Raw genomic sequence first — 139022 nt, 5'->3', positions numbered from 1 at the left:
TCTCCGGCTTCTGTTGCTCGTTGGTCTCCTCCTCACCGTATTCTGGGGACCGGGAGAGTCCTCCCTCTCAGCATCCGATGCAGAAGAGTCTCCTGATCCCACTGAGGAAAAAGCTGATGAGGCTGATTTGGAGTGAGCTCTAGCGCCCTGAGGACCCGCTGGGTCTCACTAGAACTGGGCGCCGATCGTTTAGGGGTGAGGGCCTAAACAAGGGGGTTTGTCTACTAATTTATCCCAAACTACAAAGGAGCTTTGAGAACCTCGGAATTCCGGGGCTTTGCAAGCCTAGGGTACCCTCAGATGGGACATGACAGGCCTATTTTACTTGACCAAGACACTACAGAGAATTAGACTGACAAACACAAAACAAATAATACTGCACCTGTCTCGACAGGAAGTTGCTGGTTCCAGGTGAGGCAGGGGTGGGCTAGAGTGTGGGGACACACCTATACAAGGCTGTACATTTTGAAGATTCTGCCCACACTGGTCCACATGGTCAGTGTGATCTATGATCTATTGCCATGATCCTCAAATTCCCAGGTTTTATAAGAGAGGAGGGAAGTGGAGGCTATGGATATGGTAAGACAGAAAATTCCTCATTTAGCTATCCTTTTTGAAAGGAAAGTAACATCCAGGAACAGCATAGGTGGCAGGCTGGGAACGAGCAAGCCCTGCTTTCTCCCTTGCCCCAGGAGTGACGACCTTGAAAGCTGGATGTTAGAGTGTCCTATCTGTATTGTGCAGTAAATACAGAAATGTTGTGAAAGAATCCCTAAGATCTAAAGTCTTGGTGTTTTTATTGAAATGTTTCATACAGGTCTGTGACATGTTTGTGAAATGTTTCATACAGGTTTTTGAAATGTTTCATACAGGTTTGTGACATACCATGGAAGACTACCTCAAACTGATCTTCCAAAAATCTTTGTGTTTTATTCTGAGTATTACAAGTTAAGTTATCTCTAAAGACTGTTACTGCAAGTTATTGTAAGACTAAGTTCTGCATGTTATTGAGTTATTTTCTAAAGCAGTTTTCACAGCAGTAAAAAACATTTTAAAAGCATTTTGAGAATGTTGTCAAATTTTTTGATTTCTGCTGAGTGACATGAACTATTGCTGTATTCTGATTTGTGACTTGGGGCATTTTCTATAATGTAAATGTGATGATGATTTAGAAATGACCTGGTGCAAAAAAATAATTGTTTGGTCATGGTGGGGGAGGGCAGCCGCCCATTGGGGGGGCATCCAATGGCCGCCCATGGGGGGGCATCCAACTCAGGTTTTTCCCGGGGGCTTTTGTTTGCCTAGGTACGCCTCTGATCCCCCCTCTGCTCCATGGGGCAGAGGGGGTTTCCCTGCCCGGCACCACTGCCTCCCAGCGCTGGAAGGAAAGGTGAGTGGAGGGGCCGAACCGGAGGCGGTCCGGCTCGGTTGATCTTCGGGGCCGTGGAAAATGGGTCCGAATGGCTCTTTGGGTGGTAAAGGTTGCCGACCCCTGGCCTATCAGCTTCATTGGATGCCAGCAAGTTCCAGTACTTTGAGGGAGGGAGAAAAGGGGAGAGGGAGACGACGGCTCATGCATTATGTGTTGTTGTTAGCTCATCTTTATACTGCCTTTCCATTTTGAGGCCCATTATGCATGCAGCGCTTTCTGTGGCGCTCTTAGCCCCGCAGTTCCTTCGCAGATGGGTTTCCTCACGTTTCCCTGATTAAACACAAGGCGGTACCCCAAAGTCTGCCACGCAGCCACACTTGTGGCTGCCTGCCCTCACTCAAAAGGCAAGGTAATATTGATACTGTTTATAGAGCTAAATCGGTATTGTTGAGGCTGATAATTGTTGCTTTTGTATTTTCAGGGGAAAGCCAGCGGTGGTTCCCTGAGTGGGGGGAACCATCCCCCCCCCCGATTCCACTGAGGGATCCACAGCCAGCTTTCCCCTGAAAATGCAAAAGCAACAAAAAGCAGCCTCAACGATACTGATATCAATATTACCTTTAAAGAGCTTTAAAGAAGCAAAACTGGCGATAGGGTGTTGTGGGTTTTCCGGGCTGTATGGCCGGGTTCCAGTAGCATTTTCTCCTGACGTTTCGCCTGCATAGGTGCTGGCATCTTCAGAGGATCTGATGGTAGTAAAGCGAGTGAATATACCTGTGAAATGTCCAGGGTGGGAGAAAGAACCATTTGCATTGGTTAAAACTGGCAATCTTCAACTTGCCTTTTGACTACAGCATCCCAGGAGGAGGGAAACCTCACAGTTTCTCCACTCTCGCAAACTGCAGGGTGCCCAGGATCCAAGGCGATGCAACTCTAATGGTGTCAGTACGAGAATCTCTGCCCCGCAGGAACCATATATTTGCTGCAGGGCAGAACGGAAGTGTATAATCAGCCTGAAAATGCTCAGGGTAGCTTAAAGCTGATCGAAATATGTATTACACAAGAAGAAGAGTTTGGATTTATACCCCCCCCCTTTCTCCTGTAAGGAGACTCAAAGGGGATTACACTCTCCTTTCCTTCCCCTCCCAACAAACACCCTGTGAGGTGGGTGGGGCTGAGAGAGCTCTGAAGAACTGTGACTAGCCCAAGGTCACCCAGCTGGCATATGTTGGAGTGCACAGGCTAATCTGGTTCACCAGATAAGCCTCCACAGCTCAAGTGGCAGAGCAGGGAATCAAACCCGGTTCTCCAGATTAGAGTGCACCTACTCTTAACCACTACGGCACTGCTGTCACCAGGTATTTGGTGCTGCTTAGGTACTGAAACTGGAGGTTTCTTTCCCTTTCCACATTTTTTCACATGCTTTTCCACATTCCTGCCCAAACCTGTTTTCCGATGATCTTCTTCGTACAATCATAGCAAAGGCAGGGTACAGCAAAGCCATGAGTACGGGAAGGTTTGAATCTTACCAAATCCTGCGCACTCAGCGCCATTTATTCTGCCCTATCTGTTTAATGGAAGGGATATTTCAAAAACTGGTGAACTCGGATGTAGTGCAATCTATGTAACCAATGCAAGATTAATCAGGGGCGTGCCAGGAGGGGGGATACCCATGTCCCTGGGCACACGCCTTTTGGTCACGTGAGGGGGCGCCGGCCTCCCCTCATGTGACAAAACAGCATGTGTGTGTGGGGGGGGAGGTCTCCTTTTCCTGTATGTTAATATTTTATAGCTGAAATCAAGGATACCGGCATGCTTGCGGTTTCAAAGTGGAGTTGGTTGGTCTGCAATAGAAGAACTGGATTCAAGTTCAGGAGTACCTTAGATTTTTGGGGTGAAAGCTTCTAGTGGTCGTATCATTAACCATATTAGGCTATTATTTTATGGTTAACCGTGATTTGGACAGTATTGGTTTTTTATCAGATGAATATGAGTTCTATTAGCTAAAGCTGTTTTGATCATCGAGAAACGTTTACTTCTCAATAAAATTAAATATTTCTTTTTACATCTTGGCTCTGAGTGCTTCGTGTTAGCCAAATCAGAACCCACACAGTGGCAAGTAGTTCCTCTTGCTAGTCTACATGATGACCAAAGGGCCCTTTATCTCTCAAAAGCTCATGCTTCAGTAGTCATATTGGTCCCTCAGCACTATTAAGCCTGAATCTAGATGGTATGCTTGTAATACAGGGTTTCATACATAAAGGTTTGTTTATGTATGTATGTATGGATGGTTGGATGGTTGGATGGTTGGATGGTTGGATGGTTGGATGGATGGATGGATGGATTTATTTATTAATTATATTTATAAACCGCCCTCCCCCGGAGGGCTCAGGGCGGTGAACAAACAAATGAATAGAGCACAATAAAATCAATAATAATCAATAAATAGTAGCTCTATATGTATTAAAACCAACCCCATTAAAAGTTTACACTCACACACACTATTGCAGGCACCGTTCTACTGGTTATGCTTGAAATTAATTTACCCTGTAATAACTTGTCATACATGGAGTTAAAAGCAAAGGACAGTACTTGCTCCTTTGGATGATGTTCTATGCTAGAAAAACACATTTTCGGTATGATATTCTCAACTCAAAAAATTCCCAATGAACATGAAAATGAACCTTACTCCCTGCAGTATGTGAATAATAGAATCAGAGTTGGCAGAGCCCAGAAGGGCCATCCAGTCCAACCCCCTGCCATGCAGGAACACACAATCAAAGCATTCCCATGTTCATCCAGCCTCTCTTTAAAAACCTCCAAAGGAGACTCCACCACTCCGAGGCAGTGAATTCCACTGTGGCACAGCCCTGACAGAAAGTTCTTCCTAATGTTCAGGTGGAATCTCTTTTCCTGCACTTTGAATCCATTACTCCGTGTCCTAGTCTCTGAGGCAGCAGAAAACAAGTTTGCTCCATCTTCAACATGGCATCCCTTCAAATATTTAAACATAGCTGTCATGTCCCCCCCCCCCCTTAACATCCCCAGCTCCCTAAGTATCTCTCTTTGTAGGGCATGGATTCCAGACCTTTTACCAGTTTGGTTGTCCTCCTCTGGACAAGTTCCAGCTTGTCAATATCCTTCTTAAATTGCAGTGCCCAGAACTGAACACAGTACTCTAAGCTAGGTCTGACCAATGCAGAGTAGAGTGGTACAATTATTTCCCACAATACTCTTATTGATGCATCCCAGAATTGCATTGGCTTTCTTAGCTGCCGTATCACACTGCTGACTCATGTTCAGTCTACTAACAGCAGTCTGGCTAGTGTTCATGAGCGGTCAATAGAGTTAAGATGTGTCTCTCTTCCCCGCTTCCACATACAGAGTAAATTGCAAGAACTGTGCTAAAATTAAAAGGAAAGGGAACCCAACTGCATACTAACAGAGGGTTCAAAAGGCATCCATATAATCCCGCTCCTCTAAAAATAAGGACAAAATATGGAGGTTTACTAAGGGGGGGTGTAAAATGGGACAGTGTCTGGTAAATATGGACCACCAGAACACACAGTAACTTTGTCAAAATACAGGGGTGGATGTTGTCATACTCTTCACTGTGCTCAGACATAACATAATGCCAGCCCTTTCCCAGCTTAAGAAGAGACACTTCCCCATCGGTGTTTAACAAACAGCAACACTTTGAATGCTGATTCCTTGCCCTGAGAAAGAGCTGCGCAACTTACCATGTGCTAGAGTTGGAAGAAGTAGAGTGTAGAGATAACTTGGAAAGCTAGGATATAGAACTCACTATAAGACAGAGGGTGTTATGGTTTTCCAGCCTTCAGAATCATAATGCCCATCAGCCTCTGCAGTCCATGGAATTGTAGTTCCTGAACATCTGGAGGGCCATAGTTTGAAGACCCCTGTTTGTCAGTGGCTGCCCTTGGCTGGACACTGCTCTCTTTTTGGACTGGGGCAATTATGGGCCACAAAACAAGCAGCCAGATTGCAGAGTGTCAGGAGATGCTCTTTCCTTCCATCAAAGGAATGTCTTTAAGTGGGGCATTCACACCTACTCCTGAGAAGGGGCATCACTTGCTCCCCTCTCCTTTGCTAATGGACCTTTCCCTTCCATCCATTTTCTTTGATACTTGCATCTAAAGATAGCTAGGAACGACCCTGGCACGGACTCTGAAGGGGGTGGCAGCAGGTGGCTGGTCTATTGCTGCTCTGGCCTTGGGATGGTCACCTCCCCCCAAAAAAGCAAAAGCATTTTATTGTCATTGTGCACGCACAACGAAATTTATAGCAGCATTCCTCGATGCACACAATTTCAGACTCATACCCCATCCCCACTTTCCCCTTCCTCCACCCATCCCTACACAGTCCCAAACACATCAACACGAAGCCTCAGAGTTTAGCATAGCAACGGCACTTGAACACTCTTTCTCACATTCCAGGGGTAAGGGGGGGGATTTATAATTGCTGCATGGGGATAAGGGCAGTTGTCATTGCAACTGTGGTCAGAACTGGCTTTTGCAAAGCCAGGTACAAGCTGTTGTTATCAATAAAGACTTCTGATCAAGAATCCAGAGTCCTGTATTGACACAGGGGAAAGGCTGGGGAGGAATAGATTAAGGGGAAAATAGGCATTTAAAAACCTTCAAGCAACACCTCCCTCCAAATGCCATCTCACCATACACTGCCATTAACTCTCAGACACATGGTTAGAAAACTTGTTTGTCATGGGCACCTGAAAAACTGTGTGTGTCCTTGTGTGCTCTATATAGTTTGCCTCTGATCCAGACAAATGCAGTGCATGTTGTGGTGTTACTAGACGAGGCTGTTACTAGATGATATCTCTGGGGGAAAACATGCCCTGAGGTTGGAGAATGTTTGTATATTTAAGAAAAGAAAACGTCTGCACTTTCTAGTTAAAGCTCACAAGCATTCGAGACTAATTTGGGCAGCATGCTAGCAGCTCCCAGCATGGTAGTATCGTACACATGGTAGTATCGTACACAGAGCCCTTTGGGGATGGGGCAGTATAAAAGTTTTAATAAATAAAGCCTCATTGCACATTTAAAGAAATAAGGATTAACCAGTTCTTCATATGCAGCAACAATTCAGAATATTTATTGCAGAAGTGTTGAGAGTTATGCAGAGACATTTACTTATCATGAAGAGTGTCTAGCACATTAATTTAAATTAACAAGTCAAATGACAGCTTTAAATTGTACATCTTGGCTTTTTTGTTTGTTTTGCTATTGCAGAAACAGTCACATGTTGCAAAAAATAAATACTACATACAAAAATAAATACTATCAAAAGGAAGCCTATAGGGTCGTGATTGCATAATAAGTTGATTCTATCAAACAAACAAATAAAAGTACATCCAGAATCCACTCTGAAGCTGAAAACCTCCCACTCATTAGTTGTTTCTCTCTCAACAAACCCTTTGACAAGCGTGTAAAAATATGTTATTGCTCAAAAGGTACACATTTAGCCTTGGTATATCTCAGGGGTCTGCAATCTGTGGCTCTCCAGATGTTCGTGGACTACAATTCCCATCAGCGGCTGCCAGCATGGCCAATTGGCCATGCTGGCAGGGGCTGATGGGAATTGTAGTCCATGAACATCTGGAGAGCCACAGATTGCAGACCCCTGGTATATCTGGTGCAAGAGACAGATATCACCAATGCATGAGCAAAGTGCTTTGTTAAGAAATGATGAGTTGCTTAAAGTCCTTCATTGTGGAAAGGGGCTGGGTGCGTGCCAATTCTGTTGCACAATTCCCCCCCCCCCCAATCGCTGTTAAATTACCACTATTTCTCAAAGCCTACAATGAGGGAGAATACCATTTTGGACTTTTCTACGTCTCTTTAGAGAAAGGCACTGTCATCCATATTACAGCAACATGAAGTATAGTTAAGGGGGGAGGGGGGAGAGTCCTTAAACCTAGTAAGCAAAGCACTTGCTTCAAAGCAATCTCAGCACAGACCTTTTCCTGGCCTTTCAAAGAAGACTGTACTTTCCCCCTTTGTTACAAATGCTTTTAGCTGCTAGAAGACAGAAAGATAATTAATAAACATTTTTCTTCACTGAGGCAACTTTGATTTTTTTTTCTTGCCTCTGACACTCACACCCAATACATGCAAAAACTCAAAGAACAGTACAGCACATAATGAACAAACAAACTAAGCAAAACTCATATCCCTACAGCCTCTCAGACAGCATATCTAATATTCACCTTGCCGTTAATCCAAATCCTTCACTCAAGAAAGTCAGATCTTCCAAGAGTCCTTCTGCTATCCAATCTAACTGTAAAGTTTTAGGAAATTTCCACATCTAGGGGGAAAAAAGGAACAGACAAGTCAACACTGTTTAGTTTTCATGCCAAAGGCACAGGTAGTGAGGAGAAATTCAAAGATTTTTAACATATCCCAACTTACTTCAATTTGTTCAATATTTATTCCTCCGCCCCGAAGAATCCGGAGAACCATAATTCCACTAAAGGGTCTGACGGCGAGAATCTCTGCCAGAGAGTTCTCAGAATTAGGTGAGAACTACAATTCCCAGGATTCCTTTTGGGTAGTCATTTGAGTAGTCATTCCTTTTGCGTAGATTTTTATCATACCCCAACTTACTTCAATTTGTTCAATATTTATTCCTCTGCCCCAAAGAATCCTGAGAACCATAATTCCACTAAAGGGTCTGACGGCGAGAATCTCTGCCAGAGCGTTCTCAGAATTAGGTGAGAACTACAATTCCCAGGATTCCTTTTGAGTAGTCATGACATTTATACTGGTACATAAGTATTGCCCTGACCAGGATGGCCCAGGCTAGCCTTAACTTGTCAGATCTCAGAAGCTAAGCAGGGTTGGCCCTGATTAGGGCTTGCATGGGAAACCACAAAGGAAATTCAGGGTTGCTGGACAAAGACAGGCAACAGCAAACCACCTCTGCCCGTCTTTTGCCCTGATGTGGATGGTCCAGGCGAACCTGATCTTGAAAGCTAAGCAGGGTCGGTCCTTGTTAGTATTTGCATGGGAGACCACCAAGGAAATCCACCATGGTTACCCAGAAGCAGGCAATGGGAAACCGCTTCCAAACATCTTCAACCTAAAGGGTTACCACTACCCAGCTGCCCCTTCATGGCACTCTCCACTATCCTAAATAAACTCAAAAATACACATGTTGCACTCTGGCTGTGTCTAATCTTATATATTGATCTTACATATAATTAAACAACTTAACACTTCTATTTGTATTTACATTTCCTTATTTCTCTGACAAAGTTCTTAAAGATACAGCATACGTCTTCCAACTCTTACAACTAAACATAAATAATCACTTAGTCCATTCAATTCTCTTGTTCAGAAAAAACAAAGCTTCAGTTCCATATAGTCCATATTCCAATTCTGTAGGTTCTACATAAAAGACAAACGGAAGGCAGAGATGGAGCGTGGGCAACTCTTAACAGAGAGCCAATATACCCATTAGAAGCCTCAATGAATCCGTTGGAAGTTGATTGAACATATTGGCATACTGAGGAAGACGCATCTAAAAAACGTTCTAACCTAATGCCATTAGTGAGACGCTTTTATGGTGAAGACGCCACCTACAAGAATTGGAATAAGTGCATCATGGCGAACTGAAGCTGCATTCACGTTCCAAAACCATGGGGCGTAGAACATCTTCGGGGATTCCATAACTTCGGAACACCCCTGGAAACCCAACTTCACCAAACCCGGGTGCGGCCCATCAGGATATATTGCCGAAAAGCATCCCTGTTCGAAATTTTGGCACAATAAGCAAAACAGCGCCCCCTGCAGGCAAAACACTGAAAAAACACTAAAATTTTCAACAAACACACACAACGAACCTGCAATTTTTACCCCCCACCCCCAATAAGGGGGGGCCTTGTCCCTAGGCAGATACGCCACTGCCAACCCCCCTTCCCCACACTCAGTCCTCGGCCAAACTCCCCCCATTGTGCATCTCCCCGGCACAAAAAAATCAACAAACCTTTCCCTCCTTCCATCCAAAGGAAGTTCGAGCTTCTCTATGAAAAGTCTCAAGCAAGGAAATGACTATACCCTTTTCCACCTAAAGAACAAGTGTGGTTGCCACACTGCAGAGGAAGTTACACTTAAGTACTGCAGATTACCTTTCAGGATTTAAGAATGTTATTTAAGCGCTGCTTTTCCTGCACTATGAAACACAGAACTCTAAAAAAAGAGCATTTATATTGCCTCGGACTCACTCAGTGGCATGAAGAAAAGCCAATCCAGCTAGCATTAGCAATGTCTCGTCAGCATTCACATAACAATAGCCACCCTTTGCTCACATGTGGGCATGTGCTACATAGAGTTTTGCCACCCTCTACAAGCTGGCTGGAGATCTCCTGGGATTACCACTGATCTCCAGGTGACAGAGATCAGCTCACCTGGAGAAATGGCCACTTTGGAAAGCCAACTGTATGGCATATTCTGCCCCACTGAAATTCCTCTTGTCTCCAAACCTCAGCCACTCCCCCAAAACCTCCACATATTTCCCAACCTAGAGCTGACAACCTAAGCAATGTACATCTCCCCCTCCCGGAACAGCAATGTCAGTGAGAACGGCACACTATTATGAATGTAAACAAACAAAACGCAAGGACTTGTAGCTGTACAAAATAGCTCAGATGAAACATCTTCATCTTCACAATCCACTTGGGATTGTACTGTTTTCCAACGCAAGATCAGCTCAAAGTGTTTGGTCGCCCCAAGAAAGATACCATCATCCCCTGGCAGTGGCCTGCTGGGGGAAGGGGGAAGGAAGATCTCTAGAGGGGCAGCGTGAGCACACGAGGGGATGCTCACCAATTCACTTGTGGCTGACGGCAGGAAGCGAACTGAGCAGTGCAGATTTGGGGGGGGGGGGTACGGCTGGAGAATGTTTCTACGGCGTGGCTCATAGAACTTAACCTCATACGACAAGACACATTTCATTCAGCACAAAAATTGTTCTGAGGTTATAATAGGCATCCCCCCTCCCTTCCACCCTCCAACACCTGGTACCTTTTTCAGATCTCTGCTGGGCAGCGACCATGTGGAATTTGTCTCCGCAACTCAAACAATGAGAGCAGGGCTTCCCGCCATGCTTTGGAATATTCCAGCACTGAAAACACCGGATTCTGTATTTTTTATACCTGGAGGTGGGGAAAAACAGGTTGACAGTCATGTGGTAAATTATCACCCATTATTATCCTTGCCGCGTTCCTTCATCTATACCAGGGGTGGCCAACCTATGGCACTCCAGATGTTCATGGACTATAATTCCCATCAGCCCCTGCCAGCATGGCCAGTTGGTCTATACCAGTATGGCTTAAACCTTGCTAATCTGTGATGTTAGCTATGTGGGACTACAATCCCTATCAGCCCCTGCCAGCATGGCCAGTTGGTCTATACCAGTGGTGGCGAACCTTTGGCACTCCAGATGTTATGGACTACAATCCCCATCAGCCCCTGCCAGCATGGCCAGTTGGTCTATACCAGTGGTGGCGAACCTTTGGCACTCCAGATGTTATGGACTACAATCCCCATCAGCCCCTGCCAGCATGGCCAGTTGGTCTATACCAGTGGTGGCAAACCTTTGGCACTCCAGATGTCATGGACTACAATCCCCATCAGCCCCTGCCAGCATGGCCAGTTGGTTATAATAGGAGCGGAGCCTATATCTGTTGCGGACATACTTCAGTTCTCCTGCCAGTACCAACTGGCCATGCTGGCAGGCTGATGCATGACAGTTCATAACATCTGGAGTGCCAAAGGTTCGCCACCACTGGTCTATACTCTAATCACCCATGTCATGTAATTATCCTCCCTTTAGGGGAAAAAATGGCAAGTAGGAAATCTTGGGTGCCAGCAGAGAAAAAAGAAGGAACATCAGAACTTTAAGGGCTCCATTTACACATTCAAAGTGTGAAATTAGTTGTGTCTTTGTTGGGGAACGCAACTTTTGGATAGGAATTTGTCTTCCCAGGCAGACAAAGGCTCTTTCCTGTTTGTGAGATTTAGCTGGCTGCTGTTTTCACTTTCTCCGTTCCCCCAACACACAGTCGCTATAGGGTCTGTTCTGAAAATCACATTACTTATGAGGCTACATGCAAGTATCACAAGAAGAGGAAGAATGTTGACTTTTTACCCCACTTTCCTTTCCTGTAAGGAGTCTCAAAGATTACAAGCTCCTTTTCCCTTCCTCTCCCCACAAAAGACACCTTGTAAGGTAGGTGGGTTCTGAGAGAGTTTGGAGAGAACTGTGACTAGCTCAAGGTCACCCAGCAAACTTCCTGTGCAGGAACAGGGAAACAAATCTGGTTCGCCAGATATGAGTCATGTGGAGGAGAGGAGAATCAAACTTGGTTCTCCAGAGTCCACCACTCAACCATTACGCCATATTGGCTCCAAGAAATCAACAGTGAGTCCATGGGGCAGTGCAAGGACATGAAAACAGTACATGGGGGAAAGACACAGATTAGCAATGGCCACTTCTCTCCACATGCTATGAGTGCGAACAGGAAAGCCCTACCTGGTTTGGGACCCAGGAAACTCTATGTCCCTGCCCAGGAATGAGGATTACAGACAGAGACCCTCCTAACTGCCCCATCAATCAAAGTAGCTCATTTGGTGAGCACTTGAGTTAAGGGCTTTTCAGTGGCAGAATTAGGGAACAACCTCCCCAGGGAGGTATCTGTGTCTTTCTCACCTTTAGGAGGCAGTGGAAGATTATTTTATTTAGGATGGCATTTGAATATGTTATTTAAAGTATTGTGTAGTGGTCAAGCGTGGTGGACACTAGTGTGGAGAACTGGGTGTGACTCCCCACTCCTCCACATGAAGCCTGCTGGGTGACCTTGGGCCAGTCACAGTTCTCTCCGAACTCTCTCAGCCCCACCTGGCTCACCAGGTGTCTGCTGTGGGGAGAGGAAGGGAAGGAGCTGGTAAATCACTTTGAGACTCTTTAAGGTTGAAAAAAAGCAGGGTATAAATCCAAACTCATATTATTGTTTGTTTGTTTTTACATTGTAAGCTGCTGTGAATTCTATATGATATGAAGGCAGTTAATACTTGTTTTAAATAAAAGCGGGTGTGCATTTAGAAGGCACAAAACTCCCATCAAATGTTATGATGTAAAATCCTTGTGTTGTTTCCACAGAAAACAGACATGGTGACAGGGTCAGAGCCTACATAGCACCGTATATTAATTTTTGCTCCCAAAGATGCGCTATGTCTTATTTTCAGGGGATGTCTTATTTTTCTGTGTTCTGCTCGCCAGACATGCTTCCAAACAAAAACTTTGCTATGTCTTACTTTCGGGGGATGCCTTATATTTCACACTTCAGCAAAATCTCTACCATGTCTTATTTTTCGGGGATGTCTTATATTAGGGAAAACAGGGTATCTACATAACTGAGATGCATTCCCAGAACCGTGTAACTGCTGAAAATAATGAACTGCTGCTGCTATTAAGATATATGCAACCAGCCTGGTATAAGTATCCACTGCCATCTGCGCATTCTTTCCTTGATCTTTACTTTATGGCTTCACATGCTTGTAGACAACTAGGCTTCCCCTGGCCCTCCTATCTCATGGGAACAATGTTACGTTTATTGTCTCGAGAGGAAGGAAACCAGGTGGTTTTCTCTTGCTATCTGCTGGCGACCTTGGGGCGCCTTAGCTCCAAAGGCTGTTTTTTCACAAATTCTCGGGAAAATGGGAGGGGGGCTCACTTGGGGGATAAAGGGGACTGGGAATGCCAGCTTCGTCAGAACTGGCTTTAACAGTGTGGTGCTTCAATGCCTGCTCAATAAACACTACTGACCAATACTTCAGAGTCCCGTTGTGGTGGGCTTTCCGGGCTGTGTGGCCGTGGTCTGGCCGATCTTGTTCCTAACGTTTCGCCTGCATCTGTGGCTGGCATCTTCAGAGGTGTATCACAGAGGGAAGTCTGTTTCACACTGTGTCCAGAACAGGATCTAGGAACAAGATCTACCAGACCACGGCCACACAGCCCGGAAAACCCACAACAACTAGGTGAATGCAGCCGTTAAAGCCTTTGACAATACGTCAGATTCCATTTATTGGCTTAAGGGTCCAAGCCCTAACACATGGACTTGGTAAAATGTAAATGTGCCTTTTGGATTGTTTCTGACAATTTAGTAGGTCTACGACAGGCGTCTGCAACCTGCGGCTCTCCAGATGTGCATGGACTACAAATCCCATCAGCCCCTGCCAGCATGGCCAATTGGCCATGCTGGCAGGGGCTGATGGGATTTGTAGTCCATGCACATCTGGAGAGCCGCAGGTTGCAGACCCCTGGTCTACAACATCCCCTGGTTAAACAAGTGGTGATAACTTCAGGATTACCTATGAACAAACCTCTCCCAAATATTGTTTGGTGATAAGAGTAGTACCTGATGCCACAGGCATTGCAGAGTGGAGTCCCATCTTCAGCGTCTCTCCACTGGGGTGTCTTCTTGGTCTTACAAGAAGCACAGCACTTGCTTCCTTAAAGACAAAAAAGGTTGGTGTTTTTAAAATATATATATATATGTCTGAGCCCCTTAGACTCACTGGCTTGGACCCTCAGCAATTCAAGCGAGGCAACTACACTCTGACTCACCAAAAGAAAAAAACAAACTTGTAACTTCATTCGCCACCTGCTGAACCGTCTTCGTTTTAAAACGCTTCGCTTGGGTCTAAATGTCTACCTAACAGAACTAGGTAGGCACTAGGACCCAAGAGGAGTAGGTAGGCATAGGACTCCAGAGGAGACAACCAGCACAAGAACTGAGCTTTGGACCAGGAAGCAGCATATGTCCTCTTAGAGGGCAGAGTCCCTTGAACGTGGAAGTGTTATGTTACGTGGGGGAGTCCAAACTTTTTTTAAAAAAACCCCAAAGAAACAGGAATTTCGAGATGAGCATGAGGTGGATGAAGTTACAGTTCTACTTTGTTCTTTTGGTGGAAAAGGATATAGTGGAAAACAACTCCCTCGTGTCTCTGCAGCCTCCCTCTGGCTCACAACAAGGGGGCAAACTGGGTCTGCGGCAAGAGGGGAGGGGGTTTGCAGAAATCGCTCTCCCCCTTTTCCACAAAAAGAAAAGCCACTCTATCACAGAAGCTGCTATTCCACCAATGGAAAAACATTTTTTTATTTATTTATTTTTTAAACTTTTATACCGCCCCATCCTCTGGGACTCAGACCTTTAGATCTGTCTAAATAGTGAAGACTGCAGCCTTCATGAATCTTCCCTCTTCCCAAGTCATTTTCCTTGCTGGAAAATGCTTGGAAGGATTACCTTTGGTTTTGCAATTTTTTTTTCTTTACGAAAGATTTGGAAGAAGCCTTACCACTGTCAAAGTTTGGAAACCAGGCTCACTGTGGAATAATAATAATAATAAGCCTTTATGGGCATAAATTTTAACAATATTACAGTACAATGACAGTATAAACAATATATGAACTGAGGAATAAAGTAAAATTAAACTTTTGTAATTTCAAGCAGGAAATGTGCAAATGTCTCACGAAATGTCAAATCGGTACTATTTAACAAGTAAGGTATCCTGTAATAGTCTGGCAACTGAAAGCGATTTGCCAAAATTGAGTCCTTATATTTGGACCTGATCTTTTCATGCCTCGGGCATTCAAAAAGAGTGCATAATAAAGCGTTCCCACACTACCATTGTTACAAGGGCAAAATCTTTGGCTCATTCCGCACAAGCAAAATAATGCACTTTCAAGCTGCTTTCACAACTGTTTTTGCCATTCCGCACAGCTTCAAAGAGCCCTGAAAGCAGCTTGAAAGTGCATTATTCTGCGTGTGCGGAATGAGCCTATGGTTTGATCAACATTCCTGTATCTTCCAGTCAGAAGAGCTGAAGGTAATACATTAAACCTTGCAATTGCCAGAACTCTTCTTTGTTTAAGATATGACAAGAGATACATTGCCATACTTCCTTGCTGAACTGGGATCAACATGCTAGTCGCAGAACATGTCCTTTTAGCCGTTAGCATTAAATTTTGAAACTCTTAAGTCCAACAATTTTTGTTTAACCATTTTAAACGTTTCATAGGAGGTCACTGTTGAATAACAGTCATAGACCATAATAACATAGTTTTTCTTCTCTCAAAACTGCTGCTTCTCGGGAAGTGCTGCAAATGTTTTTTCTTCCCTCTAGTGGTCGATCTAGCAGAAGATCCCATTTAATTTATTTCCTTGCTGGTTTATGCAGCAGTCTTTCACTCTTCTTAAAAAAACAGGTGTTTTATTTTATTTATTTTTTATTTATTTAATTAGGCTTTTATACCGCCCCATCCCCGAAGGGCTCTGGGCGGTGTACAGCATATAAAATGACAATATGAAACAGTTAAACATTTAAAAGCACCGATAAAATTAAAAATTTAGTTTACACAATCTCAATGGATAGAGATATAATTAATATGTGATTGGCGCCCAGTATTCCAGATTTAAAATTCCCTCTCCCCTGGAAAGGGAGGCATGGCGAGTCTCGTTAGGTGGTATGTGGCCTAGATGTCAGGGCCACAGGAAGGAGGAGGGGGCACCATTAGCGGCCGGTTTCTCCAAAGGCCCGGCGGAACAGCTCCGTCTTACAGGCCCTGCGGAACTCCCCAAGGTCCCGCAGGGCCCAGACAGCTGGCGGTAGAGAGTTCCACCAGGCCGGGGCCAGGGCTGTAAAGGCCCTGGTCCGTGTGGAGGCCAGCCGCATCGCTGAAGGGCCAGGGACCACTAGTAAATTGGCCTTCCCCAACCGGAGAGGCCATGCAGGGACATATGGGGTGATGCGGTCTCGAAGATACGATGTTCTGCAGAATCAGCCGCTACAGGGAGCAAAACATGTGCAGAACTTTTTAAAATTAAAACCCCCAAAGCAACAGGAATTTTGAGATGAGTAAAAAGAGAAAGCGGAAAAGCCCATTCAGGGGATAGCCATGTTGGTCTACTATAGAACAGCTAAGTTTGAGTCTAGGAGCATCTTTAAGACTAACAAGGTTTTCAGGACATGAGCATTCAAGAGTCCAAGCTCCCTTCACTAAGAAGAAGAATTTGGATTTATACCCCCCCTTTCTTTCCCATAAGGAGTGTCAAAAGGGCTTACAAACTCCTTCCCCTCTCTACAACAGGCACTTTGTGAGGCGGGGGGGCTGAGAGAGTTCTGAGAGAACTGTGACTGGCCCAAGGTCACCCAGCAGGCTTCATGTGGAGGTGCGGGGAAACAAATCCAGTTCACTAGATAAGGCTCCACTGCTCATGTGGAGGAGTGGAAAAACAAACCAGGTTCTCTAGATTAGAGTCCACCTTTCTTAACCACCATACCACGCTGGATCTCTAGAGATCAGTCACTTGGGATCTTTATTCTGACTTGTACAAAGGGAACTTTGACTCTCAAACGTTCGTACCTAGAAATCCAATTGGTTTTTAATATGCTCCCAAAGTTTAATCTAGCCGTGGAACAACATGTTCAGCATTGCTGCCTTTGACTATAAAGCTCAAAACAGTTGACATTTCAGAGATCAGTGTTCATATAAAGAATACTAAACATGTATATTGTTCTATCGTGTTTCATCACTCCTGTGAGAGGTAAGAATTTCCAAGAGAGGCACCTGCCTGAAGCTGGTTTCCTTTAAAGGACAGAACACTGAAATTGTATGATATTTCTGTTACCGAATGAGATCAGAGCCCTGCGGGACTTGAGTGGTTTCCACAGGGCCTGTAAGACAGAGCTATTCCGCCGGGCTTTTCTTGGAGGCCAGTCAGGCTGATATCTATGGCCCTTTCCCCACTTACCTTAAGCCCCGCGCTACTTTCCGCAAGTAGCGCGGGGTCCCACTGCACTCCCCACGTCAAGGGCGGCAACAGTGCAGCCACCCCGACGCTGCCACTCTTGCGCCCACTCAGCACGTGGCATCCCTGGCGCTGGCGAAAACGGCGCCTTTGGATGACCCCGCGCAGAGGTTTTCAGAGGTGCGATGAGGGACGCCCCAGACGCAGCACATTCAGGGATGCTGCCAGCGCTCAGAGCATGTGCTGGCAACGGCGGCAGCAGGAGAAGTGGGGAAAGGCCCTATTTTCCCTGGCCTCCCGAGGGTTATTTGGGGTTTAAGTTGCCATCTTGTCTGTTTTAAGCTATTATTATATTGAATTAGTGTTTTTATAGCATTTTAGGATTTTATTGTTTTAATTGAGGTTGTTTTATTGTTGTATTGACGCCCTGAGCCCTTTGGGGATGGACGGGGTAAAAATTAAACAAATAAATATTTGCTATATTTACATGTGTAACAATAAAGAGACAATTTGTGTCAGGGCAGAGCAAAAGAATCCTGTACCACCAAGGCACTTTAACCAACTTCCCTCTTTCTCTGCCCAAACCAAGCTTTTCTTCAACAAATTCACCTGCACCTAAGCCTCTCTTTTCAGCTGGGAAGCATCACCTCCCAGGTTGCTTCAACAAAACCAACAGAAAAGCAGCCAGTCGTTTTAACAACTATTCCAACAACTCAGGAAGAAAAACCCAGATGACTATTAGGGCAGCAGCCAGAATTAGGACATTTCTTATTATGGGGCAAGTACTTTGGAATGGAACAGTGTGCTGGAATGGATGAGGATCGCACCATCTCTCCTTGCTTTCCAGCAAGCATGCCAGAATAATTTACGTCAGAAAGCTCTCATCTGACAAAATTTTGCACACATATGTACAAAGTTCGTCACCAAGTACCCAAACAGAAATGTCAAATGGACACATGATATTTTATAAACTTAAATACCTTCCTTTTCATTTTTTTCCTTATGCTCAGCTTGTATTGTGCACAACCTACATTTAGAATAGAGTTTTTTTAATGGTTTTTCAATGGTTTTTATGGTTTTGTGTTTTTAATTGTAAATATTTTATCTGTATGTCTGGTCAAAGACTGCATTAATAAATTAAAATAAGACTGTTAGCAAAGAATTGTTGGAAGGTCTGGAAACAATTATATATATATATAATTATATATAATTATGTATATATAATATATGTATATTTATGTATATATGTATAATTATGTATATATATATAATTATATATAATTATGTGTGTGTATATATACACACACACACACACACACACACACACACACACACTCTACTGAGTTGTTTAAAACTGTTATTTCAACTTCCTGTTGCAACAGCCTGGCATTGCAACAGGACAAATGGCAGGATATAAATGTTGAACTAAATAAGATCCGTCCACATTGCAGATGACGGATTGAAATGGAAGAGCAATAGATGACTTCAAGGCACTTGCCTCCTTCCCACAGACATGATTCTCCATGGAGTTCTCGTTGCTGCAGAGACAATGAAGATGTTTGCAGAGAGTCCACAGGAAAGTTGTTCCTGCAATTTGCTGCAGTTTAAGCTAGAGCAGGGGTCGGGAACCTTTCCCCCTCAAAGAGCCATTTGGCTCACCCCCTCCGCTCCCCCGCCCACTTGCTCGCTCGCGCCCCCCTCCGCCCGCTCACACACACACACCCGCCTGCAGGGTGGCACGGCCCCGCTTCCAAACTGCAACCGAAGGCCTTAGATCACTCAACACAGTAAGAACAACTCAATTAAGACGGGGAGAAGCCTTCCCAGGTGACCCGCTGACTGTCCCTTGCTCTGGAAACGTTGCTGATCGAGGCCAAAACTCTCTGCCAGCCAAGCCGGTGTATGTCTTCCGCCCCCCGCCCCGGCTGGTTGGGTTGAGTTTAAACTGCGAGCGGCAAGCTGCTGGCGCCATCGCCAGGCGGGGAGGGGCGATCCGCACTTTCGAGAGAACCGCCTTCAAATCCACCATCGAGAGGCCGCGAGTGACCGGAAGGGAGCCCCCCAGCGTGACAAAGAGCACCAGCTCTCCAAGCCCTCCGCGGCAGAGCCCGGTCTGCGTGGGGGGGGAGCTGCAAGGGACGGAGCTCTCCGGCCTTTTTCTCCAGTCCTGCAGCGGCCTGCAAGGGGGCAGCCTCAAGCGAAGTAGCGCTGCGGCCGGAAAAAACCGCCCGAGCCCGCCTGCGTCAGCTGGCGGCAAAGCGGCCGCTCCCCCAGTGCGCGGCGATGGCGGCGGACCGCGCCGACATTGGTGCAGGCGAAATAAGCGGCGCTGCTTTCGGTGAGAGCACGGTCAGAGGTAGGGAAATGGCGGGTGGCGCTGGCGAAGGGCCCTCGCAGCCTCGCACCACAACTGAAAAAAAAGACAGCCCGCGCATTCCCCCTCCGCCTCCAGCTGCCGCGACTCTCCTCCTTTATACACCCGGTAGAAAGGCCCGGACCCTGCAGCGGGCGTGCCCGCGCCGAAGAAGACCCTGGCGGGCCCTGCCGAGGGAAGGATGCCCCTCGCCCTGCTCCTCGCCAGAGGCCGGGTGAAGAAAGGCCCCACGGCTTGGCTGGATCGGAGCCGCCAGAACAAGGCCGGCGGAAGAGCCGCGATCGCGGCTTCAGCGAGCCGGCTGGGTTCCCGACCCCTGAGCTAGAGCAACATGTCAATTACTGATTTTTCAACTCTAGCAAGGTCAATTACATTTGATACATTTACATGTCTGGTATCATGGACCCCCAAAAACGTAAATCAGTGGGTTCCAGATCAAATCAAGCCTGAATTCTCCCTAGAAGCTGAAATGACCAAACTGAGGCTATTGTACTTTGGTCACAGTAGAAGACAACAAGAGTCACCAAAAAGGCAAATCATTCTAAGAGTTGAACAGAAGAGAACAACCCAAGATAAGATGGATTGATTCAACAGTGGAAGCCTCAGTTTGTAAGGCTGTTAATGATAGGATGTTTTGGAGGACACTGATATATAGGGCCACCATAAATCAGAAACAACTTGATGGAACTAAACACACACAAAAATTATATATAACAATAAACATATTAATGTGACTTAAGACTATAGTGACATGTCACTGCTTGTTTTTTTAATCTGTTTTGAAGTCTGAAAAAATGACCAGGTGGTGAAGAGGAAATGGAAACAGCCACAGAGGATGAGGGGTTGAAAAGGGAAACGCAAGGAAAGGCCCGCATAGAGCGAGTTACAATAGTCTAATCTGGAGGTGACCGTTGCATGGATCACAGTGGGTAGGTCCGCGTGGGAGAGGAAAGGAGCCAACCGTGGGCCTGACGGAGATGGAAAAAAGCAACCCGGGTTACATGGGCCACCTGGGTCTCCATTGAAAGAGACAAATCCAGGTGGACCCCCAGGCTGCGCACAGAGGGGCTCGGCGCCAATGTGACCCCCTCCCACACTGGTGGCTGGAATATCCTGCCCCCTCCCTCGCAGCCAAGCCAGAGGATCTCCGTCTTCGATGGATTCAGTTTTAACCTGCTCTGCCACAACCAACCAGCAACCGCCTCCAAACAATGCTGGAGAGCCGCAGGGGCGGTGACCGCTTCCCCCTCCATCAACAGAATGAGCTGAGTGTCATCAGCGTACTGGTGACAAGTCAGCCCAAAACTCCATACCAGTTGAGCAAGGGGTCGCATGTAGATATTAAATAACAGCATACAGATATTAAATAGCAGTGAACTGAAGGATCAGGCAATTACACCATTGCTGTGCCTTTTCACCTTGTATTGGCCAACTCAGGGGTCCCCAGCATTTCTAAGCTTGGGGGAACCTCTGGAATTCTGACACAGGGGGGTGGGCTCAGTCACAAAATGGCTGCCACAAGAGTCAGAGCCAGTTGCAAAATGCCAGGTTATGCATAATGCTAACAGGAACCGTTCAACATTTCAGGCAAAAGATCTGCTTAACAGGTTGCCTTTTGAAATGACTATACAACCTTTTCTTCAATACACACAGCCTAGCTTCAGTCACACACACTGCAGATCCTTGCGCTATGGGGGCAGCTGCTGAGAAAGCAACATTTTTCAAGATCTGCATAGTCAATCGGATCTCCAATGGCCAATGAGAAACCACACTGAGCAAAACTCCCACCTGGCCCCAGTAAATTTCTGAAACACTTGGTAAGTGCCTGGAAAAGTACCATTAGGCACCATGATGCCCATGGACACCATGTTGGGGACCCCTGGTGTGATGCTTGACATGTACTTCTGAAAAACCAAGAACCCCAAGAGCAGCAGTGGCGTAGTGGCTAAGAGCAGTGGCTAAGAGCAGGTGCACTCTGATCTGGAGAAACCGGGTTTGATTCCCAGCTCTGCCACTTGAGTTGTGGAGGCTTATCTGGGGAATTCAGATTAGCCTGTGCATTCCCACACACGCCAGCTGGGTGACCTTGGGCTAGTCACAGCTTTTCGGAGCTCTCTCAGACCCACCCACCTCACAGGGTGTTTGTTGTGAGGGGGGAAGGGCAAGGAGATTGTAAGCCCCTTTGAGTCTCCTGCAGGAGAGAAAGGGGGGATATAAATCCAAACTCTCTCTCTCTTAAAATATCATTACTTATAATACTTACTGCTTGAAAAAATATTACATATATTGACAGCCCAAAGATTTAACGTACGGTGGGTGGAGAGAGACATTTCCTTCTCCTTTGAACAGGCAGCGCTGCACTCCTCCCTGGTTAAAGAGACTGGGATCCTTTTCTTCAGTTTCTCACTGAACACAGATTAAAAGGACAATATTTCAGAGAGGCTTTAAAAATCTGATTTCTAAACTTTTTTCCTTAGCTTTACACCCTGCCCTGTTCCTAAGACACACACACGACCTTTGCTTACCTGAACCACATTTATTGATCACCATTATTCCTATCTTACAGGGGCAGAACAGGGCTTTGAGAAACATCACATACTGACAAAGGAATACGAGATATATGACATCTTGCAGATCTAAAACTACCGCGGCTGTCACTTGCAGGGAGCAACCAAAATAAGCCAGAGTCCATTTGGAACAGCAAATCACTGTTTTTAAAAATGCAAATGTTAATGAGATCCTATATCCGTGATAGCGAACCTATGGGACTCCAGATGTTCATGGACTACAATTCCCATCAGGGAATGGAAGTTCATGAAGATGGGAATTGAAGTTCATGAACATCTGGCGTGCCATAGGTTCGCCACCACTGAAGGGGAAAAACAATACAGCTATTTAAAACCCTGGTCCAGGCTAGCCTGATCTAGTCAGCCCTTAGAAGCTAAGCAGGGTCAGCCTGGGGAGACCTAGATAATCCAGGCTAGCTATGTGGTAGCAATCAACAATAAACCATCTCAGAACATCCCTTGCCTTGACATGGATGGTCCAGGCTAGCTTGATCTCATCAGAGCTTGGGAGTTAAGCAGAGGGTCCCTATTTAGTCCTTGGATGGGAGGCCACCAACAGAAGTCCAGGGTCACTAATCAGAGGCAGGCGATGCCAAGCTACCCGTGTCCTCACCGAGATGCCCAACCTGGTCTGATCTCATGAGATCTTGAAAGCTAAGTAGGATTGGCCCTGGTTAGTACATAGAGCCCCTCAAGGAAATCCAAGGTGGCTACGCAGAGACAGGCAATGGCAAACCAACTCTGAACATCTCTTGCCTTGGAAACAGACTGGGGTTCCCAAAAGTTGTCTGTAAATAGAAAGCATTTTCCACTGCCATTTAAAGTCCAGAGTACACAAAGCCAGCTTAATCTTTGCTTGTGACTATCCTCTCCCAAGACCATCCTCTCCCAAACAGTAGAACGGTTGGGATTTGGCAAGTGGCAGTCACACAATCCAGTAATGAAGGAGTTAATGTTTGTTAATTAGTTAGTGAAGTCACAGACCAGGTGATTGATCCCTGTTGGTCAAGCAGACCCAGCATGAGATACGTGCCAGGTCTGCATGTAGACAATGGGTATATATTCTTTGTTGCTCTCTGCACATGTTCAGTGTATGTAGTAGTAGCTTATTAGCCATGTGATAGTCAAGCTGAGGGCTAGCTAATGAAGCTAGCCAGTTAGAAAGCTATTTTCTTGTTTTTACATCCAAGTTCCCCTACTCTATCTTGTCGTTAGTAAACTTCACGTACAGTAAGCAACTGGCTCTGTCTCGTGATTGCAAACTCCACACAAGTAAGGAGTGTGATAGCCATATCACAATAAAAACTACTTCAATAACACTACCCCACCCTGAAATTAATCATTCCAGGCTAAATGGTTAAATTCTAGCTCTCCCACGTTACGTAAATATAAAACTACTCTTCACTGATGTTAATTTTGCTCATCTTTGTTTGGAATGCCATGTCAAAGACATCTAATATTCTGTTATTGGGAATAACCAAAAGGGGTAGAAACTGATGAAAATCCCCAGTCCCTAAACCAGGGGTCTGCAACCTGCGGCTCTGGAGCCGCATGCGGCTCTTTCAGCCTTATACTGCGGCTCTGGTGTGGCCTGGAGGTCAGAGGCGTGGGCGTGTCCCTCCAGCCCTCCAGAGCAGTGCTGGAAGGAAAGGTGAGTGGAGGGGCCGAACCCCTCTGGCTCGGTAGATCTTCGGGGCCATGGAAAACGGGTCCAAATGGCTCTTCGGGTGGTAAAGGTTGCCGACCCCTGCCCTAAACTATTTCTGGCCTGGAAGACAGGAGAAGTTACACTGGGGTGATCATGAGATTATGTGCAAACAACATAACCGGTCATTACTCAAAGCAGAGAAAAACGCTATTTTGGGAGGCACGCACAAATCCGTTGTTATGGTAATGTTGTTCATCACCCGGGCTGTCCTCAAGGGAAAATCCAGTTGTAAATGATCACTTGGCAATAACAACAGAGCAATATCTAACAATGTGTAGAGTAGGGGTCCCTCACAGGAATCTCTGGAATTCTGACACACAGCGGTGGGCACAACCGCAAAATGTTAGGGAGCAAGTTTATGCATAACTCTAATAGTAACTCTGACAGACATGTTGCTAAAATAAAAACAATGTTTAGAAATATTTTCTCGCTTGTAACCCAACTTATGTTCTGCCAAGCGGTGGTGTGTGGGCAGCTGCTGTAAAAGCAACGTTCTTAAAAATCTGCAAAGTCAATCAAATGGCCCATCAGAAGCTGAGCTGGGGGGAAAAACCTACCTGGCCCCACTTGTTTCTCTGTCAATACTTGGCAGGTGCCAGTAAAGGTGTTAGCAGGTATCATGTACACCATGGGCAGCTCGTTGGTGCAGAAACCCAGTGAATAGGTTTTGCTAAAATGGGACCCACCTCAAACATCTAATACAGTTCTGCCTTTGAGACCAGGAAGAGATCCTCGGGCTGGGTACCTGCTGTACTGGTGGCTTGTGAGGAGCCGACAGCCCTCGGAACTGCTGTGGTGGAGGCACAGCTGCATCTGGAAGGTCACTCCTTGGAAGTCTGGCTCCAGATGTTCGCAGCTCCGCGTGGGTCTGGCCTGCTTGCGGGACACCCTTCGCGCACCCTCCTGGGATTCAGGTCTACGTGGAACGCCAGTCCCCTGCAGATGTACCGCACCAGGCCCTTCCACAGAGGTAGTTGCCAGAGGGCGATTGTGCGGGTCTGGGAAGAGGGTACTGGGGGCCCACTCTTGAGCAGCCCTTTTGCCTTCTGGAGGTTTAGCCCAATCAACAGGCTTTGAGACAAGGTTTGAGCAGTGCAAGCTGATGAGGCTCAGAGCATCGAGGGAACCAGAGGAAGTGAAGGATGGAAAGAAGCACTCATTCTGGAGCATCGTGACATCACCGCACGCAGGGGGCACCGCCAGGCCTGCCTGCCGCTGGAGATCCTCTGGGCTGCTGGTGATCGGGTCCCAGTGGGAGAAGAATGGATTGGTTTCCTGCACTAAACCGAGGGCTCTGCTGTTTGGGATCTGGAGACAGCAGGCCATGCTGCTAAATGGCTCACACCTGCAGGAAAGGAAGAGGATTGGCAGAGAGGGGGAAAAAACCCACCAGTTGGGTACCTTTAATATGCTGCCCTGCTCTCTCCCCTCTTCAGTTTCTCAAGAGAGAAGAGTCAAGAGAAACCCCTTTGAAATTCTGACACAACATGGTGGGCCCAGCTACAAAATGGCTGCCACAAGAGACAGAGCCAACCACCAAATCTCAGGGACTGTCAGCTCACACATAACTAACATATAACACATAAGCTCACACGTTACTCTTCAACAGTTCAAGTAAAAGCTCTGTTTAACAAGCTCTGTTGCAAACATTTTCTTGCAAAAACACTCAGAGGCGTTCCTCCCATTCGGCAAAGTGGGCAGTTGCCCAGGTTTGTTTGTGGAATTTTTTGTATTTTCGGTGTTTTACCGTTTTTGGCCTGCAGGGGGCGCAGGCTAGCAGCACCAAAATTTCAGGGATTTTTCAGGAGACTCTCCTGATGATATCACCCAGGTTTGGTGAGGTTTGGTTTAGGCCGCCATGGTGGCGAACCTTTGGCACTCCAGATGTTATGGACTACAATTCCCATCAGCCCCTTCCAGCATGGCCAATTGGCCATGCTGGAAGGGGCTGATGGGAATTGTAGTCCATAACATCTGGAGTGCCAAAGGTTCGCCACCACTGGTTTAGGGAGTCCAAAGTTATGGACTCCCAAAGGAAGTGCCGCCATCCCCCATTGTTTCCAATGGGAGCTAATAGGAGATAGGGGCTACACCTTTGAGGGTCCATAACTTTGGACCCCCTGAACCAAACTTCACCAAACCTGGGTGGTATCATCAGTAGGGGCTCATGAAGATACTCTGAAATTTTGGTGCTGCTATCTTAATAATTGCACCCCTGACAGCAGGCACCCACCAAATTTCCCCAGATTCTCCTTTTAAATCCACCCCCTTCCTGTCAATGCTTGTTTTCTTTCTTTCTTTTGTTCTCTCAATGCCTAATAAAGGTTGTTGTTGTTGTTAAATCCACCCCCTTCGACATGGATTTAAAGGGAGAATCTGAGGTCCCCCGTTTAAACATTGAAAGTGATGCTGTTGAGAATCCACCCCAAAATAGCACCACTTTCTATGTTCTTTAAACTGGGGACCCCAGATTCTCCCTTTAAGGTAAATTTAAAAGGAGATTCTGGGCTCCTTAGTTTAAACATAATTGAAAATGATGCTGTTTGGGGGTGGATTCCAGCATCACTTGTTTAAACTAGGGAGCCCAGATTCTCATTTTAAATCCACCTTAAAGGGAAAATCTGCGGTCCCATAACATTGAAAGTGGTGCTGTTTCCCCCAATTGGGAGGACTGGATACAACACCATAAAATATTTTCATAGCAGTAATAAAACATTTTGAAAGCATTTTGAAAATGTTTTCAAAAATATTTCTGCTGTGTGGCATGGCCCATTGCTATGTTCAGATTTGTGAGTTGGGGCATGTTCTATAACTCCAACATGTTCTATAATGCCGTGACCCTTTAATACAGTTCCTTATGTTGTGGTGCCCCCCCAACCCTAACATTTATCTATTTTATAGATGGAGAACACTGATGCAGAGTCTTAGGCGACCCCTGTGAAAGGGTCGTTCGACCCCCAAAGGGGTCGCGACCCACAGGTTGAAAACCGCTGCCCTAGGATGTCCTTCCTGAAGAGACACTTGCCAAAAGATGTAATATTTCCAGGAATTTTGAAGCCACAGAAAAACATTTTTCAGGGTTGGGGAGGGTTAATGAAAATTTGGGGAGAAACTTGAAATAAGGGCAATGCCACTTTTCCTATCAAACCTAATCTTCTTTCAATAATTTAACCACATTAAATGCATTGTCGCATTCAGCATTTTTTAATTAAATGTCTTCATCTACTATAAAGAAAACAGCAAGATTACGATGCTTGAGAAAGAGTCACCAGTTGCTGTACCCTATGTTACCAAAACAAATGTATCTTGATTTTAGTCAGCTGGAAGGGAGGGGTAAAAAACTGAAAGTAGAAAACCAATTATCCAACAAACAAAAGGTAGTACATTATTTGGACATAACCTTTGTCATCCATAAGGTATGACTGCCAGCATAACTGGATATTATGTTAAACAGATTAGGGAACATTGTTTCAAAAACTATTCACATTTAAACAAAAAAATTGTTCTTGAACATGTTGTATATGTCTACAGTATACAAGGAATTATCACTGATTTCTGAACGCTGGATTTTTAATTAATGTCTTTCAATGTTTTGTTTTTATTATTTAGATTTTGCAAATCGGGCCAGTTCCTGGAGAGGAAGTATAAAACTTTTCTAAATAAAATACAAACATTCCAGAGTCTTCCACAATCATGTTCAAACTACACATTACACAAGGCGTTCCTCCAACCAGCATTCTTCCAGATCGGGGGTACCCAACCTTTTCGGAGCCTGTGGTGGCCTTTGCAATTCTCATAAGGAGTGACTGGCACAACCACAAAATGGCTGCCACACAAGGTGGAGCCAAGCACAAAATGACTGCTGGATGAGGTGGGGCCACACACATGCAGAAGAGGCCCAAATAGAGGGGAGAAGACAAGAGATGGTTTAAAAATACGCTATGAAAGAAGGGCGAGAGAAAATAAAACCAATGTTGCGCAGGAAACTTCCAATGAAATAATATTTTAAGCTGTACAATCAGATCCACAATGGTCCATTAGAAACCCTGCTGGGCACGAAGAAGAAGAAGAAGAAGAAGAAGAAGAAGAAGAAGAAGAAGAAGAAGAAGAAGAAGAAGAAGAAGAAGAAGAAGAAGAAGAAGAAGAAGAAGAAGAAGAAGAAGAAGAAGAAGAAGAAGAAGAAGAAGAAGAAGAGGAAGAAGAGGAGTTTGGATTTATATACCCCCTTTCTCTCCTACAGGAGACTCAAAGGGGCTGACAATCTCCTTGCCCTTCCCCCCTCACAACAAACACCCTGTGAGGTAGGTGGGGCTGAGAGAGCTTCGAGAAGCTGTGACTAGCCCAAGGTCACCCAGCTGGCAGTATACAGGCTAATCTGAATTCCCCAGATAAGCCTCCACAGCTCAGGCGGCAGAGCTGGGAATCAAACCCGGTTCCTCTAGATTAGATACATGAGCTCTTAACCTCCTACGCCACTGCTGCTCCATAGAGCAGTGATTCTCCATAGAGCAGTGGTTCTCAACCTTCCTAATGCCACAACCCTTTAATACAGTCCCCCATGTTGTGGTGACCCCCGACCCTAACATTTCTCCATTTTACAGATGGAGGACACTGATGCAGGGAGTCTTAGGCGACCCCTGTGAAAGGGTCGTTCAACCCCCAAAGGGGTCCCGAACCCCAGGTTGAGAACTGCTGCCATAGAGCCACATCCACTTTCCAAATCACTTTGTAGGCACCAGGGAAGGTGTCAGTGGGTGACATGCCACCCTTGGGCACCACGGTGACAACCCCTGCACCAGATGTTAGGACTGCCAGTTCCAGGTTAGGAAATTCTTGGGAGATTTGGAGCCTGTGTGGGGAGGGACGTCAGGGGTCTATAATTATTATTATGGTTGGTATCACAGCTGCCAGTTCTTTAGCTACTTGTTGGCCTTTCATTACAATTCGAGCCTCGCCCAGAGGCCTAGGAAGTTGTAATGTATTGGCATATTATTATTATGGGTTGATTTCACGGGCTGTCCTTGGAATCCTAGAGTTGGAAGAGACCCCACGGGCCATCAAGTCCAACCCCCTGCCATGCAGGAACACACAATCAAAGCACTCCTGACAGATGGCCCATCCAGCCTCTCTTTAAAAACCTCCAAAGAAGGAGACTCCACCACACTCCGAGGTAGTGTATTCCACTGTCGAACAGCCCTGACTGTCAGGAAGTTTTTCCTGATGTTTAGGTGGAATCTCTTTTCCTTCCCCTTGAACCCATGACTCCTGGCCATAGTCTCTGGAGCAGCAGAAAACAAGCTTGCTCTCTCACCAACATTCACCCCCTTTGAATATCGAAACGTGGTTTGCAGGTAGAATTTCCAGTTCCAGGTTGGGAAAAACCTGGGGATTTTGAGTGCAGAGGATGGAGTTTGGGGAGGGTCTTCGGTGGTGTATAATACCATAGAGATCCCTTTCCCAGAGCAGCCGTTGTCTTCAGATGAACTGATTTCCGTTGCCTGGAGATCTCCAACCACCAACTGGAGTTTAGCAACTCTACTTGAAGGGAAAGTGATCCACGCCGTCTGGAAAGTAGTTATAATTCCAGATCTCCTGGTTCTACCTGGAGCTTAGCAACCCTACCAAATATTTCAGGTTCTCAACCTCGCTGGGGAGGGGGGGGCACCTGGGGATCTCCCACCATTCCCCGATGACCTCCAGACCACAGATATCAGCTCCCCTGGAGAAAATGGCAGCTTTGGAGGGCGGACACCATACTGGACGGCAGCGGTTCTCAACCCGGGGTCCCCCTATGCCAGTGGTGGCGAACCTTTGGCACTCCAGATGTTATGGACTACCATCCCCATCAGCCCCTGCTAGCATGGCCAATTGGCTATGCTGGAAGGGGCTGATGGGAATGGTAGTCCATAACATCTGGAGTGCCAAAGGCTCGCCCCCACGGCCCTATGCGCATTTGTGGGTGGGCAACTCAGTTATGTTTAAAAACAAAAATTAAATAAAGGGTTTGCTAATACGGGGGTGCAATTTAAGGGAAACGGGTTGCCTGGGGGGGGGGGCACGAGTGAAAAAAGGGTTGAGAACCACTGGTGGGGCAGATGTTTCCTAAACCAGAGCTTGCAACCTTGCAAAGACCCCCTGTTTCCCCCCCCCCCCCCCATTGGAGACCCAGGAAAGGGCCTCTCCTCAACTTTGGCGACCTACATGTTGGGAAGCGGCCCTTCCAAAAGCAACTCTCTCCGTTCTAAGGGGCGGGGGCGGGGGGGGGGGCCCGGAGAAATAGTTCTTAGAGACTTCCCTCCCCCAATTTCCCAACCGTCAGTGGGAAAAGACCAAAGGCTGTTTAGGGGCTTTTTGGCGCCTCGAATTCAAGCGCGCGCTCACCCTTCCTCAGGCACGAGGCCCCAAAGCGCGCGCAGCCACAGGTGCACGAGGCACCCCCCCCCAACCCGGCCGCGCCCCCCTACGCTCAGCCAATGAGAAACGCCCCCCACCCCCACCCCCGTATTTGGATTTGGGCGGCGCGCAGGTGCGCGCGAGGGATCCAAAGGGGAAGTTCGCTTTCCGGGTGGGCAGCGAGGCCGCCGGAGCCTGGGCTCTTGCAAGGGATCCTTGGCTCGGCCCCGCCGCCCACCCCTGGTCCAGTGATAGGAGATCCCTGCACGGTGGGGCCTGGGGAGGGTCCGCCCCCTCTAAAGCTCCAGGCAGAGCTCCCGGGAAACCTCCAGCCCCCACCGGGAAAATGGCAACCCTGAACCCCGCAGGCGGCCTGCTCCGGTGGAGACGGAGCGAGCCAAAAACTCGCCTTTCCCCGCCGCCGCGCAACCCTCTCCAACCCGAGCCTGCGCCGTGGTAGCCTCGCCCCGCCGTCGCCTGCGTTCCCCTTTGCACGCGCAGCCCGATCCTAACCCGCTTCGCGCAGGGGAGGAAAAAAAGCATCGCGGCGCGCGCGTCGTTTCCCACGTGCAGGGGGCCGGGGGTCCGGCTTCCTCCGCCAGGGCCGCTCACCTGGAGCCTTGCGGGGCGGCTGTGTCTCTCTTGCCCAGCCCGGGGACCGAACCGCCGCCGGGCTCGGTTTCCAGGCAGGGCGGGCACAGCAGCTCCTGCAGGACCGAGAAGTCCGGCGGCTGCCCGTCGACGAAGAGCTCCCCCGCCATGATTCGCACGCAGGGCCCGGCCGGCTGCTCCGCTCCCCTAAATATCCCTGGCCGGGGAGCTTGATGGGACTCACCTGCAGGCGGGGGGAGCACACCTGTGAGGCAGGTAAGGGAAGGAGGGAGAAGGCAAGCTGCCCCCACGAGGAATCTGCTGTGGTTCCTTGATTTAATTCCATTAGCGTATACCCCTCCACCTTTTCCCCCAGGGCGGTCCCCAAGCTGCTGTCATAATTCTATGCCATTAGCCTCACAACAACCCTGTGAGATAGGCCGTGCACATCAGCCCAGCGAGCTTCCATGTGGAGGTTGAAACCCGGCTGGCTGTCCGAGGCTCTTAACCACTATGCCACGCTGTCTGTCTCACCCTCCTTTTTCAAAAGCCAGTGTGTTGCAGTGGTGACAGGGTGGGGCACAGGCAGTGGCGTAACTAGGCAAACTGGAGCCCTGGGCAAAACCTGAGTTTGATGTCCCCCCCCATGGGCAGCCACCCTCCCCCACCGTGACCAAACAAAAAATTTTCCCCCAGGGGGGTCCCCAAGCTGCTGTCATAATTCTATGCCAGTGTTGGTGAACCTATGGCACGGGTGCCAGAGGTGGCACTCAGAGCCCTTTCTGTGGGCACGCGTGCAGAGTTCATCATGGGGGGGGGAATCACCCCCACACACACACCTAACCTGACCATGATCCTTTACCCAGGAGTAAGCTCGGTTGCTGGCAATGGGGCTTCCTTCTGAGTAAACCCTCCTAGGGTCATGATTCACCCATTCGAAGCATTGCACGATTGCTTCACCAAGCTTATTCCCGAGTAACGCACGCCTCGGAGTCAACCGTTTTTTCTAAACTCAAACCTCAGTATTCAGGTTAAATTGCCGGGTTGGCACTTTGTGATAAATAAGTGGGTTTTGGGTTGCAATTTGGGCACTCAGCCTCGAAAAGGTTCACCATCACTGTTCTATGCCATTAGCCTCACAACAACCCTGTGAGATAGGCCGTGTGCATCAGCCCAGCGAGCTCCCATGTGGAGGTTGAAACCCGGCTGTCCGAGGCTCTTAACCACTATGCCACGCTGGCTGTCTAAGGGGGTCTCACCCTCCTTTTTCAAAAGCCAGCGTGCTGCAGTGGTGACAGGGTGGGGCACAGGCAGTGGCGTACCTAGGAAAACTGGAGCCCTGGGCAAAACCTGAGTTTGATGTCCCCCCCCCCCCCATGGGCGGTCACCCTCCCCCACCAGGGAGGGTGATTTTTTCCACCAGGTCGTTTCAAAGTCACCATCACATTATAGAACAGTGGTTCTCAACCTGTAAGGTGAACCCCAAAAGGTGATTTTAAAAAGGCCTCTCTACTAGAGCTTAAACCTACAGAGAAAAACTTTGAAAAGCATTTTATTTTCTGAAAAGCATTCTTTTTGCAAACATGCTAAGATGCCTTAACCGCAAACTGCTTGCCTTGCAGAGACCAAGCTTATCTATATCCTGTACTAGAGGTGTCAAAACCACCAAAGTTTCTCTTAGAAATACTCTTTGATGTTGTGTTCTTGTGATTCTCAGAAAAGCCACCTGCTCTCTTCTCCTCCTGACCCCCTCCCCAGGGAGCTTTGCTTCATGGTTATCTGTGACATGTATCTATCTCAAACTATAGTTAGAGCCAACAAACTGGTCGCCAACCACGTATACCGGAATGCATCCAAATTTAGACAAGACATAGACAGGAAGAAAGAGGAGGTGAAATACTAATTAGCCAATCATTAATTCAATGCTGCTTGTTGACGTATCATTATAAAAATGAATGTATCGCTTGCAAAATTCGTCCTGGACCCAACTAGGCCTAGTTGATAAGAGCTCTGGTAATAAACTTTCACTGATTTTTCAACCATTTGCCTTTTTGCAACTGAATCGCGTGGTCTTGTGACTGGCACTCAAGGGGCAGAGTTGTCAAGCCTGGGGGTTGAACGACCCTTTCACAGGGGTCGCCTAAGACTCTTTGCATCAGTGTTCTCCATCTGTAAAATGGAGAAATGTTAGGGTTGGGGGTCACTGCCCACTTTGCCCAATGGGAGGAACGCCTCTCGGCGCAGGTTCTGGGGAAGCCAGGTTTGAATCCTCCCCTTTGAGATGGGTTACTTTGCGCCACTCCCATGAACTCTGACTCTTGCCAACCTCACAGGGCTGTGGTGAGGAGAAAATGAAGGAGGGTGGTGGGATGATGGAGGCCGGTTTGGGAGCCTAGTGGGTAGAGCATGGGGGCCCAGATCTGGGAAACCCACATTTGAAAACCCTCATAGAAGCTTGCTGGGTGACCTGCGCCCACTCACACTCAGCTTAACCTACCTGACAGGATTGTTGTGAAGAGTGAGAGGGAGGTAACCCATTTTGGGGCCCTGCTGCGAGAAAAGCAGAATATAAGTTAGAAAGGAGCCCGGGGTCACAAGCTTAGTTCTTCTTGACTGCACAACAACCCTACGAGGTAGGCGGGGCTACCTGGCTCTGGGCCTGAGGAGTGGAGCCTCTTCCTGTGGGCTTTTCTTGAACCTGGGCAGCCCACCTTTGCTGGAGGTGGCTTAGAACAAACCGGCCAGGGTTATCGAATCAGATGTGCAAACTTTAATATCCATCCTATCAGTTTCTGGCAGGCAAGGAAACTCTCCTATTTCAGAAAGAGTCTTTCTGTGTCAGCAGGAAGTCGTCAGGGATAAAACTACTGGACGCTCTCTCTTCAGGGGTCCCCTCTTCCCAAAAGCTGGAACCCTAACTGAGAAAGCCCAAGCCAGGACTGGGGAAAAGCAAACGCAGGAACTCCTTTGGCCTTTTTCATCCATTAAGCTGTATGAAATCAGGCATCAGTTCTTACAGAGGGGAAACTGAGGTCAGGCTTATTCATCTCTTTATTTACTTCATTTATACAACAAACCTGTGAGGGAGGTCTGACTGAGAGGATATGACGGTTCCTAGGTCCCCCTTCTGTAGAGCGGGAATTTGAACCCTGGCTTCCCAGTCCTTAGTCTTTCACTCTAACCACTGCACCACCTGGCGCTAATGACTGGTTTTCCAGCTAAGTTGTCGATCAGCTATGTAGGGAATTCCTTCAACCTGTTGGTGTGCAAGGCTGGGAACTGGATGGCTATACTGGTGGTGGTGGGCTTTCTGGGCTGTGTGGCCGTGGTCTGGTAGATCTTGTTCCTAACATTTCACCTGCATCTGTGGCTGGCACCTTCAGAGGCGTATCACAGAGGAAAGTGTGTGTAGTACACTTCTCTGTGATACACCTCTGAAGATGCCAGCCGCAGAGTCCGGCCGTGAAAACCTTCGACAATGCATTGGATTGGATTGGATTGGATTGGATTGGGGCCTACTTGGCTTGGGGGTCTAGGAATCGATGGCTCAATAGGAACATGACTTTAAGAAAGACTTGGCTGCTCTAGTGGAAAATAGTTCCAGCCACAAGTTGTTGGCCAGTCGCTAAATAGAACCTCCAGCTCACAGGTAGTCTATCCTCGATTAACCAGTTGGTGGGGGAAACCACAGAAGGTTGTGACCCTCACAGTGGTCTTCCAGCTGCATAGATCTGGCTGGTGTCTGAACCACCGGAGGAGAGAGATAAAATACATTTAGTTCATCTCATTTCTTCCAGTGTTTCCTTGAAGTCTTTTACTGTTGTTTCAGCAACACCTTTGTTTCAGTTAAAACCAGGTGGGCTGTGTCTTCCTTAGCCATCCAGAGTTTACCTGCAGAGCTGACGGAAAGGCTGCATTTGTCTGATGTGGCTGTGATAGAAACCCCAACGCCTTCCTGGGCCAACAGGAGCATCTGGGAATTAGGGCCCCGTGGGCACGCACATTAGGGGTGTGCTGTGTTGTCTTACAGCAACGGAGACAGCATGTCGTTTCGGCCAGTGAGAGATGCAGGGGACAACTCTGCCGTCCCGTCTCCCTCCCAAGCCCTTTTATTGATAGTTACAGGTGGAAAAACAAACAGGGCAGGCAAGCAGGGGAAGCACACCACAATGGACGGGGCAAAGAGCACGGGGGTTAGAGTAGAGGATTTGGTATTTGCACGTACACATTGGAGCCAGGAGGTCTTGCAACCTCAGCGGTTTCTCCGAATCCACACTTTGGAAGGAGAGGTCAGTCGGGGGAATGTGAGAGACCCTTTTCCGGCGGTGTGCCACCGTACTCGAGCGTTTCCCAGGCACTCAGGCCCTCCAACAGTGCTGGAAAACAATTGGGAAAATTCAGATTTGGGTATATTGGATCTGAAAAGGTCAGGATTCCTGCTTGGGGTTTGGTTGTTTTGAAGGGGGGGGGATCTGGAAAAAAATCAGATGTGTAACACCCTATGGAGAATCTTGCGGGGGAGACTGCATTCCCCGTAGCTTCTAGTGATGCTCCTTACAAAAACCCCCACGTTTGGCCGAGATTGGGTCAGGCAGTCCACTTTTATGGACACCCTCTTTGGAAATGAGAAGAGAAATGGGGGCCCATAAAATTGAACCCCCTAAGCCAGTCTTTACCAAACTGGGGGGGGAGGGGGGTTCTTGTAAGGAGAGCCACTAGCAGCTGGGCTGGAAATTTGGGGCCTTCACCTTAAAAAAAAACAGCCCCCCAGAACTTTGGAAAGAAAAAGGAAAATGGATTTAAACTTTAAAATGCTCATCCCAAGTGTGCTAGAATGGTTTTTTTTGCCTTTTGAAAGTGGGTTTACCTGCTGTAATTGGCGATCCCAAAATGATCCTGGAATAAGGACTGGTTCTTTTGGCTTTTTGTGGGTCCAGATTACTGGCTGTAGTTTTAAAAGCCTTTTTAAAGTTTGGCTCTATCAAATGCACACAACCAACGTACATTAGAACGAGCCATTCACTTCCACTCCACATTGGGTCATTCTGCCAGACTTAATCCCTTTTGTGGGGGAGACCAATCTGATTTACACCAGACGACACATTTGTCAAGGAAGTTCAGAGCCCTTACCAGCGTGGTGTGGTGGTTAAGAGCAGGTGCACTCTAATCTGGAGAACTGGGTTGATTCCCCGCTCTGCCATTTGAGCTGTGGAAGCTTATCTAGTGAACCAGATTAGCTTGTGCACTCCGACACACGCTGTCTGGGTGAAGGCTGAGTGGAAGCATGCGAATGGTCCTGGCTGTTCTTACTTTCTTTTTCCTGTGGGGATCTGGGAGTCTGGATTCCTGTCCACCAGCATGGCGTAGTGGTTAAGAGCAGGTGCACTCTGATCTGGAGAACCGGGTTTGATACCCCGCTCTGCCGCTTGAACTGTGGAGGCTTATCTGGTGAACCAGATTAGCTTGTGCACTCCAACACACACCAGCCGGGTGACCTTGGACTAGTTTGATCCTGCCATGTCTCCTGTCTGTGACATGGGAATCTTTCTCTTCTCATTCCCGCTCCCTGCTGGACTTCTGCTTTTCCACTTTGTTCTCAGGCCGTATCAGCTCACGAGACCCCCGCTGTTGTAGCTCTCTCAGTAGTATGGAATGTAGGTTGTTTTGACCCCAGGGGGAGATGGTTTCTTCTCCTCTGGACCGTGGGACTGGAGGGGTGCCATCCCACTCTTGGGAACTGGTAGGCAGGGGAGGGGTGACGTGACGTATAATGGTGGCTGCAACAGTGGCTATGCCAGTGGTGGCGAACCTATGGCACGGGTGCCAGAGGTGGCACTCAGAGCTCTCTCTGGGCACGCGTGCACAGAGTTTGTTATGTGAGGGGGAAATTGCTGGCCTGGGCCACTGGCCTTGATGTGCGTGCACCTCAGCGAGCAGGGACGACTCGGCTGGTGGGCCCGGTGCCTGGTAGCAGCTCCAGGTGGCTGCTGCCTGGGGGGTGGGGCGAGCAGAGGCAGCAGAGATGCTAGAGAGGTGCAGAGCAGCACATGTGGGACTTGCTGGAGGCTACAGCAGGCTGGCCCCTGCTCAAGGGGTTTTTTCAGGTTAAATTGCCGCGTTGGCACTTTGCGATAAATAAGTGGGTTTTGGGTTGCAATTTGGGCACTCGGTCTCGAAAAGGTTCGCCATCACTGGACTATGCTTTTGACCACAGCAGTCTAAACGCTTATTCCTGATGCCGTCTCATAATAATCAACTGAAAACAGAGTCCTGTTATTGAACAGTCCGGGGGGTCACGACAGTATGAAAGTTGCCTTTTTATGCCCTCCTGACTTTCCCATCAATCAAAGAAGCTCATTTGGGGGACACGCGGGAGGGGAACTTTTTGGTGGCAGACCCACAGTTCAGGACCAGCCTCCACAGGAAGCGTGCTGCTCCCCTTTAGTTGAAGGGGCTTTTTTAAAAAATTCGGACTGCATTTGATTAAGTTTACTAGCAGTGCAGAGTAGTTATTTTAAATTTTGTTTTTAAGGTAGCCTGTGTGTTTCGCTGTGATTGCAAGCCACCTTGAGCGCGGCAAGGACGAAAGGCAGCTAACAAATGTTTTTTTATTGAACAAATAAAAATAAGTACTAAAAACAATGGCCAGCGGCATCTTGAACCAAATAATTTGAAGTAGATCTTAATTTAAGAGACGTGTGCCCTATACCCACCAAACGGAGCACGATGGGAAAAAGACACATCATCTTGCTTTTCACAACGTGTTTAGTTTCCAAAGCAGAAGGCCTCCTGTTTCTTAGTCAGAAGGTATGAGTTGCCACAGAAACTGACATACACCCAAGGCAAACAGGAGATGAAACACAACAAAACCCCAAAAGTTTTAAAAGCATCCTTTGTGTGACAGTGAGGGGGGAACAGGATCCGGAAAGAATACAATCAAAGTGCCTGTGAAATAATAACGCCAACCTTTCCCTGCAGACACCCACCACATTTAATCATGCCGTGTAACCTTATATCCCTTAAAAAGACTGCAGGTATTTCGTTGGGAGTTCCTCTCTCCTACTGCGGCCTGTAGGATGTTGAAGAGAGTCAAGGGTGGTTCTCTTCCAGCATCTTTCTGGTGCGAGGGAGGAAACTTTGTTTAGCCCAGGCATGGGGGGTGGGGTGGGGGGGTGGCACAGCAAGATTGACAGTTGTAGGAAGCATGCCCCTGGCTCCACTTGGTGGCTCTGCAGTCCCTCCTTCAGCCCCCTCTTCTTTACCCCTGGAGGCCCAAGGCAATTTCCTTGTGTTCCAGAATCATGCCTGCCTCACCCACGCCTGCTCTGCTCTCTCTGAAGCCTCCTGAGGTGACCCCGGTCAGCCCCACTCTGAAGAATGAATGGTCCGGCCCACAGCTCTGGTGCCCTCAGTGCGGCTTGGGGACATGTCCGTCCACGTAAAAGTTCCTGGTGATTTTGGGCAGGGTGAATTCTGCTCCTTCCAGTTCTTTGCAGAGGATGATCTGACAGCCCAGGCGGGAGTTCTCCTGGAGCAGAGGAGCCATGTCCAACATGTCCTCCTCCCTAGGAGAGAAGGAAGTGACAAGAATTGGAGAAGACGGGCCCTGCGATGAAGCTCTATGGTCAGCCAACCAGGGCCCTGCGAAGGAGCTCTGCTGTCAGCCAACCAGGGCCCTGCGATGAAGCTCTATGGTCAGCCAGTCAGCCCCACAAGTAACCAATGAACATCTCCCCAATGTCACATACAGTGGTCCATTTATTGTCGAAGGCTTTCCCGGGCGGAATCACTGGGGTGCTGTGTGGTTTCCGGGCTGTATGGCCGTGTTCCAGTAGCATTTCCCCCTGACGTTTCGCCTGCATCTGTGGCTGGCATCTTCTGAAGATCCCCTGAAGATGCCAGCCACAGATGCAGGCGAAACGTCAGGACAAAATGCTGCTAGAACACGTCCATACAGCCTGGAAACCCCACAACACCCCAGTGGTCCATTTGTCATGACCGTGTATGTTGAAAGTATTTATGATGCTACGGCTTTTTAGTAATTGTACTGTGTAACTTATAATTATTTCCCTTATGGCCTAGTCTAGTGTGACCTGGTCAGACATCAAAAGCAAAGCATGGTTGGCCCTGGTTAGTACTTGGATGAGAGATCACCAAGGAAGTCCAGAGTCGCCATGCAGAGGCATATAATGACCAACAACGTCTGCTGGCCTCTTGCCCTGAAAACCCTACAGTGTTGCAGTAAATTGGCTGCAACGACCGTAATCCTTACATGTAATTTCATCGACTCGTACGTTTCTTGTGAACGTACAGTGTGTTTCCTAAATACCTAGGGTTTTGTCAAGCCCTGGATCTGCAACCAATGAGCTCAGTGATTTCAATCAGAAGCCTTTATTGACAGACAACAGCATGGACAAGAAGAAAGCCAGTTCTGAGGACTGCCTTTCAACCACACCTTTTATTCCCACTGCTCTTCCTCCCCCTCTTCCCTCCATCCCAAGATATCAAAGCAAAGAAATACAGAGCAGGAATCTGAGAGCTGTTACTTCCCAAGGTCGTGTGCAGAGATAGCAGGAAGATCCGGCACTTGGGCACATTCTAAATCACTACATGTTACAAAGCACAGAGACAGCGGGAAACTGAAAGGAGAGTGAGACCCATTACCATGACAGAGAACAGAACCCCTTTTGATGTCAGAAGCCCCCCCCCCCCCCCAAACAGGTTTCAATTTTTTAAATTTTTTAGTCAGGATAATGATTGCTATTGCCCTTGATTAATTTAATTGAGAGGGAAATCTGTTACAGGAATACCCTATAACAGTAATATTAGTGAATTATTAAGCACTGTAAAGTTTCATTGTTGATCTGTCATATGCCAGTTTTACTTTTCTGTGCAACGCTCGAAAGTGTATAAGATATTCCAGGGAGGACCCCCCCCCCTCTTCTCTGGGGCAGCAAACTTCTTTTGAACAGAACACCCCTAATCTGTTTCTTGGAGGAAAGAGGTTTTGAGAATCAAAAGTTCCTTTCATCAGATGGAAGTCAGAAAGGAGATCTCCAAGTCCTTAGGTCCCAGTCAGAAGGGGTAGCCTATCCCCCCTCTGCCAAGAGAGAATTCATTTTATTGTCGAAGGCTTTCACGGCCGGAATCACTTGGGTGCTGTGTGGTTTCCGGGCTGTATGGCCCGGAAACCACACAGCACCCAAGAATTCATTTTGTTTGCTGAAGGTCCAGTAAAAATCCTTTTGCCTTTCTCATGAGCTCGGAGGGCTCAGAAAGCAAGTGTAATTTATTTATTTTATTTATTTATTTCTTAAATTTATATACCGCCCGATCCCCGAAGGGCTCCCCGAAGGATAATTAATTGGGAACGTGTGTGCTATCTCTCCAAAGCCATAGTTCTTGTTAGAGGGCATGAAATCATTTTCGTTATCTTTGACCTTCTGGAACAGTTGGAGAGTAAGGAGAAAAGTTTTATTTTAGGGGGGAGGGATGGGCTTGCTCATTGTCTAGAAGTTAACTTCTGCTTTTTTGTTCTACGCTTTGCCTCCACTCTGCCTGAAAATTCTATTTGAACTTTGCACATGCACTGAAGATATGTAGTACCTTTTTGCTGCAAATATTTCTTTCGAGTATGTAGACTTTAGCTTTGTTGTTTTACTTGTGTAACTGAATTGCACATTTGGTGTTCGCTGTTCTGTTTTTAAACTTATGTTTTACTACCTGTCTTTAATAAAATTTTAAAAATATATATTCTGGTGCCTGGAGTTCTGGTTCAGTGTTGCTGCTACTACACCAAAGGCCTTTGACAGCTCCATTCTGAGCTCCTTCTGAGAGCCAGCATAGCGTAGTGGTTAATTCTGAGAGCCAATGTGGTGTAGTGGTTAAGAGCACATGCACTCTAATCTGGAGAACCAGGTTTGATTCCCCGCTCTGCCGCTTGGCACTCTAACACATGCCAGCTGGGTGACCTTCGGCTAGTCACAGTTCTTCGGAGCTCTCTCAGCCCCACGTACCTCACAGGGTGTTTGTTGTGAGGGGGGCAGGGAAAGGAGATTGTAAGTCCCTTTAAGTCTCCTTACAGGAGAGAAAGGGGGGGATATAAATCCAAACTGTTCTTCTTTGCAACAATCCTCCCATCGTCAAACTGGAATACAAGAACTCAAAGATCTCCGTTCCAACTTTTACTTCACAAAAGTTTTGACCCTTGAAAGCTCATCCCTTAAAAATCTCGTTGGTCTCTAAGGTGCTACCATTTTCAAATCGAGCTGGTCTGCTGCAGGCGAGCATGACTGCCCTCTGCTTCAGTGAGACAAAGAGTGAACGTGGATCCTACCGTTCATCCGGGGTGGGAAGCTTGTCCACAAAGTCATGGCTCACGTAGACGTGGCAGGTAGAGCAAGCCAGAGAGGCTTCGCAGGCTCCTGGGAAAGCAAGAAAGGAAAGCCGGCTCAACAAACAATCCGGATGCTCCCAGCTTAAAGGCAGCGCAGCCTGCACTGGACGTGAAATTCTGCAGTTGTCAAGAGAAGACAACGAAGAAAGACAAGCAGGAAGTGTGGAAGGCCACTCTTATATGCCACAGAAAAGCGGAGGAAAGGAAACGCAAAACAATCGAAGGGCTGGAGTCTTCTTCACCAAGCTATCTGTGGTCCAGGATCAATGATGACATACCCTGTTTCCCCGAATATAAGACATCCCCAGAAAATAAGACGTAGTAGAGGTTTTGCTGAAGTGTGAAATAAAAGGCATCCCCCAAAAGTAAGACATAGCAAAATTTTTGTTTGGAAGCATGCCCGACGAACAGAACACAGAAAAATAAGACATCCCCTGAAAATAAGACATAGCGCATCTTTGGGAGCAAAAATTAATATAAGACACTGTCTTATTTTCGAGGAAACACGGTATTTCCAGCTCTGTAAAACATACAGGAGGGAAGGCCCTACACCAGGGGTTCCCAACCTTTTTTCACTCGCGTACCCCTTGGCAACCCTACATGGCGGGATAGCCAGCAGACGGCCGCCTGATAACTGTAGTTGACACACAGGGACAAATGGAAGAAGATGATCCTTCCAGCAACAAATACCTGGAGGGCAGATCTATTGGTTGCTATGCACCTGGAGGAGACTTCTGTTGCAAAAAAATTAAATTATAAAAATAAATAAATAAAACCGGCCGTTAACTTTGATCCTGGTGGCCACCACCCACATGGAAGACCAAAGAAACAGAGGATGGACAGCACTGCTGAAGACATGCGTGCTGTCAACCCTACCCCTGAAAATGCCCCAAATCTGGCGAAGAAAATGTCAGTGCTAACCCCCTCAAGGAGAATACAGCTCACGAAGAAGAAGTCAGGACACTTCCGTGGAATTTCCAAGTTTAGAATCACCGTGCCAGATATGGGAGTAGGAGCTTATGACTTGTCTAAAGGACCTGTTAGCAACTTTCCCTGTAAGCCGCGCAGTTCAGGCGGCTCCCGGCAGGGGTATCTCCCGTAGGGGCTCAGTTTCACACAGATGTAGGGAATTTCCGTGCAGTTCTCTACCTGTGGTTAGAGGGACTTATGGTCAGAAGACCACAAACTGAACATGCCCTACGAGGAGAGACTTAGGGAGCTGGGGATGTTTAGTTTGGTGAAGAGAAGGGGAAGAGGTGACATGATAGCCATGTTTAGATATTTGAAGGGATGTCATGTTGGTGAGGGAGCAAGCTTGTTTTCTGCTGCCCCAGAGACTAGGACCAGGAGTCATGGGTTCTCAAGGGGAAGGAAAAGAGATTCCACCAAACATTAGGAAGAACTTCCTGACAGTAAGGGCTGTTCAACAGTGGAACGCACTACCTCGGAGTGTGGTGGATTCTCCTTCTTTGGAGGTTTTTAAACAGAGGCTGGATGGCCATCTGTCAGGAGTGCTTTGGTTGTGTGTTCCTGCGTTGCAGGAGGTTGGACTTGATGGCCCTCGGGGTCTCTACCAACTCTATGATTCTATGACTATTGACTGTTAGGAATCAGTATGGTGGACTGTGGGTGTTATGTGGCAGGCTCGTCTTCTGATTTTTGGGGCGGGAGGGACACATACCTTCCAGGTCAATGCCACTCCTTTGAGCCAAGCGCAGAACATCGTCCCCCACTCTGCCTTGCACGGGGATCCTCTGGCCACATCGGTCTACAAACACCACTTTCACTCTGAGGCAGAAAAAGCAGCCGGAATTATTAGACCTCTCAAATCCATCACTATCCAGCTACATCCAAGTCTTGCAGAAACTCAGATACCAACAGGATTTCTTACACTTTCAAGTGCTCCCTTCATCAGATACAAATAGGAATGGAGACCCCTGAACCTTTAAACCAGTTAAATTCGAGTTCAAGACCACGTGGAAACCAACATGATTTTCCAGATACAAGTTTTCAAGATCAAAGATCCCTTCTCCAGATACAAGTCAGAATGGAAGAAGAAGAAGAGTTTGGATTTATATCCCCCCTTTCTCTCCTGCAGGAGACTCAAAGGGGCTGACAATCTCCTTGCCCTTCCCCCCTCACAACAAACACCCTGTGAGGTAGGTGGGGCTGAGAGAGCTCCGAGAAGCTGTGACTAGCCCAAGGTCACCCAGCTGGCGTGTGTGGGAGTGTACAGGCTAATCTGAATTCCCCAGATAAGCCTCCACAGTTCAGGCAGCAGAGCTGGGAATCAAACCCGGTTCCTCCAGATTAGATACACGAGCTCTTAACCTCCTACGCCACTGCTGCTCCCGGAGAACCCAGAACCCTTATATCTCAGAGATCTCCATTCCCTGTTTTTATCTGACTAATGGAAATTTGACTCTTGAAAGTTTATACCTGGAAAATCTTTTTGCTCTCTACTGGACTCGAATCTAACTGTTCTACTTCAGATAAACCTGGCTGGTCTCTGAAACTACCCATTTTCTGGACATCAAAATGGATTCTACCATGTATTTTATATCTGGCACAAATTTGTAGTTCTGAACAGCCATTTTTTTAAACAACCCTGACAATTCAATTATCCATTTTCTTTCTTTCAGCTTTTTAAAGCTGCAATAACATGCTGTAATATATATCAGCAAAGGTGCTGTTCTGAGAATCGTGAATGAAGTTCCTCCTAAGCATAGGGACTAAAAGACCCTTTTAAAACAAATTAGTGGCATGGACAACACTCTGGCTGTCGTAGGTTTCGGAGTTTAAACTTGTGATTTCTGAGACCACAGTAGCCATCAGCCCTGTGATTCTGTTCTCTTAAACTGGCTAGATCACCGTCTGCAGCCATTTTGAGCCTGTAAACAGCAATTCTGACACACATTGGGTGAAGTTAAAAAATGGCTGCTCCTGCGTACCTTCAGTCACAGAGTGAAGATTCTTATGCTGTGGTGGCAGCTATTATACAGCAACATTTGGGGTGCAAAGAATGCTTTCCACTGAGGTTACTGGGAACTACAGCCCACTGTGCTGGAAAACTTAGGCCTCAATAAAGTGGAATAAGATCACTTTTTGCTATTGCTTAAAACTGCACCAATACGCAGGAAATATTCTGCAGGTGCCCACAATGTCTCAAGTAAAAACTATTGTTGACTGCTGGGGGAAGCCGCAAGGGCCCAAACACATATGGTTTTGCTGGTCATTTGATCAATTCATCTACTGCATAGTAGCTTATTGTGCAATTTATGTGCAATGTATGTTTGGATCTGGTTTCCAGAACTTATGTTTCCAATTATGGATTTTTATTCAATTTTAATGTGCACACTAACTAAATATATATTTTGATAATATTTTATTGGTGTTAGCTGGACCCTTATAGAAACACTTCAGGCAAAATCTTGCCTTAAACAGCATTTCACTCAACTTCTTACAAACAAAAGAAGCTTCCCCTCCCACATCTTTTTTCTCAAAACGGGGTGGGCAGGGGGGTGGTCTTCACAGGGTAGAACTTGTTTTCCCTTCTCAATTTTTCTGAGACTTCACATCTCGGCCTCCCCACAAAGGCAATCTAAGGCTCATTCCGCAAATGCAGAAAAATGCACTTTCAAACTGCTTTCGGTGCTCTTTGAAGCTGTGCGGAATAGCAAAATCCACTTGCAAACAGTTGTGAAAGTGGTTTGAAAACGCATTATTTTGCTTGTGCGGAAGGGGCCTCAGAGTTAGTTGTGGTGGGTTTTCCGGGCTGTGTGGCCATGGTCTGGTAGATCTTGTTCCTAACGTTTCACCTGCATCTGTGGCCAGCCACAGACCACGGCCACGCAGCCCGGAAAACCCACCACAACCAGTTGAATCGGGCTGTGAAAGTCTTCGATAATACATCGAACACAATCTAAGAGTTGTCTTATGCCTTTAAATGTATTTTCTAATACTCACGGTTCTGCCGCACAGTTCTCATCTTCTGCCTGGGAGGCTACTGGGAGGGGGAGAGAAATATCACAACATCAGCATTCCTGCAGCTTGTTTACTTCAACGACCTTGGCATCCACTGCATCAGGGGTCCTCAACGGGCTGCTGGCAGGGGCTGTCGCTAAAATCTTTCCCAGCGCCCACCAAGTGTTTTTAGAAAGTGGGCAGGGCTTCCAACTGGCCACGGGAGGTTTGATTGGTCATGCAGATTTTTTAAAAAAACATTGCTTGGGCAGCAGCGGCCACAACAGCAAAAGGACCTTTACTGAGCAGCAGTGGCGTATGAGGTTAAGAGCTCGTGTATCTAATCTGGAGGAACCGGGTTTGATTCCCAGCTCTGCCGCCTGAGCTGTGGAGGCTTATCTGGGGAATTCAGATTAGCCTGTGCACTCCCACAGACGCCAGCTGGGTGACCTTGGGCTAGTCACAGCTTCTCGGAGCTCTCTCAGCCCCACCTACCTCACAGGGGGTTTGTTGTGAGGGGGGAAGGGCAAGGAGTCTCCTGCAGGAGAGAAAGGGGGATATAAATCCAAACTCTTCTTCTTCTACTGTGTGGCTGAAGGTAAGCTGCAGCAGCCATTTACTGACTTGAGTGGCAGGTATTATGTGGCTGTACAGACAGTCAGAACTCTAAGGTGTCCACAGGCTCAAAGATTGGAAACTTCTTCAGTCTCCAATGCAGCACCTCTGGGAACACCTTGTCTGGGTTGATTGACTTCCATTGCCAAATGACCTGGGCCTTTGTAATCTAGATCTTCCGGTTCTCAACCTGGGGGTCGCAACGCCTTTGGGGGTTGAATGACCCTTTCACAGGGGTCACCTAAGACTCTCTGCATCAGTGTTCTCCATCGGTAAAACGGATAAATGTTAGGGTTGGGGGTCACCACAACATAAGGAACTGTATTAAAGGGTCGCAGCATTAGGAAGGCGGATCTTGCCGCTGTGATCCATGCAACGGTCACCTCTAGGTTAGACTATTGTAACTCGCTCTATGCGGGCCTCCCCTTACGTCTGCTTCAGAAGCTGAAGCTGGTCCAGCATGCGGCGGCACGTGTTCTCACCGGTGGTGCCTTCAGAGAACACATCCAACCTGTGCGCAATGCTTTAATAAGCTACCATTGAAGCTTCCAGTTGAGTTCCAGCGAATCATTCCATAAGGTATGGGTGCTTACCTTTAAGGCCTTCTAGCTGGCCTGGGGACCCAGCCGTACGCTTAACCGGGACGCGTCTTACCCCCACTCGTCCCCTACACGCGACTTCACGTTAAGTCAGAGGCCAATTTGCTCAGTAGTCCCCTAGCCCCTCGATGATGCGGCTGGCCTCTACCCGGGCCAGTGCTTTTACAGCCCTGGCCCCTGCCTGGTGGAACACCTTACCACCAGCAATTCGGGCCCTGCGGGACCTTGGAGAGTTCTGCAGGGCCTGTAAAGACCCAGTGTTCCACCGGGCATTTGGGGAGGAGCCCGGCCCGGCTGAGGTGCGCCCCGCCCCTTCCTTCCTCCCTTCCCCCTTTACTTTCTGGGTTCTTCACTTCTCTGTTTTGTTTTTCCAGGGTGGATTTATGAAGTCTGTGTTTATGTTGGACGCCACTGCAATGCATTGTTATTAATCTGTTTTAATGGGGGTTTATTGTAATTAATGTTTTTTATCATGTTGTTTACCGCCCAGAGCCCTTCAGCCGGGGAAGAGGCTGTTACACAATTATAATTATAAATAAATAAATAAATAAATAAATAAATAAATAAATAAATAAATAAATAAATAAATAAATAAATAAGGTTGAGAACCAGTGATCTAGATCATCCGGTTCTCATTGACTTACGCAGGTTAATCCTATAATGGTTGCTTGTACATTACCAAGGGAGGAAAATTGAGAAAATCCATGTTCAAAAGATGCAGTAAATCTATATGAATAAACATTGATGAACCACACGATTCATATACCAGAATTTCTAGGCAACAATTCAATTATAAAGAACATGCTGATAAAGAAATTAAGGAAAAAATAGAAATAACTATTTTTCCTTATTATGCCTTAGAGATTTGGACAAGATATATGAACTATTTGCAACATGAGATTGGGTGGCCCTAATGTCATTGCAACAATAAAAGGGGGAGTATGTAGTGAATAAACTTTCCCTACTTTCTGCAAGTGTGAGTAATTTGTGGCTTTTAAAAATTTTGTACAGGACTCGAACAAAAATTATTCTTTTTCTACTCCTCTATATCTTTTAAGTTTTTGCAACTTGGTCAGATTTGTTTTATATATTTTTTACAATTTATGCCACTGACAAAAGCCCTTTGGCCAAAGTGCTTGGTTTTAAAGATATTTTTAATGAACTGAATGCATTAAAGCTTTATATATTTTTCATATGCAACCAATGGTTATCCAGTACATTATTAGAGTAACTACTGTCAGTCCTTTGGAATTTGGGTACTGAGTCAACTACCTTTCAAACCAGCCAACTGGCTGCAAAAAGGGAGACTCACAGCCTCAGGAGGCCGGTGTCAGCAAACACACAGTTTCAAAGTCCTTCTTTGCGACGAGCATTATCTGCAGAACTCTGTTTGATGGTAACCAAAAAGAAAAAGAGCAGCACATTGTATTGATTTTTTAATTATATTTATACCCCACCCATCCCCGAAGGGCTCAGGGTGGCAACTCCTCTCTGATATTTATTGTCTCTACCCTCATGTTGGTTACCATGTACAGCCGATCTAAGAGGCTCCGGCTATGACAGCTTCTACCGCAATATATAGACTAATCTTTAAGCTGCCACAAGACTGTGTTGCCTCCCTCTCTTAGCCCAAGAGTTGGCATCAATTTGTCCCTGCGTGGGTTGGGAGGCCTGGCCTCAGCCCAAAGGGCAGCAGGGTTCGAAGAGATGAGATCCAAACACTACAACGGGACGAAGGGAAAGAGATGTGAGGTGTGCTATTTTATTTTGGGGCGTTACGTGAATATGAAGAAGAGTTTGGATTTATATCCCCCCTTTCTCTCCTGTAGGAGATTCAAAGGGGCTTACAAACTCCTTGCCCTTCCCCCCTCACAACAAATACCCTGTGAGGTAGGTAGGGCTGAGAGAGCTCTGTAGCAATACTGTACAGGGGGCAATGATGTAGCACATGATCAACTTTTTGTTAGCTTTTCATCTTGCAGATGCCCAGTCTTGCGTGATGAAGGAGTTTCAGTTCCCTCCCTTGCCTCAAAGAAGAAGGCAGGATGTTGCATCTTGCAAGTGAAAGAGCACGGCGTAGTTTAGACTCAGGTATTAGATATAAATATCTGGCCATGCCAGAAGTTCTTACAAGAAGAAGAGTTGGATTTATATCCCCCCTTTCTCTCCTATAGGAGACTCAAAGGGGCTTACAAACTCCTTGCCCTTCCCCTTCACAACAAACAAACTGTGAGGTGGGGGGGCTGAGAGAGCTCTGTAGAGCTGTGACTAGCCCAAGGTCACCCAGCTGGTGTGTGTTGGAGTGTACAGGCTAATCTGAATTCCCCAGATAAGCCTCCACAGCTGAGGCGGCAGAGCGGGGAATCAAACACGGTTCCTCCAGATTAGAGTACACCTGCTCTTAACCACTACGCCACTGCTGCTCCCTCACGCTAGGATTGCTTTTAACTATAGTTAATGCTTTTAACTATTACTGTAAGCCTCCCTGAACCAGGAGAAAAGACCAATTATAAATATTTAAATAAATAAATAAAAGGATCTAAATAAACTAAATAAATGGGACTATAGTACAGGGGTCTTCAAACTATGGCCCTCCAGATGTTCATGGACTACAATTCCCATCAGCCCCTGCCAGCATGGCCGTGGCAGGGTTGATGGGAATTGTAGTTCATGAACATCTGGGGGCCATAGTTTGAAGACCCCTGCTATAGTACAATAGCAGTGACTCTCATGTTTGAAGTTGTGATGAGATTGGATAGGCCTCTAAATCTGAGGTAGTTCAAGGTTGAAAGTTTGTACACAATACTCAGTTTTAGTTTAAGGAAAAATAGAATACCCTTTGAGGGACAGATGCGGAAGAGAAGAGCAGCTCAGCTGGTTACATAAAGGTTGCTTCTCCTGAAATTTAAGAACATCAGGAACTTTGACAACTTTAAAAAGCATTTCTTTTCCGACTAACTTCCTGCAGCCCACAGCCAATACATCGGACACTCCTTGCCCAGACCCATACAAAGCTGGCGATAAGCCCAGGCCAGATGGGAAATGTAAGCCCCATTTCAAACTGTTCATTAAGTATTATCAAAGGCTTTCACGGCCAGATTCAACTGGTTGTGGTGGGCTTTCCGGGCTGTGTGGCCGTGGTCTGGTAGATCTTGTTCCTAACGTTTTACCTGCATCTGTGGCTGGCATCTTCAGGGGTGTGTCACAGAGGGAAGTGTGCTACACACTGTGTCCAGTCCAGAGAGAAGTGTGTGTAGCACACTTCCCTCTGTGACACACCCCTGAAGATGCCAGCCACAGATGCAAGTGAAACATTAAGAACAAGATCTACCAGACCACAGCCACACAGCCTGGAAAACCCATGACAACTTGTTCATTAAGTATTTTTGTAATTAGTGCAAATACATATGATTTACATACAGGTATATAGGTGTGCATATGATGTTCTTAAGTTATATGTTTTTACTGTCCCAGAAAACTGGTCTTAAAAAAAATACACTGGTTTCAGCTACCTGCATTTATTTATCTATATTTTATCTGCTTTCATCTTTTCCAATTATGAATATTTTTAAAAGTATTAATCATTTTGTGCTAATGGAGCTCCTTGACTCACTTCACAATATCAATATGTTACCCAAAAGTCTCCTTTGCCTTTACCTAAAGGAGTAGCCCCCCCCCCCATTTTGGCCTGCTTTACTTTACTTTAAATTTCTATCCTGCCCTGCCCAAGCTGACCTCAGGGCAGTGAACAACAATAATATCATACATCATAATAATATAATACAGTAAAATTATAGTGGTTAAGAGCAGGTGGACTGTAATGTGGTGAATCAGGTTTGCTTCCCTGGTCCTATACATGAAGAAGAAGAGTTTGGATTTATATCCCCCCTTTCTCTCCTGCAGGAGACTCAAAGGGGCTGACAATCTCCTTGCCCTTCCCCCCTCACAACAAACACCCTGTGAGGTAGGTGGGGCTGAGAGAGCTCCGAGAAGCTGTGACTCGCCCAAGGTCACCCAGCTGGCATGTGTGGGAGTGCACAGGCTAATCTGAATTCCCCAGAGAAGCCTCCACAGCTCAGGCGGCAGAGCGGGGAATCAAATCCGGTTCCTCTAGATTAGATATACGAGCTCTTAACCTCCTACGCCACATGCAGAATAATGCACCTTCAAACTGCTTTCAGTGCTCTTTGAAGCTGTGCGGAATGGCAAAATCCTCTTGCAAACAGTTGTGAAAGTGGTTTGAAAACGCATTATTTTGCGTGTGCGGAAGGGGCCGAAGGCTGGGTGACCTTAGGCCAGTCCCAGTTCTCTTGGAACTTTTTCAGCCCCACCAGCCTCACAAGGTGTCTGTTGCGGGGAGAAGAGTTTGTAAGGCCCGTTGAGTCTCCTCACAGGACAGAAAGGCAGCGAATAAATCCAAACTCTTCTTCTTCTCCCTGGGAAAGATAGTAATGTTAGGAAAATGTTGAACATGTTATTCCATGGTTAGATTGGACTTCAGGAGCATATTAAAAACCAATCAGATTTGGTGGTATGAACATTTGAGAGTCAAAGTTCGCCTTGTCAAATACGAGTCAAAATGGTGATCCCCACACCATCGTGGTGTGGTGGATAAGAGCAGGTGAACTCTAATCTAGAGAACTGGGCTTGATTCCCCACACCTCCACATGAGTGGCAGACTCTTATCTGGCGAACTGAATTTGTTTTCCTGCTCCTCCACATGCAGCCTGCTGGGTGACCTTGGGCCAGTCCCAGTTCTCTCAGAACTCTCTCGGCCCCACCTGCCTCACAAGGTGTCTTTTGCGGGGAGAGGAAGGGAAAGGAGCTTGTACGTCTCTTTGAGTCTCATTACAGGAGAGAAATGTGGGGCATAAAAACCAACTCTTGTTCTTATGAATGACAGACACCTAGCCACAGGCAGCATGGCTTAGTGGTTAAGAGTGGCAGACTCTAATCTGGCGAAATGGTTGTTTCCCCACTCCTCCCTATGATGCGTGCCGGGTGATCTGGGGCCAGTCCCAGTTCTCTCAGAACTCTCTCAGCCCCACCTGCCTCACAAGGTGTCTGTTGTGGGGAGAGGAAGGAAAAGGAGTTTGTAAGCCCCTTTGAGTCTCCTTACAGGAGAGAAAGGCAGGGTATAAATCCAAACACTTCTCCTTCAATCTAACACAGTGATGGCGAATCTATGGCATGGGTGCCAGAGGTGGCACTCAGAGCCCTCTCTGTGGGCACGCGCAAACAGAGTCGCCCTCCACACACACACACATGCACATCTAGGCTGGCCTGGGCCGCTGGGCTCGATTATTTGCATTAAATCTATGACCTAATTTTGGGGAAGCAGTGTAGGTAACCCTGTTAAGTCCTGTTAAACCCCACTGATTTTCATGTGAAGAACTAAAGCGCAATCCTTTACCTGGGAGCAAGCTCGGTTGCTGGCAATGGGGCTTGCTTCTGAGTAAACCCTCCTAGGGTCGTGATTCACCCGTTGGAAGAGTTGCACGGTTGCTTCAAAGCAAAGCCACTGACTACCACCAAGCTTACTCCCGAGTAACGCACGCCTCGGAGCCAACAGTTTTTTCTAAACCAAAACCTCAGTATTCAGGTTAAATTGCCAGGTTGGCACTTTGCAATAAACAAGTGGGTTTTGGGTTGCAGTTTGGGCCCTCGGTCTCGAAAAGGTTCGCCATCACTGATCTAACACTAATAATCCCTAATACAAACATCAACAGCATCAGCACCAGCTAATGGACTCTCAAACAGTTTGAATCCCAGCAGCAGCAGCCATTAAAAAAAACTGAAAGGCAAGTGCAGAAATGGGAAAGGGGGAGAGAAATGAAAAGAGGGACCAAGCCTTGCAGGCCCTCGAAACATAAATGGATCGACCTGACGCACTTGGGCCACTTTTAAAAACCTTATTCCAATCCCCCCCCCCCCCCCCCGGTCCAGATGCCAAAAAGAAAAGCAAAACGGCCAGAAAAGGGAGATATTCTACAGTAGGGGTCTTCAAACTATGGCCCTCCAGATGTTCATGAACTACAGTTCCCATCAGCCCTGCCACTTGGCCATGCTGGTAGGGGCTGATGGGAAATGTAGTCCATGAACATCTGCAGGGCCATAGTTTGAAGACCCCTGTATCTACAGCCTGGAACCGGGTATATGTGTGTGATAGGGCGTGGGGGGGGTCGTTTTAAGGTAAGAGAGGGAGACCCCCCCCCAAGCTCACTCCCCCACTTTCAGGAGGGGGTGGAAAGTCCTCGCCCCCCCCCGCCCTCCCAACGTCGCCCCGCCCACTCCGCCTCACCAGCGGTGCGGAAGCGGCGCCGGGTCGGGCCGAGCCGCAGCAGGAGCCTCCGGGCGGCGCAGAGCATGGAGGCCGCCATGACAGTCGCCACGTGACCGTCGCAGCAGAGGGCAGCGGCTGTTGCCACGGAGACCGAACCAGGAAGTGGAAGGAGGGGGAAAGGGCGGGGCTTCGGCGCCCCGCCCCCATTCTACACACTCCTTGTAAGCTGCCCATGCTCTGTTAGCGCCTTGGATACAATACAGCATAGGTGTCAAACTCGCGGCCCTCCAGATGTTATGGACTACAGTTCTCACCTGTATACCTGTATACTGCACGGGTCAAAAAAAGGGCTGTGAAAATAGTTACTGACCCCTCGCATCCTGGACATAAACTGTTTCAACTCTTACCCTCTAAACGTCGCTACAGAGCACTGCACACCAAGACAACTAGACATAAGAACAGTTTTTTCCCGAATGCCATTGTAACCTCAGCTTGTGGGTTCTGTGGGGCAGTACTTGGAAGGAGTTGCAAAGAACCAAATTTAAACAAAACAGTTTACTTTACTTAACAAATAACACTTTTAAAACATTTAACATTTACACTTTGCAGTCCTGTTAAGTTTGCATTTTCAAGTCCTTATTTACAGTCTACTGATATTGCCAAGTCCAATTCTTCTTTGCTGGTGGTTGGTTTTGAAGACTTCTGAGGCTTGGTGAATGGGCTTCAAGACGATGAAGGTTCCCAGAAAACTCTCACCATTACATACACAAAAACCCTGAAACAATAAATTCTAACATTTACAATATAGCAAAAAAAATAAACTCCCTTCCCACTAGTTCCCCACAACATTGCAGTTACCTTAAACAAGGTGTTAAGGGCTTAATAAAATCAATCAAGGTCCCAGCCTGGTAGTCTCGCTTCCTCCAACCTCATGAGTTCTGCAGCATTCTACTTCATTTCAGACTCCACCCCTTTCTGGGTCATCCCATTCTGACACAGGGGTTACACCATCACTCTGTTAAACAAATAATTCCCTCGATAATGTTAAACTATTTATTATATACTTATTATATAATTACTGCACTACTTTTTTCATCATTCCTATTACCCATCTCCTCCCAATTATGACTGTATGACTATAGCCTGTGCTGACATTTTATTTTATTTTATGATTTTACATTTTATGTTTTTATTACTATTGATTGTTTCCTGATTGCTTACTAGACCTATATGACAATCATTAAGTGCTGTACCTTATGATTCTTGACAAATGTATTTTCTTTTATGTACACTGAGAGCATATGCACCGGAGACAAATTCCTTGTGTGTCCAATCACACTTGGCCAATAAAGAGTCTATTCTATTCTATTCATCATCCCCTGCCAGCATGATGGGAACTGTAGTCCATAACATCTGCAGGGCCGCGAGTTTGACACCTATGCAATACAGCAGGGGTCTTCAAACTATGGCCCTCCAGATGTTCATGGACTACAATTCCCATCAGCCCCTGCCAGCATGGCCAAGTGGCATGGCTGATGGGAATTGTAGTTCATGAACATCTGGAGGCCATAGTTTGAAGACCCCTGCAATACAGCATATCCTCCTATGTCAGCTGCACTCTGCATTAAGTAGTCACTATATAATCCCGATTATTAAAGCTAAAACAAATTTGCCTTCGGCTTATGTAGTGAAGTATTTACTTAGTGATGCATCTTCTGAGATAACCTTTTGGGTCGCTACATATCTAGCAGAAGTAATATCTCAAAGGCGGTACTAAAATGTGTCCCTCAATGTATCAAATCATCTAAATTACATTGATTTAATGTCTGAGGCTCAAGTCATTGTAATAAACATGAGAAGTCATTCAAATCGATTTTAATTAACATATGGATATCACAATAGGTCTCCAGAAAGTTTGTGTATAATTTATCCTAACTTAGTGTACTGGATTCCTCGTTGTATTGCTGTTTATCATACAAACATACTGTATGCAGAATTATTTATGCCTAATAAAGGTTTACTGTACTGTACTCCTTGTAAGGTCGGCCTGGTGGGAGAAACCCAGATGGAAGAAACCCCCTTTTTTATTTTCTGTTACATCCACCGCCCTCCCTGGGAGGTGGGGGAGAGGGGAAGTCTTCTGCCCAGCCCTCTCTCTTTATGGGAAAGATGGAGGCAAACCAGGGGTTAAGGGGGTGGTGTTGCCACTCTCCAGGTGGGGCGTGAAGATCTCCCAGGATCTTCAGATAAGGGACCAGTACCCCACGTGCAGGGGTGTCCAACAGTGACCCTCCAGATGTCCATGGACTACAATTCGCACCAGCCCCTGCCAGCATGGCCAATGGGTAGGAGCTGATGGGAATTGTAGTCCATGGACATCTGGAGGGTCACTGTTGGACACCCCTGCACTACTAAATGACAGCTTTCGAGGGTAGACTTGATGAGTCTAACCTGGAGAAAGTGCGTTGATTCCGCACTTCTCCACATGAGCAGCAGACTCTAAGTTGGTTAACTGGATTTGTTTTCCTTAGGGTTAACCAAACGGTAAGGGTTCAGGCTTGCCTAAGTGTTACGTTGAGTTCTAGGGTGTAGTTGAAACATCGCGCAATGGTCAGTTTTAGTTTTCGGGTTTTTGTTACAAAATTGGGAACTATTTACGACTGAATAAATTAAATTTTAAAAAAAGTTAGGGTTGGGGTTCAAGCAAGGGCCCGGGATAAGGCAAAACCCCAAAACCTGAAACTGACCGTAGCCCTATTCTCGGACCTATTTAACTTTTTGTTACAATTTTGGCAGCAATTTATGACTGAAAAAAATTAAATAACAATAGTAAGTTAGGGTTAAGGCAAGGGCAGGGGCTCGGCCTTGACTAAGTGTTACGTTGAGTTCTAGGGCACAGTCTGATAATTGGGCTATGGTCAGTTTGAGGTTTCAGGTTTTTGTTATAATTTTGGGAAGAATTTATGACTGAAAAAATTAAATAAAAACAATGAGTTAGGGTTAGGGTTAACCAAACGGTAAGGGTTCAGGCTTGCATGGGTGTTACGTTGAGTTCTAGGGCATAGTTGAACAATAGCGTGATGGTCAGTTTTAGGTTCGGGTTTTTGTTACAAAATTGGGAATAATTTATGACTGAATAAATTAAATAAAAATAAAAAGTCAGGGTTGGGGTTCAAGCAAGGGCCCGGGATAAGGCAAAACCCCGAAACCTAAACTGACCGTAGCCCTGTTCTCGGACAGCGCCCTAGAACTCAATGTCACACTCAGGCAACCCCGATCCCCTGACCTTGTGTTAACCCTAACACTAATCTACTTTTTTTATTTAATTTTTTTGGGACAATTTTGGGAGCAATTTATGACTGAAAAAATTAAATAAAAAATAAGTTAGGGTTAGATTTACAGGAAGGGCAGGGGCTCGGGCTTGACTAAGTGTTACGTTGTGTTCTAGGGTGAATTCTGATAATAGGACTACGGTCAGTTTGAGGTTTCGGGTTTTTGTTACAAAATTGGGAACAGTTCATGACTGAATAAATTAAATAAAAATAAAAAGTCAGGGTTGGGGTTCAAGCAAGGGCCCGGGATAAGGCAAAACCCCGAAACCTGAAACTGACCATAGCCCTATTCTCGGACTGCGCCCTAAAACTCAAATGTCACACTCAGGCAACCCCGATCCACTGACCTTGCGTTAACCCTAACCTATGTTTTTTATTTAACTTTTTGTTACAATTTTGACTCTAGCGTTGCGTGCAGACCTCAAGATGTTTGTGAAGACTGAGAATAACCGAGAATATCCTCGTGCAAAAGAAGAAGAAGAATTTGGATTTATATCCCCCCTTTCTCTCCTGCAGGAGACTCAAAGGGGCTTACAATCTCCTTGCCCTTCCCCCCTCACAACAAACACCCTGTGAGGTGGGTGGGGCTGAGAGAGCTCCGAGAAGCTGTGACTAGCCCAAGGTCACCCAGCTGGCGTGTGTGGGAGTGCACAGGCTAATCTGAATTCCCCAGAGAAGCCTCCACAGCTCAGGCGGCAGAGCTGGGAATCAAACCCGGTTCCTCCAGATTAGATACACGAGCTCTTAACCTCCTACGCCTCCTACGCCACTGCTGGACTTGATTTTCACCAAGATCAGGGGCAGGGGCTGCTCTTCCACACTAGAGGCTCCTTAAGTGCGGATTTGTCACTGTTAAAACACTCCTTTTCACAAGATCTGCTTCTATTGCAAAGTTATCCTGCTCCTAGTCTAGTAATCGTAGGAAAGGCTTTAATTTTACTTCTAAAAAATAAAAGGGAAATGGGAATAAGTGATTTACTGATGTGATTGTCATTCCTCTTTTAAAATTTTTTTTAATCATTGTTCACATCCCATTAGTGCAGACCTGGGCATTATACAGCCCGGCGGCCACATCCGGCCCGCCGGATGACCCTGACTGGCCCCCCTGCCGTGCTGGGGAGAGAGGGGTCTTCGAAAGCCCCGCAGAAGCTGGTTGCCTTGGCTGCCAGCTTCTGCGGGGCTTTCAAAAGCGCCTCACCCCCCTGTCTTTTGGCCCAGCCCTCCACAATATTTTCTGTTTCTTATGCGGCCCCATGGAAAAAATAATTGCCCACCCCTGCATTAGTGCCTACATTTCATCTCTCCTGCAGTTTGCCACACATGGTGCCATTAGCTTAATAATTTTGATCTTTAGCTACAGTTTTAAAATCATCAGGTTATAGCAGGGATTCCCAAAGTAGGCAGTACCACCTCCGAGGGGGGTGAGTGGAATCATCATGGGGGGTGGTGAGGGATTTTGGGGTGTTGTGGGGGCTGCGCAAGATTTCCTGGGCCAGCTGGTGGGAGAAATGTCTTGTCCTTCCATCCTTACTTGTGGTGACAGGTGAGTGTTAAAGGATCAGCAGCATGTGGGGGAGAGGAGCCAAGGCAACCAAAATGGTCAAAGGTCTGCAATCCACGCCCTGCAAAGAGAGACTTAGGGAGCTGGGGAGGTTTAGTTTAGTGAAGAGAACGTTAAGAGGTGACATGTTAGCCATGGTTAGATTTTCGAAGGGATGCAATGTCGAAGGGGGAGCAAGCTTGTTTTCTGCTGCCTCAGAGACTAGGACACGGAGTCATGGATTCAAGGTGAAGGAAAAGAGATTTCACCTAAATTCCACTGAACTCAAAGGGTGCTGATCAATGGCTCATCTTCATCCTGGAGAGTAGTGGGGTGCCACAGGGTTCTGTCCTGGGCCCAGTGCTATTCAATATTTTTTATCAATAACTTGGATGGAATAGAGAGCATGCTAATCCAATTTGCAGATGACACCAAAATAGGAGGGGTAGCTAATACCCTGGAGGACAGAGTCAGAATTCAAAATGACCTGGACAGATTAGAGAGCTGACCCAAAACAAACAAAATTAATTTCAACAGAGATAAATGTAATAAATGAAATGCACATATAGGATGGGTGACACCTGGCTTGACAACACTACATGTGAAAGGGATCTGGGAGTCTAAGTAGACCACAAACTGAACATGAGTCAGCAGTGTGATGCGGCAGCCAAGTAAGCCAATGCAATTCTGGGCTGTATCAATAGGAGTATAGTGTCTACTCTAGATCAAGGGATGTAATTGTACCTCTCTATTCTGCATTAGTTAGACCTCACCTGGAATATTGTGTGCAGTTCTGGGCACCACAATTCAAGAAGGATATTGAGAGGCTGGAACAGGTCCAGCCAAAATGGTAAAAGGTCTGGTATCCATGCCCTACAAAGAGAGACTTAGGAAGCTGGGGATGTTTAGTTTGGTGAAGAGAAGGTTAAGAGATGACATGATAGACATGTTTAGATATTTGAATGGATGTCATGTTGGTGAGGGAGCAAGCTTGTTTTCTACGGCTCCAGAGACAAGGACCAGGAGTGATGGGTTCAAGGTGAAGGAAAAGAGATTCCACCTAAACATCAGGAAAAAATTCCTGACAGTAAAGGCTGTTCAACAGTGGAATACACTACATAAGAACATAAGAACAAGCCAGCTGGATCAGACCAAAGTCCATCTAGTCCAGCTCTCTGCTACTCGCAGTGGCCCACCAGGTGCCTTTGGGAGCTCACATGGCAGGGTGTGAGCACTTAATGGCCTTCTGCGGCTGTTGCTCCCGATCACCTAGAGTCTCTGTTAAGGGCAATCTCAGATCCAAGGAGGGATCCAAGATTGGTAGCCATAAATCGGCTTCTCCTCCATAAATCTGGTGGCCTTTTTAAGCTGTCCAGGACAGAGTGGCCATCACCACCTCCTGTGGCAGCATATTCCAAACACCAATCACACGTTGCATGAAGAAGTGTTTCCTTTTATTTAGATCCCTAGTGATGCCTTCCCCAGCATTTCCAATGGATGCCCCCTGGTTCTAGTATTGGCGGAAGAGAAAAATTTCTCTCCTGTAGGCGTTTGTTTTGTGGCTTTTAGTCATATCCCCCCTCAGCCTCCTCTCCAAAACTAAAGAGGTCAGCCTCTCCTCATAGGTGAGGGTGCTAGCCAGTCCCTCAATCATCCTCGTTGCCCTTCTCTGCACTTTTTTTCTATCTCTTCGATATACTTTTTTGAGATGTGACCAGAGGGCTGGACACCTAGGACTCAAAGTCTCTGCTCTCAAGGGCATGACAATCTTTGCAGTTTTATTATCAATTCCTTTTCTAATGATCCCCAGCATAGAGTTTGCCTTTTTCACAGCTGCCATGCATTGAGTTGACATTCCCATGGAACTATCAACTAAGACGCCCAAATCCCTTGGAGTGTGGTGGAGTCTTTTTCTTTGGAGAAGGCTGGATGGCTGTCTTTCAGGAGTGCTTTGATTGTGTGTTCCTGCATGGCAGGGAGTTGGACTGATGGCCATTGGGGTCTCTTCCAACTCTATGATTCTACTGCTGTCACCATGGCTCCTCTTGCACCGTGGGTTTTGATTTATTAGATTTGAATAAAGAGTTAGGGACTGTGGACTATACCACTATGCACAGTTCGTACTATGTACTGATATATCTAGATTCCTGTGATGTAACTGATGCTTTTATTTAATGTATCATGTTTAATGCTTATGCTGTGCTTCCTCTCTGGCCAGCCGGTTTCCTGATTTCTATTAGTCAAATCCTATTGCACTGCCTATTGGATGTCCCCATTCTCTTGAAGGTACTGACTTATTCTCACTGAAAAAGGCGGACTACAAACTATGTCAACAAACAAAACTTCTCCGGGTGCATCTGTTTCCACTGCTAGGCAGCCGGCCTATTCTGGAATGCTCTCCCAAAGGAATGAACACAGACAAGGTTTGATATAAATATAGCTTTACTTTGAAAAGTTGGAATCCAGCCGTCAAGGGATTTCAAACCCTGACAAATACAGCAAACCAGTCAGTATCTACAATAGAAATATCCTCAGCATGTTTATAAAACCGAATAAACAGTATCCTCTCTTGGCCGAACTGAAAATCCGCCCCTCCCAAGAAAAAGGCCACAGCTTTGTCTCAAAAGAAACCCCCGGGGCAGGTTTTTGCTGCTGAGAATCAATGATACAGTGAAATATGCCTTTCCTCTGGAATCTCAGCAGAATTAACAGACGCAGATCCATTCACCTTGTCCCAGGCCAGTCGTGGGCCTAGCTCACACCTGGAACTGCCTGGGAGGAAAGGTTTGTCTGTCTGCCTGTTTTCCCTCGTCCTGGTGAAAAGACACAAATCCCTCAAAAGGGCTGGGAGCCAAAGCGGCCTTATGCCGCAAAACCAGTTTTCATGTTTTAGTTCTTCTAAAATGCTGGCACAGCTCCCAAACGGATGCTCTCTCCAAAAGGCTCAAAGAGGACTTTCTGTTGCCACAGAAGTGATGCAAAAATCGGTACGCAAAATTCTAAGTCACTCTAGAAAAAGCAATGGCGAAGGATTGTCTCAGTTGTGGAGGTCAAGGCCCGGCGCACCTTAAGAGTGCAGCCTCGGCACTCAAGACAGTTGTCAAACTAGAAAAAAACAGCACTCACTCAAGGGGAAAAAAAATTATCTGCACCCAAAAGAGGAATTGGTCTGGAATGAAAGAGCCACTTCTAAGAGGGCAGAAACTCTTTTAAACACACTCACACACACACACACACACACACACACAGAGAGATTACCCCCTGAATGAAGTTTACATGGAAACCTACCGAAATCTTACACTTCTAAACTATTTTTTTAAAACTTCAAATAATAAAAAATTACAAGGGGCAGTTTACAAACATAAGATTACCAAAAAATAAGGGAGGAAAGAACTTTTTAAGTGTTAAGCCAGGGGTATTGTTAGGGTAGGGGCTGCAGGCTCTCAGATAAATTCAGGAACTACCATAGATTCCCACATCAGCCTCTGTCCCGAAGCATGCAGCCAATTGGCCATGCTGGTAGAGAGCTGATGAGGACCAAGTTCTTGAACATCTGGAGAGCCGCAGGTTCCCTACCCCTGTGTTAAGCCAAAGAAAACTCAGGTTGTGGGAAAGCAGCGACACTAGCCACCTTACCCGCCCCAAATATCTGAATACCTTGCAGGCGCTTAAGTGCTGCAGAGTTCCAAATGATCCGAGGGCCCTCAAGGGCTGCTACCTCTTAGCAGCTCTCTCCACCACCACAGTGACTTGAGGCACCAACTGGATTGAGGCACAATTCTGTGCTGGAACCAGTCTTAGGAACCCGTCTCCTTAGGATCATGAGGCCTGGCTCACAGGGAGCCACGAATCGCAGTGACAGCGAAGCAGAGCCTTGCGTGGGAAGGAGACCAGGTCAGGGGTGAGGCACCGAGGTTCGTTTGGACCCAGCCGACGGAGGGACCGACAGGAGGCCGTGTGAGGGTTGCAGAGGGTCACCACAGACCAACTGGCCTAGCCTAGGAAGAGAGGCATTCGCTCCCAAAAGGCACCGTCCTCCAGGCGTACGTCGGGCTTGCTTCAAAACCCGGGAGGCACTTGTAACTGTCCCCAAGTTCTAAAGTCAAGTCCTGAAACAAGCTTAAAAAAGAAAAACCCCACGTTTGTACAAAATTTACACATTTGGATCAGGATGGAAGGGGAAAGAGAAGCGAGAGCTTCGAAAGCAAGCAATTAAAATATCCTCTTCCGCTTCAGGTAGGAGTCGGCATAGTGCCCGCCCAAGCCCTGCGAATGCTGACCGACATAACTGCCTTCTGGGCTGGGCTCCGGGGAAGGGAGCAGGTGAGAAAAGCCCCGTTTCTGGCCACCGACAGGAGTCTGAAAAATCAATCAAGGAAAGAGGAAGCATTAAAGGGGCTGGCAGCAAGATGCAGAAGGGAACACGGAGAGCCCCCATATGCCGGGTGCCTCCACCGCAGCTCAGGGGTCCCCAGCGGCATGCCCAGGGGCGCCAGGCCGCCTGCTGCAATCTTTTGCGGTTCTGGCAAGCTTTTGGAGAAAGTGAGTATTGTCGAAGGCTTCAACTGGTTGTGGTGGGTTTTCTGGGCTGTGTGGCCGTGGTCTGGTAGATCTTGTTTCTAACGTTTCGCCTGCATCTGTGGGTGGCATCTTCAGAAGTGTATCACAGAGAGAAGTCTGCTACACACTGTGTCCAGTAACAGACTTCCCTCTGTGCTACACCTCTGAAGACGCCAGCCACAGATGCAGGCGAAATGTTAGGAACAAGATCCACCAGACCACGGCCACACAGCCCGGAAAACCCACATCAACTAAAGTGAGTGAGATTTTTGTTATATCTTTTTAAAATATATATATATATATATTATATATCTTTTTAAAATATATATATATTAGATTTAATATCCCACCCTCCTTGGTGGAAGCTTGTGGCCCTCAAACAGATGAAACATTCCAAATTAATGGCCAGGACTTGAAGAAGACCACTCAATTTAAATATCTCGGATCCCTGGTCTCAGCAGATGGGGATACCCTACCAGATGCTTGATCTAGAGCTAATGCAGCATGGATGAAGTGGCGGCAAACCACAGGAGCCCTTTGTGACAAAAGAATACCTGAACATCTGAGGGCAAAAGTGTACACCACCGTTATCCGCCCTGTGGCCCTATATGGAACAGAACGTTAGCCAACTCGGAAACATGAACAGACTCTTCCTGTGACGGAAATGAAGATGCTCCGGTGAACGCTCGGCCTGACTCTTTTCGATCTTGTCACAAACGAAGACATACGACAAAGACTTGGAATCACGCCAGTAGCGAAGAAAATGAGGGAAGCACAGCTCCGGTGGCACAGGCACATTATGCGCCTGGAGGAGACTTCTGTTGCAAAAACGGCCCTACACTTTTGAGCCTGGAGGCCGCCGCCAACATGGAAGACCAAAGAAACAGTGGATGGACAGCACTGCTGAAGGCGTGCATGCTGTCGACCTTACCCCTAAAAATGCCCCAAATCGAGCTATTTGGCGAAGAAAATGTCAGTGCTAACCCAGTCAAGGGGAATACAGCCCAAGAACAAGACCGCCCGGCCCTCCTTGGTGAAAGCCAGGCTCAGGGAGCCAACACCTAATTCCAAATCACAGTCGTAAAACAGTTTCCCATTTAAGAACATAAGAACAAGCCTGCTGGATCAGACCAAAGTCCATCTAGTCCAGCTCTCTGCTACTCGCAGTGGCCCACCAGGTGCCTTTGGGAGCTCACGTGCAGGAGGTGAAAGCAATGGCCTTCTGCTGTTGCTCCTGAGCACCTGGTCTGCTAAGGCATTTGCAATCTCAAATCAAAGAGGATCAAGATTGGTAGCCATAAATCGACTTCTCCTCCATCAATCTGTCCAAGCCCCTTTTAAAGCTATCCAGGTTAGTGGCCATCACCACCTCCTGCGGCAGCATATTCCAAACACCAATCACACGTTGCGTGAAGAAGTGTTTCCTTTTATTAGTCCTAATTCTTCCCCCCCAGCATTTTCAATGGATGCCCCCTGGTTCTAGTATTGTGAGAAAGAGAGAAAAATTTCTCTCTGTCAACATTTTCTACCCCATGCATAATTTTATAGACTTCAATCATATCCCCCCTCAGCTGTCTCCTCTCCAAACTAAAGAGTCCCTCCATTTAACAAATAAATAATGCAAACATTAAAAGCATTCACAGATGGCAACTAAAACATCAAAGGACTCTCAGACAGCCCATATTATAATGATCAACTCCGCCCCGTTTGTATGATCCCTGCTGTCGGGGCGGGGAGGATACAAGACTCGGGGCCAGCGTGATGTGGCAGATCTACAGCAGCCTTGGCCAGAAGTCCAGCGGTAGATTTCCGTCTTACAGGCCCTGTGGAATCGATTAAGATCCCACAGAGCCTTGATGTCCGCTGGTAACGAGTTCCACCCGGCGGGAGCCAGGGCCCAAAACCTCCTGGGTGTAGTTGAGGCCAGTCAAAGGTCCTTGTGGCCCGGGGCCACCAGGACATCGCCACTGGAGGAACGAAGGGCCCTCCGTGGGCAATGTGGGGAGATGCCGTCCCGAAGACTTGATCGGCTGTGCAGATTTTTAAAAACATGGCTTTGGGCAGCAGCTGCCACCATATATAACTTCACTGTACAACTGAGGATAAGATTTGGCAGCCGTTCTGTGGTGTGCTTTGCCTCCTGCAAGAGCCATTTTGTGGCTGTGACCAACTCCCCATTCCAAAGGTACCCACGGATTATTTAAAGGGCGGGGTCCCCTAGCATCTCACCTTTGAGTGGGTGCCATGTGAGTGACTGCTTGGTCCAAGTCCCAGCAGAGCGTCTCCGGGGCCCACGGGGGGCATCCCAACTGCCTGGAAGAGGAGGCGAGGGCAGAATTAGCACCATGTTCTATGGTGAGGCGACGCAGATCCCACAAGCAAGACTTTAAACCAGGGGTCTGCAACCTGTGGCCATGCTGGCAGGGGCTGATGGGAATTGTAGTCCATGAGCCTCTGGAGAGCCACAGGTTGCAGACCCCTGCCTTAAACCTTCAGGAGCGAAGGACTGTTTTCTCCCATGATTCTGCCAGGGAGTCAGACACTCCTGCTAGTACCAGCAGGCAGAGAACCTTGTGTGGTAGGTACACAACAGAAGGTCTTTGCAGCTGAAGCCGGTTTTCTTCAAGGCTGCGGTTCAGTTAAAATCAACTGAACAGTGATTTTTTTTTTAAAAAAAGGGTTTTGTGTGGGAGTACAATTCCTTTTTTTGTTTTAAACTTTACTGAAATAGGAAAAAGAACAAATGGTTACATGATTAGGAATAAGCATATCGAGTAAACATGGAACAATCTGTCATTTCTTTGGCTCTACGCCTAGGAAAAAGAGAAAGTTAAGAATGAAGAAGATAAAGAAAAAAGGGAGTATAATAAACGTAGGAGACCTTGACTGTAGAGCTCATCGTGACTAAAAATTAACAATAAAATACAACACGACCAACGCTGTGCTGAATTACTTAAAACAGTGATGGCGAACCTATGGCACGGGTGCCAGAGGTGGCACTCAGAGCCCTCTCTGTGGGCACGCATACACAGAGTTCATCATGTGGGGGGTGGAAAATCACCACACACACACACACACACATACATACATCTAGGCTGGCCTGGGCCACTGAAGAAGAAGAAGAAGAAGAAGAAGAAGAAGAAGAAGAAGAAGAAGAAGAAGAAGAAGAAGAAGAAGAAGAAGAAGAAGAAGAAGAAGAAGAAGAAGAAGAAGAAGAAGAAGAAGAAGAAGAAGAAGGAGAAGGAGGAGGAGGAGGAGGAGGAGGAGGAGGAGGAGGAGGAGGAGGAGGAGGAGGAGGAGGAGGAGGGTGGCGGCGGGCCTGGTGCCTGTGCTCCTGGCGGCTGCTGCCCGAGGGTCAGTGGTGCAGAGTAGGCAGAGATACTACAGAGGCACACACCGGTGCATGCAGGACTTGCTGGAGGCTAGAGCAGGCTGGCCCCTGCTCGAGCGGGTGGGGCGGAGGAAGAGGGAGCCAACCATTTTTTTGTAAACTAAAACCTCAGCATTCAGGTTAAATTGCCGTGTTGGCACTTTGCGATAAATAAGTGGGGTTTGGGTTGCCATTTGGGCACTCGGTCTCAAAAAGGTTCGCCATCACTGACTTAAAAGTATAAAACAAATGATAAAACTTTATATATTGGTAATCTTATTAAGAATTACTTTCTTCAGACCTAGAATACTACTCTCTTCAGAATGGGTGTACTTTCCGGGTTTTTTGTATTTTATTTATATTGTAAGTCTGCCTTGAGCTCCACAAGGAAGAAAAGTAGATAAGAAACATTTTAAAGAGGATGAACTGAGACCAAGGCAGAACCAGAGCAGCCAGTCAGGAACCAGTGTTCACACAGGAGTCTTGCTGGCTCAGGACTGCTGAAAAGGACCCCCAGGTACCACTGCCCTGAAGAAAAGAGACCCGCACACTGCAGAAGGGTCGAGAACCAGCTGTGTAATCGGGACCCTGCTTATTTTATTTACTTCTCTCTATACCCTTTCTCCCTCATGGGGACCCAAGGACAGTGGCGTACTGGGCTGAAATGGCGGCCGGGGGCATGACCAGCTCTCCCCGCCTCTCCGGGCTCCTGGTCTTAACCGCTACACCACACTGACTCAGAAGAAGAAGAAGAACAAGAAGAACAAGAAGAAGAACAAGAAGAAGAAGAGGAGGAGGAGGAGGAGGAGGAAGAAGAAGAAGAGGAAGAGGAGGAGGAGGAGGAGGAAGAGGAAGAAGAGGAAGAAGAAAAAGAAGAAGAGGAGGAGGAAGAGTAGGAGGAGTAGGAGGAAGAAGAAGAAGAGGAAGAGGAGGAGTTTGGATTTATATCCCCCCTTTCTCTCCTGCAGGAGACTCAAAGGGGCTGACAATCTCCTTGCCCTTCCCCCCTCATAACAAACACCCTGTGAGGAGGGTGGGGCTGAGAGAGCTCTGAAAAGCTGTGACTAGCCCAAGGTCACCCAGCTGACGTGTGTGGGAGTGTACAGGCTAATCTGAATTCCCCAGAGAAGCCTCCACAGCTCAGGTGGCAGAGCTGGGAATCAAACCCGGTTCCTCCAGATTAAATACCCGAGCTCTTAACCTCCTACACCACTGCAGCTCCTAGAACCAGCTCTAGAACCAGGCAGCAGGTAATGTCAAAGACCTCTGTCTGAAACACCTGGGGAGTGGCTGCCAGTCTGAGGAGACAATACAGACTGTGATGGGGATGTAGTCGACCCACGTGGTCAGCGTAAGAACGAGACGAGACGCGGAGATAACATCTGGTGGAGATCGCCAGCAGCGGGAGCGCGGAGCTTCGTGTTCCTAGCGAGTCTCCCGCGTGCTGGTTCCTGGCACCTTTTATTATGATTCTAATGGGGGCGTGTAGAGGGGCGGGACGGGAGAGTCCGGGAGAGCGGGAGAGCGGGAGGGCGGGTGATCATCATGTGATGCATGATCTCACCTGGCTGCTACGTGCGGAGAAGAGCGTAAGCGTCTGGGCCTAATCCTCACCTGGGGGCAGATCATTGTCCCTTTGTCTGGGACGCCCAGTGACTGAGCCAGATAGTTCATGACCCGTGACTCATACGGGGTTGAGGAGTGGGGGTGCGGTGCGACCAGAAGGCCGTAGGTCCGTTGGTGTTCCAACGTTCTACCACGGTGCTGCTGGGTCAGCAGTGCATCACTACATGGGGACAAACATTTTTTCCACTTCTGTTAAAACTGAGATTGGATTATTTTTGTATTCAATATTCGTTGGGAGATTTAAAAAATCCCCACGTAACACTGCAGGTGGCAACATTTTTGACAGAGGTTTAAAGTTTTAAAAATCAAAGAACCCCCAAATCCGTATTTAAAAATGAACACTGTATGTAAACCTAAAGAACAATAACTATTTTAGATGGTAAGACTGTCTTATTTGGGGATTTATCTGTATATAGTTTGTCTTGTGTAACGCGGGTTTATTCACTGTAATTCACTGTAATAAACTGAGCTGAACTATCGTGAAAAAACTTTTTCCCTTCCTCTCCCCACAACAGATAACCTGTGAGACAGGTGGGGCCGAGGGAGTTCTGAAAAAACTGTGATTGGGCCAAGGTCACCCAGCAGGCTTCATGTGGAGGAGCAGAGGAACAAACCTGGTTCACCACATTAGAATCCACAGCTCATGTGAAGGAGTGGGGAATCAAAACCCAGTTCACTAGATAAGAGCCTGTCACTCATGTGGAGAAGCGGGGAATCGAACCGGGTGCTCCAGGTCAGAGTCTACCATGCTGGCTGAAGAAAGGAAGCCAATTGGGGGGACATTTGTGGAAGGAAGAGAGCTGCACATATCACGGTCCAGAAGGATCCCCTTCAGAGCCCTGCAGGACTAGCAACCCCTGGATCTAAGCCAGGGGTCCCCAAACTTTTTAAACAGGGGGCCAGTTCACTGTCCCTCAGACTGTTGGAGGGCCGGACTAAAAAAAACTATGAACAAACTCCTATGCACAAATGATTGTAAAATGTTTGATTTCACCTTTCAGCCTTTCTGTCATGGTCTATTTTTAGAACAGTGACCAAAGTATGTCAAGTACAGGGTGAGCTCCAAATATTGTTGGGGAGGCTGTGGAATACCTTCCCCTGAAAAAAAAAAAAAGCAGAACTTTCCCAATGAAGCATTCCATCTAACCCAGGATCAGGTATCTTCCTGGGTTCTTCCTCCCTAGCAGCCAGCGAGCGATTCGCCAGCCTGGCTGATGCCAATGGGAGTGAGGCGGAACAGAAAGCCTGAGAGCAACACATGGAGTAGCCAAGAGGGAAGGGCGAAGCAGGCGTTGCCACATGTAAGGTTTCCCACTCTGGGTCAGAAAATGCATGGAGATTTGGGGGTGCCATCATGTAACTGCAATCAACAGCCGTTGGGGCCGGTTCCTCCTCTCCCTCGAGCCCCCACTGCACATGAATGGAGCCATCGCCGCCATGCCTGGCGGGGCGGATAAATGCCTTCAGGGGGCCACATTTGGCCCCCGGGCCGTAGTTTGGGGACCCCTGATCTAAGCTAAACCCCTCTTCCCCTTACTTTGTTCAGATGACTCTGCCGGAGCCCCGCTTGAAGGCCGCTGGTGAAGTAGGAAGTTGGGGATCCTGAATAGAAGGGGGGCAGAGGAGCCCCCAGGCTGTTCCGCTCAAAGCTAGGCGCTGGTGAGACCTGAAAGAAAAGCAGGATTGGCACCAGCCATTTGCAGGGACCCCACAGAAGCCCCCCTCATCTCCACACAGAAGCCCGCTTCATCTCAGTGTGGCGAGCACCAGGACACACAAGCTGCCGATCCTTATCCCTGGCATGATCCAAAGGTGGAAGCCGCAAGGGTGGGAGCCACGGCAGCCTCTTGTGCGGATGGTGGAAGGAACGGCACACAGTGCAGGGCTGCTCATGCTACACCTGCTCCCGTCCAATTGGTAAGATCAGGAATAACTTTTCAGAAGCCGATGCTGGCTTCAGAAGCCAGTGCGGACCCAAAGAAGAAGAGTTTGGATTTATTGCCCCCACCCCCCGCCTTTCTCACCCTGTGAGGTGGGTGGGGCTGAGAGAGCTCCGAAGAACTGCGACCAGCCCACGGTCATCCAGCTGGCGTGTGTGGGAGTGCACAAGCTAACCTGATCCCCCAGATAAGCCTCCACAGCTCCAGTGGCAGAGCAGGGAATCCTCCAGATTAGAGTGCACCTGCCTTTAACCACTAGGCCACTGCTGCTCAAACCCCTGACACTTAGGAATCCGGCTTTGGCGAGGGGGTGGGGCTCAGCGGCAAAGAGCATCAGCTTTGCAGGCAGCAGATCCCCAGTTGGATCCTTGGCAGCGCCAGTGGAGAGGATCAGGTCGGAGGTGATGTGAAAGACCCTCTGCCCGAGACCCTGCAGAGTGGCGGCCAGCCAGAGTGGACAACACTGACCCCGGTGGACCGGGAGTCTGGGTCAGCAGAAGGCAGGCTCATGCACTCGCGCTGTCTTACAGAGTGAAGCGCACAGACCTCAGGAACACAATCTGGTCTTTTCAAACGGGTGAACATGTTCAGTACACCAAACTTTGCATGACCGCAGAGGGGTTGCCCTGCCTCCTGGGTAACTGGGGGCGAACCAGGGGAGGGACATCCGCAGAGGAGAATGTCACAGAGCAGGGGCGGCCAACCTATGGCGCTCCAGATGTTCATGGACTACAACTCCCATCAGCCCCAATTGGCCACGCTAGCAGGGGCGGATGGGAATTGTAGTCCATGAACATCTGGAGCGCCATAGGTTGGCCACCCCGACCACAGAGGCGACCTCTCCAAAGCAGCCATTCCCTCCAGCAGAACTGATCTCTGTGAACATAAGAACTTAAGAACTAGCCTGCTGGATCAGACCAGAGTCCATCTAGTCCAGCTCTCTGCTACTCGCAGTGGCCCACCAGGTGCCTTTGGGAGCTCACATGCAGGAGGTGAAAGCAATGGCCTTCTGCGGTTGTTGCTCCCGATCACCTGGTCTGCTAAGGCATTTGCCATCTCAGATCAAGGAGGATCAAGATTGGTAGCCAGAGATCGACTTCTCCACTCAAAGTCTGGAGGTCTGTCATAATGTTATTTTTTAAAATATCATTTAAAATGCTTTAAATTTAAATATTATTTAAAATGCTTTAAATTTAAAATGCTTTAAATACTTCAGGCACAGCAGTGGCATAGTGGTTAAGAGCAGGTGCGTTCTAATCTGGAGGAACCGGGTTTGATTCCCCGCTCTGCCGCCTGAGCTGTGGAGGCCTATCTGGTGAACCAGAGTAACTTCTGCATCCAACACACGCCAGCTGGGTGACCTTGGGCTAGTCACAGTTCTGCAGAGCTCTTTCAGCCCCACCTACCTCACAGGGTGTTTGTTGTGAGGGGGGAAGGGCAAGGAATTTGTAAGCCCCTTTGAGTCTCCTATAGGAGAGAAAGGGGGGGGGGATATAAATCCAACTCCTCCTTCTTCTTCTTCAATAAATACAATAATTTTAAAATAATAATCTATACAAAATTCCAAAATATATATACAGTAATATACAAATGGCAACCGTAAAAAGGACATCTTCACATAAACTCCACCCCTCCTGAGAGGAGGGTCAGGCAGTGATGTTATCAGTAAATCAGATGATATCACATAGAGCAGTGATGGCGAACCTATGGCACGCGTGCCAGAGGTGGCACTCAGAGCACTCTCTGTGGGCACGCGAGCACAGAGTTCATCATTTAGGGGGAGCGGAAAATCACCCCCCCGCCCCACACACATATATCTAGACTGGCTTTGCTTCTGAGTAAACCCTCCAAGGGTTGTGATTCACCCATTCAAAGTGTTGCACGGTTGCTTCACCAAGCTTACTCCCAAGTAACGTACACCTCGGAGCCAACTGTTTTTGCTAAACTAAAACCTCAGTATTCAGGTTAAATTGCTGTGTTGGCACTTTGCGATAAATAAGTGGGTTTTGGGTTGCAATTTGGGCACTCGGTCTCGAAAAGGTTCGCCATCACTGACATAGAGGGAACAGCCGATCAGCGGCTGGCCTCCCTAAAAGCCCAGGGGAATAACTCTGATTTGCAGGCCCTGCAGAACTGCTCCAACTCCCATAGGGCCCTGACAGTTGGAGGCAGAGTATTCCACCAAGCAGGGGCAGGGCAGTAAAGACCCTGGCCCGGGTGGAGGCCAGCCACATCGTAGAGAGGCCAAGACGGTGGCAGCTACAGTGTGAATCTACCATAATAATCAAGGCAGGTGTACAACAGGTACTGTCACAAATATTACACCCATGCGTACTCCAACTCACTAGGTGAGTAACATTTCAACATTATCTTACAATCATAAATATACAAGAAAGATTTTTGTAAGTCAGTACACCGTCAGGTATGGCTATAAAACCTCTAGATTAGGTTTTTATTTCGGCAGTCCTTTGTCAAGCCAATCTGAAATGTACAAATACAAATGTCAATAAATAAAGTCTATCTAATCCTTTCATTTTCATATAAGAATACTTTATAATACGTTATACACGCCAGCTCATAACTCATTGGGACTCTTTAGTTTGGAGAGGAGGCGGCTGAGGGGGGATATGATTGAAGTCTACAAAATTATGCATGGGGTAGAAAATGTTGACAGAGAGAAATTTTTCTCTCTTTCTCACAATACTAGAACCAGGGGGCATACATTGAAAATGCTGGGGGGAAGAATTAGGACTAATAAAAGGAAACACTTCTTCACGCAACGTGTGATTGGTGTTTGGGATACGCTGCCACAGGAGGTGGTGATGGCCACTAACCTGGATAACTTTAAAAAGGGCTTGGACAGATTTATGGCGGAGAAGTCGATTTATGGCTAACAATCTTGATCCTCCTTGATCTGAGATTGCAAATGCCTTAGCAGACCAGGTGATCGGGAGCAACAGCCGCAGAAGGCCATTGCATTCACATCCTGCCTGTGAGCTCCCAAAGGCACCTGGTGGGCCACTGCGAGTAGCAGAGAGCTGGACTAGATGGACTTTGGTCTGATCCAGCTGGCTTGTTCTTATGTTCTTATGTTCTTACAACAATTGTAAGTGTATTGGGAGGGTTCTTTGGGTTTTTGTTTAATTATATGAAAATGAAAGGATTAGATAGACTTTTATTTATTGACATTTGTATTTGTACATTTCAGATTGGCTTGACAAAGGACTGCCGAAATAAAAACCTAATCTAGAGGTTTTATAGCCATACCTGACGGTGTACTGACTTACAAAAATCTTTCTTGTATATTTATGATTGTAAGATAATGTTGAAATGTATTGTTGAAGGCTTTCACGGCCGGAATCACTTGGGTGCTGTATTGGTTGTTGCATTTTGTTTCATCTGTGGCTGGCATCTTCAGAGGATCCTCTGAAGATGCCAGCCACAGATGCAGGCAAAATGTCAGGAGAGAATGCTGCTAGAACACGGCCATACAGCCCGGAAACCACACAGCGCCCAAATGTTGAAATGTTATTCACCTAGTGAGTTGGAGTACGCATGGGTGTAATATTTGTGACAGTACAGTGTGAATCTATGCAGCACTACTCAGGCAAACCAAACGTCCCGCACAATGTTTCCACCGGACTCACTGGCTGGTAGTCGAATGTGCAACTGTCCCCTGCCAGCCCAGAAGAGGGAAGCACGGAGTCAGGCATGGAGGCCTGTGGAATTCGAGGATTGGAGGCATTTCCAAGCACACCTGCCTTCAGGCTGAACGCTTTGCTGGCCCCGCCTGCAGAGACAAAAGCGGATTCATTAGCTCTGGAGCAGCTGCAACTGGAGAACCGTCGCCCCAGGGAAGCGGGGAAGGCTTCCCCTCCCCCACAGCTGAACCCTGCCAGCTCATAACTCATGGGCTTATAATTGCAGGCAGAAACGCCTCCCTCTAGGACAGTGGTGGCAAACCTATGGCACGGGTGCCAGAGGTGGCACTCAGAGACCTCTCTGTGGGCACGTGTAATGTCGCCCCCCCCCCCCCACACACACACCTAGGCTGGCCTGGGCTGCTGGGTTCGATTATTAGCATTAAACCTAAGACCTATTTTTCAGGAAGCAGTGTAGGTAACCCTGTTAAGTGCTGCAAAACACCACTGATTTTCATGCAAAGAACTGAAGCGCGATCCTTTACCTGGGAGTAAGTTCGGTTGCTGGCAATAGGGCTTGCTTCTGAGTAAACCCTCCTAGGGTCGTGAGATTCACCCATTGGAAGAGTTGCACGGTTGCTTCAAAGCAAAGCCACCGACTACCACCAAACTTACTCCCGAGTAACGCATGCCTCGGAGCCAACCGTTTTTCCTAAAACCTCAGTATTCAGGTTAAATTGCAGTGTTGGCACTTTGCGATAAATAAGTGGGTTTTGGGTTGCAATCTGGGCACTCGGTCTCGAAAAGGTTCACCATCACTGCTCTAGGAACTGCAAACGCTGACACCAGGGATGGGTTTGTTCAGTCTCCCTTAGCTTCAGCTTTCGAAGTGGTGGCTCCATATTGAGAAAAAAAATCTTCTCCTTGGGTTTCTCACGGGAGTCTCTTCATATGTTTACCGCCACGGAAATTTACCATCATCTAAAGATCAGACAGTACGACCAGGAATACCAATCTCTCCTGAGTGCTGCGCAAAGCTCCTGTTCCCCTCTATACTTTGGGATCACACCCCCGAAATCTAGCCCTGCTGTATACTTAGAACAGCTTGTTAATTATAAGTGCAGATGGGTCATGACCAGAGCAAGGTGCAACTCATCCCCCTCTGTCTATCTTCAAGGTCGCTTCCTTAGCATCCCACAAAGTGAGCGTCGCTGTCGGTACTGTCCCAACACGATGGACTCAATCCCTCATATCCTGATTTACTGTTCGAGGTATAATGATATTAGAACCGATCTGGGAGCTTTACTACCTCTAGAATTTATGTTTCTCTCAGACAAACTAAAAATGTCTAAGCTATTGAACAGCCCTCATGTAGAAATTTCTGAAGCAGGTGCTACATTTTTAATCCATGTTCTACATGATATGTAACAATGATCCTGTTTTTGTATTTGGAATGTATGGCACTTCTGGTTTATGCCTAATAAAGATTTTTGGATTGGATTGGATCAGTCTCCCTTTCTCTGCTTGAGCTGTTGCTGGGACTGTACGAGAGCCGCACGAGAGCGGACGGACAAGCACGCGCTCTCAGCTCAGCTCAGCCTTGCTCCAGCAAGAAGCAGAACTCTGATGTTAGTGGCTGAACAAATCCACCTGGAACTCATTTAGTCACAAGTTTCCGGGAGGGTTTTGAGTCTCGCCACGCTTGCGCCCGGAGCGCCAGAAGGCAGACAGCCCCTCCGCTCTGTTTCATAGTGTTGCTGGATATGAAGCCCTGCCCAGTTCAAAACGCACGCCTCTCCCGCTTAATGGCTGGCAATGGAAAGAGCGGCCAAGTCACAGCTGACTTACGGCCACCCTGCAGGGGTCTAACAGGCAAGAGGTGAACAGGGGTGGTTTGCCATTGCCTGGAGAGGTGGTTTGCCATCGCCTGCCCCTGCCTGTTGACGGGCTCCCATCCAAGGACTAACCAGGGAAGACCCTGCTTCGCTTCCGAGATGCGACAAGATTGGGCTAGCCTGGGCCATCCAGGTCAAGGCAAGAGACGCAGAGCTGGTTTGCCATTGTGGGCTTTAGCACAGCAACTCCGGGACTTCCAAATACTAACGAGGGCTGACCCTGCTTAGCTCCCAAGACGTGGCTCGCGTGGGTCATAGAACTGAAAGAGACCACAGCAGTGGGGGGATCCAAAACTTTTAGTAACACGTCCCCATGGTGGTGGGATTCAAACTGTGCATGTGAAGCCAATGGGGCGCTGGGCTACAGAGCAGCTCCACGGGTGTGGCCGGCATTCGAGGCAGCGGGGGGCATTCCTGGGGGCGAGGGCTGTGCCAGGTAAGGGCCTTGAAGCCGCTGCCGTCCGTGGGCCCGAGGAAGCCGAATGCACGCAGGTGCAGGCTGCCACTTAGCTGCACCGTGCACCTCTTGCTAGAACTGCTTCAAGTTCCCCTATAGCGCTACCGCTGAGGAGGAGGAGGGGCATAACTAAAGGCAAAAATCACGTGGCAAAATCACTCCATTAGTAACCCCCTCTCGGCACACACAAATAATTAGTAACCCACTCTCGGGGACCTGTGAGAACCTGCTGGATCCCACCTCTGGACCACAGGGACCCATCCAGTCTAACCCCTGCCACGCAGGAACACACAATCAAAGCACCCTTGGCAGATCCAGGGCCATCCAGGGTCTGTATAAAAACTTCCAAAGAAGGAGACTCCGCCACATTCCGAGGCAGCATATTCCGCTGTCGAATAGCCCTGGCTGCCAGGAAGTTCTTCCTAATGTTTAAGTGGAATCTCTTTTCCTGTACTTTGAACCCATGACTCCTGGTCCCAGTCTCTGGAGCAGCAGGAAACCAGCTTGCTCCCTCAGCCACAGGACATCCCGTCAACATGACATTCCCATCTGTGGGTGGGGGCTTGTTTCCCAACTAAGGATGCATCTAGTCCAGAGGGAAGCATTGCAGACCTCATCTGGACAGCTGTTTTTCAAAGCAGACCGTACGCTCAGACCTCTTCTTCAAGGCACCCTTTCAAAACCACCACCCTTGGCCATTAAAAATGAGCCTCATTAATTCACAGGCCTGCCACCACCTCTTGGTAAGAATAGCCCAGCGTGCAGAATTAGCGGTTAAAAGCTTAGGAAGCACTCTAATCCTGGAGGGAACCCGGGTTTGATTCCCCGCTCTGCCACTCGAGCTGTGGAAGCTTACCTGGGGGACCAGATTAGCTTGTGCACTCCAACACATGCCAGCTGGGTGACCTTGGGCTAGTCACAGTTCTCGCTGCAGTGATCCTTTCAGCCCCACCCACCTCACAGGATGTTTGTTGTTGGGGGGGGGAGAGGGAAAGTAGATTGTCAGCCCCTTTGGGTCTTCGACAGGAGAGAAAGGGGGGGATATAAATCCAAACTCTTCTTCTTTTCGCTGGCCTTTGTTTTGCTTAGAAAAATACAACTGGCAATGTTCTGATATAGCACCTATGACAAAAAGATGGGGGGGTGGGGGTGAGAGGACCAGAGAGATAATGGCCTGTGTTGTTCTAGTATTCACGCCTGGGGGACTGTCCAGGGGTAAATCATCCTCCTAGAGCCATGGTGGCGAACCTTTGGCACTCCAGATGTTCATGAACTACAATTCCCATCAGCCAATTGGCCATGCTGGAAGGGGCTGATGGGAATTGTAGTCCATAACATCTGGAGTGCCAAAGGTTCGCCACCAAGGTCCTAGAGAGTTTTTGCCAAATCCATAACAGGTGAAGGGAGGCGTTGTGGTAGAAGGATAATGTAGTGCACAGGTGTCAAATTCGCGGCCCTCCAGATGTTATGGACTACAGTCCCCATAATCCCCTGCCCGCATGATGCTGGCAGGGGATTATGGGAACTGTAGTCCGCATAACATCTGGAGGGCCATTGAATTTACCTATGACTACCTTCGAATGCAGTGGTAGGGCGAACCTTTGGCACTCCAGATGTTATGGACTACAATTCCCATCAGGCTGACTGACAGCATGGCCAATTGGCCATGCTGGCAGGGGCTGATGGGGAATTGTAGTCCATAATCATCTGGAGTGCTAAGCCCACCACGGATGTAGTGGAAGCTATGAAGACCTCCTCAGCTTAGGTCCTGGACGGCTGCTGCTGCCATCCGAAAGTGGGCGAGCATTCTCCTTCAATGGACCAATTCGAAGTAGAAGGCAACTTCCCCGTGGTTGGGGGCAGGAGAAACTTTGGCTCAGAGGCAGGGCATCTGCTTAGCATACAGAAAGCCCCAGGTTCAATTCTTGGCATCCTCCCATTAAAAGGATCAGGAAATTCTGGTAAGCTGCTGCCGGCCTGGTTAGACAATTCTGGCTTTGATGAACCGGTTCACAGAATCATAGTGTTGGAAGAGACCCCCAAGGGCCATCTAGTCCAACCCCCTGCCATGCAGGAACACACAAGCAAAGCACTCCCAACAGATGGCCCTCCAGCCTCTCTTTAAAAACCTCCGAAGGAGGGGACTCCACCACACTCCGAGGCAGTGCATTTCACTGTCGAACAGCCCTGGCTGTCAAGAAGTTTGTCCCGATGTTTAGGTGGAATCTATTTTCTTTCCCCTTGAACCCATGACTCCTGGTCCTGGTCTCGGGAGCTGCGGAAAACAAGCTTGCTCCCTCACCAACATGAAACATCCTCCTTCCAAATATCCTAAACATGTCTATCATGCCCACTCCCCAACCTTCTCTCCACCAAACGAAACATCCCCAGCCCCCTAAGTCTCTCCTCGTAGAGCAGTGGTGGCGAACCTATGGCACAAACAGAGCCCCCCCCCACACACACACACATCTAAGATGGCCTGGGCTGCTGGGCTCAATTATTAGCATTAAACCTAAGACCTAGTTTTGGGGAAGCAGTGTAGGTAACCCTGTTAAAAGGCTTGTTAAACCCTATAACTGATTTTCATCGTGAAGAACTAAAGTGCAATCCCTTTACCTGGGAGTAAACTTCCGCTTGCTGGCAATGGGGCTTGCTTCTGAGTAAACCCTCCTAGGGTCATGATTAACCCGTTGGAAGAGTTGCACGGTTGCTTCAAAGCAAAGCCACCCACTATCACCAAGCTTACTCCTGAGTAATGCATGCCTCGGAGCCAACTGTTTTTCTAAACTGAAACCTCAGTATTCAGGTTAAATTGCCGGGTTGACACTTTGCGATAAATAAGTGGGTTTGGGGTTGCAATTTGGGCACTCGGCCTTGAAAAGGTTCGCCATCCCTGTCGTAGGGCATGGATTCCAGACCTTTTACCATTTTGGTTTCCCTCCTCTAGACCCGTTCCAGCTTGTCAATATCCTTCTTGAATTGTGGTGCCCAGAACTGCACACAGCGCTCTTAGGTTCAGTATACAGCAGCTTTGTATGTCTGTGCTCTTTCTAACACACACTGGACAGCACTACTTTTTGCCAACTATCTAACTATTTATATATTATCTTTTGGAATCTGTTTTTACGACTGATGTATTGGAAATCATGCATATAAACCAGCCTGAGCCTGGCTTAGGCTGGGGAGGGTGGGGGATTAAATTTAATAAAATAAAAAATAACCCCCCCACCCCCCGGATTTCCTCACCTCCAAGTTTGCTCGCTGGGAGCAGGCTGTGCAGATTTAAGTATGGATTGAGTGGAATCTTGAAGTCCTGGGAAGTGGGCCTCTCGAGGCAGACACCTGTGAGAGAAGGAATCACGAACATAAATCTCTGGTCTCCAACTGAGATCAGTGGGCACCATTTAGGAGAGAAATAAAGTTCACTGGACCACAGGAGAGCCGACTAGAAAGGAGAGTGCGTAGCTTTAAAACTGATCCCCGTCATTAAAACTGGATCCTGAGTGCAAAAATATGAAGACAGTCACAGCGGGTGAAATTAGAAAAAACAAACATAGCTGCAGGTTTTAGATGCCTCTAAAACAGGGGTCTGCAACCATGTTGGCAGGGGTTGATGGGAATTGTAGTCTACGAACATCTGGAGATCCGTATCAGGACCATGCCTGTCAATATTTTGATGTCTTGCTGTGTGTGATTTGCATATGTTTCACTGTTCCTCTCTTGATGTCTTGCTGTGTGCGGTTTGCAAATGCTTCCCTGTTTCCCCCTTCCCTTCCTGGCCATCTCCTGGCACCAGCCCAGGGGTAGGGAACCTGTGGCTCGAGAGCCGCATGCGGCTCTTCTGCCCTTGCACTGTGGCTCCACGGTGCCGCAGCATGACAAGCCATCCCTTGCCCGCCTCTGCAGGCAGCAGGGCGGGCGCACTAATTGCCCATGGTGCGGCCGCTGGCCGCATCGCTGGCTTCCTCGCCCGCCTGAGCTGCTGGAGGCGCTCTAGCGTTTTAGGTATCGGTGCCGCTGGCTTCTTCATCCTGCCGCCCAGCTCTTCAGGCAGCAGGGCTTGTGCGTATCTGGCGCGCTTCAGAATGAGCGGAGTTAAAAGGTTAAAAAAAACCCTATATATATAGTGTGTTATCTTTATTTTAAATGTCAAAAATTATTTGCAGCTCCAAGTGTTTTCTTTTCCCGTGGAAAACGGGTCCAAATGGCTCTTTGAGTGTTAAAGGTTCCCTACCCCTGCACCAGCCCATCCTCAAAAGAGTGAAAGGTTCCCAGGTTCTTTGAAGTTCTGTAGTGCATTTGTTGCAGAAACTATAGTGGACATTTGGTGGGGGACAAAACCGTGTGTGTGTGTGTGTGTGTGTTAAAGAATATAGGTCCTGGATCTGAGCTCTCAGCTCAGATCCTGCTATGCTTTGTTACTCTTCGTTTCACCTGGAATAAACGGCTTTTGGACTTTTCCACGGTCTCTGTTATTTCTCCACTACGAAGTCTGGATTAACCGCAGGCTGCGGCGACCCCTGCTCAAAAAGGATCTGCGGTAGTCATACTCTTGTGGAGCACTGATTAAACGACAGAACGTGCAAAAGTACCGGAGTCGCCAACCTTTCTGGTCTTGCAGACACAATGGTACCCGCAAAGGCATCCTGGTGCCCAACAACTGTCCTTAGAAAGTGGGAAGGGCCAGGTGGGACTTTTGCCAAGCAGGGGTTCTGACTGGCAACCTCTCTTTCTTTGGAGGTTTTTAAAGAGAGGCTGGACGGCCATCTGCCAGGAGTGCTTTGACTGTGTGTTCCTGCATGGCAGAGGTTGGACTTGATGGCCTTTGGGGGTATCTTCCAACTCTATGATTCTTGGCCACTGGCAACAGTCCCTCTAATTGTTTCCCAGTGATGAATGGAACTGAGCCACCTGGGAGAGTTCCCCCTGCCAGGGGACCCCTTATCTGTGCAGCACCAACCTAGTGGCCGTGGACTTATGTGGCCTACAGAGAACTTTGGCTACTGGAGATTTGAGAGGAGGAACAGACTTTTTAGACCTTCACTGTGCTGATTATTAAGTTCTCCACAGTGACTGTAGTAACAAACAACTTACCCCAGATGAAGGAGGCCCACTGTCCGTTTGCTTTGGTTTCTGAAGCCCGCTGATCACAGATCCCAAGATGGAGGTGGTAAGACCTTGCAGGCCAGGAGTCGTCAGCTGGGGGGACTGTGCTCCCATGACGGAGTTCTCCCTCTCCATTCCCATGGGCCCCAGAAAAGAAGGCAGAGGCAGGTTCCCGGGAGCTAAGATTGGTGACTTCACGGGCCCGGGGGCCATATCGGCAGGTAAAGAGCCACCTGAGGAGAGAGCACCAGGCACCACCATGAGAATCACCATCTAGGGCAGGGGGGTCCAACTCTGGCCCTCCAGATGTTCATGGACTACGATTCCTACCAGCCCCTGCCAGCATAATGCATAGTCCATGAACATCTGGAGGGCCAGAGTTGGACACCCCTGATCAAGGGTGAAGGACAACGCAGTGCTGAAAAAGTCATAGCAATTAAGAGAATTTCTACCCCGCCTTTCTACTGAAACAGCTCTTGCAAGGACATAAAAGCTCCAAAACTGAACAGAAGGACAAACCACCCAAACCCAGCAACATGCAGCCGCCATCAGTCCACACCACAGAGGAGATCTCTTGGATAACTCTTCCGAGCTGCGCTCTCCATGCAGGCCCGCCCCAGACTCTTAGCAACACTGAGCTCCCAACGTGGCAGATCGGAAACAGACGAGGCAGCCTCACAACACGCAGAGAGCCCCATCGCTCTCAAAGGGCACGGGCGTCACTGTCACTTCATAGGGCAGTCATGGCGAACCTATGGCACGGGTGCACTCGGAGCCCTCTCTGTGGGCATGCGCAAACAGAGTTCATCATGTGGGGGTGGAAAATCACCCCCCCACACACACACACAAACATCTAGGCTGGCCTGGGTCACTGAGCACAACGTGCACGCTTTAGTTCTTCGCATGAAAATCAGTGGGGTTTAACAGCGCTTGACAGGGTTACCTACACTGCTTCCCCAAAACTAGGTCTTAGGTTTAATGCTAATAATCGATCCCAGCTGCCCAGGGCCAGCCTACGTGTGCGGGGCGAAGAGTTCTCGGTGCTGCCCACAGAGAGGGCTCTGAGTGCCACCTCTGGCACCCGTGCCAGAGGTTCGCCACCACTGGTGTAGACAGTATTGACTTTGATGGGCCAACGGTCTGATTCAGTAGGGGCGGGGCTGTGGCTCAGTGGCAGAGCAGCCTGCTTGGCATGCAGAAGGCCCCCGGTTCAGTCCCCGGCATCTCCAGTTGAAAAAGGATTGAGCAGTAATTGCTGGGGGAGGCCTCTGCCAGAGACCCGCAGAGCAGCTGCCAACCTGAATAGACCATGCTGCCCCCAACAGACTGAGGGCAAGGCAGCTTCATGTGACGCACGCGATGCATCGGACAAGATGAGCCTCCGGCCCTCAGAGCAAAGAAACAGAATCCCACTTATGACCTGTGGTGGCGAACCTTTGGCACTCCAGATGTTATGGACTACAATTCCCATCAGCCCCTGCCAGCATGGCCATCATCTAGCCCAGGGGTAGGGAACCTGCGGCTCTCCAGATGTTCAGGAACTACAATTCCCATCAGCCTCTGTCAGCATGGCCAATTGGCCATGCTGGTAGAAGAGCTGATGGGAATTGTAGTTCCTGAACATCTGGAGAGCCGCAGGTTCCCTACCCCTGATCTAGCCCATCATGCTGGCCCCTGCCAGCATGGCCATTATCTAGGCTTTTTCCATCAAAAGGGACTCGCTGCTCCCTCCCTCCTGGGGATTTAAAATTAGGGCTTGTCGGATGCCTCTTGTTATTTTTACTACTGTTTTTTAAAGGTTTTAATTATATTTATATCTGTACAGAGATTCTATGTCAGTGATGGCGAACCTTTTCAAGACCAAGTGCCCAAATTGCAACCCAAAACCCACTTATTTATCACAAAGTGCCAATACAGCAATTTCACCTGAATACTGAGGTTGGCTACAAGGCGTGCATTACTCGGGAGTAAGCTTGGTGGTAGTCGGTGGCTTTTGCTTTTGAAGCAACTGTGGCAACTCTTCCAACAGGTGAATCATGACCCTGGAAGTGTTTAATTTGTAGCGCCCATTACAGCAACCCAGCTTACTCCCAGGTAAAGGATCACGCTTTTAGTTCTTTGCATGAAAATCAGTGGGGCTTTTAACAGTGCTTAACAAGGTTACCTACATTGCTTCCCCAAAATTAGGTCTTAGGTTTAATGCTAATAATCGAGCCCAGCAGCCCAGGCCAGCCTAGATGGGGGCGGGGGGGGGGGGCGACTCTGTTTGCACGCGGCTCACAGAAGAGGGTTTTGAAGGTGCCACCTCTGGCACCGTACATAGGTTCGCCATGCAATGTTCTATGTTGTACAGCTCTGAGCCCGCCGGGGATAAGAGGCTGCATAAAAGTTCCAAATAATAAATAAATAAATAAATAAATAAATAAATAAATAAATAACATCTGGAGTGCCAAAGGTTCGCCACCACTGGCCTATAAGGTGCCTATTTTCATCCTTCCCCACTCTGGCAAGTCTCGTTCTACAACGGATGGCGATCGTGGGTCGAGAAGGGTCACCCGGGTGCCCCACAGCCACGAAGGACTTACCGGGAGGCATCTCACCGAGCAGCTGGTTTCCCGCCTGAGAGCCCGGGGTGTTTGGCAGCCCCAGAGCACCGTGCTGAAAGGAGCCCAGCGGAGACTCTCCCAAGATCCCCGGCTTCTGAAAACAAGCAAGCGGTTTACACGACTGAGGCGGGAGGCAGGGATCAGCGCGATAAAAAAACAGGACCAAAACAGCCAGTGGCAGCAACTGTGAGCCAAGGCCCGGTCCCACGGGCGGACTGCAGAACGGACTGCGGGTGTGGAGCAGATAAGAGGCCATGTGGTAATCCCATGAGACTCCAGATAGCCATAACCCGGCAATTACACCAGCCCCTGCCAGCATGGCCAAATGGCCATGCTGGCAGGGGCTGATGGGAATTGTCGTCCATTCGCATCTGGGGTGCCATAGGTTCGCCACCATGGAGATAGGGGATTGACTGCAGCCACACCAGATGTTCTAGAAGAGAGGCACAGAGCAACGGGGGTCCACTGGTGTCAGGAGTGGGAAGGACCTCTGGACAGCCCCTGCTCCAACAGGGCAGCAGGAGCATCCCCCCTCCGATGCAGAACACCTAATGGTGGTTAAAGCTTCGCCACTAATCAATTCAAGGGGTGCCTGACGACCCTTGAAGCCTTTCACAACCTGGCAGCAACTTCTCTGAACCTGGCAGCAGCTTCTCAGTCCCAGTGAGCTGACGATGGCTGCCTATTGGCTTTCCCTCCCCCTAACCAAATCAGATGGTGGGTCCCCCTCGCCCCACCTGGGAGACATAGAAAGGAAAAGCAGCAGTGGGGGTGGGGGAGTGTTTAGCCCATATGCTTGTCCCTGACATTAAACAGGCGCAAGCACCACCCAAGCTCCGAAGCCCTTTCCAAATCTGGGACCCGCCTACTTGAAGGACCATCTCTTTCCAGACATCCCTGCCTGTCAGCTACAGGCACCAGCCATCCACGGACTAACCCACCACTTAGGATGGCCCCTCAGGCATCGACCGGAGCCCAGACTTCTTTCGTCATTGCTCCAGCTCTGTGGGATGGACTTCCTGAACAAGTGAGGGAGGGGGGGCCCTCCCTGGAGATCTTCAGGGGACCCTGCCACACCAGCCCGCTTGCCGGGGGTTTGGAGGGGGTTTGGCACAGGAGATCAGGTGAACAGGCTGGGAGTCAGCAGTAGACCAGGCACATGGAGGCAACAGGAAGCACACTTGTTGCACCCTGGTAGAAGCAAGCTCACAGCAAGTCTTACACAGAGAACCTTGTCCCAGGGGTTGGGATTCTGCAAGGAGTTAATCCTCATCAGATGCAGACACTTCTATCTTCCCAGATCTTGCTGCAATACGAGCACTCCTCCTTTGCTTCTGCAGCAGCTGCCTCATCTTCTGCCTCCTGTGCTCAGCTGACTCATTACTGGGTTCCCTAGGAGGATCTGCAGGCTCCTCTACCTGCACGTCTTCAGGCAGGGAAGGGCTGGGGGTTGGCTCTGCTGCCTGGTCTTCCTCAGGAGCAGTCTGCACTGTGTTGTCAGGTCCTGGTAAGTACCCAGGGGCTGGCTCATGAGACTGGGAGACCTGGGGGAGGAGGGGGAGCAGAGTCGGTCTTGTCCCTATTAGGTAAGCCCACATTTCACAAAGCACTGCCAGAGGCGTCTCGTGAATTAGGTTTGTTGCCTCTTAGATATTCTGTAGCCGATCTTTGTGACCTCCAGATGTTATGGACTACAATTCTGATCAGCCCCCGCTGTGAATGGCCAATTGGGGCTGATGCGGGAATAGTAGGTCCCACAACATCTGAGTGCCAAAGGTTTGCCACCACGCCCTAGATCTCTGGAAGAGCGCCAGCCACAGATGCAGGCTTAAATGTCAGCAAGAATTACCGGGATAGCCGCTGTCACACAACCCAGAAACCTTAATAACATCCCAGTGATACGCAGGTGCTTCCTCTCGACACCGCCTCTCGAGAATTGTTAGGGTTGTCTACTTCTTTGTGCACCGCACGCCTGCTCTTCCTCTATCCGCCCCTTCTGCTAAATTTTGCAGAGCCATCCACCAACGGGTCTGGTGTAAAAGACACTAACCCAGACCGGTTTTGCCACATGCAAAAATACCGAGCGGTGATGGAAGCCCTGCTGACGGCACGCCAGGTTTTGGACATTGTCGTGTGGAACTGTGAGATGCTCCAGTTGAGCCAGTGGGCCAGTGTGCCAGGGCAGGAGTTCCTTTTCAACCTGCCCTCTCCTGACTGCAGGTGCCAGGAGGCACATCTGGGTTAAGGGGAATCAGTTAGGCTGGGGCAAGGGTGCGAATGCTGACCTTCTATGTATCTACACCTGTCATATGTTAATGGGCCTTTGTTCTGGGGTTTCCGGGCTGTATGTCCGTGTTCCAGACGCACCCCAGTGATTCTGGCCGTGAAAGCCTTTGGCCAGGACTTTGTTCTGTGTTCTATGCGCTTAGCAATGTAGCTAAATAGGCTGACCCTGCGTGGACTCCGGAAGGGAGGAGGGAGGAGCCCAGCAGGAGACTGTTGCTTTGGCCTCAGGATGCTCATCTTCCAAAACAAAGTCCTTCACTCCTCATTGTTCTCAGATTCTATGGGAAGGTGGGAGGAGGGAATCCAGGGGAGTCAAAGGGGGATAAACGTCACTGTAAAACCAGAATCGCCAGAACTGGCTGTCTGAAGCTGAGTTGCCAACCACCTGACAGCTGGACATGGCTCACCGACGGGAGACTCAAAGACTTCAGAACGCCACTTTGGCAGAGGGACAAACTCGTTCCATTTCCTCCTGTTCTCCAATTTCCTTTCTTGCTGAAGTTATAAGAATTCCAAGTTATAAGAATTCCTTTCATTTAGCAAATCATCTTCAGAACTTGACAGTTCCCCACTACCAAGGACCTTGCTCCAGAGCGGGGCCATTGCTCAGTTCTTCTAAAGAATTGGCGAGCTGAAGGTCTAACTTGCTAAATTCTCGGAATCACCTGTTGAAAGGACCAGGCAAGCAGGTGGCGTGAAAGACCTTTTTCTGCCTGAGATCTCGGAGAGCAGCTGTCAGCAGTGGCGTAACTACCATGGGGTGGGGTGGGGCCGACTCGGCAGACACACTGTTGGGTCGTGCATGGGGGGCAGTGCACGAAGCCCCACACTCCTCCTCCTTCCCCCCTCGCCCTGCCCTGCCAGGCCTGGCAGAGGCTACTGTGTGCGCCCCTGCCCAGCCCCCCGCACCTGAGCAAGGTAAGTGGTGGCTGGGGACATCACTGGGCGGGGGCCTCAAGGGGGGAAGAAAACTTGGGAGTCTGCCCCAGGCTCCATTTTCCCTTGCTATGTCCCTGGCTGTCAGTGTGGGTAGGCAATGCTGACTGTGACAAACCACATGTCTGATCCAGTGTCAGGCCATTTCTTGAGTTCATGTGGGCCTGAACTCCAACCGGTGCTTAGATCTCATCCCAAGTCACTTTTAGATTCTGGCTGCGAATTCACTTTCTCTCAGACTGTAATTCCCTGGTCCACTGTCTGCTCTCTGACACCCATTCCAACCCCTGGTTTTCCATAATTGAAGAAAAAATGGCCTCTATTGGACTGGGTCAGTGGATTCACTTTTGCCCTTTGGTCCTATTCAGAAGCTTATAGGAAATTAAAAGGTCAACTATTGAGTAGAGAGTTCTTCCACCAATCACCTAGCCAAGAAAACGTGCTCCTCGTGATTTTTTCTCTCTCCCATTTGAACTGGGCCAATTTGGAACTACTACCTGAATTGCTTAATAAAACCCCGCTCTCAAAGGAGAGCCATAATGCTTGCCAGGTTTAATGTTATGCCTTCTGCCTTGTTACATGGCAGATTTAATAAGCAAGAAAAGGCTAAAAAGATTGCGCCCATGCAACAATGGCTCAAAGGAATCTCTGTGGCCCTCCACTACTACACTGTCTCAGATTCACAGAATCCAGATCCAAGCATGTGAATTTAACTCCTTTACATTTACCCCATCTCCCCGATTTACTAGGATTACGCTGACTTGTTGGACAACCCTGATCCTTCTCTCTGTATGATGGTAGTGGCAGACTTTCTCCTGGAAATTACTAAACACCAGTAGATTTCCTTCGACCTGTATTGTATATGCTTTTTAATCCGCTTTTTATTACTGTTGTACTGTTGTCTATGCCAATAAAGGCTTGCTTCTCTTCTCTCATCCCAAGTCCCTGAAGTTTGGCCTGCAAGACGGAGCCCAGGGAAACTGCAGTTGGCACAGCCTCATTGCCTGACTCACGTCTGGAGGAAAGCTGCAGTGCCCTGGCCATCAGCACACACACACACACACACACACGCTCACACTCACACACACAGAAAGCCAGCCTGCCGCACACGGGCCGCCACTCACATGGAATATAGCCTGGTTTTCCTTGTTCTGCAGGAGCTGCGTCCAGACCTGGTTTTGCATTAAGAGCAAGTTCCCAAGCAAAGCCTTCTGCAGCAGAAAGCAAAGAGAGAGAAAGAGACCAGAGAGAGTTTCAGCGAAAGCCGAGAGGGCGGAGGAGGGAAACGAGGCCAAAGTGCAAAGGGGGTGCAGGACAACTGGAGACATAAGAACATAAGAACGAGCCTGCTGGATCAGACTGGAGTCCATCTAGTCCAGCACTCTACTACTCGCAGTGGCCCACCAGGTGCCTTTGGGAGCTCACAGGCAGGAGGTGAAAGCAAGGGCCTTAAGAACATAAGAAGGAGCCAGCTGGATCAGACCAGAGTCCCTCTAGTCCAGCACTCTGCTACTCGCAGTGGCCCACCAGGTGCCTTTGGGAGCTCACAGGCAGGAGGTGAAAGCAAGGGCCTTTAAGAACATAAGAACTAGCCAGCTGGATCAGACCAGGAGTCCATTTCCTCCAGTCCAGCTCTCTGGCTATCTCTGCAGAGTGGGCTCACCAGGTGCCTTTTGGGAGCCTCACCTGCAGGAGGTGAAAGCAAGGGGCCTTAAGAACATAGAAGAACTAGAGTCTGCTGGATCAGACCAGAGTCCATCTTAGTCCAGCACTCTGCTATTCATGCAGTGGCCCACCAGGTGCCTTTGGGAGCTCACATGCAGGATGTGAAAGCTAAGGGCCTTAAGAACATAAGGAACTAGTCCTGCTGGGATCAGACCAGAGTCCCATCTTAGTCTAAAGCACTCTAAGCTATTCTGCAGTGAAAGGCCCACCAGGTGCCTTTTTGGGAGCCTTGCCATTTTGCAGGATGTGAAAGCAAGGGCCTTAAGAACATAAGAACAAGCCAGCTGGATCAGACCAGAGTCCATCTAGTCCAGCACTCTGCTACTCGCAGTGGCCCACCAGGTGCTCTTTGGGAGCTCAACATGCAGGGGAGGTGAAAGCAAGGGCCTTAAGTACATAAGAACGAGCCTGCTGGATCAGACCGGAGTCCATCTAGTCAGCACTCTGCTATTCTGCAGTGGGCCCACCCAGGTGCCTTTTGGGAGCTCACAGGCAGGGAGGTGAAAGCAAGGGCCTTAAGAACATAAGAACTAGTCTGCTGGATCAGACCAAGAGTCCATTCAGTCCAGCACTTCTGCTACTGCGAGTGGCCCACCAGGTGCTGCCTTTGGGAGGCTCACCTGCCATGGGAGGTGAGAAAGCAAGGGCCTTTAAGAACATAAGAACTAGTCTGCTGGATCAGACCAGAGTCCATCTAGTCCAGCACTCTGCTACTCGCAGTGGCCCACCAGGTGCCTTTGGGAGCTCACATGCAGGATGTGAAAGCAAGGGCCTTAAGAACATAAGAACAAGCCAGCTGGATCAGACCAGAGTCCATCTAGTCCAGCACTCTGCTACTCGCAGTGGCCCACCAGGTGCCTTTGGGAGCTCACATGCAGGATGTGAAAGCAAGGGCCTTAAGAACATAAGAACTAGTCTGCTGGATCAGACCAGAGTCCATCTAGTCCAGCACTCTGCTATTCGCAGTGGCCCACCAGGTGCCTTTGGGAGCTCACCTGCAGGAGGTGAAAGCAAGGGCCTTAAGAACATAAGAACTAGTCTGCTGGATCAGACCAGAGTCCATCTAGTCCAGCATTCTGCTACTCGCAGTGGCCCACCAGGTGCCTTTGGGAGCTCACAGGCAGGAGGTGAAAGCAGGGGTCTTAAGAACATAAGAACTAGTCTGCTGGATCAGACCAGAGTCCATCTAGTCCAGCTCTCTGCTACTCGCAGTGGCCCACCAGGTGCCTCTGGGAGCTCACATGTAGGATGTGAAAGCAAGGGCCTTCTGCGGCTGCTGCTCCCGGGCACCTGGTCTGTTAAGGCATTTGCAATCTCAGATCAAAGAGGATCAAGATTGGGAGCCATAAATCGACTTCTCCTCCATAAATCTGTCCAAGCCCCTTTTAAAGCTATCCAGGTGAGTGGCCATCACCACCTCCTGTGGCAGCATATTCCAAACACTGTAACCACTGCCAGTGAAGAAGTGTTTCCTTTATGAGTCCCACTCTTCCCCAGCATTTTCAATGAATGCCCCCTGGTACTAGTATTGTGAGAAAGAAAGAAAAATTTCTCTCTGTCAACATTTTCTACCCCATGCATAATTTTATAGACTTCAATCATATCCCCCCTCAGACGTCTCCTCTCCAAACTAAAGAGTCCCAAACGCTGCAGCCTTCCTCATAAGGAAGGTGCTCCAATCCTTCAATCATCCTCGTCTCTTCTCTGCACTTTTTCTATCTCTTCATATTCTTTTTTTGAGATGCTGCACTCAGAACTGAACACAGGACTCCGGGCGCGGCTCTAATTCACTGCTTTATAAGGGCATGACAATCTTTGCAGTTTTATTATCAACTCCTTTTCTAATGATCCCCAGCATAGAGTTTGCCTTTTTTCACAGCTGCCATGCATTGAGTTGACATTCCCATGGAACTATCAACTAAGACGCCCAAATCCCTTTCCTGGTCTGTGACTGATAGCACTGACCCCTTTGAACATTGAGACCCTTTGAACATTGAGACCCTTTGAACATTGGCAGTGGGGGCCAAAAGCTCAAGGGCAGGAGGGCGCCCGTCCACGTGGCTGCAGCGGGAGAGGTCCCGGCACCCACGCTCATCCATTTGCGCCATTCACTGTCCGCCTTTCTCACAGGGACCCGAGGCGGATGACGCAGGGCGATCGACAAAATGGGGAGACTCAATACATGACGTGTTGCGACTGTAGAAGTCTGGAAGAAACCAGAAGGAACTGAAGCAGAGCGTACATATCCACGACACCCGAGCAAGCCAAACCGATTTGGCGCATTTAGGGCCAGGATATTACTTGAACGTGACTTGGGTGGACGGGCTTTGAGGGAAGAGGGACCGTGGCTGGTCCCAGAACAGCACTGGGGGAGGGAGTGGCTGGACTGGCGAGCCCACACCAGCGTGGGGGGGTCACCTTGAGAGGCTGTGTCATGCTGCACAAGAGAGACGGGAGAGGAGGGGCCCTTCCACCTAGAAATGGCCACCTCTGGTCAGGACACCGCACACAAACAAGGGCATTTGCAGGTTCCGTTAATGGGTCAGGCAGAAGAGAGGCTCACCTGCTGCGCTTGGCTCTGGTTCTGGAGCGCCAGCTGAAGAAGAGCCGTAGAGAGAGCCGGGTTGGCCAGCAGAGGCACCGAAGGAGGAGCGCCCAGGATTCCTGGGAAGAGAAATGCACGCATGAGAAAGCTCCCTCCCGTTCCTTCCAAACAACCTGCCCTACCACTGTGTTTCTCAGGCTGTGGGTCAGGGCCCAAGTGTGGGTCACAGACCAATCCTCCCCCATTCCCCCTAGGCTGGGAAACCAAATGTAGAAACCTGGAAATCTTCCACGTCACACATTAGTCAGTCTTTTTTTTGTCTTCCCTGCGTATACCGTGTTTCCCCGAATATAAGACAGTGTCTTATATTAATTTTTGCTCCCAAAGATGCGCTATGTCTTATTTTCAGGGGATGTCTTATTTTTCCTGTGTTCTGTTCGTCAGGCGTGCTTCCAAACAAAAACTTTGCTACGTCTTACTTTCGGGGGATGCCTCATATTTCGCACTTCAGCAAAAACCTCTACTATGTCTTATTTTTCGGGGATGTCTTATATTAGGGGAAACAGGGTACATGTTGACCAAGCAAAGCATTCCCTGATAAGAGTGACTTTCTGAGAATCTTCGGGGAGATCAGCGTGAGACGGAGAGGGGGGTCAGGGGCTGGAATGTAACTTCTATGCACAAAGGTTGTGTATGTTGTGTACGGCTGCTCAGGGCTCATGGTGGGGGCAGCCGCATCCTTTGTACAAAATTTGTCGACTGCTCAAAAACACCTGGTTAACCACTATAGAAAACGGAGTGCTGAACTAGACTGGCATTACTATCCTGGTTTGCCCGGGGTGGGGGGGGGGGGGGGGCAAAGAAACCATGGCCCAAATTTGGATGGGTGTCTTGCCCAGTCTTATTCCGGGCCTGGCCACAGATCTCCTCCTGACAGGAGGCGGGGACAGTCATCTGTCTCTTCCCTCCCCCGCCCCACTTCCCAAGCAGTCCTGGGAACCCACCTGTTGTTGCTGTGGGACCCCTGGGGTAGAGCTAAGGCGGTGGAGAGGTGAAACACGAAGTAGAACAAAGCACTCTCCAATAGCCAATATTGTAAATCAAGCGCAGATAAACATAATGTGATATAAAAGAGGAGGAGGAGTTTGGATTTATATCCCCCCTTTCTTTCCTGTAGGAGACTCAAAGGGGCTTACAATCTCCTTGCCCTTCCCCCCCTCACAACAAACACCCTGTGAGGTAGGTGGGGCTGAGAGAGCTCCGAATAGCTGTGACTAGCCCAAGGTCACCCAGCTGGCGTGTGTGGGAGTGCACAGGCTAATCTGAATTCCCCAGATAAGCCTCCACAGCTCAGGCGGCAGAGCTGGGAATCAAACCCGGTTCCTCCAGATCAGAGTGCACCTGCTCTTAGCCACTGCTCTTAGCCACTACACCACTGCTGCAACAATGCAACACTGCTCTTAGCCACTTAGCCACTACGCCACTGCTGCAACAATGCGATATGCTCAACTGACTGAGACATCTTATTGTGCATGGTTAAGTCCAAAACGACAAAGGATTTTTTTTAGCCATTCACTGATGAAGGAACAAAACCGAGACACAACTGCGGGCCAGGTCTGATGGCTACGGACAGCTGGTGTCCTTGAGCGTTGCAGCCGGGCAAGGAAAGTTATTTGAGGACTCGGGCAAAACCTTTTTGAAGTCAACAGAGGTTTTTTGAGGTTACTTGGGACTATAAGTGAAATGCTTTCTCTTCAGCACGGTGCTTTTTGAGTGGACTATAGCAATTCATTGTTGAATAGGGGGAATTACTCCCATTGTAGGAAGCCCCAGCAGGAAAGTGTCTCAACAGTGCCATTTAGCTACTTACTCTAATAGGTGATAATCCATGTACGTATATGTAATAAAGACTCGTTTTGTGTATTTGAATGTTTGTACCACACTGTTGCACTTTCTGTCACACTGTATTTGTCTGCATTCGATTTACTGCATTGGCCAATGGAGTGTGTTTTGTGTTGTTCTGTTTGGTAGAGATAAGGAGACCCGGCCACATTCCTTTCTAGCTGAGAGAGAAGAGTTGGTTTCTCTGGGAAGGGGGTGCGTGATTTGGAGTGGGGCGGTTAGACAATTTGCTTTCTGCATTTTCTAGAGGGGTTTTGGTGGGGGATTTCCCAGTTCTGCCAACAGACGTCTCACCTGGACCGCTGTTTCTGAATAAAGACTTTTGCTAAAACAGAAGTGCTTTCCCTGAACAGCCCGAGGAGCCTCAACAAGCCTGGGGCCTGCTTCCTGCTCCTTGCCCGTCCGGTTGCCTCCTTGAACCCTCCCCTGCCCAAGGCCTCCAGAAAAAAAACAGGGTCCGTCAAAACCACGATGTAGGAAGTCGTGACATGGGTGGGAGAACGGCATTTTAATCTGCACGATCGACCCGACCTCTAGAGGGAAATAAGAAGGCCTGTGGGGAAGACCCACGTCGCACCACCCTCTTTCTAAAAACACTTAGGCCCCTTCCGCACACGCAAAATAATGCGTTTTCAAACCACTTTCACAAACTGTTTGCAAGTGGATTTTGCCATTCCGCACAGCTTCAAAGAGCACTGAAAGCAGCTTGAAAGTGCATTATTCTGCATGTGCGGAAGGAGCCCTAGTGTTTTCAGTGTTGGAAAAGGAGTTGTCGGCATGTCGGGAACCGCTGCCACGGCAGGACCCCTCCCTTTCCACCTACCTTGCTTTCCTCCCACGGCTCCATGCAGAAGGGGGCTCAGCAGGAGCTGTAGGGACGTCGAGTTCCCCAAGCTGTTCAAAATCTGAAGAAGGTTTGGCTCAGGAAGAAGCCCTTTCCCCCGATTCAGCGCCTTGAAAAGGAAGAGCAGGAGGGCAGTGAAAGGACACTGGCGCTTGGAGGATACTTGCCGGCTGCGCGTTCTTATCAAAGGGACGCAGGAAGGAGAGGCCTGCAGGCTCGCAAAGCTTTGGCAGCGCACAGCAGTTGGACAAACCTCCCTGCCAGTCTGACTGCTGCGGAGGATGACAAGACCTTCAGTATTTCGTCTGGGCTCGTTTAGACTCGAGGAATGCGTCGCCTTGCTCCAAACTCCTGTGACGGAATGGGTGTCAAGTCCCGACCCATTCACCCTCAGGTCGAGCCACAGCCATCCACGGGTGGCCAGGAGACCGTGGCACCAAAGAGTTCCTTGCTTGTGCTTCACTGAGAAGAAGAAGGAGGGTTTGGATTTATATCCCCCTTTCTCTCCTGTAAGGAGACTCAAAGGGGCTGACAATCTCCTTTCCTTTCCTCCCTCCCCACAACAAACACCCTGTGAGGTGGGTGGGGCTGAGAGAGCTCTGAAGAACTGTGACTAGCCCAAGGTCACCCAGCTGTGTGTGTGGGAGTGCACAGGCTAATCTGAATTCCCCAGAGAAGCCTCCACAGCTCAAGTGGCAGAGCGGGGAATCAAACCCAGTTCTCCAGATTAGAGTGCAGCTGCTCTTAACCACTACGCCACTGCTGCTCTCTCCAATGGACCTTACCCCTGCTGAATAGGGACATAGATGTATCAGTACCAGTGCAATTCCTTTCCTTTGAGGCACTGCAAGATGTGTGTTGATGTGGCTGCAGTATGTTGACGCACCAAACCATCGGCAAATCCCTGAGCACCAAGTTGGGACAACCCTGCCAAACGCGGTGCCCATCTACGCAGCAACGGAGAAAAGTTGCAAAAGGATCTTTTTGAGACCGAGTGCCCAAATTGCAACCCAAACCCCACTTATTTATCGTAAAGTGCCAACCTGGTAATTTAACCTGAATGCTGAGGTTTTAGTTTAGAAAAAAAACAGTTGGCTCCCTCTTCCTCCGCCCCACCCACTTGAGTAGGGGTCAGCCTGCTCTAGCCTCCAGCAAGTCCCACGCACACCGCTCTGTGCCTCTCTAGTATCTCTGCCTCCTCTGCGCCCCCTCCCCTCAGGCAGCAGCCATTCGGAGCACAGGCACCAGGCCCGCCAGCCGAGTCCTCCCTGCTCACCGTGGTGTGCGCACGTTGTGTTCAGTGGCCCAGATCAGTCTAGATGTGTGTGTGTGTGGGGGGGTGATTTTCCGCCCCCCACATGATGAACTCTGTGTGCGCGTGCCCACAGAGAGGACTCTGAGTGCCACCTCTGGCACCCGTGCCATAGGTTCGCCATCACTGCCATAAAGGAACATACAGAGCCGGATTCAAGGACAGGGGCCAGGGGCCGGTCCTCTGTTTTGGGCCCAAAAAACCTCTTTTGCAACAAGGGGACGAGGCAGCAGGCGGCGAGTGGGAGGGGCGTTATCGCAAGCTGGACTCTTACCGTAGCCTGGGCAGCTATCAGAGCTGCAAGCATGCTTCGCCCAGGAGGGCCTGGAGCGCAGAAGGAGACTCGGATGTGGTTCCCGGCAAGCGGCATGCCATTGGTGGCCTCCTGAACGGCCTCCGCGATCTCTGCCGACTGGTATTCCAGGATAGCAAAGCCCTTCAGCTGCCCGTCCTGACCGCAAGCCAGCTATGGAAAAGAAAGGCAGGTGCTGAGCACGGGAGGACGGAGGCGGCGGCACCCTCACAGCCAAGGCCCTGGTCGGCTTGCTGGCCTGAGCTAGTGGGCTAGCTTGCTCTTGCCAGATTCAGGACTGAAACGTGACTGGCTCCTGACTGCGACCCCGTTACCCAAGTCAGGAGGTCTCACGGTCCTCAGAGGGGCTTCATCATAATTACAGAGTGGATCAGGATGTCCCTGGGCAAATGATGGTTAAGGAGAACCATACTGGATGAGGCTCGAGGAAGGGGCAGGGCAAAGTCACCCCCACCCCTCAAACGTCTTGCCACACATCTGGCAGCTCAACTGCTGTTCTCTCTTTTGCCGGAACTGGCCAACAGGGCCGGCCAGCCGTTCACTCTCAGTCTCCAAGACTAGAAAGAGGGAGTCTTGGATCCCTGACCTTTGAAAGCCTGCGGGTTCCTCTGTACTTCAGAAAGGGTGGAGGGCAGAGCCACGACATGGCTGCTGCAAGGGGCGGAGCCACACAGAGAAAGCTCAAGGGCAGGATGGAAGAGGAGCGTTTAAAAATACACTGGGGGAAGAAGAAGAGAGCATAAAACCGATCCCATTGTGGCAGCTGCCACTGGAATAATGTCATTTTAATCTCTGCGACCAATCGGATCTCCGGTGGCCAATGAGAAGTCCTGTTGGACAACAGCCCCGTGTAGCCAGACACACTTAAAAAAAATACTTAATGGGTGCCAGGAAAGGTGTTGTCGAGCAGCACAATGTCCTCGGACACGCCACTGGGGACCCCTGCTTCAGTCAGTCCTACTGCACCAAGACCAAACAACGTGGCCAAAAGGACAAGGAGGAGGAAAAGGGGGAGCAGAAGTTTGGATTTATATCCCCCTTTCTCTCTTGTAAGGAGACTCAAAGGGGCTGACAAACTCCTTTCCCTCCCCCACCCATAACAAACACCCTGTGAGGTGGGTGGAGCTGAGAGAGCTCCGAAGAACTGTGACTCGCCCAAGTGTCACCCAGCTGGCGTGTCTTGGAGCATACAAGCTAATCTAGTTCACCAGATAAGCCTCCACAGTTCCAGCGGCAGAATCAAACCCGGTTAGAGTGCCACACACTGAAAGATACTGAAGGAGCCCCCTGCCTCTCTTTAGGCAAGAATCACATCCCATCTGCACTGATACACAACTGTGTCCGCAGCTGAGCAGAACTGCTGACACACCCCACCATCAAAAGGAATATCTAAACAAACAGGGGGGCGACAAATCGCCTCAATGAATTAGGGGAGGGTCTTCTGTTCCTCCTTATCATTTGGTGATCACCCAACATCTTGGGTGAGGTGGCTTGCTGGAGAGAGGCGGTTGCTGTTCGTGTCCCTGGAACAACTTGCATTTAGCAGACCAACAATAACAGCCAAACGTGCCCCCAGTTCTCTTAAGGATCATTTAGATGTCTGTTTGGTGTAGGCCCCCAAATAAAGGAACTGGCATGTCTCCAGCCCACTGGAGGTGGACTTTCCACTGTCATTTGGGCTCAGGCTTCTACCCTGTATGAACTTCCCTGCCCATCACGGGACGTCCCCTTTATTCCCCAACAGCCAGCCCTGCACCAAAACGACCTGCCGTGAGCACAACCAAGCTTCCCATCCAGAACGCTCCGATTATTCCAAAAGGAGCCTTTCGAGCGGGGCTGAACAAGCAAACCTAGTCCGTTCCCACCTGTCAAAAAGGCGCTCCCTATTTTTAAAAAAGGCTTATCCTCAAATCCAGCTAATTACAGACCAATTAGCTTACTTAGTGTTGCAAGCAAACTATATACTAAATATCTGTGTATAAAACTACTTGAATGGCTGAATAGAGAAAAACTATTGGAGGATGAACAGGCTGGCTTTCGTAAAGGCCGTTCAACTATGGATCACTGCCTGATATTAAACTACCTGGTAGAGAAATATGTGCTTGTCAAAAAAGGATCACTATATGCAGCTTTTGTTGATCTTAAAGCTGCATTTGACAATGTAACTCGTAGTCGGCTTTGGTCAAAGTTAGCAGAAACTAATATCGATAGACGCCTTCTCCACTTAATTGTCAAGTTACATGAGAACACGACCATACAGGTAAGGTTCTCACACAAAGGTCATCTAACGGCGCCCATCTCTACTCAGAAAGGTGTAAGACAAGGGTGCCTTCTAGCACCCCATTTGTTTAACTTTTATGTTAACACATTAATAACAGGGTTTCATAAGAAAGATACTCATGCATCTATCCTTACCGCTGATAAGAGCATAGCCATTCTCATGTATGCCGATGATGCTGTTGTATTATCATTGACGAGAGTGGGGCTAAAAAGAGCGCTGAAGATATTTGCTCAGATATGCACAGAGGAACAGCTAAGTATCAACTACGCAAAGACCAAGATAGTGCATTTTAATGCCAAATTTAAGAAACTGAAATGGCAGTTGTTAGGTCATCAGATTGAACAAATAAAGTGTTTCAAATACCTAGGTGTGGTTTTCCAGTACAACGGAAAACCCTCAGCCCATATACAAACAGCCATACACACAGCACAAAGGAGCTCACAGGCAATCCTAAGATATTTTCGAAGGCGCTGAATTATTCCGAGGGGGCCACGGCACTTAAGACCAGCCCCAAGCATCTAGGCCAGGGGGTCCCAAGTGTCGGGAGCCTGTGGGCGCCCGTGGAATTCTGGCACCGTGTGGTCAGCGCAGCCACAAAACGGCTGCTGCCATGAAGACCTTTGTGCTGTGGTGGCAGGGCCCTGCCGTATTTCATTCAGGGTCAATCCTAGAGCAGGGGTGGGCAATTATTTTTTCCATGGGGCCGCATAAGAAACAGAAAATATTGTGGAGGGCCAGGCCAAAAGAAAGGGGGCAAGGCGCTTTTGAAAGCCCCGCAGAAGCCGGCAGCCAAGGCAACTGGCTTCTGCGGGGCTTTCAAAGACGCCTCGCTCCCCAGCACAGCAGGGGGGCCAGTCAAGGTCATCCGGCGGGCCGGATGAGGCCCGCGGGCCGTATAATGCCCAGGTCTGTCCTAGAGGGCAGCCTAGAGAATTTTTTTGCATTGAATCTACCTGGTTATCAGTCTGTCTCTTATCTCGCTTTTGTTATGGTTCCTGCAGCTGGAAGCAAGGGGAGGTTTCGGGTGTCTCCTTCGCCCAGGTTCTCCCTGTCTGAGGAAGGAGCGTGAGTGTGCCCTGCCGCCCAAAGGAGGGTGTGTGTGGGAATGATGCTTCCACTGTGGCGGATAGAACGCTTTGCCCGCTTCAATGTATTTAGTTCTGACAATAAGAAGACATCCGCTTTTCTATGCTTGTAATCAGTAAATAACAATTCTGCTTTCCAAGCGCCAGTTCATTTATTGGAGAAGTTCATTGTACAGTTCTGGGCACCACGGGGGACACGAGAGCCATGCTTTGATATTTGAAGGCATGTCGTGTTGGTGAGGGAGCAAGCTTGTTTTCTGCTGCTCCAGAGACTAGGACCGGGAGTCATGGGTTCAAGGTGAAGGACAAGAGATTCCACCTAAACATTAGGAAGAACTTCCCATACACTTTGGCTCGTTTTAACGCTCTGCCTAACACTATGACTCTTGGCAGGTACAATAACACTCCATACGAGAACAGGTTATGCCAATGTAATATGGCCGTTGTTGAGACTGTTCAACATGTACTATTGGAATGTCCAATGTGCGAGTCGTTACGCTCTATATACATTTGTCCATTGATAGAGAGCTCAAACGATGTTAGGCTACCATCTGTTATGAATTTTCTACTCAACAGTTCCTGTGATCTTGTTTGTGATAATGTTGCAAGTTTTTTGAGGAACTACTTGGTCAGGCGCAATCATTGCCTACATAGTAGTAACGGCTAAATTATTTTATGTGTGCGTGAATGTTGTAAATGTTCAACGCTGTTTTAATGTATTTTAATATTTTAATGTCTCAGTTAGTAGATAAATGCCCCTTTTTACTAACTCTGTAATTTATAATGCCAATAAAGGCTTTGGAAATTGGAAGAACTTCCTGGCTGTCGAGGCTGTTGGACAGTGGAATGCACTCCCTGGGAGTGTGGTGGAGTCTCCTTCTTTGGAGGTTTTTAAAGAGAGGCTGGATGGCCATTTGTCCAGAGTGCTTTGATTGTGTGTTCCTGCACTGCAGCGGGTTGGACTGGATAGCCCCTGGGGGTATCTTCCAACTCTATGATTCTGCGTCTGGGTTGTAATACCATATTGGAGATGCCGACTCTAAGCTCCCTTTCTGAACAAGGCACCTGAGATGCATTCTTTGCACAAATAATCTGGGCAGCACACCTCACAGCAGCCGGCTTACAACTCAAGAGCGGAAGGCAGCCTGACCTTCGGCTACTTCCTCAAGGATAGGAATCTCAAAGCAGGCACGGTCCAGAAAGACGCTCAGCACATGAGGCCACAACGAGCGCGTGAGGGACACTCACCTGACAGAACGCCGCAGGGCAAAGGGCCGAGAAGGCCTGCCTCAGCTCTTCGACGTCGTTGTAATTGTGGGGCAGTTTGTCTACACACAAGCACTTGGAATGAAGGAGGTCCAGGGTCAGCTGGTTGACGTCTGTCCAGTGAACGTAGAGGGTTCGTGTCCCCAGCTGTTTGCCCAGCAAGTCGGATTTCGCCCTGGCCGCCGAATCCTTTTTCATGTACTCCACAAAGCCGTAGCCTTTGGAGTGTCCCGTTTTCTCACTGTAGACCAGGAAGCAGCGCTCCAGATTCCCAAAGGGCCGGACCAGGTCCTCAAACTGCTGCTGCGTGTAAAGCTGGGGCAGGTTGGCGATGCACAGGAGGGCGTCCGTCGGCTGCAGCTGCACCGTGATCTCCTTGTCTCGAAGCCGGCTCAGGTGGAATTTCTGGATGGCCGATTCGGCCTGTTCCCCGTTCAGCAAAGTGACGAAGGCTGCAAGGGAGGAGGGACGTCAGCGTTTTTTTACTACATTGGACGTGCATTTTAACTTGGCCCCAACTGTTTAAATGATGGGTCCCTGTTTGGCTTTAACGTGGCTTCCATGTGCTTTTATTATGTACATTTTAAAATATTTTATTATTATTATTTATTAAATTTAGTATACCACCCTATCCCCGAAGGGCTCAGGGCGGTGTACAGATAAAACATCAGCTAAAAACATACATATAATTAAAACAACAGTCATATCTTAAAACATCGCCCGCGCCCTTGCGAAACCCTCCTAATGTGAAATAATGGGTGGTATTAGGGCCCATGGGGGTAAAGAGGAGGGGGCAGGGGCACCCTCAGCAGCTGGTCTCTCCGAAGGCCCGGTGGAACAACTCAGTCTTACAGGCCCTGCAGAAATCCCCAAGGTCCCGCAGGGCCCGGACAGTTGGAGGGAGAGTGTTCCACCAGGCCGGAGCCAGAGCCGTGAAGGCCCTGGCCCGAGTGGAGGCCAGCCGCATCATTTTAACCACATTAGTGTCCCTGATGGTGGCACGGGCGGCCGACATGTTAAGGAGGGAAGGAGGAACAAAAGAATGAAGAGTGAGAAAATGAAAGCAAGCGTGAGAGCGAGAGAGCGGACAAGAGTGAGGCAGTGAGCACAGACAAAAGAGCGAGAATGAACGAGAGAGCAGACAAGAGCAAAAGAGAGGGTACAGGTAGGACAGCGGGAACGAACGACAAAAGCGAGTGAGAGCGAACGAGTGGACAAGAGAGAAAGAGGGAGTATGGACAGGAGACTGAGAACAAACAGGAGAATGACTGAAAGCAAGAGAAGAGACAAGAGCAAGGAAGTGAGGACAGACAGGACAGCCAGAACAAAAGAGACAGCGAATGAGAACCAGGAGGCACAGACAGGAGAGCCGGAACAAACAAGAGAGCGGACAAGAGCAGGAACGGAAGCAAGTGCTAGCAAGACAGTGAGAATGAATGGAAGCCCACACCCAAGCCAAAACATTCAGCCCTCCTCGTCGATTTCAAACAAGATCACTCTACACCACAGAAGAAGTGCTGCGCTGCTTCTTCCGGAAAGTCCACCTGCCCCAGGAACCTGTCTTCAATCAGGAGAAGCCGCCCAGTGCAGCATGATGGTGATAACCATTTCCCATTTTATTTATTCACTTATTTTTACATATTATTTAGATTTAATAGACCGCCCACCCCCGGGAACGGCTCTGGAGCCCAGGCAAGACAAAATGATCACACTGAACGGGAGGACGGACGCATGACATTGCGATATGGTAGCCAAGAAAGCCAATGCACTTCTGGGATGCATCAATAAGAGTGTAATGTCTAGATCGAGGGAAGTAATTGTACCACTTTACTCTGCATTGGTCAGACCTCACCTAGAGTACTGTGTTCCGTTCTGGGCACCGCAATTCAAGAAGGATATTGACAAGCCGGAACGGGTCCAGAGGAGGGCAACCAAAATGGTCAAAGGTGTGAGATCCATGCCCTAGGAAGAGAGACTTATGGAGCTGGGGATGTTTAGTCGGGACAAGCAAAGGTTAAGGGGGGGACATATGATAGCCATGTTTAAATATTTGAAAGGATGCAATGTCGAAGAGGGAGCAAGCTTTTTTTCTGCTGCCTCAGAGACTTGGACACGGGTTCAAGGTGAAGGAAAAGAGATTCCACCTAAACATCAGGAAAAACTTCCTAACAGTCAGGGCTGTTCGACAGTGGAATTCACTGCTTCGGAGTGTGGCGGAGTCTCCTCCTTTGGAGGTTTTTAAAGAGAGGCTGGATGGTCATCTGTCAGGAGTGCTTTGATTGTGTCTTCCTACATGGCAGGAGAGTTGGACTTGATGGTCCTTGGGGTCTCTTTCAACTCTGATTCTATGACATTCTGTAAACTCAAATCAGTGCACCAGTTTCACAGAAAGCTCCTCTAGAATCTGCCTGGGATTTCACGGTTCTGAACCACTTCTGCCCTGTGCCAGCTTAGCAAATCCAACGTTCCCAGTCAGCCCCCCCCCCCCCGCCCCCAGCCAAGTTCCAAAACATTTCTGAAACTGGGTTTTAAAGGCATTCCCTCTTGCTAGCCACGTGTTTCTCATTCCTGCCTCCATCAGCTTTCCTGCAGACAGCAGGAAGTCAAAGACCTCAGGAAGTTGAAAAGGCCAAGACTTGGACTCCAACCGAACATTAATCGTGCAACTCATCTGCGGGTGAAGTTGAACACACACACACACACGCACGCACGCACGCACACACAAAACACACACACACACACCAGAGTTGCCTGAGGCTGACTGAAGACGGGCGGAGGCTCTCCAGCACCTCGAGCACAGGTCTCCCACATCACCTTTTAACTAGAGAGGCCAGGGATTGAACACACGACTTCTGCATGCCCAGCTGATGCTCGGCCACGGAGCCCCGCCCCTGCGCCATCATCAGAACCAAGCAGTGAGGAGTACTTGGCACTCCTTCCTTTTTTCCTTGGAATGATCGCAAAGATGCCGGCGTGGCGGCGTGGTTCAGAGCAGGTGGATTCTAATCTGGAGAACCAGGTTTGATTCCCCGCTCCTCCACCTGAGTGGCGGAGGCTTATCTGGTGAGCCAGGTGTGTTTCCGCACTCCTACATTCCTGCTGGGTGACCTTGGGCTAGTCACAGTTCTCTCAGGACTCTCTCAGCCCCACTTGCCTCACAAGGTGTCTGTTGCGGGGAGAGGAGGGAAAAAGAGTTTGTAGGCCACCTTGAGTCTCCTTACAGGACAGAAAGGCGGGGATCCTCCTCCTCCTCGCCCCCCCCCCTCTTCTGGGTAGAAAGGCCCTGGCTTTAACAAGGTGAATGATCTTCTCTACAGTCATGGAATGGAGTTAGAAAAGGCCTGCAGCTTTTTCCAAGTTAAAAGATAGCAAACAATGAACTGTGTGGAATAGAAGGGCAGGGACTTGACTTTCAGGGAAAGTGCTGCCAGAGATCCAAGGAATACTCAATAATTGTATACGAAGCTTGAACAGACAGGAGGCTGTTCAGCCTTTACAGGCTTTACGCGGCAAAATACGTTGGCCAAGACAAACACAGCTTTTTCTGCCTCCAGGCTGCAAGTTGTTCACGGCCCACCTATTCTGCAGTTCTGGGTTTTAACAGCCCAACGTCACAGCAACCGATGCCTCACACTCTTCTTCTAACGAGTTTGGATTTATATTCTGCCCTTCTCTCCTGTAAGGAGATTCAAGGTGTCTTACAAGCTCCTATCCCCACAACAGACGCCTTGTGAGGCAGGTGGGGCTGAGAGAGTTCTGACAGAGAACTGTGACTCGCCCAAGGTCACCCAGCAGGAATGCAGAAGTGCCGAAACGCATCTGGTTCCCCAGATAAGCCTCGGCCACTCAGGTGGAGGAGTGGGGAATCAAACCCCGTTCTCCAGATTAGAATCCACCTGCTCTAAACCACTACGCCACCCTGGCTCTCCAGCTTCCCCTGTTCATGGGAACCCTCAAAGGAACCACGGCGCTAGGTTGCTGAAATGTGGGCGTGCACTCCTGAACCTGGACTTCAACCTGTTACCTAGCAGCCTAAATGTAGCTTCCAGAACCTCCCGGCTACATTTCCCAATGTTGTTGGTGCCAATGTAGACCACAACTGCTGACTCCACCCCAGCACTGTCTAAAAGCCTATCTAGATCTGGTCTATCTGGTCTGATCCAGCTGGCTTGTTCTTATGTTCTTAACCATGTGACGACAGAGAGAGATTCACATGAACTGGAACAGCCAATGTCTTTGTTGATTCCCCACACAAAGCCAGGGACTGGGTTTCCACGTTGCCTTCCCACCCACAATACAGACTTCTGTTTGGGGTTGGAAGCAAATCTTTGCCAATTCCTCTCTTTTAACTTCAACCCGTCCCAGTGATGTTAGTAAAGATCCAGAAACCCATATGGAAACAGTGGCCTTCTCCTGGACGGCGATGAGGGCATCCTGGATGGGTGATTTCCAACCTATACTCAGGGAGGCAGGACTTAATTGATGTCACTTCCTGTGTTGGGTTGGCACTTCCCCTTGATCCCCAGTCTCCCATTGACGAAAGCAGTATACAGCAGAATTCTAGATCAATGAGGTGATAACAGGAAAAATGACAACAGGTTAAGGTAACAACACAGAACACAATGTATATATATGTGAAGAAGGAACTCCAAGGATAACCTAAAACTAAGGCAATTCTTAACCCTTTTTTTGAACTGTGTAACTAGATGGAGACTATAATTTTGGGAAGAGCGTTCTCATCGCCGCCCACAGAGAAGGCCCCTTCAGGTGAGTACCAATGGATCAAGCCTGAGGCGCATTCGGCATCCTGGATGGGACCTCCTCGAAAGAAAATCCCAGAATCGGTGGGTAACTAGTCTCCTATCATATGTTCTAGAACTCACCAAAGGCTGCCCCTTGGCTGAAAATGGTATGTAGCTTATAATGTCTAATGAATGATGTAACTGAAGACTTCACGCACGCTTCTACAAATATCCTCCAGTGATGAGGCCTAAACGCCAGCGCTAGTTGCGCGACCTTGTGGAGTGGGCTGTAATACCCTGTGATTGGCATGTTGAGGCTTTGTAACGCCTCCACGATGCAGGTTTTGAGCCGCGGTAACTGAGGGATGCTTTTGGACATTTGTGCTCTTTCATATTAGGCTGTGACGCTATCGAAGAGGGACTCAGTGTTTCTGATGGTTTCAGTATCGATGATGAAGCTTTGAGTGCCCTTCTAACGCCCAGGTGATGCCAAAGTCTTCTTTTGATGGACGTGACGACAAAAAACGCCGAATTATGATCTCTTTGTTTGAGATGAACAGTGGCTACCTCGAATGAAGGTGGGGTCGTACGCGATAACTACTCTGTCCCTATGGAATACGCACAGCGTTGTGAAGTTAACTGAAAGAGCTTGTAGCTCTGATATCCTTCTGGCAGTAGTGATGGCTTATGAGAATACTAGTTTCATTCGGAGCCACTTGAGGTTAATGTCCTGGATGGGCTCAAAGGGAGGTCTAGTAAGAGCTGATAGGACCGTGTTAAGTCTCCAGACGGGGAACCTATGAACTACCAGACGCTGCTTGTGAGCGACTCCTTTGAGAAACCCTCAGAATGTCCGGATGTCTGGTCACTGGTGGTCCCTGTATTTTTTACATACCGGAGAGGCTGGCTATCTCCGCGAGGGTAGAGTTCTTAGACCTTCGTCAATCCCTGCTGCAGGCAACTGAGGATCTGAGGGACCTAAGGATGTAGTGGATCTGTATGGTTTTTCTGTGCCCAGGAGGCGTTTCTCCATGAGGAATTATATATGCGCCGCAGGATGCCCCTTCTGGAGGCGATGATGGTAGTGATGACTTGGTTAGAATAGCCCTTCTTTGCTAGGTTTCCGACGCTCAAGCCACCAGGCGGTCAGACAGAACCATCGGGTTGGGGTGACGCGACCGCCCCTGTGACAACATGCCTGGGTGTGGGTAATCGGAGTATGAGAAGTTGCCAGTTGCAGAATTGACGAAAACCACGACGCCTGGGCCACCAGGGTTAATTAGATAACCTCTGCTTCCTCCATCCATATCTTCTTTGAGGAGTTTCGGCAGAACTGGAGTTGAGGGAATGCGTGAGAGTAGGCCTTTGGGCCATGGGCTGGTTAGCGCGATTCGTTCCCCAGCCCGCTGCGGAAGTACCTCGAAGTAATGCGGCAACCGGGCAGTTGCGAGGAGACGCCGGAAGAGGTCCGCGGGCGGGCTGGCCCACGTCTGTGTTATCCGGCGAAGACTGGGGTGTAGTTTTCCACCTGCCTCGAAAGTAGTGATTGACCACTGTTTCGCCAATCCGGCCTATATTGAGAATGCCCTGTATGCAGTACCATAAGGACTGCAGGTGTATCTCCTACCAGATAGGATGGCTGTCGCTTCCCGATGAAGACGCCGATCGAGAGCCCCGATTGTTGATGTGGGCTTTACGAGATGTTGGTCGGGTTCTGACCAGAAGATGGCAGTTCTGGAGTTGCGTTGAAGTGATGAAGGGCCAGGAGGATGGCCCTCATTTCTAAGATGCTGATCGGCATGGTGAGAGGAGCAGGCCAAATCCCTTGCGCGATGTCCCCTTGTAGGGAGGTTCCCCACGCTGAGAGGCCGGGCGCCCGAAGAGTTGGCGGTCGGTGTGGCAAAGGTAGACTTTCCTCAGATAGGTTTTTCGCTGACCACCAGCAGGCTTTCGCTGGTTGTTTGTTATCTGCAAGGACCTGTCCTTTTAGCATGATTCGAATTGGTGGCATGAGTGGAATCCATCGCAACTGCATGAATCTGGCCCACTGTAATACGTCTATTACTGATATGAAGAGTCCCATCAGTTTGGCCAGTTGTGAAGAGAGGCCTTGTTGGTCAGGAGAAATGGGGGTGACCATTTTCTGATCTTAAGGTTCATCTTGGATGGTGGTGCATGAAAGGCTTATTGTGAGGTGTCCACAATAGCCCCAGGTGTTCAACCGGAAGTTGAAGGATTCAGAGAACTCTTCTTATTGACAAGGAAGTCGTTGGCTAAGAGTGTGCATGACTATTCAGATCCTGTAGAGCCTGCTCTCTGATCGTGATCTGACAAGGATGTCGCCTAAGCACGGTGTATATGAATACCCCGCTCGAGGGCCATGATGGGAGCTAGAGACTGAGAAAACTCGCGCGGTGGCGAAGTCCTAATGAAGAGATTGTATTGAAGTGGAAACTGGGCCCACTGCAAATCTAAGAAATCTTCAGCAGGGGATTGATGGGCATTACGGGAGGTAGGCCTCCGTGAGGTCCAGTGAGGTTAGGGTAGTCGCCTGACGGAGTGTCACGATGGACCTGAGGGTTTTATTTTGAATCTGCGCTAAACGGATGAATTTAATTGCGATGAGGTTTAAGATGGCTCGCCAGTCGCCGCTCCTCTTGGGGACGGTGAAAAGTGTGAATAAACACCGCATCTAACGCTCTGAGGTGGGCACAGGTTCCACGCTGGATGTGAGCGGCGGCATGACCGCTCTGGTTCTTTCGTTTGTCCGGCTGCATTGTGGGGATAAATTCGAACCTGGGCTTTTGGGATGGTGGAAAATTCCAGGAGGATATCCGGATGTGACCACCTCCTTGGTCCACTGATCTACATGGTCGCCTGTCCATTGGTGGTGGAACTGTTGAAGGCGGCCTCCCACTGGGATCTGCGGTAGTCAGGATCTGGTTGTTCGTCATTCTGAATTGTCTGGGTCTCTGCCCTGGGTTACGTTGTAGGACGAAGGAATTGTTGAAGGTGTTACTATTCGCTTAAATGCTTGTTATTGCTGCTGTGGCTGCTGTTGTGGGAACCAGCGCTACCATCTCTCTTAGGCTCTGGGAGGGTGCGCGAGTGCTGAAGGTGTATGGTTTAAAGGAAGACGCATGTCTGTTCAGACTCCGACGTGATTCTTGGCATGGACTTATTGTTCTTGGTTTCCACTAAACAGCCGCTTCAGTTCTTTTCCAAAGAGGCGGAGTCATAATCATATAGGTGGAGACCACCTGTTTGGAATGGAGAAGTCTGCTGACCACAAGCTTCTTCGAACCAGGCTTGTCTTCTGACCACAGCTCAGTGCTGTGGGCTCGAGCTTAGCATGAGGGCGCCAAAGGTGAGAGTCGGCCCAGTAGTGAAACCGTTTCAGGACCCCTTTCCACGCTTCTCTCTGAGGCCCTGGGCCTCGGGGAAGCATAAGGAGAAGGCTATGCACCAGACAATGGTGGTCCCATGGTGGATGAGGGTTAGGCCCCTGATGGAAAGGGCTAACCTGTCGAATTCTTTTGAGGGCCATTATCCACTTCATGTGGTCTATGGGTCCTTTAGGTTACCTTCCACCTCCCAGACGAGGGCCACCCGACTGTAGAGCTACTACAGGGGCGCCGCACTGTGGGCGCTAATGATATTGTGAATATGTTCGGAAGACGAGAGGCTTTTGAGAAATGAAGGGCAGCTCTTGCTGGCCTCTAAATTGAGCTATTTTAATTCTTTCAAGAATTCTGGCAGGGGAAATGCGGGAGGAGCCGGACTGAGGGAGGATTCCTCTTCCTTAGGGACGCCTTTAACCTTTTTGAGGTGGAGGGGCTCCTGGGTCCTCAGCGCCTGCTGGGTTCCTGCAACCTGCTGATATAGCCTGCCATAAGGGGTGCAAGGTCCTCTTTTGAAAAGTTCGACGCACTGCTCATTGGCCTTTCGCGCCCTTCACTCTGAAATGAGATTCATCGAGCCCCTCGCCAGCTCTCCTCCTCAGATAAATTGAGGGGATCCATAGGCTGGGGTGGGTGGGGGTGGTAAAGCACCTGTGAAGAGGAACTGAGTGGTGTTCCAGGTCTGTGGGGTCTTTGATGAGAATGCTTTTTTCCCTTTATGCTGAGGCTTTTTTTATTTTTCTCATGTTGGCTACAATCTTTCCCTCATGGCTGTCCTGAACATTCCCATCAGGGACTCTGGGGAAGCGCATGGGTCCAAGAAGAGGATCAGCCATATTGGGAGACAGGCTGATGGAGCCCCTCCTCCCCGCTTCCCCTGTCTTGCCTGGCTGGAGACGCAGGCTGAGGAATTCACTGCTTCTGGCGCCTCTGCTCAATGGCGCTACACTGCCACACGCCTCCTCCTCCGCTTTCATGCTGACTCCCCGGAACCACGGGAGGAGAGCAACGCACCTCGCTCTAGCTGCATGGGGCTGTAGGGAGCTGCCAGCCACGCCCCTGAGTGGGACGCTGGTGCTCCTTTCGCTGGCTCCGCTGCGGAGGCCCCGGCGCCATTGTTGGCCGTGGGCTACCTTTTTTTCCTCTCCCTTCAAGGTCACGCATCGCTTGGAGGAGGTCGCACGAGGTTCTTCCCAGGTTCGCCATTTTGGGCTCTCGCAAACCGCCGCATCGGTTGTTGCCCTGGTGCTTTCGCCGCGATTTGCCGAAGAGTCTGGAGGAGGGGAGAAGGAGCTGCAAGGCGCTGCTCGCCATTGCCTGGCTGCCTGCCGCAATTAGTTGCTCTGCTAGCTGGTTGGGGTTAGAAGACAAACAGGGCGGAGACAGACTTACAAGACAGGAAGAAACAGAAGGGTAGTTGAAGAAAAAACAGCTTAGGCTTGTAGCTCCTAACAAGCGCTGCACTCCCTGCTGTAGGCAGGAAGAAGACTGGGGATCAAGGGGAGGTGCCAACCCAACACAGGAAGTGACATCAATTAAGTCCTGCCTCCCTGAGTATAGGTTGGAAATCACCCATCCAGGATGCCCGAGATCGCCTCCAGGAGAAACAGTGTGTGTGTGTGTGTGTTGTGTGTTGTGTGTGTGTTGTGTGCGTGCGTGCGTGCGTGCGTGCGCATGTGTGTTGAGAGTCAGTGTTAATACAGTGGCAGATTTGAGACCCTGGGTGACCCATGTTCAAATCTCAGATGCAGGCCCACTGGGTGACTTTATGCTGCGTGGCTCCATCGGTAGCATGCGGAATCGAAACCACAGCTGTATGCACAAGACCTCACGAGGCTCCACACCCTTCACATCCCACGTTTCTCACCACCGTCGCTCGCTGCCTCAAAGTCCCAGAGTGCACAACTGAAGGCCCTCCTCGCCCACACGCTCAGAGGGGAAAGACCAAAATGGCAAGCGACTGCTGTGGCGGCGGCGAAAAGCACCATCGTGTCACAGCCGACTTCCGGTAATTCCATGGGGTTTCCACGACAAGGGACATTCAGAGGTGGTTTGCCACTGCTGGCCTCTATGGAGCAACCCTGGACTTCCTTGGTGGTCTCCCACACAAATACTAACCAGGGCCAACCATGCTTTGCGTCTGAGATCAGATAAAGCTGGGCTAGCCGGTGCCATCCAGGTCAAGGCAAGAGAGCAACAGGGTCAGTCTGCCATTACCTGCCTCCGAAGAGCAACCCTGGACTTCCTTGGTGGCCTCCCATCCAGATTCTTCCGAGATCTGAGCAGATTGTGTTAGCCTGGGCCATCCAGGTCTAGGCAACTGGTGAACAGAGATGTCTGGCATTTACGTGCCTCTGCACAGTAATCCTACACTTCCTTAGAATAATAGAATCATAGAGTTGGAAGAGACCCCAAGGGCCATCAAGTCCAACCCCCTGCAATGAAGGAACACACCATCAAAGCACTCCTGACAGATGTTCATCCAGCCTCTCTTTCAAAACCTCCAAAGAAGGAGACTCCACCACTCTCCAAGGCAGTGAATTCCACGGTCGCACAGCCCTGATGGTCAGAAAGTTCTTCCTAATGTTTAGGTGGAATCTGTTTTCCTGCACCTTGAATCCATTACTCCACGTCCTTAATTTCTGAGGCAGCAGAAAACAAGCTTGCTCCCTCTTCGACATGACATCCCTTCAAATATTTAAACGCGGTTATCATGTCACATGGTTATCATGTCAGAGGTGGTATGATAATGTCTTTATTTTATTTATTTATTTATTTAGCTTTTATACCGCCCCATCCCCGAAGGGCTCTGCCTGTGTAGTAACCCCGGGGGAGGGGGTGGGCCTCCCATTCAAATACTAACTCGGGCCTCCACTTGGCTTCCAAGATCTGGCAAGATGGGGCTAGTCTGAATCATCCAGGTATGGTCAAGAAGCAGATTAAAAGTGGAAATAACGGCAAAGAGCCTTGGGCTGCATCGCACGGGCTGCCCTCGCACTTGGGAGATCTTTCTTTTTTCACTCAGACGCGCTCGGGAGGTTGAGATCCGCAGCTGCTCCGGGCAAGATGACTGTTTTCCTCGTGCCCGAGGAACTAAGCCAAGCTCCTCGCCCTTCACCACCTGGCCAGCCCAGGAGAACCGGAATGTCCCTTACTCACCGGTCCCCTTGTATTTGTCCACAAAACAGTACTTCAGCTCGTAGTCCCTGAGTAGGTCATGGACTTCCTGTGAAAAATACAAAAAGGGGAGGGGCAGCTAGATGAACTTGAATGGCAGGTGTTTAACCGCTTCCCCCGCCCAACCTGTCAGAACATCCTTAAACCAGTCCATTGAAACAGTTGTTGATGAACAACGGTTCCTTTATTGGAGGTAAGATTAGTCCAGCACAGCACAAAGAAGTCTCTGGATGCCCCAGCCAGAATGTTAAAGTAATCAGCAAGCCCAATTCCCCCCGCCCACCATACAATCTCACAGCTGCACTACAGACCAAAATATGTGGCCTTCACTAGCTGAGCAGAGGAGAGATAAGCAGTCAGGAAACAGCAGAAGAATAATGTATTGTCGAAGGCTTTCACAGCCAGATTCAACTGGTTCTGGTGGGTTTTGCAGGCTGCGTGGCCGTGGTCTGGTGGATCTTGTTCCTAACGTTTCGCCTGCATCTGTGGCTGGCATCTTCAGAGGTGTATCGCAGAGGGAAGCCTGTTACACTCTGTGTCCAGTGAGAAGGGAATGTTTAGTGGGGTATATATTGTCCATGTCTCAGGGTGGGGAACCAATCAGTAAGTGTTTGGGTGGAACTTGCTATGCAAAGGTGTGGTTGATAGTCTTATATTGCGGATGGCGTTTTTCAGTCCAGGGAGTGATTCACATTTTTATGCCCTGCAGGAGCAGCAGTATTGGTGAACGTAACTCCACCCAAACACCAGATTTGCATTCACCAATACTGCTGCTGCTGCAGGGCATGAAAATGTGAATCATTCCCTGGACTGAAAAACGCCACCCACAATACAATACTATCAACCACACCTTTGCATAGCAAGTTCCACCCAAACACTTACTGACTGGTTCCCTACCCTGGGACATGGACAATATATACCCCACTAAACATTCCCTTCTCACTGGACACAGTGTGTAACAGACTTCCCTCTGCGATACACCTCTGAAGACGTCAGCCACAGATGCAGGCGAAACGTTAGGAACAAGATCCACCAGACCACGGCCACGCAGCCCGGAAAACCCACCACAATCAGCAGAAGAATAGTTTCACCCAGCAGATTCACACAGACCAAAGTTCCCATCCCCCAGCACTCAAGCCACCCCGACACAACCCAGGACAACAGCTCACGTTCCACAGAAGAGGCCACCACCCATTACTAATGGACAGAATTCAATCTTCCCCTCTGTCAAACCCTCCTGGTTAACTCTGGAACCTACAACTGCAGTTTAAGGAATCGGGACGGACACGAGTTACCCTCGGCATCAATTCCAACAGTGCCTGCAGATCTGGAATTCTTACCAACTGATTTAGCTGGTGGGCTTTAGCAAACAGATGGCGGGAAAACACTACCCAGTACTCTGTCACTGAACGGGGTGAGCCGCTCCCTCCATCGAAAGAGACCCCAGTGTCTAGGGGCCCCATGATCACAACTGCTGGTAGGCAGAGCTCCTCTATCCAAGGTTACACACCCTCCATCAGACCCAGATGAAGTTGCCTGATAAAGAGGCAGACCCTTGGAGAGCCAGCCTGGTGTAGTGGTTAAGAGCAGGAGCGCGCTAATCTGGAGAACCGGGTTTGAGCCCCCGCTCTGTCACTTGAGCTGTGGAGGCTTAACTGGTGAACTAGATTAGATTGTGCACTTCAACACATGCCAGCTGGGTGACCCTGGGTGAGTCACAGCTCTATGGAGCTCTCTCGGTCCCACCCACCTCACAGGGTGTCTGTTTGGGGGGGGGGGGATGAGCTTCAGATGCCAGCCACAGATGTAGGCGAAACGTCAGGCGAAAATGCTACTGGAACACGGCCACACAGCCCGGAAACCCCACAAGACCCCAGTGATTCTGGCGCCAAAAGCCTTTGACAATTCACTGTCTGAGGAATGTTGGTGACAGTACTTTTCTGTCACAGGGAAGGCAAGGGGGTGGGTCCCTGTACTGGGGGATATAATGCTTTGCCTTTTCCATGTACCCAGTTCTGACAATACGAGCCAACAGCTTTTCTATGCTTGCAATCAACAAATAAGAATGCTGCTTTCAAAGTGTTGATTCCTTTTCATAAATGACCTGGAAGTAGGGGTGGGTAGTGTGGTGGCCAAGTTTGCAGATGATACCAAATTATGTAGGGTGGTGAGAACCACAAAGGATTGCGAAGAGCTCCAAGCGGACCTTGGTAAATTAGGTGAGTGGGCTCAGAAATGCCAAATGCAGTTCAATGTAGCAAAATGCAAAGTGATGCACATAGGGGCAAAAAATCCAAACTTCACATACACGCTACAGGGGTCAGTGCTATCAGTCACAGACCAGGAAAGGGATTTGGGCGTCTTAGTTGATAGTTCCATGGGAATGTCAACTCAATGCATGGCAGCTGTGAAAAAGGCAAACTCTATGCTGGGGATCATTAGAAAAGGAGTTGATAATAAAACTGCAAAGATTGTCATGCCCTTATATAAAGCAGTGGTGCGACCGCACTTGGAGTCCTGTGTTCAGTTCTGGTCGCCACATCTCAAAAAGGATATCGAAGAGATAGAAAAAGTGCAGAGAAGGGCAACGAGGATGATTGAGGGACTGGAGCACCTTCCTTATGAGGAGAGGCTGCAGCGTTTGGGACTCTTTAGTTTGGAGAGGAAACGTCTGAGGGGGGATATGATTGAAGTCTACAAAATTATGCATGGGGTAGAAAAATGTTGACAGAGAGAAATTTTTCTCTCTTTCTCACAATACTAGAACCAGGGGGCATCCATTGAAAATGCTGGGGGGAAGAATTAGGACTAATAAAAGGAAACACTTCTTCACGCAACGTGTGATTGGTGTTTGGAATATGCTGCCACAGGAGGTGGTGATGGCCACTCACCTGGATAGCTTTAAAAGGGGCTTGGACAGATTTATGGAGGAGAAGTCGATTTATGGCTACCAATCTTGATCCTCTTTGATCTGAGACTGCAAATGCCTTAGCAGACCAGGTGCTCAGGAGCAACAGCCGCAGAAGGCCCTTGCTTTCACCTCCTGCCTGTGAGCTCCCAAAGGCACCTGGTGGGCCACTGCGAGTAGCAGAGAGCTGGACTAGATGGACTTTGGTCTGATCCAGCTGGCTTGTTCTTATGTTATGTTCTTAATTGAACAAGTCTGCGGATGTGACATCCTCCTTACTAGAGCCCGTTTTATTGTACACTGACACGGGCTTCAGTGCTAGTTATACCGTAAGAGCAAACTACCACACAGCTTGAGCCTTTTCCGAGAGGAAGAGAATTTTTAAGAGCGGGTGATAATCAGACGAAAGAGAAAAAGTGGAGAAGCCCCCCGCCCCGCCGGCCATCTGGGAATTCTAGAACAGTCTGGGGAAGGACCAATTTGCCAGCCCCCCGTCTGGACAATTCTACACAGAAGGTTTAAATGCTCAAAGTTTTCAGAATTACTTGAGAGTAGCTGAAGTCCAGCAGTGTCGGTTAAGGGGAGGGGTAGTTTTTTTCTGTCTCCTGCCAAGGATACTTCTAAAAGCTTTATTCCGCCGCCGCTGCCCCCCACCCCGCAGAACGAACACACACACACACACACACGAGAATCTATAGCTAGCTGTTAAGTCGGACAGCAACAGATGGATTTTTACAGTGAAGGCCTCCCAAGAGAGGTAAGCAGAGGTGGGATTCAGGGGGTTCCAAAGGTTCTGTAGACTCTGTCGTTAAATTTTAAAATATCACTTTTTTAATACTTAAAATATTTCTTATTAAGTATGAATATTTTTATTACTTAAAATTTAAAAAGTGATATTCAAAATATTTTTAAATACTTTTAAACAGTCGTTATTTGAATCCCACCATCATCGGAGCCCTTCGGGGACGGGGTGGTATAAAAGCCTAAAGTATAAATGAATGAATGAATGAATGAATGAATGAATGAATGAATGAATGAATGAATGAATGAATGAATGAATGAATGAATGAATGAATGAATGAATGAATGAATGAATGAATGAATGAATGAATGAATGAATGAATGAATGAATGGGAACCTGCTGTTAAAGTGTTTGAATCCCACCACTGGAGGTGAGGATCATTAACTGTAATTTGGGGCTTGTCTGTGAAAGCTTGATTATAAAAGTTCGCTTTCCCCCAGTTATTTTGAAGTCTGGACCCCGGCCAATGCTGACTTTAGGGAACGCCAACAGCTAGCTCAGCATGTGCAGTGAGGCAAGACGAACCAGTGGACCTTAGGGCTGGAGTAAGCAGAGAAACTGGTACATCGTAACTTTTATTCTTTGAGGGGCGGCAGAGAAATGTCTTTTTGTGAGGGTCAAGACACCTTTCAGCGTGGTGCAGTGGATTCTAACCTGGAGCAGGTGGATTCTAACCTGGAGAACGGTGTTTGATTCCCTACTCCTCCACCTGAGTGGCGGAGGCTTATCGGGTGAACCAGATGTGTTTCTGCACTCCTACATTCCTGCTGGGTGACCTTGGGCTAGTCACAGTTCTCTCAGGACTCTCTCAGTCCCACTTACCTCACCAGGTGTCTGTTGTGGGGAGAGGAAGGGAAAGGAGCTTGTAAGCCACCTTGAGTCTCCTTACAGGAGAGAAAGGTGAGGTATAAATCCAAACTCCTCTTCTTCTCTTTCATCTCAAACAGGGAGGTAAATTTATAGCCTCTTAAGCTGCACAGTTGTATCCATGAAGCAACAATCTCCATTTCAGATTTTAAAAAGCTAGCCTTACCCAAGGTCCTACCTTGGCAAGGTGGCTGGCCCCACCTTCCGGTTGGAAAAGCATCTGGCTCAAAAGGTAAGCCTCGTGCATAACAGACAGGCAGATTCGAATCCAGTAGCATCTTAGAGACCAACAAAATTGGGAGGGGGTTAGCGTGGTGTAGCGGTTAAGAGCAGGTGTACTCTAAACTGGAGGAACCAGGTTTGATTCCCCGCTCTGCCACTTCAGCTGTGGAGGCTTATCTGGGGAACCAGATTAGCTTGTGCACTCCCATACACGCCAGCTGGGCGACCTTGGGCTAGTCACAGTTCTTTGGAGCTCTCTCAGCCCCACCCACCTCACAGGGTGTTTGTTGTGAGGGGGGAAGGGAAAGGAGATTGTATGCCCCCTTGAGTCTCCTTATAGGAGAGAGAGGGGGGATATAAATCCAACTCTTCTTCTTCCTTAGTCAGATACAAGTTGGAACGGAGATCCCTACATCATTCAATCCCAATCTGGACGTGGGAGGCTGTTGCAAAGAAGAGACTTCAAGTGCAAAAGGTTAAAGCCAAATGGAATCTGTTAGATTAGAGCAGAAAATTAGCCCCTATTCATTCCTGGCAGGGTCCATTGTTTTAAACTTGTAAATGAATTCAAGTCCAGCAATTTTCCCATTGTAATCTCCCCTTGAAGCTTCTCTATTGGATGACTGCCACTCTTAGTTCAATACTGGAATGTCTTGCCCAAAAATCACACTGGTCTCTAAGGTTCCCCTGAACTCAAATCTAGCTGTTCTACTGCAGACCCACACGGCTACCTCTGAAATTCTCAGGCATCGGGGAGGCAGAGCAAGATGTGTTTTGAAATATGTCTCCCAAACAGCATGAAATGTTCCAAACACCATATATCTTCCCCCAGCATAAGCCTAGCCCAGTGATGGCAAACCTTTTCGAGACCGAGTGCCCAAACTGCAACCCCAAACCCGCTTATTTATTGCAAAGTGCCAACATGGCCATTTAACCTGAATACTGAGGTTTTAGTTTAGAAAAAAACTCCGAGGAGTGTGTTACTCAGGAGTAAGCTGGGTGGTAGTCGGTGGCTTTGCTTTGAAGCAACCGTGCATCTCTTGCAATGGGTGAATCACGACCCTAGGAGGGTTTACTCAGAAGCAAGCCCCATTGCCAGCAACCGAGCTTACTCCCAGGTAAAGGATTGCGCTTTTGTTCTTTGCATGAAAATCAGTGGGGTTTAACAGGACTTAACAGGATTACCTACACTGATTCCCCAAAACTTGGTCTTAGGTTTAATGCTAATAATCGAGCCCAGCGGCCCAGGCCAGCCTAGATGTGGGGGGGGAGGACTCTGCGCGTGCCCACAGAGAGGGCTCTGAGTGCTACCTCTGGCACCCGTGCCATAGGTTCGCCACCACTGGCCTAGCCAAACACTGGAAAGGAAGTTATTTTTGCTCTTGAAAAAAACAGAGACTATCAACTAAACGAATTTCTGGAAAGCTGCCCGCTGCTAAAGAATCTCTATTGAAAGAGATCAGAAGTCAACTGATCCCACCTAAACAATGAGGGCCGATCACAAGGTCAAGCTTTACCTGGGGGGGGGGGGGGGGGCTGTTGGTCCACTGCTAGGCAACCATACAAATGTACACAGTGAGGATTTCCCACGAAGTTCCACGGCCCTTTCGGATGAGGCAACCAGCCCCATAGCAGAGCACACACACGCACTACAAAACAGTCACAATAACACATCTAATTTCACTGTTCTCTCCAGAGCATTTCAAGCGATCTTTTTGTGAATGGGCTGTTTCTGAGGCCTGCCCTTCTGTTCTCCCGTTCTGCATTTCTACCCAACTGAAACCAACAGAATTGTGCTACCAGATCAAGCCGAACGATAGGAGTCCCCAACATGGCGCCTGTGGCCACCGTGACATCTACTGAATGGTTTTAGAAATGTGGTGGGACAGGGCTGCTCTTTGGCCACTGGACATTTGGCTACCTTAGCAGATTTACCCCCCCCCCTTCTCTCCTGTAAAGAGACTCAAAGGGGCTTACAATCTCCTTTCCCTTCACACCCACCCCACAACAATCACCCTGTGAGGTGGGTGGGCTGAGAGCTCCGAAGAACCCTGACTAACCCAAGGTCACCCAGCTGGCGTGTGTTGGAGTGCACAAACTAATCTGGTTCCCCAGATAAGCCTCCACAGCTCAAGTGGCAGAGCAAATCCGGTTCTCCAGATTAGAGTGCACCTGCTCTTAACCACTACACCACACTGTGTTTTACATACAGGGTATATTTCAAATTGTAAATAAAGGTAGCAGTTTTTTGATAAGTGGAACTTTTTTCCATTGAGAGGGAGTGCACAATCTGTCAAAGAAGAAGAGTTGGATTTCTATCCCCCCCCCCTTTCTCTCCTGTAAGGGGACTCAAAGGGGGCATACAATCTCCTTTCCCTTCCCCCCCCAACAGCAAACGCCCTGTGAGGTGGGTGGGGCTGAGAGAGCTCCGAAGAACCGTGACTAGCCCAAGGTCACCCAGCTGGCATGTGTTGGAGTGCACAAGCTAATCTAACACTTTTTGTCCAGGCAGCTAGGAAAATGCGAGCAGCGTACATAAGGAGGGAAGGCTTTGCTTAAACTGATGACTTACCAAGTCCGTTGACAATTCAGCTCAGTGTGAAAGACGCTGTGGTAATATTTGATGTGGACAGTATTCAATGCAGTATTTTAATCAGATTAAATACTGTATTGAAGACTGTCCACATCAAATATTGAGAATGTAATCCATTTATATTTTAACCTAAAGACAAATTTATTATTTCAATTTTAAATGTTCTCATTGTATGTAGTATTTTCCTTTTATTTACTCTTTTCTGGATGTTATAGCCAATGGCTCAAACAATAAATATTATTACCTACCCACAAGCTAATCTGGTTTGCCAGATAAGCCTTCACAGCTCAAGTGGCAGAGCGGGGAATCATAAGAAAGAGCCTGCTGGATCAGACCAGAGTCCATCTATTCCAGCACTCTGCTACTCACAGTGGCCCACCAGGTGCCTTTGTGAGCTCACCTGCAGGATGTGAAAGCAATGACCTTCTGCTGCTGCTGCTCTCCTAAGGCATTTGCAATCTCAGATCAAGATTGGTAGCCATAGATCAGTGGTGGCGAACCTATGGCACGAGTGCCAGAGGTGGCACTCAGAGCCCTCAATTTGGGCACGCGCAAACAGAGTCCCCCCCCCCCCCCCCCCACATCTAGGCTGGCCTGGGCCGCTGGGCTCGATTATTAGCATTAAACCTAAGACCAAGTTTTGGGGAAGCAGTGTAGGTAACCCTGTTAAGCGCTGTTAAACCCCACTGATTTTCATGCAAAGAACAAAAGCGCAATCCTTTACCTGGGAGTAAGCTCAGTTGCTGGCAACGGGGCTTGCTTCTGAGTAAACCCTCCTAGGGCAGTGATTTACCCATTGGAAGAGATGCACGGTTGCTTCAAAGCAAAGCCACCGACTACCACCAAGCTTACTCCTGAGTAACGCACACCTCTGAGCCAACCTTTTCTCTAAACTAAAACCTCAGTATTCAGGTTAAATTGCTGTGTTGACACTTTGCGATAAATAAGTGGGTTTTGGATTTGCAGTTTGGGCACTCGGTCTCGAAAAGGTTCGCCATCACTGCCATAGATCGACTTCTCCTCCAAACCTGGTTCTCCAGATTAGAGTGCACCTGCTCTTAACCACCACACCAAACTATCAACTAAGAGTTGACAGTAGGGCTGTATATTCTTCCATCACAGTAGGAAGCATGCTGGACCATCTTTGTTGTAGAATGCTCCTCCCTGGTCCTAGTGCCTCCTCAGCCGTGCTCCCCCATCCATTTGAAAATATGACAGTAAAAATACGTTTTGGCATAAATGCTCTTGTATCAAAGTACCGTGTTCTGTAATGCACACAACAATGCTCTGGCCAAAGACAGCGTATGAAAATGAATGATGATTCTCATATTCATTTGGGACTATATTCTAACAAGAAAGCAGACAATTTTCTCAGCCGCTGCACCTCAACTGACTGAAATAACATCTTTCTGCGGAACAGACTGTAGCGACGCGCTTTTTCTCCCCGACTGTCCGACCTTCCAAAAGGAAGTGAGATCAGGAAGAAACTGTCTGGTTCTAGTTGAGGCGAAGAAGAGTCTGATGCATCTGAACCAACCAATGCTTGCCAGAGAACTTAAAAACTCACCCGAATGCACTGTTCTGTACTTGTGAGGTAATTTATTCTTCTGAGACTGGCCTTATTCCTAGATGGCTCTATACCACGCCAAGGAGAGAGACAGAGGCCCCTTCCGCACACGCAAAATAATGCATTTTCAAACCACTTTCACAACTGTTTGCAAGTGGATTTTGCCATTCCGCACAGCTTCAAAGAGCACTGAAAGCAGTTTGAAAGTGCATTATTCTGCATGTGCGGAATGAGCCTGAGTGTGACACACACACACACACACACGCACGCACGCACGCACGCAAGCACGCACGCACGCACGCACACACACACACACTGCCCGGCCCCAGACACCGCAGGTCTTATCAGCACGGCCTGATTGTGCACAGCTTGGACTCGGGGCCGGAGTTTCCACGCACCATGAAGAGCCGCAGGGGCTGCACTCCGAAACATAGGTCTGGAAGGGACCTAAGGATCATGAAGTCCAGCCCCCTGCCCAGTGCAGGAAATTCAAAACTGCCCCCACCCCAGTGACCCCTACTCTATGACCAGGGAAAGAAAGAAAGAAAGAAAGAAAGAAAGAAAGAAAGAAAGAAAGAAAGAAAGAAAGAAAGAAAGAAAGAAAGAAAGAAAGAAAGAAAGAAAGAAAGAAAGAGGGAGGGAGGGAGGGAGGGAGGGAGGGAGGGACGGGCTTACTTTCAGGGTCCCTGGTCAGTCTGACCTGGAGGAAAATTCCTGCCCACAATGTGGCGATCAATGGGCATGAGTCTGGGCAGGCAAGTGAGGACATGATAGCCAAGCTCGCCCCTTCCTGACCTTTCTTCTGTGATCTGCCCATGTTCACAGAATCGGCCTTGCTGCCAGATGGTCACCTGACCTGGGCTTAAAACCTCCAAAGCAGGAGGAGCCCACCACCTCCCAAGCAAGTCTGCCTCCCCCACCCCCACCCCGGAACTCCTGTAACTATCCAGAATATTCAGCTGAAAACTCTTTTGATTTAATTCCCACCCACTGGTTCTGGACTGATCTTCTGAGGACGACAGAAAACAACTCTGCTCCATCCTCTATATGACAGCCCCACAAATACTTGAAGATGGCTATTCTGTCACCTATCAGTCGTCTCCTCTCCAAGCAAAACATACAACACAGCGCGTTTCCAGCTAAGAGAGCCAGCATGGTGCAGTAGTTAAAAGCAGGTGCACTTTAATCTGGAGAGCCGGGTTTGATTCCCCGCTCTGCCACTGGAGCTGTGGAGGCTTATCTGGGGAACCAGATTAGCCTGTGCACTCCAACACACGCCAGCTGGATGACCTTGGGCGAGTCACAGTTCTTCTGAGCTCTCTCAGCCCCACCTACCTTGCAGGGTGTTTGTTGTGGGGGGGTGGGAAGGGAAAGGAGATTGTCAGCCCCTTTGAGTCTCCTTACGGGAGAGGAAGGGGGGATATAAATCCAACTCTTCTTCAAGGCAAGAAACAAACAGAGGACGTTTGCCATTGTCAGCCTCCGTGGATCTACCCTGAACTTCGTCAATGGTCTCCCATCCAAATACTAACTAGGTCTGACCCAGCTTAACTTCCAAGTCTGGAGAGATCACACTAGATTGGGCCGTCCAGGTCAAGGCAGAGAAACTGCCATCAAGCCAAGGCTGAGATACGGCTCACCCCATTGGGTTTTCAGGGCAAAAGGTAGAGGAGGTTTGCCACTGTCGGCCTCTGTGCAGGAGCCCTGGACTTCCTTGGTGGTCTCCCATCCAGGTACTAACCAAGGAAGATACTGCTCAGCTTCCACAATGGGACAAGATTGGGCTAACCTGGGCCATCCAGGTCAAAGTGCCTTTGTAACTGGCTGATCTAAATATTCTGTGCATAGCCTTGAGACCCAGCGTGGTGCAGTGGTTAAGAGCAGGTGCGCTGTAATCTGGAGACCTGGGTTTGATTCCCCGCTCTGCCACTTGAGCTGTGGAGGCTTATCTGGGGAACTGCATTAGCTTGTACTCTCCCACACATGCCAGCTGGGTGACCTTGGGCGAGTCACAGTCCTTTGGAGCTCTCTCAGCCCCACCCACCTCACAGGGTGTTGGTTATTGGTAGGGGGGGTGGGAAAGGAGATTGTCAGCCCCTTTGAGTCTCCTTACAGGAGAGAAAGGGGGGATATAAATCCAAAACTTTTCTCTTCTTCATTCCTTCTGCCTCTCCAAGTGGCCAGACTCTAGCACCCCAAAAATATCTGCCGTCTGCCATTTCCAGTCCCCAGACAGAAGAACTTCCAGCCGCTTGCTTTCCCCAAGCATGGGATTTGCAGCCATTCTGGCCAGCCCGCCAAGCCCTGCTCACAACTAGACAGCATCTTCAACCCCTGCACTCGAGACAGGCAAGGGAGCGCCAGCTACGCAGGGAGTTAATACACAGCTGGACTGCAGCATTTCGGTCACGTGTTGGGGCAGCTCTGGAAAGCTGTCCCAAGAAACTGACACGACGACGTTCAACGGGACACAAAACGTGGATTGTTAGAATGAAACTAAAGACTGGAGTTTATGAAACAGAACTAGAGCCCTACTGTGGAGAAAATTGATGGCGTTACATATCGACCCCAGACTACTGTTTCTCATAAAACAGCTATACACTTGCACTAGCTGTAGAATAAGAGCCGCAACCAAAGGACCGCTCACAGAAAATATCACCACAACCAGAGGGGTCAAACAAAGCTGTACATTGGCCCCCACTTTGTTCAATATATTCCTTAGTGATCTAGTGCCAACCCTCCAGAAGGCCAATGGGCATGTTCCCAAACTAAGTGCTAAACACGCGTCTGCGCTACTTTTATGCTGACGACAATCGTTCTTCTTTCCCACACTAAAGTTATCTCACTCGCCTCTTAAATTGCTGTGCTGAATATTGTAAGAGGAACGAACTGGTAATTAACTATGAAAAAACCAAAATAATGGTCTTCGCTAGAAGACCCCCCAGTCATACATGGACCATCAATAACAGACCCATAGAACAAGTTAACTAGTTCAAATATTTGGGCATAACTCTTACCAGCAACCTTAATTGGGCAGTACATAGGAAATTAGCACTCGCTGCAGCTAACAACAGTGCCCTAGCAATTCAGCGTTTCTTTTTCACTGTGGGCCACCAGTATATACCATCCGCATTGAAGGTGTTCAATGCTAAATGTCGCGGGCTCTCAGCTCCTCTATGGAGCACCAATTTGGATCGGAGCTGGCAACAAAAAATATAAACACAGCCCAGTCCCGTTGTTTCCATTAAATTGTGGGCTTACCAAATTGTGTTACATATGCAGTCTCAAAGTTTAGAACTCGGGCAGTTTGCAGGATCACTCCAGTTTGTTAACTCCTCATGCTTTCCGACTATGCAAATTCTAGGTGGTTGAAACTAGTTGAGGGAAAAATCAACGCCTTTGGCTTTTCATTAGAGTCGTTTCATTCCCTCTTTCCCTATCAGAAGCTATTATAGCTGCTTGAAAACAAAGCTATTAGGAACAAGAGTATCGGGATATGATAACTGGGCTATGCGAGGAAAAAACGCGGTTCCCCCCCGACCCCAAGCTTATTCCAATTCGGAACAAGGACACATGGCCAATTATTTACAGTGGATCACCAACCCTAAATTAAGAAGAGCTTTAACGCTGGCCAGATTCAATCTAATGCCTTCTATGCTGCTCTGTGGCAGATATCAACAAATTGATAAACAGAGGAGGCTATGTCCATGCAACATGGGTCAGGTGGAGACACTTCTATCATACCCTCTTTCATTGTGTAGGTTTTGCAAAAATCAGAATGTCACAATCTGCACTTATCCCATTTCTGTATAATAATCTAACCGATGCTCTTAAGATACCTATGCTTTTGAACAACATGGATCCCATTAGTGTGCTTAGAGAATGTAGCAAAATTTCTGCTAACGATAATAGACGTAAGTCTAGATGAATGCCAATCAATGTCTATGTATTATGACCACATATAGCCAGCAGTAATTTTTCTAGCTTCTATCAGTATCCAATGACGTTTAAGTGAGTCAACTTAGCTGAAAGAATGTTTTATAGTTACAGAAGGACCATGTATATATTTTAGTACCAGTGTCTATGACTGTGAGCAATGGTGGGCAGGTTTTGTATGCTTGTTTTGTATGTTTATTTTATGCCAATAAAGGCTTGTTACTTACTTATGAAACAGAACAAAGGAAGTTCTTCCCGCAGGGGGGAAGGAGAATCTACGTGAAGCCAAATCCCAGAAGCAAGTTTTGCAAAGGAACCAGGAAAGCAAACTGCAAAGCAAAAGCTATATTTGCCACAGTGCTGAAAAAAAAATTGTATTTACAGTAAACTCTGTGACAAGGAAATCTGTGCTCTGAGCTCAAAGAGAAATCTGGAAAAAAGTCCATCTGCTCAGGCTGCACAATTTATCATATAGTTTCTCTAGAAGTTAACCACACAATTTCATGAGGATGGGGGGATGAGGGGGGAAGAGAATTAAAGGGCCAAGATTCTCAGTATACACTTGTACAAGGCCATCACAAAATGCACACAGGCACAATGACAAAGGCTCTTAATTTCACCTTTCCAGCATGGTGTAGTGCAGTGGTGGCGAACCTATGGCACGGGTGCCAGAGGTGGCACTCAGAGCCCTCTCTGTGGGCACGTGTGCACAGAGTTCATCATGTGCGGGGGGGGGAATCACCCCCCCCCACACACACACACACCCCTAGGCTGGCCTGGGCATGATCCTTTACCTGGGAGTAAGCACGGTTGCTGGCAATGGGGCTTGCTTCTGAGTAAACCCTCCTAAGGCAGTGATTCATCCATTCGAAGCGTTGCACAGTTGCTTCACCAAGCTTACTCCCGAGTAATGCACGCCTCAGAGCCAACCGTTTTTTCTAAACTAAAACCTCAGTATTCAGGTTAAATTGCCGTGTTGGTACTTTGCGATGAATAAGTGGGTTTGGGGTTGCAGTTTGGGCACTTGGTCTCGAAAACGTTCACCATCACTGGTGTAGTGGTTAAGAAAGGTTGACTCTAACCTGGTTTGATTCCCCACTGCTCCACGGGAGCAGCAGACTCTTATCTGGTGAGCAAGATTTCCTGCTCCTCCACATGAAGCCTGCTGGGTGACCTAGGGCTAATCACAGTTCTCTCAGAGCTCTCTCAGCCCCATATATACCTTACAAAGTGCCTGCGGTGGGGAGGGGAAGGGAAGGCAGCTGGGAACTGCCTGGAGACTCCTTAAATGTAGAGAACAAGTGAGGGGTATAAACCATACTCTTCTTCTTGCTGGATCGTACTGAGAGACGTGGCGTAGGAGGTTAAGAGCTCGTGTATCTAATCTGGAGGAACCGGGTTTGATTCCCAGCTCTGCCCCCTGAGCTGTGGAGGTTTATCTGGGGAATTCAGATTAGCTTGTGCACTCCCACACAGGCCAGCTGGGTGACCTTGGGCTAGTCACAGCTTCTCGGAGCTCTCTCAGCCCCACCCACCTCACAGGGTGTGAGGGGGGAAGGGCAAGGAGATTGTCAGCCCCTTTGAGTCTCCTGCAGGAGAGAAAGGGGGGATATAAATCCAAACTACTCCTCCTCCTCCTCCTCCTCTTCAATCCTTGTTCTCTGTACTAACACCTGAGAATTCAAATTACAACCTCTCCCTGATGCCACAGGGCCCGGAAAGTGTCACACAGCTCAAAATCTCAAGCTGACGGCATCCCTGTGTCTTTACAACTGTTTGGCAACTCCTTTTTTTGCATCCCACTATCCTTTTTTTGCATCCCATTATCCTTTGCAAAACAATTATGACGTCTTGCACACTTAATCATCTTCTCTTGCCGGAGCAAGTAATACTTTCCCATCTCGTTTTTCGTTCCTCTTGGTTGTCTACCTCTCCCCAACGTGGCGCTTCAAAATGCAGCTGGTTTTCTTTGCTTTGTGGATACTGAATGGTAGTATATAAGTGATTGGGGGGGTGGGGGGTGGGCTCCAGAAGACACAGGTTTTGTTTTCGTCTTTTAAAAGTTTTTATCTCATCGGTATTTTCTGTGCTGCTAAGCCAGTGACTTCGCTTCTTGTGACGCTCCGGGTCCTTGTTTTATTTCTTTATCTAAGATAAAACGTTTGTTAGTCACCTTTTGTCCTTACAGAGGTGACTTGCAACTTCGCACATTCTGTTTCTAGGCGTGAGCAAAACTTGGTGACACGCCAGCGAGGAGGGAATAGCCAGTGGTGGGATTCAAACAATTTAACAACTGGTTGTTTACGAGCACCATTTTAGCAACCGGTTCTGCCCAAGTCTTGCAAACCTGCTGAAGCCCATCACTGGGAATAGCTCAAGATATTGATAAATTATGAAGGTCACATGAAAGGAAAGGCTAGAGACCCCAACAGAAACAGCACAAGCCAAATATCTGCTCAGCAGCCTGAGCAATGTTAGAGTTTCTAGGGCAGGGGTAGGGAACCTGCGGCTCGAGAGCCGCATGCGGCTCTTCTGCCCTTGCACTGCGGCTCCACGAGCCAAGCCGCTGGCCCCATCCTTGCCCGCCCTGCAGGCAGCAGGGCGGACGCATCCATGCGCTTCTCAGAATGAACGGAGTAAAAGGTAAAAAAAACCAATATATACAGTGTTGTCTTTATTTTAAATGTCAAAAATTATTTGTGGCTCCAAGTGTTTTCTTTTCCCGTGGAAAATGGGTCCAAATGGCTCTTTGAGTGTTAAAGGTTCCCTACCCCTGTTCTAGGGTGTTCTGTGGCCATGTTCCAGTAGTACAGTGATGGCGAACCTTTTTGAGGCCGAGTGCCCAAATTGCAACCCAAAACCCACTTATTTATCGCAAAGGGCCAACACGGCAATTGAACCTGAATACTGAGATTTTAGTTTAGAAAAAATGGTTACTCGGGAGTAAGGTGTGCGTTACTCGGGAGTAAGTTTGGTGGTATTCGGTGGCTTTGCTTTGAAGCAACCATGCAACTCTTCCAATGGGTGAATCACGACCCTAGGAGGGTTTACTCAGAAGCAAGCCCCATTGCCAGCAACCGAGCGTACTCCCAGGTAAAGGATCGCGTTTTAGTTCTTGGCAAGAAAATCAGTGGGGTTTAACAGCGCTTAACAGGGTTACCTACACTTCTTCCCCAAAATTAGGTCTTCGGTTTAATGCTAATAATCGAGCCCAGTGGCCCAGGCCAGCCTAGATGTTTGGGGGGGGGGGGGCGATTTCCCCCCCACATGATGAACTGTTTGTGCGTGCCCACAGAGAGGGCTCTGAGTGCCACCTCTGGCACCCGTGCCATAGGTTCGCCATCACTGCAGTAGTATTTTCTCCTGACGTTTCGCCTACATCTGTGGCTGGCATCTGGAACATGGAAAACGCACAACATCCTAGTGATTCCAGCAGAGAAAGCCTTCGACAATACAATTTGAGAGTTTGTTGTGAATTAAATCCACAAACAGGTGCTGCAGCACAACATCCAAATCTAAGCTTTCTTCAACCAGGTAAACTTTTAAATTGCCTATTCGTGGTCCAAATCATATCTGCTCAGGCTCCTGTCCTCCTATCTAATCTTTCCCAAGAGAAACTCTCTCTGCATCCCTACACCAGCGTGGTGTAGTGATTAAGAGCAGGTGGATTCTAATCTGGAGAACCAGGTTTGATTCCCCACTCCTCCACCTGAGTGGCAGAGGCCTATCTGGTGAACCAGATGCGTTTCCACACTCCAGCATTCCTGCTCGGAGACCTTGGGCTAGTAGTCACAGTCCTCTCAGGAGTCACAGTCCTCTCAGGACTCATTCCTGCTCGGAGACCTTGGGCTAGTAGTCACAGTCCTCTCAGGACTCTCTCAGCCCCACCAACCACACCAGGTGTCTGTTGTGTGGAGAGGAAGGGAAAAGGAGCTTGTAAGCACACCCTTTGAGTCTCCTTACAAAAGAGAAAGGTGGGATATAAATCCAAACTCTTCTAGGAGCAGCAGTGGCGTAGTGGCTAAGAGCAGTGACTAAGAGCAGGTGCACTCTGATCTGGAGGAACCGGGTTTGATTCCCAGCTCTGCCGCCTGAGCTGTGGAGGCTTATCTGGAGAATTCAGATTAACCCAGGGGTAGGGAACCTGCGGCTCTCCAGATGTTCAGGAACTACAATTCCCATCAGCCTCTGTGGCCATGCTGGTAGGGGCTGATGGGAATTGTAGTTCCTGAACATCTGGAGAGCCGTGAGGTTCAAATTCTGGATTAGCTTCCACACTCCCACACACGCTTCTGGCTGGTGACCTGGGCTAGTCAGCTGGAGCCTCAGCCCCACCCACCTCACAGGGTGTCTGTTGTGAGGGGGGAAGGGCAAGGAGATTGTAAGCCCCTTTGAGTCGTCGTCTCCCCCTCCTCCTCCCTCCCCCCCCTCCCCTTCTTCTTCATTCTCTGACTGAACCAAACCAACGACTGGATTTTTGGTGGCTCTGAACCAGAACAGTTATCCAGTTTACAAGCCTGCGTGCAGCATTGCAAAGTTATACCTTCACCCCAGAGAGTAACCGGAATGGACTTTGTAAAGAAGTCAAGAGATTTATTAGCTCGTTGCCACGTAGCGCACATGACACACAGCTGTTACCAACGCCGCACCTTGAAAATGAATAGCAGGGTTATGGCAAGGTGCCCAACGATGGAGCAAAAATCAGCATGAATACACAACAGAAGGTTGGCCCCTGTTGGCAACTGGAGTTTGGACTGGGCAGACTTTTGCTCTGATTCAACCAAGCTGCCTTCCCGTTCCACCTCTCTTTATATGCCCCCTTTCTCTCCTGCAAGGAAACTCAAAGGCAATTCCCTTCCTCTCCCACAACAGACACCTTGCAGATAGATGGGCTGAGAGTCCTGAGAGAACTGTGACTAGCCTGCTGTCACCCAGCTGATGGTGTTGGGAGTGCACAGCACCTAGTTCCCCAGCTCAGCCTCCACAGCTCAAGTGGCAGAGCGGGGAATCAAACCCGGTTCTCCAGATTAGAGCGCACCTGCTCTTAACCATGACGCCACTGCTGCTGACTCACAGGCAGCAATCCGAACAAAAGAACATCAGAAGAGCTCTGCTGGATCAGAGTGAGGATCCATCTAATCCAGCACCCTGTTGTCGTCAAGCGACAGTTCTGTGGACCAATTCAGACTCTGTAACTTTGGGTTTAGAAGCCTTTATGGATAGACATCGGTCGGCCAGAGGAAAGAAGCCAGTTCTGAGAACTGTCTCGAATACCCAAGTATATCAAACTCCCCCCCCCCTTTGCCTTTCCCCCTCCCAATTCCACACCTCCATCCCATACTGCCCAGAGTTCTACAGAAAGGAATGCAAGACAGACTCAAGGTCAGGAAAACAGAGATAAAGGCGCCACCTGGCCCCAGGCACGGCTACTTCCTTACACCAGCCAAAAGCGTCCGTCACCCTCCATCACCATATCTGTCTCCCCCCCACCCCTCAGTTCACCCCTGATGAATGCCAGGCTCCGGCCTGACACCTGTCTCACCACACAGTGGCCAACCAATTCCTCTGGAGGTCCAACAACAGGGGAGATGCCAAGGCCTTGCCTTGATGTCACCTCCTAGCACTGGGATTCAGAGGTTGGCCATCTCTAAATAAGGAGAGTCCCTCTAGTCCAGGGATCTGCGCCCTGTGGCTCTCTAGATGTTAATGAACAGGGGCTGATGGGAACTGTAGTTCATGAACGTCTGGAGAGACACAGGTTGCAGACCCCTGCTCTAGTCACCGCATGTAGTGCGGTGATAGACCTCTCCTTGCTGACTCTGGCCCCGTTGTAAAGCTCTCTATGCTCAAGTGGCCATCACTGCACAGCAACGGTATAGTAGCAGTATGGCAACACACTATGTGTGCTTTTTTTTTTACTGCATTCTTCTTTAAGGAGCTCAGGGTGGCACATACAGGACATCCCGCCATTGCATACTCCCAACAACCCTGCAAGGTAGGTTAAACTGCCACTGACTGCAGCTGGGAATGGGCACGGCAGCTTTTTTGAAAAGAGAGGCAGGCAAGGTCAGGGACTTCACAGAGAGTCCCCTTTAAACTGGGTAGAACAGGGTAGGGGAACCTGCCTCGAGCCACATGCTCTCTGCTCCCTTGCACGTACTCCACGAAAGCCGAGCCGGGCTGGCTCCATCTCTGCCTCGCCTCTGCAGGCAGGTGGACGATCCATGCGCTTCTCAGAATGGTTTTGGAGTAAAAGGCTAAAAAACCCAATATATACAGTGTTATCTTTATTTTAAATGTCAAAAATTATTTGCGGCTCCAAGTGTTTTCTTTTCCCGTGGAAAACGGGTCCAAATGGCTCTTTGAGTGTTAAAGGTTCCCTACCCCTGGGGTAGAAGCATAAGCCAAAGCAGTCGCGGGTTCTTAGTTTGCACCAGCCTGTGATCAATACAAAGGGCTTTGCGTCCTGAGGCAGTTGAAACTGTCGGCATCCTCACCAGGCACCTGAAGTCTCTGCTGATCGACTGGAGCTTTTCCTTGCTACTGACAGCTTTTAGCGCACAAGGCGACTGCACTGACCCGTCCTCTTTGTTTTATTTCAACATAACGTGGAAACGTGTACTTGGCCGGGGTGACGTTGTGGGTTAGAGAGCCAGGCAAGGATCTTTGAGCCCCAAGCTCAAACACCCACTCACCTACGGAAGCGTGCTGGGCGACTTTGGGTCATTCATAGATTCTCAGCCCAGACTACAGGGTTGTTGTAAGGATACAACAGAAGAACAGAAGAAGAAGAGTTTGCATTTATGTCCCTCCTTTCTCTCCTGTAAGGAGACTCAAAGGGGCTGACAATCTCCTCTCCCTTCACCTCCCCCCACAACAAACACTCTGTGAGGTGGGCGGGGCTGAGAGAGCTCCAAGGAGCTGTGACTAGCCCAAGGTCACCCAGCTGGCATGTGTTGGAATGCACAACCTAATCTGGTTCCCCAGAGAAGCCTCCACAGGCTCGAGTGGCAGAGCGGGGAATCAAACCTGGTTCTCCAGATTAGAGTGCACCTGGTCTTAACCATGACACCACGCTGGTCCTCAGAGGTGAGAACAAGGATGCAAGCCGCTCTGGGTCCACACTGGGGGCATAAATAAAGTAAAATAAACATAAATGACTCAAGGATGCTGATGCCCTGGAATGAAAACCACAATAGCCACAAGGGCTACGGAACTCTGGCATGCCATCTGAAATGTCCACAGCACAAGGCACAGATGGGGCCGCCAACTCCAGGCTAAGAAATTCCTGGAGATTTGGGGGTGGGGCTTAGGAAGGGTCGGATTTGGGAAGGGGTACGACCTCAGCGGGGGACAATGCCACAGAGCCCAATCTCCAAAGCAGCCATTTTTCCCCCGGAAAACTTATTTCTGTCGTCCAGTGACCAGCTGTAGTTCCAGGAAGCCAGCAACCCTGACCCCAGGCCAGTTTAAAGGGGGTGGGGAGCCTCTGGCAAGAAACTGCCCGTTTTCTTACCTCATCAGCGTTTGGGGTGTCGCGGGTTCCTTGCCACCCTCTGCAAGCTGCAACTGGATCTGGCGCTGTTAATGTAATAACAAGTGTTTGTTTCCTTTCCACAGGTGTGTCTGTACCCAAACACAGCCATACTTCAGGCCTTTGACAACAGAGCCTCCAGGCTAAGGAAACCGGTTTAAATCTTCCTGATTGAGGCATCCGTGCCAAGTGCCAGCATGGCACGCCAGTTAAAAGCACTGGGCAGGAACTAATTCCAATCTCCGCTCTACCATGAAGCCTGCTGGGTGACCGTGGGTCCCGCCTCCCTGCGACACTCAGGAGAGGAAAGGAAGATACGCGCTCTCAGCTCCCCAGGAAGCAATAAAAACCGACCCAACAAGAGACACTGATTGCCGCATGCAACTTGTTAGATCAGGGGCCTGCAACCTGCGGCTCTCCAGATGTTCAGGAACTACCATTCCCATCAGCCACTGTCAGCATAGCCAACTGGCCATGGTGGCAGGGGCTGATGGGAATTGTAGTCCATGAACATGGGGAGAGCCGCAGGTTGCAGGCTAATCATGATCCTCTCGCAAGCGATTTTGCCAGCTAGCAGCTGAAGAGTTTGGATTTATATCCCCCCCCCTCTACAGGACACTCCCGGCCGGATAATCTCCTTGCCCTTCCCCTCACAACAAACACCCTGTGAGGTGGGTGGGCCTGAGAGAGCTCCAAGAAGCTAAGTATCAGCCCAAGGTCACCCAGTTGGCGGTGTGGGAGTGCACAGGCCAATCTGAATTTCTGAGAGAGCCTCCACAGCCTGTGGGCTTACAGAGCTGGGAACCAAACCCGGCTCCTCCAGATTAGATACACGAGCTCTTAACCTCCTACGCCACTGCTGGACAATAGTAAAGGAGAATATTACAACGCCTGGAGCTGCGACCACACACAAATCTAGTCCACCAGATAAGGCTCCGAAAAGATATTCTTGCAAGTAAGCTGGAAAGATGTGGACTCTCAATGACTTGGATAAGAAATAGAGACCATGTTCATCAAATGTGCAGATGATACCAAATTAGGACGGGGCAGCTAATACCCTGGGGGACAGGGGCAGGATTCAAAATTATCTGGACAGGTTGGAGAGCTGGGTCAAAACAAACAAAATGAATTTCAACAGGTTCTACACTTAGACAAAAAAAATGAAATGCACAGATATAGGATGGGTGACAACAACACTACATGCAAAAGGGATCTGGGGAGTCTTAGTAGACCACAAACTGAACTTGAGTCAGCAGTGTGATCGCGGCAGCCAAGAAAGCTGATGTGATTCTGGGCTGTATCAATAGGAGTATAGTGTCTAGATCGAGGGATGTAATTGTACCTCTCTATTCTGCATTGTTTAGACCTCACCTGGAATACTGTTTCTGCAATTCAAGAAGGATATTGACAAGCTGGAACATGTCCAGAGGAGGGCAACCAAAATGGTCAAAGGTCTGGAATCCATGCCCCAACAGGGAGAACTTAGGGGAGCTGGGGTTGTCTTTGTCTTGAGCAGCCGAAAGCGTTGCTGGAGTGGCATTTATTTATTTTTATTTATATACTTTCAGCTTTTATACTGTCTCCTTCAGGCCCTACATGATAGCTATGTTTAAATATTTGAAGGGATGTCATGTCGAAGAGGGAGCAAGCTTGTTTTCTGCTGCCTCAGAGATTAAGGACGTGGAGTAATGGATTCAAGGTGCAGGAAAAGAGATTCCACCTAAACATTAGGAAGAACTTCCTGACAGTCAGGGCTGTGCGACCGTGGAATTCACTGCCTTGGAGAGTGGTGGAGTCTCCTTCTTTGGAGGTTTTTAAAGAGAGGCTGGATGAACATCTGTCAGGAGTGCTTTGATCGTGTGTTCCTGCATGGCAGCGGGTTGGACTTGATGATCCTTGGGGTCTCTTCCAACTCTATGATTCTACGTATATCTCAGTCTGAAGGTGGTAGAGGTGTTGCTATATTGTGTGGCTGCATAGGGACACACTGTGTTATTGTGCAGGGTCAACTGTACTCAGGTCTTAGAGACCAACCAGATTTTCAGGGTATGAGCTTTCAAGAGTCAAAACCCTGGAAAACAGTTTGGACAAAGAAAGCTCTGACTCTTGGAAGCTGCTACCCTGAAAATCCAGTTAGTCTCTAAGGTCCTAGTGGACTTGAATGTGGCATTGCTGCTGCAGACTAAACATGGCTACCCTGCAGAAACTATATGGGATAGGATGATCATTCAGGTACCCTGCTCCCTGACCTTTGGTCTTTAACAGTTGAAAAAGGGTTTGAATCAGACCCAGAAACCAGGACCCCTTCCGCGCATTACGAGCAGAATAAGACTCTTGCACTTTCAATCCACTTCAAATTGCCCTTTGCAGCAGAGATTTTACTGTGCTTGAACTAGTAAAAATCCACATTCAAACAATTACGTGAAAGTGGATTGAAAGCACTGTATTTTGCATCGCGAGGAAGGGGCCAAGGAGATACTCTACAGCGTAGTTCCCCTTTTTGATATCCAAGGCTAACGTAGAGTCACTGAAACATTGCGTTCCAGTTAACAGCCTCACAGGAAGGCAAGCTGCCCTTCAATGCTCAGAAGTTTTAAAAGGGATTGAAAACCGCTCGTTTTTACTGTGGGCACCAGCCTTGCAAATACCAGGTCGCGGAGCTGTGTTGGTCTGAAATAAGAGAGCTACATTCAAATCCAGTGACACCCAGCAGACAAGCGAGATTTTCAGGACAGATTTTGAGAGTCAAAAATCCTCTGGCTGAATTTCTTCCACTGTTTTGATTGTTGAAAGCTCACCACCCCCACCCCCCACCCCCCGGAAAACAGCCGTTTCCCCCAGACACACAATGTGTCCCTGTTGTGTCTCTTGACTCTCTTCTTCCTAACACCTTCAGACAGAGATCTGTGAGTTCCCTATTCCGACTCACGTCTGAGTTTGGACTCTCAAATTATCCCCACAATCTTGCAAGTCTCTAAGGTGGGATGGATTCGAATCTAGCTCTGAAGAAGGGAGCTTTGAAGGCCAACAATTCATCCCCCACAATCCTACAGGTCTCTAAGGTGGTACTGGATTTGAATCTAGCTCTGATGAAAGGAGCTTTAACTGCCAAAAGCTCATAACCCACCCCAAATCCTGCAAGTCTCTAAGGTGGGATGGATTCGAATCTAGTTTTGACAAAGAGAGCTTTGCGGGCCAAAAGCTCATGTCCCCCCAATCCTGCAGATCTCTAAGGTGGCACTGGATTTGAATCCAGATCCGATGAAGTGAGCTTTGAGGGCCAAATAAACTCATGGCCCCCCCAATCCTGCAGATCTCTAAGGTGGCACTGGATTAGAATCCAGATCCGATGAAGTGAGCTTTGAGGGCCAAATAAACTCATGGCCCCCCAATCCTGCAGGTCTTTAAGGTGGTACTGGATTCGGATCCAGATCCGACGAAAGTGTATTGGAGGGCCAAATAAACCTCATGGCCCCCCCAATCCTGCAGGTCTTTAAGGTGGTACTGGATTCGAATCCAGATCCGACGAAGTGAGCTTGGAGGGCCAAATAAACTCATGGCCCCCCAATCCTGCAGGTCTTTAAGGTGGTACTGGATTCGAATCCAGATCCGACGAAAGTGAGCTTGGAGGGCCAAATAAACTCATGGCCCCCCAATCCTGCAGGTCTTTAAGGTGGTACTGGATTCGAATCCAGCTCCGCCAAAGAGGAGAGTGAGAAGCGGAGGGCCAAATCAAACTCATGCAGCCCCCAATCCCTGCAGGTCTTTAAGGTGGTACTGGATTCGAATCCAAGATCCGGCGAAGTGAGCCCTTTGAGGGCCAAATGAAGCTCATGGCCCCCCAATCCTGCAGGTCTTTAAGGTGGTACTGGATTCGAATCCAGCCTCGGCCAAGTGAGAGCTTGAAGAGGCCAAAATAGGGAACTCATCAGCCCCCCCAATCCTGCAGGCCTTTAAGGTGGTACTGGATTCGAATCCAGATCCGACGAAGTGAGCTTTGAGGGCCAAATAAACTCATGGCCCCCCAATCCTGCAGGCCTTTAAGGTGGTACTGGGTTCGAATCCAGATCCGATGAAGTGAGCTTGGAGGGCCAAATAAACTCATGGCCCCCCAATCCTGCAGGTCTTTAAGGTGGTACTGGATTGAATCCCAGCTCAGGCCATCGGTGAGCTTTGAGGGCCAAATAAACTCATGGCCCCCCAATCCTGCAGGTCTTTAAGGTGGCGTACCTGGATTGAATCCAGATCGGGCGAAAGTGAGCTTGGAGGGGCCAAATAAACTCATAACTTAAATCCCTGCAAGGTGTTTAAGGTGGTACTGGATTGAACTTAGATCGGTAATTGAGCTTGGAGGGCCAAATAAACTGTGGCCCCCAATCCTGCCCAGGTCTTTAAGGTGGTACTGGATTCGAACCCAGATCCGACGAAGTGAGCTTTGAGGGCCAAATAAACTCATGGCCCCCCAATCCTGCAGGTCTCTAAGGTGGTAGTGGGTTCGAATCCAGCTCCGACGAAAGTGAGCTTGGAGGGCCAAATAAACTCATGGCTTTAATCCTGCGAATAACTGCGGTGGCACTGGGTTGGAATCTAGCTCGGCGAAGTGAGCTTGAAAGGCCAAACAAACTCATGGCCCTGAAATCCTGCAGGTCTTCTGGAATTGGTTACTGGATTGAACCCAGATCCGACGAAGTGAGCTTGGAGGGCCAGAAATAAACTCATGGCCCGCCAAATCCTGCGGAGTCTCTAAAGGTGGTACTGGTCCGAATCCAGCTCGGCGAAAGTGAAGCTTGGAGGGCCAAAATAGCTCATGGCCCCAATCCTGCAGGTCTTTTAAGGTGGTACTGAGTTAGAATCCAGATCCGACGAAGTGAGCTTGGAGGGCCAAATAAACTCATGGCTGTCCCTGCAGGCCTTTAAAGGTGGTACTGGTCCGAATCCAGATCAGTGAAAGTGGCTTGAAGGGCCAAATAACTCATGGCCCCAATCCTGCAGGGCTTTAAGGTGGTGATACTGGTTAGAATCCAGATCGGCCGAGTGAGCTTGGAGTGCCAAAATATTTTAATCCTGCAGGTCTTTAAAAGGTGGTACTGGTTAGAATCCAGATTGACGAAAGTGAGCTTGAAGAATTGGCCAAATAAACTCATGGGCCCCAATCCTGCAGGTCTTTAAGGTGGTACTGGATTGAAGATCCAGATCCGGCGAGTGAGAAGCTTGAGGGCAAATAAACTCATGCCCCAATCCTGCAGGTCTTTAAGATTGGTACTGGATTGAATCAGATCGGCGAAGTGAGAAGCTGGAGGCCAAATAAACTCATGGGCCCCAATCCTGCAGGTCTTTAAGGTGGTACTGGATTCGAACCCAGATCCGACGAAAGTGAGCTTGAAGGGCCAAATAAACTCATGGCCCCCCCCCAATCCTGCAGGTCTTTAAGGTGGTACTGGATTCGAATCCAGATCCGCTTGAAAGTGAGCTTGAAGAGCCAAGCAAACTCATACTAATCCTGCAAGGTCTTTAAGGTGGTACTGGTTAGAATCCAGATCCGACGAAGTGAGCTTGAAGGCCAAATAAACTCATGCCCCTCCCAATCCTGCAGGTCTTTAAGGTGGCACTGGATTGAGACAGATCGGCGAAAGTGAGCTTGAAGGGCCAAATAAACTCATGGCCCCCCAATCCTGCAGGTCTTTAAGGTGGTACTGGATTCGAATCCAGATCCGACGAAAGTGAGCTTGAAGGGCCAAATAAACTCATGGGCCCCCCCCAATCCTGCAGGTCTTTAAGGTGGTACTGGATTCGAATCCAGATCCGACGAAAGTGAGCTTGAAGGGCCAAATAAACTCATGGCCCCCCAATCCTGCAGGTCTTTAAGGTGGTACTGGATTCGAATCCAGATCCGACGAAGTGAGCTTGAAGGGCCAAATAAACTCATGGCCCCCCAATCCTGCAGGTCTTTAAGGTGGTACTGGATTCGAATCCAGATCCGACGAAAGTGAGCTTGAAGGGCCAAATAAACTCATGGGCCCCCCCCCAATCCTGCAGGTCTTTAAGGTGGCACTGGATTCGAATCCAGATCCGACGAAAGTGAGCTTGAAGGGCCAAATAAACTCATGGCCCCCCCCCCAATCCTGCAGGCCTTTAAGGTGGTACTGGATTCGAATCCAGATCCGACGAAAGTGAGCTTGAAGGGCCAAAATAAACTCATGCCCCCCCCCAATCCTGCAGGTCTTTAAGGTGGTACTGGATTGGTCCAGATCCGTTGAGAGTGAGCTTGAAGAGGACCAAATAAATAATGCTAATCCTGCAGGTCTTTAGATTGGTACTGGATTGAGATCCAGATCCGGCGAAGTGAAAGCGGGGCAAAATAAACTCATGCTAATCCTGCAGGTCTTTAAGGGTGGTACTGGATTAGTCAGATCGGCCGAAGTGGAGCTTGAAGGGGCCAAATAAACTCATGGCCCCCCAATCCTGCAGGTCTTTAAGGTGGTACTGGATTCGGATCCAGATCCGACGAAAGTGAGCGAAGGGCCAAATAAACTCATACTAATCCTGCACGGTGCTTTAAGGTGGCACTGGATTGGGCGAGATCGGCGAAGAGGTGAGCTTGAAGGCAAATAAACTTTCATGGCCCCCCCAATCCTGCAGGTCTTTAAGGTGGTACTGGATTGAATCCAGATCCACGGCGAGTGAGCGAAGGGTGGAAATAAACTCATGGCCCCCCCCCAATCCTGCAGGTCTTTAAGGTGGTACTGGATTCGAATCCAGATCCGACGAAAGTGAGCTTGGAGGGCCAAATAAACTCATGGCCCCCCCATCCTGCAGGTCTTTAAGGTGGTACTGGTTGAGATCCAGATCGAAAGTGAGCTTGAAGGACGACCAAATAAACTCCATGGCCCCAATCCTACCCAGGTCTTTAAGGTGGTACTGGATTCGAATCCAGATCCGACAAAAGTGAGCTTGAAGGGCCAAATAAACTCATGGGCCCCCCCCAATCCTGCAGGTCTTTAAGGTGGTACTGGATTCGAATCCAGATCCGACGAAGTGAGCTTGAAGGGCCAAATAAACTCATGGCCCCCCAATCCTGCAGGTCTTTAAGGTGGTACTGGATTCGAATCCAGATCCGACGAAAGTGAGCTTGAAGGGCCAAATAAACTCATGCCCCCCCCCAATCCTGCAGGTCTTTAAGGTGGTACTGGATTCGAATCCAGATCCGACGAAAGTGAGCTTGAAGGGCCAAATAAACTCATGCCCCCCCCCAATCCTGCAGGTCTTTAAGGTGGCACTGGATTCGAACCCAGATCCGACGAAAGTGAGCTTTTGATTCTTGAACCCTCCCACCCCTAAAATCTCGGTGGTCCTGAACCTAGCTCGGACGAAGCCTCACGGCTCCCCAAATTCGAACACAGCCCCTCCCGCAAACGCCTGCGAGACGGACCAGCAGCGCCGGGCTCAGCAGGCAGCCGCTTCCACCGGGCTCCTCCTCCTGCTGCAGGGGAGGGGGGGCTGCACAGAGTTTGCCACCAGGACCCCGCCCATACCTGGTTGGCGACGTCGGCGGGAAGCCCCCGGATGAGGACTTTGCGCCGGTTGCGGAACTGCCGCGCGCTCCTCTCCAGGCGGCTCCGGATCTCGGCCGGCTCCAGCGCGGGGAGCTCCTCTTCCGGGGCCGAGCCGGGCTCCGGGCTGGGGGGGGAGCCGGCCGTGGCCCCCGCCGCCGAGAGCGTTCTTGTGGCCGCCGCCGCCGCCGCCGCCATCTTGGCCAGAGCCGCCCTCTTCCTCCTCCTCCGGGCGAAAACCATAGAGAGGGAGGCGCGCGAGGAAGACAGAACGGCGGCGGCCGCGTTAACCCGCGGGGAGTGATGAAACCACTGGAAGCTCCGGAGAATCGTCCAATGGGAGAAGAGGGGCGGGCGGCCTGGAGGAGGCGCTTGATGCGGTGCGAAACACGTGGTGCTGGCCGAGGAGGAAAAGCGCCCTACAAATGTCGTCAATGCGTTTGT

The 139022-nt window shown here is 48.8% G+C and overlaps 2 protein-coding genes across 8 annotated transcripts; both read right to left on the bottom strand.

The window, feature by feature from the left end:
- Positions 1–37449: 37449 nt before the first annotated feature.
- FDX2 (ferredoxin 2) lies at positions 37450–52854 on the bottom strand. Of its 2 annotated transcripts, none has more exons than XM_048491858.1 (5): positions 52730–52854; positions 45218–45257; positions 42933–43039; positions 41192–41279; positions 37450–38420 (listed from the first exon to the last, which is right to left on the bottom strand). In XM_048491858.1, exons 1-5 carry the CDS (start codon positions 52806–52808, stop codon positions 38264–38266), a joined length of 471 nt encoding a protein of 156 aa, XP_048347815.1. In that variant the 5' UTR covers positions 52809–52854; the 3' UTR covers positions 37450–38263. The 2 variants fall into 2 exon arrangements, with proteins under 2 accessions (XP_048347815.1, XP_048347816.1); XM_048491859.1 differs by having other exon boundaries at positions 45218–45254; positions 52730–52843.
- A 10847-nt stretch (positions 52855–63701) lies between these two features.
- Positions 63702–138807, bottom strand: RAVER1 (ribonucleoprotein, PTB binding 1). 6 transcript variants are annotated; one of them, XM_048490609.1, is made up of 13 exons: positions 138561–138807; positions 110582–110648; positions 99262–99731; positions 94609–94800; positions 93002–93131; positions 90295–90395; positions 87131–87217; positions 82764–82878; positions 80163–80411; positions 78319–78414; positions 72727–72869; positions 68677–68805; positions 63702–64456 (listed from the first exon to the last, which is right to left on the bottom strand). In XM_048490609.1, exons 1-13 carry the CDS (start codon positions 138774–138776, stop codon positions 64361–64363), a joined length of 2091 nt encoding a protein of 696 aa, XP_048346566.1. In that variant the 5' UTR covers positions 138777–138807; the 3' UTR covers positions 63702–64360. The 6 variants fall into 6 exon arrangements, 2 of the variants coding, with proteins under 2 accessions (XP_048346566.1, XP_048346565.1); XR_007243996.1 differs by lacking the exon at positions 63702–64456 and having other exon boundaries at positions 68678–68805; positions 80165–80411; XR_007243997.1 differs by lacking the exon at positions 63702–64456 and having other exon boundaries at positions 68678–68805; positions 80165–80411; positions 82764–82875.
- Between the last annotated feature and the right edge of the window lie 215 nt (positions 138808–139022).

Source organism: Sphaerodactylus townsendi, linkage group LG03 (genome assembly GCF_021028975.2).
Source record: "Sphaerodactylus townsendi isolate TG3544 linkage group LG03, MPM_Stown_v2.3, whole genome shotgun sequence".
In the NCBI taxonomy this organism is placed as follows: Eukaryota; Metazoa; Chordata; class Lepidosauria; order Squamata; family Sphaerodactylidae; genus Sphaerodactylus; species Sphaerodactylus townsendi.
The sequence above is the reverse complement of the archived record's forward strand: the minus strand, read 5'-3'. Positions and strand labels throughout refer to the sequence as shown.

Bases quoted from the DNA above. Each gene is read 5' to 3' on its own strand.
- FDX2 (XM_048491858.1), bottom strand. From the start codon at position 52,808: ATGGCGGCCTCCATGCTCTGCGCCGCCCGGAGGCTCCTGCTGCGGCTC. The intron at 45,258-52,729 runs GTGAGGCGGAGT...TCCCCCTCCCAG, and splicing joins GCGCCGCTTCCGCACCGCTG to TAGCCTCCCAGGCAGAAGAT. The intron at 41,280-42,932 runs GTATGTGTCCCT...TTGCTTTCCCAG, and splicing joins GAGTGGCATTGACCTGGAAG to GAGCCTGCGAAGCCTCTCTG.
- RAVER1 (XM_048490609.1), bottom strand. From the start codon at position 138,776: ATGGCGGCGGCGGCGGCGGCGGCCACAAGAACGCTCTCGGCGGCGGGG. The intron at 99,732-110,581 runs GTGAGTAAGGGA...CCTCCCTTGCAG, and splicing joins GGACAAATACAAGGGGACCG to CCTTCGTCACTTTGCTGAAC. The intron at 82,879-87,130 runs GTGAGTGGCGGC...GCTTGTTTTCAG, and splicing joins AAAACCAGGCTATATTCCAT to AAGCCGGGGATCTTGGGAGA.